General features: G+C 34.8%; 13 protein-coding genes across 19 annotated transcripts; 6 read left to right on the forward strand and 7 right to left on the reverse strand.

The window, feature by feature from the left end:
- The first annotated feature begins 13,550 nt into the window (after positions 1 to 13,550).
- On the forward strand, positions 13,551 to 19,720 carry LOC106717920 (G-protein coupled receptor Mth2). Of its 4 annotated transcripts, XM_045680809.1 has the most exons (8): positions 13,551 to 13,621; positions 14,728 to 14,919; positions 16,101 to 16,179; positions 16,394 to 16,566; positions 16,862 to 17,030; positions 17,501 to 17,686; positions 17,909 to 18,243; positions 18,961 to 19,062. In XM_045680809.1, the coding sequence occupies exons 2-7, from the start codon at positions 14,730 to 14,732 to the stop codon at positions 18,084 to 18,086; spliced, it is 975 nt and encodes a 324-aa protein (XP_045536765.1). In that variant the 5' UTR covers positions 13,551 to 13,621; positions 14,728 to 14,729; the 3' UTR covers positions 18,087 to 18,243; positions 18,961 to 19,062. The 4 variants fall into 4 exon arrangements, with proteins under 4 accessions (XP_045536765.1, XP_045536767.1, XP_045536768.1 ...); XM_045680811.1 differs by lacking the exon at positions 17,909 to 18,243 and having other exon boundaries at positions 17,501 to 17,698; positions 18,961 to 19,720; XM_045680812.1 differs by lacking the exon at positions 17,909 to 18,243 and having other exon boundaries at positions 18,961 to 19,720.
- A 2,496-nt stretch (positions 19,721 to 22,216) lies between these two features.
- LOC106717922 (G-protein coupled receptor Mth2) lies at positions 22,217 to 26,608 on the forward strand. The gene is made up of 8 exons (XM_014511888.2): positions 22,217 to 22,606; positions 23,894 to 24,077; positions 24,623 to 24,802; positions 24,892 to 24,970; positions 25,115 to 25,302; positions 25,450 to 25,618; positions 25,918 to 26,100; positions 26,414 to 26,608. The coding sequence occupies exons 1-8, from the start codon at positions 22,244 to 22,246 to the stop codon at positions 26,550 to 26,552; spliced, it is 1,485 nt and encodes a 494-aa protein (XP_014367374.2). The 5' UTR covers positions 22,217 to 22,243; the 3' UTR covers positions 26,553 to 26,608.
- Positions 26,609 to 30,695: 4,087 nt separating this feature from the next.
- On the forward strand, positions 30,696 to 35,515 carry LOC106717827 (E3 ubiquitin-protein ligase RNF25). The gene is made up of 7 exons (XM_014511749.2): positions 30,696 to 30,891; positions 30,958 to 31,264; positions 33,300 to 33,518; positions 34,060 to 34,176; positions 34,258 to 34,371; positions 34,471 to 34,610; positions 34,804 to 35,515. Exons 1-7 carry the CDS (start codon positions 30,869 to 30,871, stop codon positions 34,862 to 34,864), a joined length of 981 nt encoding a protein of 326 aa, XP_014367235.2. The 5' UTR covers positions 30,696 to 30,868; the 3' UTR covers positions 34,865 to 35,515.
- Positions 35,516 to 40,429: 4,914 nt separating this feature from the next.
- On the forward strand, positions 40,430 to 54,349 carry LOC106717818 (differentially expressed in FDCP 6). The gene is made up of 10 exons (XM_014511740.2): positions 40,430 to 40,640; positions 49,269 to 49,457; positions 50,403 to 50,543; positions 51,949 to 52,188; positions 52,436 to 52,671; positions 52,820 to 53,009; positions 53,330 to 53,466; positions 53,582 to 53,718; positions 53,808 to 53,932; positions 54,149 to 54,349. Exons 1-10 carry the CDS (start codon positions 40,548 to 40,550, stop codon positions 54,287 to 54,289), a joined length of 1,629 nt encoding a protein of 542 aa, XP_014367226.2. The 5' UTR covers positions 40,430 to 40,547; the 3' UTR covers positions 54,290 to 54,349.
- Positions 54,350 to 54,765: 416 nt separating this feature from the next.
- On the reverse strand, positions 54,766 to 57,892 carry LOC106717759 (dynein regulatory complex protein 10). Its single transcript, XM_014511672.2, has 10 exons — positions 57,718 to 57,892; positions 57,313 to 57,557; positions 56,974 to 57,081; positions 56,870 to 56,893; positions 56,523 to 56,685; positions 56,199 to 56,334; positions 55,803 to 55,952; positions 55,600 to 55,729; positions 55,292 to 55,462; positions 54,766 to 54,825 (listed from the first exon to the last, which is right to left on the reverse strand). Exons 1-10 carry the CDS (start codon positions 57,842 to 57,844, stop codon positions 54,766 to 54,768), a joined length of 1,314 nt encoding a protein of 437 aa, XP_014367158.2. The 5' UTR covers positions 57,845 to 57,892.
- A 604-nt stretch (positions 57,893 to 58,496) lies between these two features.
- LOC106717758 (dynein regulatory complex subunit 2) lies at positions 58,497 to 62,734 on the forward strand. The gene is made up of 7 exons (XM_014511671.2): positions 58,497 to 58,631; positions 58,827 to 58,940; positions 59,117 to 59,255; positions 59,372 to 59,595; positions 61,445 to 61,642; positions 61,878 to 62,072; positions 62,297 to 62,734. The coding sequence occupies exons 1-7, from the start codon at positions 58,497 to 58,499 to the stop codon at positions 62,450 to 62,452; spliced, it is 1,161 nt and encodes a 386-aa protein (XP_014367157.2). The 3' UTR covers positions 62,453 to 62,734.
- A 1,073-nt stretch (positions 62,735 to 63,807) lies between these two features.
- Positions 63,808 to 64,387, reverse strand: LOC106717873. Its single transcript, XM_014511806.2, has one exon. The coding sequence runs from the start codon at positions 64,269 to 64,271 to the stop codon at positions 63,855 to 63,857; it is 417 nt and encodes a 138-aa protein (XP_014367292.2). The 5' UTR covers positions 64,272 to 64,387; the 3' UTR covers positions 63,808 to 63,854.
- Positions 64,388 to 65,169: 782 nt separating this feature from the next.
- On the reverse strand, positions 65,170 to 81,251 carry LOC106717755 (pre-mRNA-processing-splicing factor 8). The gene is made up of 35 exons (XM_045680774.1): positions 81,104 to 81,251; positions 80,791 to 80,990; positions 79,227 to 80,115; positions 78,780 to 79,030; positions 78,442 to 78,604; positions 78,074 to 78,291; positions 77,387 to 77,613; positions 77,019 to 77,163; positions 76,628 to 76,809; positions 76,285 to 76,491; positions 75,836 to 76,126; positions 75,539 to 75,731; positions 74,685 to 74,872; positions 74,093 to 74,331; positions 73,846 to 73,992; positions 73,551 to 73,701; positions 72,863 to 73,070; positions 72,267 to 72,472; positions 71,733 to 71,923; positions 71,183 to 71,318; positions 70,919 to 71,088; positions 70,694 to 70,841; positions 70,486 to 70,614; positions 70,220 to 70,380; positions 69,885 to 70,076; positions 69,365 to 69,559; positions 68,951 to 69,122; positions 68,572 to 68,685; positions 68,139 to 68,312; positions 67,481 to 67,674; positions 67,062 to 67,277; positions 66,578 to 66,743; positions 66,067 to 66,270; positions 65,560 to 65,839; positions 65,170 to 65,384 (listed from the first exon to the last, which is right to left on the reverse strand). The coding sequence occupies exons 2-35, from the start codon at positions 80,975 to 80,977 to the stop codon at positions 65,224 to 65,226; spliced, it is 7,095 nt and encodes a 2,364-aa protein (XP_045536730.1). The 5' UTR covers positions 80,978 to 80,990; positions 81,104 to 81,251; the 3' UTR covers positions 65,170 to 65,223.
- A 357-nt stretch (positions 81,252 to 81,608) lies between these two features.
- Positions 81,609 to 88,104, reverse strand: LOC106717754 (mutS protein homolog 4-like). The gene is made up of 20 exons (XM_045680676.1): positions 88,020 to 88,104; positions 87,771 to 87,906; positions 86,834 to 86,997; positions 86,687 to 86,755; positions 86,459 to 86,607; positions 86,197 to 86,387; positions 86,006 to 86,127; positions 85,645 to 85,871; positions 85,375 to 85,569; positions 84,877 to 85,206; positions 84,686 to 84,789; positions 84,420 to 84,522; positions 84,217 to 84,333; positions 83,926 to 84,027; positions 83,599 to 83,712; positions 83,399 to 83,469; positions 83,186 to 83,323; positions 82,634 to 82,829; positions 82,363 to 82,508; positions 81,609 to 81,969 (listed from the first exon to the last, which is right to left on the reverse strand). The coding sequence occupies exons 1-20, from the start codon at positions 88,102 to 88,104 to the stop codon at positions 81,609 to 81,611; spliced, it is 3,120 nt and encodes a 1,039-aa protein (XP_045536632.1).
- Positions 88,105 to 88,757: 653 nt separating this feature from the next.
- Positions 88,758 to 101,827, forward strand: LOC106717751 (phosphoserine phosphatase). Of its 4 annotated transcripts, none has more exons than XM_045680615.1 (6): positions 88,758 to 88,895; positions 91,696 to 91,896; positions 96,380 to 96,514; positions 97,347 to 97,492; positions 100,687 to 100,848; positions 101,347 to 101,827. In XM_045680615.1, exons 2-6 carry the CDS (start codon positions 91,757 to 91,759, stop codon positions 101,448 to 101,450), a joined length of 687 nt encoding a protein of 228 aa, XP_045536571.1. In that variant the 5' UTR covers positions 88,758 to 88,895; positions 91,696 to 91,756; the 3' UTR covers positions 101,451 to 101,827. The 4 variants fall into 4 exon arrangements, with proteins under 4 accessions (XP_045536571.1, XP_045536568.1, XP_045536569.1 ...); XM_045680612.1 differs by lacking the exon at positions 88,758 to 88,895 and adding an exon at positions 90,602 to 90,886; XM_045680613.1 differs by lacking the exon at positions 88,758 to 88,895 and adding an exon at positions 90,602 to 90,774.
- Positions 101,828 to 103,433: 1,606 nt separating this feature from the next.
- On the reverse strand, positions 103,434 to 104,772 carry LOC123721603. The gene is made up of 2 exons (XM_045680750.1): positions 104,483 to 104,772; positions 103,434 to 104,158 (listed from the first exon to the last, which is right to left on the reverse strand). Exons 1-2 carry the CDS (start codon positions 104,489 to 104,491, stop codon positions 103,454 to 103,456), a joined length of 714 nt encoding a protein of 237 aa, XP_045536706.1. The 5' UTR covers positions 104,492 to 104,772; the 3' UTR covers positions 103,434 to 103,453.
- Positions 104,773 to 105,173: 401 nt separating this feature from the next.
- On the reverse strand, positions 105,174 to 106,139 carry LOC123721604 (integumentary mucin C.1-like). Its single transcript, XM_045680775.1, has 2 exons — positions 106,112 to 106,139; positions 105,174 to 106,034 (listed from the first exon to the last, which is right to left on the reverse strand). The coding sequence occupies exons 1-2, from the start codon at positions 106,118 to 106,120 to the stop codon at positions 105,180 to 105,182; spliced, it is 864 nt and encodes a 287-aa protein (XP_045536731.1). The 5' UTR covers positions 106,121 to 106,139; the 3' UTR covers positions 105,174 to 105,179.
- Positions 106,140 to 106,762: 623 nt separating this feature from the next.
- On the reverse strand, positions 106,763 to 107,638 carry LOC123721580. The gene is made up of 2 exons (XM_045680677.1): positions 107,614 to 107,638; positions 106,763 to 107,527 (listed from the first exon to the last, which is right to left on the reverse strand). Exons 1-2 carry the CDS (start codon positions 107,620 to 107,622, stop codon positions 106,763 to 106,765), a joined length of 774 nt encoding a protein of 257 aa, XP_045536633.1. The 5' UTR covers positions 107,623 to 107,638.
- Positions 107,639 to 121,896: the final 14,258 nt, after the last annotated feature.

The raw sequence follows: 121,896 nt of genomic DNA on the forward strand, positions 1-121,896 counted from the left end.
TCACTGTAACCGTTGATAGCCTAATAAGCTCTTTAGACAGGAAAAACTGGCTTAATACTTAAAAACTTTATGATTATTTAAATTTCGGTGTTTATTTATTTATTAAATACTACAAATCAGCGAGGAAAAATCCCAAAAATTGGGTCCGACTGACGCCCGATTAGCGTAGCATTAATAGAAGTTAATTAAAAAGTTATTAAAAACATCGTTATGTTACACGTTATTAATTGATTGAAGAGCTATTATTGATGATGGAGACCAAAAAACAATTTTCTGTCAATCCATTTATTAGTTTACTATGTTATAACTCAAACTTTTAATCAATTTGAGTGTAGAAATTTAACTCACACTTATTCCCACAACGTATTAACCTTCACCTTGCGAATAATCGGTTATTTTAGTTAATGAAATTACCAACACTAGTTGGTAATTTCGTCATATTTCATTAACCTAGTGGTACGGTTCGTTTTTGTAAAATTACACACTTTACGTTAATACAACAAATGAGTGTAAACTGCGTCACACTGCCGGAAAACGTGTATTAAATGGGGAGAAAAACTCCCCTTTGCTCACTGTAGGTAAATGTCAACATGATCAAGAGTGAAAGTAACACTAAATGTGACACAAATTTATAAAAAACACTATCTTATATACAAAGTACAAGTACTTACTCTGTAGTCATAGCAACGACTTCCGTGAAATTTTACTCAAAAAAAAATTTACTTTTTATGATTGTTCATAAATTATTTATAAAATAAAATAAAAAAAGGAATGCATTTTTTAAATCGCTAGAACGAGGTATAACAAATTTAATGACATGACAATGACAAATTTAAAAATGACAGCCCACATTTGACCGTAGTGCCAACTACTTAGAGTCAAGTATTCTTCCCGTTGGTCTAATGTTGCTTGAATGAAATCTATTCGATTGAAATCCTCAAGTATACATCTAATGGTTAATGTTAGGAAAAAATGAACTGATTAAATCTAAGAATCACTTTTGAATTTGTTAACTGTTTTTTTTTTTTAAATACAGTGTTAATCAAAACCACCTATCACGTCAAATTCAGAAATTATATACAATTTAATTCAATTTCATAAAATGTGTTATAATCAACTTTTTTCCTATTTGGATACACATATAATTGTGCTTCAGGGACATCGCTGAAGGCTGTATAATTGGCAAGAGGGGAAATAAACCTTGAAATGTCATTAAGTAAAAAACAAATTTACATGCAATAATTGAAAGTGTTCTTTTCCCTACTGAGTGTAGGCACAGTATGTACTACTCTTCCATACTCGTAACTTCACTACTAATACTCGACACACATGTATAAAGGAGTGAATTGGAAGGGGATGTCCCCTTTCAAATAATCCATCCTTACTCAGCTTAATACTCACTACGTTACATTAAATAACCACGGCTTTAATGATAAAGCTACGCTTTTAGGCTAGACGTAAAACTGAATTACTTAATAGAATTGGGAAACAATGTTTTATAAGTGAAAATTGAAAAGGGTTCTTTGATTTAGCCACACTCAGAGCCTTTTATTGGTTACGATGTAATACATGTTAATATACGAAGTGTACATTTCGACGCCCCCAACGAAAAATCCCGTAATGCACTCTTACCGGGTTTTTGCTTTTCCGTCGAATTCGGCATCTAAAGGTCCTATTACACGTTGTGATTTTATTTTTATTTTTCTTAATGTTAATTACGTAGATAAAAAGTCATTATTGAAACAGATTTTTTTTATTTCCGGTTCAAATACGCCCGGAATATATGAATGAAAATTAAATACGATGAAGCTATAAAAATTAGCTTTGTTATATATCTAAAAGATTCTTTTACAATAATTATTGACGAAGTTATTAAAGAAATACAGTTTTTTTGCTTCTCCTGTTTGCGTCGATTTAATGAAATAGTTCTACACTACGGGACTTTAAAAAAAGGATGATGAAATCATTTTATACAAGACGTGCATTTAATCACGTAACACAAGTTATATTTTAAAGTGATTAATAAAACAAATAATGTAAACATGACTAAGATATTTTCCGTTGTAAAGTAAACCCCTACTTCAATTTTAATTCTGGTTATTCGAAGCAACACCACACCAAGAGCAATTCAGCTAATAACGGTAAAGTGAATCAATGACCTACGCGACGGGACATCCTATTAATTAATTGTTTATTGCTATAGTATCATCCAAAATTCCGTACAAAAATATTGATACATCGTCGTCCTGGGCAGTTCGTTCCACTAAAAATTACAGAATTTAATTTAGTAATGACTAAACCTCATCTTAAGTTATTAACCATGTTTAAGAAAAGCATTAATTCGTAATAAATTTTTAATATTAGGGATAAGGAATGGTTCAGAAATGCATTCTCAATGGATTGGCGTATTTTATACAATGCAGTCTACACTTAATATAAGAGACAGGTTTGATATTCAAGGTTCGTATATTTAACCGCACACAATGTAGTGACGCAAAACCTGTAAGTAATTATCGTACGAATTTTTTTGCTTACGTCCGTAATAACAGAAGCTTATTGTTAACAAAATCTGTTGGAATTCTTATAAATTTGTGGGTTTTAATTGACATGGATTATGATAATTATTGGTATTTCATTTTTCTCTCTGTTCAAAAGGTTTATAAAGTACTAGCTGTCGCCCGCGACTCCGTCCGCGCGCAGTTAAAAAAAAAAACTAAATGTCAAGAGAATCGGTCATGCCGTTTCGGAGGAGTTCATGTTCAAACCCCATGACACGACAATTTTATATATTAGATTAAACGTTAAAAATAACCCTGAATGCCCACGGCGAAACAACATTCCAAAAGTTTATTGTTTTTTTAAGTTTATAGTGCGTGTTTACGTTAACAGGTGGGCGCGATATATCAAAGATATTGTAATGTTCCATTCAAATGGTAACGTAGGAATCGCATGTACAATATAAACACGCGTCAGCGTCCGCGTCTGCGCATTCAATGTAAACAAGCACTTATATTTTTTATTCAAAGAAAATGAAAGAAACAACAATGTGTTTGTATAAATTTCTTTCGGCAGTTGAAACTAACATATACAATCTCATACATATTAATTAGTTCAGTTGCCACGTAAACATTATTTACCATTTGTTCTTTTTAAATAACCCATTAAATTGGATCTTCCAATATCTCCTTTATCCACTTTGTTCAGTCTATAATACGAGTTTTTCATTTAGCAAGAGCGTATGTTGATGTTTTAAATAAAATTAGAGCTTTATTTATATTATTTAAACTTTCGTGAATAATAAACTAAATATAAAAACTACTCCAGTAAGAGACGGACCACGCGCGAAATAACTCCAGGACCATTCACCTTGAAGAATGGCTTCGGATGGGTTTGAAACTAATAGATGCCGGATAAAATCGTGAATCTTGACCTAACTATTGTGTATAATTACTATAATTTAGTTTAACTATCGTTAATATGATAATAGTCGTATTAGTTTCTGAGACAAAAATCCCCGTTTAAACATGTTGTTAACTCTGTTTTTAGCCGACTTCAAAAAGAAGGAGGTTATCAATTCGACTGTTTTTTTGGTCCGATTTTGATAAAAAATATTTTAATCGATAGGAAGTGCTTGCAGATGGGTCCCATTTTTTTGTTTTTTTTTTAAATAACTAGAAGACTAGTAGATTTTGAATTTAGCTTCAAAATTTGTTGCGAAAATTAGGGACAATTTTGCTTTCAGGGCTTATGTTTAAAGGTTGACAGGGATGACGATATGATTTATACAGTGATTTTGGTCTTAGAAATCCACGGTTCGACAGAACACATTTTTTAAATTAATTCTCACGTATACTTAGACGTACACAGGTGCTTTGTAATTATTTCTGATATTACTTCAGAAATAACCTGCCTCAATAGTTAGTAACAGCTTTCCCTGTTATACCGGTTTGATAAATGCGTCAAACTTTTCCTTCGTTTGAACGCAATCTTCTAAGAATAATTTAAGGATACTCGTATTTTAATTTTATCTCTTTTAAGTTTAATGAATTAATCTAATATATAAAATTCTCGTGTCACAGTTTTCGTTCCCGTACTCCTCCGAAACGGCTTGACCGATTCTCATGAAATTTTGTGAGCATATTCAGTAGGTCTGAGAATCGGCCAACATCTATTTTTCATAACCCCCCCCCCCCATTTTTTAACTGCGCGCGGACGGAGTTGCGGGCGACAGCTAGTATTTTATATTAACTTTTTACGTCATGTTTTTAGGAACTTTTTGACCCCCCCCCTGGTCACACGTGTTAAAGTTTTAGACGACCTCTCCCCTTCATATCATGAGTTTATTTTAGCAAAGAAATACTGGCATTTTAATGTAATTATTAATTTATAAATTTATTTATTTTATTTTCTTTGCCAGTCAGAAAATTAATACGAGATAACTCATTCTAGAACCACCCACCCCGTGATGTTTCGTGATTTTTAGAGCCCTTGCACCATTTGCGAATCACGTGATTAATAGACGATCTCTTATTTATGTTAAGCATACATAGGCATAGAAAATGAAGGCAAGACGACTACATTACGATATGGTTTTGTGTTTTTTTTTTTACATTGAAAGGGGAGGCGCTAATGAGCCATTGTTACACGTATTTAGTTTAACTTTGCCTACCGGGTGACATGAGTTTATTTATGTATGCTTCGTAAATATTTGACCATCATGTTTAGGTACATATCCATCATGATGGCGATAAGACAATGGAATTTGGTGGTTCTTAACCTTGATTACCTCATAAAATACTCACTGCGTGTATCGCAAAATAATCGCTTCATTAAAAATTCGTCGAACCGAAATAAAATTTAATGAAATTATGATTCTGTCTCCAGATTGAATTTAATGGTGTTACCGTAAAATAATTCTGATGTGACACTATTAAACATATAGTCATCTCTGTTTGTTCAAAGGGATTGAGGGGGATGAAAATAGTTTCGTACTTTGTTTCGAAAGTGGAAATTTAATTTTATTTTGAGCAATATGAATTGTCACAAAAATAGAAACTAATGACGGTTCTTATGACCCTAAATACAACTTGTATTTTAGTTTATTAATAAGCAGAAAATGTGTTAAAAATCTTAAATTTTCAGAAAACATTGTTTAAAATTTTCTTTAAACAATGTTTTCTGGAAATTCTACTAAAAAGCTAAAAAAGATTCTACTGAAACTGGCGTTTGTTTATAAAATTTCTAGCTTTTCCTTTGTTTCAAAATATTATCTATACTCGTTCTTTAAAATTTTGTCTTAAATTTGTTTACCTCTTTGTTTGATAAAAGTAAGTTGGAGTTGAAATTGAATTTATTTCTTAAAAATGAACTTTATTAACTAGACCGTTATAGTTAAAATTGATAAAAACAACTTTTGAATACGCTGTTCTGGTTAGATGGTACTGTATCATTGAATAAAATACCTGCCGTAATTACCAGAACTGGCAGTTTCAATTTGGTGTTTGATACCGTCGCGTCTTGTTATTCAAGTAAATAGTAACGTCTTCATAACAGTTAATAATAACGGCTATTTGTTATCTTATCTGTGGTTATTTTTTGTTGTTTAAAAGTGTCGTATCGTAGAATTTTTGCAATATAACATTAATTTGATAAAGAAAACATACATTTATCTTGTTCTCAAGTTTATTCAAGTTTATGTTTTATTTAACAGATTATAAAACTTCAACAGCGGTTGTAATTAATAATCGCATATTTCTATTCTTTGTTGCGTTAACATCAACAAAACCAGTTACGCAGCCAACTAATTTACCCGAACGAACAAAATAAGAAAAAAAAAATTAGTAATTTGAACACTTGAATTGAAATACGAGGAAACATTGTTTTTACGTAAATTAATCGCTTAAGAAATTAGAATATTCTAGATTAATGAACACATTTATTGACCATTGCTTTACAATTAAATATTAATATGTAAATGAAGTGAATTTAATCACAATTGAACGAGACATAAAAGTTTCATCTTAACTAAATAGATTTTTGTGATTTAGTCGAGAAGGAAAGAAAAGCCTTGTTGTTATGCTTGTCGTATTATTTTTTTATTCAAGTACCTGAGGTTCATTGGTGTGGGTACGGAATTCCCTCATTGAGTAACCGGCTAACCGGTGATCGTCAAACTAGAAACAACATCGACAGTCGCGGTCTGTCTCGGATACGTTCAGACGTGCTTCGAGTTCCAATCGAGATGCTAATAAGATAAATACTGAATTAAACAAGAATTTTATTATTTAACGAAAACAATTGAATAGTGTGGACATGTCGAAAATATTAGTGATCGTTCTATGTTCATTTGCTGTAACGAGTGCTGTAAAGGAATGTGTTGATAAAATTGATATATCAAAAGGGGAATATTTACCCAATGGTGATATTGACTTTGAAGGTGTAATTTACGAGAATGGGGATTACTTTTATAATAAGAGTGCAAAAACAGCGATTGCTTGCCCGAAGTTAGTTATACGGAAATGCTGTCCGTTTGGCTACGGCCGGGTTGGGAGCGATTGTGTTAATGTTATGGATAACTTTGATATCGCGGTGTGGGATGACTACAGAATAATAGAGGGTGCGAAAGGCCGCGAGATGTTCCGTTTTAGACCGGGGAAGATGAACTGCACCCGGCCCTTTGTGACCGTATTGGTATCCGCGATCGGTCCGACAGAGTGGTCGGATAATTGGCATCTTAAATCGGTAAGATTGACTTTCGCCTTACATCTTATTAATATGGATGGATGGATAGGTGTTTGTTAGAAGGTATTTCCGAACCGGCTCAACGGGTTTTGATGACATTTGGCAACGATGTAGAATATAGTCTGGAAGAACATTATACAGGCTACTTATTATTTTTTTTTAAATCATGCGTGGAAAGAATCGCAGGCGACAGGTTTAATGCAACTTTCTTTCACTATTGTGAAGCTACACTATTCCCTTGTGACATTTTCTATAATCATTGCTATTCGGCGCGGACGAAGTCGTGTGCAACTGCTAGTAATTCTATTGATTTGTACTATGAGATTTAATGAACGTTAACAATGGTAACAAGAAAAATGTGGAACGACACGGGTCAAAAATTTGGTTTGGACAATTTAAAGACCTAAATTTATCTATATTATTGTATAACACTGAAAAATTATGTCCCTGTCAGATATATATGGATATTTATATGTAATTCCTGGTTCGATTATCTATTTTCAATTAACATAATAATGCTTTTAATAATGCCAACTGACAGTAAGAATTCTAACCGTACCTCATCTAAATTTTTCCTCAAGTGTAAGATCGCAAAGAAAATGCTTATTTTTTTAACAACATTGAAAATATCTGTGTTTCATCTTCACCGTAAACTGCCGAAACATCTGTAGAAAAAAAGATTCAGGAATTCTTTGAAGCGCGAATAGCCTAATGGTTAAGGGTACGGACATCCAAGTACTTGATCGAAGGTTCAAATCCCGCCATTCGACTATTGTCGTAAAAGCTACAGGCGTAGCGCGTAATAATCCTTCTATAGTTAAAAAATAGACTAGGAAGGTTTTCGACTAGGCCTTCAATATAATTCATATATAACCTTAAGAACATTGCATCCCTAAATGTCATTGAAATAGATTAACTGTATATATATAAAACAGTAATAAAAAGTTACAACAAAGATAACACAGTTTAACAATAAGTTATTGTAAACAACCTCGTATTATTGTTACTAACTTGAGTTTTTCTATAGACCTTGATATTTTATTAAGAATATTGTATATTTATAATCCACTAGCTGTCGGCCGCGACTCCGTCCGCGTGGAATGAAAAAAAAAAAACTTAATAAGTAGCTTATGTGTTCTTCAAGAATACGTTCTACATCTGTGGTAAATTTAATCGAGATCCGTTGAGCCGTTCCGGAGATACCTACAAACAAACATCCGTCCATCCACCTTAACATTCGCATTTATAATTAATTAATTATAATTAGTAAGATTATTTTTCTAGTTAGAGTTTTTTTCATAGATAAAAATAATGGTGATCATGTTTGAGAATCGAACTAAGTCTTTCCATTTAATATACAGGTGCACTGATGACCAAACTAATGGTAGTACATGTATGTATGAATTATTAGCACGAGACTGATAATAATTCTATGAAACTAGTTTGGCATCCTGTGTTTGTGTTTGCTACCTTTTTGTGAATCTTTTTACACCTCTGCTTCTTCTTGTTAACGACTCTGAGTCAGTTATTATGTTATTTTAAATATTTTATCTACCAAATTTAAATATACGAAGAACGGGTGTAATGTTAATTAACCTTTTTTTTTAAGATAAATGAATGTATATAAAGCCAATACAAAAAAGAGCATCACATTGTGCTAAAAGGTTATCGCGCATTGTGACTGTCGTGGCGATCGCGCACCGTTCTGCCTCGCGACGCGACGACAACAAGACAGCATTCTATGGTAGTCAACATTATATGACATACTTACCAACAAATGTACTCGAAAACACCCTCCCATCAGTGGCGCAAAATGAAACCATTCCTTTTTAACGCCATGTTAATACAATATTAGATCAAATATCTTCATAATATGAAAATGCGTAAATGTTTTCAAATTTGAATTGTTATTAAATAGTTTCTTCACGTCTCGGTGGGTTTTCCCAGATGTAGTGAGAGCGATATACGAATGTAGCTGTGAGTTGACTGTCAAAGATTCTGTATAAAATCATACGGTCATCCCTCTCATCTTCATTGTAAAAATAGAGACAATGATAGTGTCAACGCGTGTCCTTGCAGTGGAATTTTAGTCACATCAACTTCAATTAAGTCCAGTTTGTGAATTACTAGTTATTGTTTTGGTAATCTAGTCTTTCATTACGTAATATTCTATTTATATAATGCCTCTGTGGGTCGCAATCAGATGCGATAACTAACGGCTTCCTTGGTGATGGGAGATGAGCACGTAGAGGCTGTTCAAGTGCGGTTGTAAAAGAACAAGACTAAATTAAGTAGCGAAGCGTGCCTCCTGCACGTCTTAAACTTTTACCGTTGTGACTGCTGGTATCACTGATCTCTTTATATTCCATTGGACAGGCTATAGCCGTGATATTTGTGCCTATTTGATATTCACCATTTTGGCGCTGACGACATCGGTTGCTAGCGGTGTTGAAAACTATAAATAATGATTGACATAAAATTAACCGATAGTAACTTCAATTGGCGCTGTTAAGTCGGAACGAAGCTTTTATTTCTGAGCAACAACCGTAACCAATGCAAATGTCTTGCTCATGCATATATCTTATTAATATTATAAATGGGAATGTTTAGAAGGATGAATGGATGTTTGTTTGAAGGTATCACCAGAACGCCTCAACGGATCTTGATGAAATTTGGCATATATGTAGAACATAATCTGGAAGAACGCATAGGCTATTAGGTGTTTTTTAATTACCAGCGGACGGAGTCGCGGGCGACAGGTAGCATAATCGAGAGATGTCTATCTAGTCCATATTACAAATGTGACTACTCTTTATTTATTTTATCCAAAGACATTTAACTGCTACATATATAAATAGATAGGACATAACGAACAAAAACCTGGTAAAGTTTTGATAGCGGTATTGATAATTATTTGAGATTGATTAATATATTTCACTGTAAGTGCTCGCAATGTCCGCTCTTTAATTAGTTTTATATTTTAAGCTCTTTCATTTTATCCGAAAATATACCGTTTGTGTGTTTTAACGTCAATATTACATATATCCCAGAAATAATTATAATTTTAATTGAATATAACTTCACAGACATTACATTTTTCAGTGTATTGGTTTTTTACTGTCTAGCTTATTTTCCCGTTAAAATTGCCAAGATAAATAATGATAAACCAAACAAACTAAAATGATTTATGATCATCGAATCACGAATAGTCTTTTGTTTACAGAAAAAAATCGCAAGAAATGCGCGTTAATTTCCCTAAAGTTTTAATTAATTTTCCTTAAAATAATACTTTTGTAAAAATTAAGAACATTTTTGACTAAGTTTTTTTTTTGTTTTTTGGACATTCATGACTAAGTTATGAACTCTAACCATTTATCAACAGTATCACATCTATTTAAAATCGAAATAAAACGGAACAAGGCAACATACATCAACAATTTTTTATCGCGCGGAATATTATTCTTAAGATTTTTTAACACGTCATATTGTTTATCCTCCGAAAGAACATGACCTAATTTAGCCTTTTCAATGCAAAAAATATCTGTAGCTGTAATTGACATTGTACTATACCTATGGTAGGCTTATATTACCTCAGTTGTACTACACAATCCACAATCCTTACTTAATATTATAAACGCAAAAGTAACTCTGTCTGTATGTCGCATTTTCACGCCAAAACTATTGAACCGATTTAAGTGATAGTACACAAATAATCTAGGGCCTGAGAAAGGACATAGGCTACTTTTTAATGCGGAAAAAGTGTTGTTAGGGATTTAAAGGGGAGATGAAAAGTTGTATGGTAGTACGGTCATATTTACAGCTAAAAGGCTGAAAGTTATTTTTAGGCTGTTATAAATCTATATATAAAAAAGAAAGTCGTGTTAGTTACACTATTTATAACTCAAGAACGGCTGAATCGATTTGACTGAAAATTGGTGGGCAGGTAGCTTAGAACCAGGAAACGGACATAGGATAATTTTTATCCCGTTTTCTATTTTTTTTTCCGCGCGGACGGAGTCGCGGGTAAAAGCTAGTATATTATAAATAAACATCATTCAAAATATTTAAAAGTTTTATCCTCGAGGGTGTAAAACACCAATAAGGAATAGGGGATGAAAGTTTGTATGGGAATATGTAAAGTTTATGTGAATATTTTGTAAGTTTAATTTTATTTTTGGTTACGTTTTATAAGTTTAAGTAAAATTGTTATCCTAAATAATTAAAATGTTACCCGGCGATAATATTTTACGCGGACGAAGTCGCGGGCACAGCTAGTTGACATTAAATATCTAGTTTTATTGTGACGCTGGGCGTAATTAACGGACTGTGGAATTAAAGTAGGAAATACCGTTTCCTACCTAACCACAACATTTTAAAAGTCATGGTCATTATCTTTTATCATGGATCAGTTTCATCTTTTAATTTGATGGCCCCTACGTAGACTATCGTAAACCACAATTTTACGATTTACTCCCTGTTTTTTTTCATTTTAAATTAACTTGGTAAATACTATAATAATTTCTGTGGAAATTTTAAATTGTAGATTTTGGTTGTCTATTGCACGCTCGTGTTAGATGCGTGGCAATTTATATTATTAATGACTAGCTGTCGCCCGCGACTTAGTCCGCGCGGCATTAAAAGAAACACTTTATAAGTAGCCCGTGTTCTTCCAGACTATGCGAATGTTTGGATGAATGGATGTTTGTTTGAAGGTATCTCCGAAACAGCTATACGGATCTTGATGAAATGAAGATGAAGAACACAGACTGTAAGAACACATAGGCTACTCATTAAGTTTTTTTGTAATTCCGCACGGACGGCGTCACGGGCAACAGCTAGTCTTTAATATATTTATTTCCTATAGCTATAACATTGGTTTATATAATTAAAAATACATTTTAAAACCTGTTATGCTCGTATTATACATTGGACTTTCCTTTGACGTACTAAAGAAAAATAAGTTCGAATTTTTTAACTTTTAGGTTAAGATAATATTTGGTCTCGTTGCCTCGAAATCAGGTTGTCTTATTTGTTTACTTTAACTGTTATTTTTCCGTGATTTCGTCTACTTTCCAGCACTCATGGTCACAGGGTCAGTGACGCGTCAATGCCAAGCTGGCTAAGTACCGTCTTCTTCAAATATTAGTGTTGTGACACAACAATATACGATAATAGTGTTCGCGTGACTTCTTACCGTATAACTCAACTACAGTGACACTTTTACTACATATTGCCATCTCTTTTTTTGGCAAAGAGAATGACAGAGATAGCAAAATGTATTAATGCCAGGTTCATGGCAGTCGAATCCTAATGTTATAATTTTAGTTGTTATAGTCCGGTCGCGGAGCACGAAGAATTTCGTACATTGAACTCGCATTACCTGTCTCTGTCACTCCCGCGTAAATACAATTAGTCTCGCTCGCACAGAAACAAAGGCCGCCGTCCTCAGGGATTGTAAACTTTTAGTTTGTTTGTTTGCATAATAAAAAAATTATGGGCTCCGTTAGAAGGATTACCGAAAAGGTTAATTATTGGATAGTTCGAAATGAACAATCGAAACGAATATTTGAAAGACGAAAGTGCAGGCAACATCATCATTTTATTGCCGGCTTTCCGATAGGTACTTTTTGGTTTTAAAATATTATGCAAATGAATTCTTCACTTCTCGAAATTGAACAATAGAGCAAAGTAACAGTTACTCCGAAACAGAGGAATCGGATTCTGATTTTTGATTTTTTATTATTAGATACTTGTCTAGATTTTTATTACTTGTATTATTAAATCTAAATAAATGATTTATATAATAATAATAACTATATTTTATAAGTTGGTAATTTTTCTTTCTCCTTCAAATAATTAATGTAAACCGCACTAAATACAAAAATGTTTGTAACCTCTGTCAGTAGGTAAAGAGGTCATTGTACGAAATTCTTCCTGCTCCGCGACCGGACTATACGTATACAAATTAATTATCTTATTAACAAAGAACAAAGATACGATAATGTTTTCCCTCGTCAATGACGTCAAAGATTAAATATAGTCGTTTAAATTTATTTAGGTGAGCTAAAAGCCGACCTTTACAATAATAAAACAATCTAAGTCACATGTCTTCTAATTTTACACGTCTATTTGAGTATATACAGGATGTTAAGCACTTAAAAAGGCGACACTTTTATTCACATAAAACCTAGAAATTATCCTACTATTTCAAGTTATTTAGATTACCATTAAAATGTAAAAAACAATCATGTTAAAGGAATTATTGGTAAAGCTATAGGGTATTTGTCAACGTCCTTGCGTATTTTTTAATTTTTCCCTCACAATGACGTCAATAATTTTTTGAAGTACAATCGAATTACTTTAAGACGGACTCTATATAACTCAATTTAATTTTTTTTAAAAAACTAATGTATTGTAACAGGCATTGTTAGAGGATAAAGATTTATTTACTCACTTTTCACAAACTAGTTTTTAAACAAATGTTTTTAGTTTCGTTGACTTTATTTTTTTATGAAATTATTAAACCTAGAACTGTTGATGGTATTTGCCGCTATTTTTACAATTTAACAAATGACCAATATTTCGAAAATTTTCTGAGACAAATTCCTAAATAATGCAAAGGCTAAAAATATCCCAAAAACGAAATAAAACTTACTAGAGCAAAGTTTAAGTAAAATAAAAATTAAATTGTTTCAGGGTGGCAAGTTATTCGTGGAGTTAACCACTAGCATTCCTCCCTGGACGGTGCTGTCGCCTGACAAGTACTGTATCGACACATTCCTCTACGAAGACAAGAATGGGAACACTAAATCACGACTGGATGCTTTGGCTTGTTTCGCGGATGAGACTCCTGAAAATCATTTCGAAGTTCGGAGCACATGTAATATATTTATAACTTTTTACCCTACTAACAATAGGACAATGTTTTACTCGAGAATATTTTAAAGGCTTAAACGACTAACCGATTTTTACGTGTATCATCATCATCATCATCAGCTCACTATCCCGTCGAGGGGCTCGGAGCCTACCCCAACTTAGGGGTGTTTAGGCCATAGTCAACCACGCTGGCCAAGTGCGGGTTGGTTGACTTCACACATATCATTGAATTTCTTCTCAGATATGTGCAGGTTGCATCACGATGTATGCCAAACAATATTTTGGATGTCCGCAGATGTAGTATTACAGTCAAAGTTTTATGAATTTTATTGCTATGAAAATAGGAATTACTTTTAATCGACTAACGTCGTGAATCGTTTCATCGTTACTTAAACAGCCACTTAGAATAGTACCCAGAACTTACGGTACTTAAATACACTACGACTATATTAACAGATTACATTAGTGACCAGTTAATGGCTGAGTGTGATTGAATGAAGGTGATGAATGAAATGATGAATGAATCAAAGGTACGCAATATATGAATAGCAGTACTAAATTTATTGATATTGAAGATTGTATTATATTTGAGAAAACTTTTTGCAATCCTGACGCATTGATAATAAAATTTCTCTAATTGATTACTTTTGTGCACGCCAAAATAAATATATTGTAATTATTGATACTGCTAATTCCTTTCATGAATGGCGTTTATTTTTTTAACCGTAGCTTTTTATAGCTAAACTAACAGGTAACAAAAATTCCACTTGATAAGTAGAGATGCGGTTGAAAGATGGATGGATTTATCTGAACTTGTGCATGTATACAACAGATTTTTAATTTGTTTTCAAAAAACTACTTAGACGTTTATTTAGACAGCCTAACTTAAGTTGTACAAATTGTTTTTTGAATTAGTAATTTTTTGCATCTTTATCTGTAGCAAAAAATTCTGAAAGAATAAGTAAAACATCGGCAAACGGTGTGGAACTTTCTTCTTCACACCTGCACACAGCTCAACACTCATCTACATCTGTGCATACAATTCGTTTTTTCTTTTAAATGAGATTGCTGTTTTCCATTAATAAATAGACCACTTGTTTTAATTTGCAGGTATGCTGATCTCTTGTGTGTTTATTATCGCTACGGTCGGTGTGTACGCTTGGTTGCCCGAGTTGCGAAACATGCACGGCCGCGTCCTCATGGCGTACCTACTCTGCCTCTTCTGCGGCTTCCTCTGCATGTCCAGCTTGCAGATCATGCTCACCGTCGACAACATCTCTTCCGACACGTGTCTCATTTTAAGTAAGTAGTACACTGGTTTATACAGAATTTAAATAACTACACTATCCGCTGTAAACTATCGCTGGTGATTAAACTTTTCAACGATTAGGAGTAATCGAAACAATTTTCATTTCCGTTATCTTTTATTCTTAGATCACAGGTGATCATTAAACTATGTACATATCGACGCTGGAAAGCATAAACGCTATAACCCTTGAAATCACGAATATGTTTTTCACACGTTAATAATTTCAACCATTATCAAACGATAATGATTTTATTATAGGTTAGCACAAACTACACAACATTGCTAAATACCGCATGCTTGTAGGCGTATCAGCTCACGAATAACTCGTGAGCTGATACGAGCTGATACTGATTTTTTGGCTCTCCTGTAAAGTTCACACTTTCGGGGTTACAGCGTTTACGTTTTCCAGCGTCGATATATTATATGACTACTCGGCTATCATATATCTTTTATCTAAACACTTTGTAGTGCTCCAATAAAACAAAATGTAGGCCAATACTTTATATCGGACAATCAGAATTCTTACCGACAATAACACATGCTAAGCCTGAGTTTTATAGCGTAGTAATTTTTATAACATCGCTTTTCATATACTGACTTTCTGAGAGGAAGAAGTCATAAACTATAGTTTTAATATCCAAAAACTAGTTATTAAAGGAGCTTTGTCGCTCGTCAATACTGCCCAATAAGTCTTCTAATCTCACTAATATTATAAATGCGAATGTTTAGATGTATGGATGGATGGATGGATGTTTGTTTGAAGGTATATCTCCAGAATGGCTCAACATATCTCGATGAAATTTGGTATAGATGTAGATTATAGTCTGGAAGAACACATATGCTACTTATATTTTTTTAATTCCGCGCAGACAGAGTCGCGGTCGACAGCTAGTTAACGATACATCCAATTATCTAAATTTACTTGTTAAACAAATGTCTGTCAAATTAAACACAGTCCTGGTCAGGTCTTAAAATAATTAAGCCTAAAACGTTTGCTCCGAACACACTCCAATGAAACAAGAACCATGTTGAGTATCTTTCACCTGAGGTGCATTGAACATGTTTTATTTAATCCATTAAAATAAGACAAATGTTTGCAACAAATTTCCACAGTCACCGTCGTTTCTATTCAATTGTGTTTTTAATAATAAATGTTTCATGAAATATTTTACAGCGATCATCATTTACTACTTCCTCGAATCAGCTTTTTTCTGGCTGAACGTCATGAGTTTCGACATTTGGTGGACTTTCAGGTAGTGTACTACATTTTGCAATTTTTACTTTAATTAAATAAATAGTGGATCTATAAACTATTTATTTACGGCCCTTGATGTGTGAGAAATGATTATGGTTTATACTAAGGATGACAGAAGATTTTCAATTTGTTTGGATCTTTAAGAGCCAGTGCGCAAAATATCGAAAAATAAATTAACTACTAAATGACTATTTAAAAAAATCTGATTTCAGTGGTAAAGGTGGAATGGGGATGAGCAAAGTGTCTAAGAGATTCTGTATATATTCGCTGTACGCATTCGGTGTACCGACTATTCTTACAATAATATTGGCGTCTCTTGAATTCTCCGGCCTGCCACCGCATCCGCTTCTACCGATGCTGAGGGACCAGGGCTGTTTCATATTCGGTAAGTCATGAAATTAATATTATTTATGCAACTTGTAAATTCAAAATAATTTCTAGACAACATACCTCTGTATCAACATATGAGTCTTCTTAATATATCACCACTTAGATTTATATTTTGTGGGTCTATCAATCCACGTTCTTAGTGTGGTTTCCGAAAAAACGGCTGTCTTGTGTAAATTAATTTGTTAAATTGATACGGTGTTTTTATTTTCATATATACATACATATAAAATTCGATTAAATGTTTCCTTCTAGAAAAATACTTAGTTAAATCTTAATTAATTAATTTCCAGGGAGAAGTAAATTATTGTACTTGTACGGGCCAATGTTCATATTATTCGTGGCGAATATTATTTTCTTCGTGATGACCGCATTGAAGATAGCCCACATCAAGCAGCAGACAGCCGTGCTCAACTCCAAGGAGAGCGCCATGCACGATCATCACAGGAAGGACAAGCAACGGTAAGAAAACTTTTGCCTGATATTTCTTTTAAAGATAATTTTTGTCAAAATACAATTCGATATCAACTGCTGTTCCATAATTTGCAGATAATCCCTTGTTGTCTTTGAAATCGATCTATTAACTTGCTGCTTTTTACTTTCCATGAATTTTAAAAATATATTTTCCTATTTGTTTTCTTTTGTTCCTATAAAGAATAATAGGAAGAAAGAAGATATTTTACAAACAGCTATTCGTTTTTGTAAACAGTTTACAAATAGTTAGTCAGTTAAGAAATAACCATCGTTAAAATAGCGCTAACAGAAGACTGCTTCTATAATTCACCGTCTGATAAATTTACCTTGGCCTATTTTTAATTTTATCCCAAGCGTTTGTGATGCAAGTGGAATTTTTAATTTGCCCATTTTTTTAGGACATCGTGATATAATGTTTATGACTGCATTAATTCTATTTATCTTGACTTCTATGACAGGTTGCTGTTGTATTTGAAACTCTTTACTGTAATGGGTATCAACTGGATTCTGGAAGTTATCAGCGCCCTCTACCCGGACGCCGATTACATCTGGATGTTCACCGATGCCTACAACCTGCTCATCGGGGTCACCATCTTCATTATTTTCGTCTGTAAGCGGAAGATATTTCATCTCATCAAGAAGAGGTTTGTCCCAGAGTAATGTATGATTTTTATTACCTCTTATAGATGTCGCTGCTTTGGTCTTCGGTAAATATTGTGTCTTAATTTTCCTACTGCATTTAGTATCTAATTATACGTCATATATGTTTTACGTTTATATAATGTATTGTTTAGTATTTATTTTATAGAATGCCCTTTAGTTCGTTTTAATACACATATTATAGCACATTTTTTCCTAATTATTAGGACCAAAGGAAAACTTTCGAGATCTGATGGGAACTGCCAAGAATTTAGTTACAGAACAACCATACCTATAAGAATCTACAAAAATAATCAAACGCAAAAGGGTAGCATGGAAACTATAAAAACAGTTATTGATGATGATAATAACACAGCAAATGAAGTTAAAAATACAAAACTTTGAAATGAAATGAAGTTTACCTTAAAACACAAAGATAGAGGAATAGATTAAGAAATTGTTAAAGCATTGTTCCTACTTCTTGACAAGTTCTCCAAGCAGAAAATTTTCGATGATATAAAAGAGTCTCGAAACATTAAACAACATATGGATATACAATGAGGTACCAACCAATATTTCAGTGCACTGGTTGGGTTTACGTAACACCTAATAAACTAAGCTAATTATATAGAAGTGAAATAACAACCTCGCATGCTAGTGACTTTATAGACATTTCCTTTGTGTATACTGAAAAATCTAACGACTGCTTTCAGCTTTCGTTCTAACACGCAATAATTTACTCTTGAAAAATTTATTATATAAAAATGAATTAATTAATGTACAGATGGTCGTAATGTGGTCCAATGGTGACGCACTGTTGAAGGCACTGACATTGTCTGAAATAATACGTTTACCACTCTCTCTCTTTCTCTCTATGAAATGCAAAAAAACTGTATTTGTGTGTTATTGTAATTGTTGTCTGCAGTGCGAACTCACTGATAGCCAATATTTAAATAATATGAACGTTATTAAATGTATTATTTATTAACTTAATATAAGAGTAATAAAATAGCGATGGCTTTCATTTTGTGTTCGTATGTATAGATATTTATAATATTTCTGCAATCTTCTCTCAAACATTGTTATGTTGTATATATCTAAATTATTATTTTAAATTTATACGATGGCTTTGTTTACTTAAAGGACCTTAACTTTTATTGTATTGATGCTTGTAAAAATATTTATAAAACGTTGTATTAATACTTTGCTATTATTGTATTATTAAAAAAGCCTTACGAATTTCTATTATTACTATTTTAATTTGTTTATTTTCCTTTAGATATAAGCAGCTACGTGGCGATCCGATGTCTCGCACACAAACTACCTCAACTCGCACGACGTACAGTCGCGACGACTTCAGATTGAGTTCAGTGAAAAACGGTTAAGAAGTAAGAAGAACGTTCAAGAAGTATGAAATACATAAGAAACCGACTGAATACAACTGACCATTAAACCAAAGTAAAAGAGTACTCTATAATCTAATATATTTGTATGTACATATTTTTTTCCGAACAGCCTGTATATCGATTATTATTCGTAAAGTAACACGAACTGAAGTTAAATCAGCTTAGAATAAGTATTTTTAATTATCTCTTCGCTATTTTAACATATATTTGTAATAATGCATTTTGTCGATTTTAAATATAGCATTTAACGTATATTATTAATTTTAAGACAGCTAAAAGGTAGCGGTATCAGATTTATTTATCATCCTGTAAATGTTAACACGTTCAATGTCACAGACTTGTCTGACGAGTCTACTTTCTAACCGGCACTCCTCTGTACCAACACTTATTATACATGTTGTCATTCTTTACTTTCTCTTTGAAAAATACAAAGAAATATGTGTCAAAGACAACAAACGTGACTGTAGTTGACAGTAAAAAAATCGTAGTGGCATGAAACGTGTTAAAATATAGACAATAAAATCTGACCCGGGGAGTATAAGTCAAACTAAATTATGATAGCTCAATAGCGCCCTCCTGTTTTGACACTTTAAAAATATTTCTGACAGAATTAACCACGACAGCAGCACCTCTTACTACTACTTTGACACTACTTACTGCTACTTTGACAATAGCCGAAAGTCTCAATTGACTTTATGATTATTGTTTTAAGTACTAGCTTTTTCCCGCGACTCCGTCCGCGCGGAATAAAAAAAAACGGGGTAAAACTTATCCTATGTCCGTTTCCTGGTTCTAAGCTACCTGTCCACCAATTTTCAGTCAAATCGATTCATCCGTTCTTGAGTTATAAATGGTGTAACTAACACAACTTTCTTTTATATATATAGATATAAAATTTTTGTATTAGAAACTGTTTATAGATGTCGTATGTCTTGTTTTATATTCAGTCACAGCAGCTAAATTAAATAAGCAAATTTATATAGTTAAATAATATTTTGCATTTATAACACTGCGTCCTGGGACCATTATTATTGCACCTCAATAAGTATTGTCAATTTATTAAAATAATCTAGTCGTTTTAGTAATATATCATTATACCATTTTAATAGAAATATCACTATATATTTTATTTTCTTTGTATTATTATGTAAGTTTTAATATTATATGTGTTTAGTAGTAAATTGTCACACTTTGTACACTTATTTTTCAATTATGAAGCCTTTTAATAAATGACTTTATTAATAAATCGTTTTTTTTTATTATTTCATTGGCATTAAGATTGATGGACGTAAATAACCGACCAATTTTGTAGAATTGTGGTTTGTAGTTATTGCTTCCAAGACATAGAGATATATATTTAAATCAAGCTTTTAAGGTTTGTTATGCGAATATTCGAAATGGGTCGCTTTAATTCTATTGTATGTTGAAGTAAATGGTGAAAAAAAAAATCCATTAAAAAAGATACTATTGTTTATTTTTATCTTTTCCTCTTTCAATTCCCCAAATACACTTAAATTTTATAACTACTCTTTACGATTAAAAGCGTTGGGCTTAAATTGCTAAAGGATCGTGCTGTTATTTATATTACAATGTTTTCGATGTGTAAAATTGATTATGTCCAGCAGTAGACCGATACAGATAAATAAAATAAATTAACTAGTATAGTAATAAATCTTTTAACTACAAAATTAATGCAATAACAATTTTTAACTTTATTTTAGAGCCAGTATCACAGTACGCCTTATTTAAATAAATAGCAAAATTTTTGTTACGAAACTTGTTCTCCAATTCCAACTTTCAACAGGCCCTACCTCGCACAAAGCTTCCTCTAGTAACTATAACAACATATTCTCTCTCTCTCTCTCTCTCAATCCCTACGAAAAAAAACATAACAATGTTATGTTTTTGTAGTTTCTGCAGTCAAAACCCCCTTATACTTAGTAATATAATTTATGGCCAACTGACAATGGTCAATTTTTTAATCGCGGGTTTGTAAATATTCATGTTGGTTTTGAGCGTGATTGGCTATGCTATTTATTAATAATTTGTACGCTGTAAATAAATATTATGTTTTTCATTTGAAACAAAGGACTTCCAGATAAGCAGGACTGCTGGGAAGTGTTTACCTCAAGGTTGAGTCATGCGGTGCTCTAAAAACGTCATACACTTTGAACTATGCGTAATTTACCTCGTTTCCTCTTTTAACAACACATATTTCAAAAAGAAATATACAAATGCATTGAAATACTATTGATTCGAGGGTCAAATCTTAGCATCTTTTTATTTGTATAAATTGTTTTTCCTTCTACCTCTTTTTAATAAGGACTAAAAAGAAGAACGCTTTTCCCTTGCTTAGTATCAGACATAACAAATTTCAGATATAATTTAAAATTTGACGAAATATTTTCCAAGCGTTAGAATACCTCAAAATGCGTGTATATGTCCATGCCTTAGATACAAGAGTCCTCCCTTTAACTGTACTATTTGCTAGCTACCAGTTTATTGGGCAATTTCTTTGTTTAAATTTAAAAACTAAAACCCTTACGGATTATTTACATACATAATATGTAGTTGAAACATGAATTTTATACTTATTTACATGAATTCAATAAAATTCTTCCTCATAACTCCGTGAGTTATGAACTTATGGGCTTGTAAAGTACCAACATCGTTTATCAAACTATGACAATGTCCATATATACCTATGAAATACGTGAAACACTTACTTGCAAAAAAAATGACTATCATTAACAACAACTAGCAATTAGCTTGAATGAAGAAGGGAAAAAATGTTGGGAGGTAAAATATGCGAAGTCTCTTTTTACTAAGCAAGCTGTGAGTTTATTGATTTTACCCCTAATAAGTTCGGTATCAAACATTTGCTAATTAATTAGAACTTTGTTGAAAGTAGTGAAAAAGTAATTCCCTTTAAATACTATTAAGTACATTAATTTCCTATAAATTACGCACAATAATTCGTTGATTTACAACCACCAATGAAATATTTTTAATTAATAAATTCTTAAATTAATTAAATGCTGACATGTAACAGTTTTGTTGCAATTAAGTGTAGTAATACAATTCAACAGAGTAACGACGTGCAAAACTTATTCTAAGCTTAAACGAGCAACAGAGTGGATCAGGAGCGATACAAACATGGGACTGTCTGTTTTGGTATCGTTTCTGTCTTTCGTTTTTTGTGTTACAATAATACATTGTACAAAAGGTGCGTCTGATATTATAGTAAAAAATAATAAAGACTGTGAAAAATTTAAATGCATACCAAAATGTTGTAACGCGACCGATTATGTACTGGTCAATATAACAAAAGCCTGTGTCCCTTACACGGGTACCTTTGACTTCAACGATATAACAGTCTACAATAATGATATAAATGAAATCGGAAAATCGTTACAAGATATTTATCATCTGACACCGGGTATGTTTACGAACAGTACTTTCAGGGAAAACGTAATGGATGCTAAGCTATTTGGAAAACGTAATGCTTATTTAACGGAGGTAAGTAAGAAAATATTTCATTGATGTTATACCATTTCTTTGCAATAAATAATTGACTAGTTGTGGTCAAAACTTGGTTAATGTGATCGTTTTATAAGGACTATATGTAAGCTAGTCTGACGTCTATTTTATGTTATGATTCAAACAAATCTGTAGGCTATATATAGTAGCTCTAATTTTATGACAATTGCCATAGAATCGTCATCGATAAAATTTATGTTAAAGTTTGTGAAGTAGGAACATTTAATTTAAATACCCCCTACCTATACCACCCCTGTCGGGTATGAAGTACACCAACAATCTCATACTAATTTTGACATAATTGACTATGATACGAAGGCGCTTGTAGCAAGTATTCGTGCTAGGCCCATTGAGGTCTATTTGTTTAAAACTGCAGATTCTTTTTTTACACACTGATTGAATTAAAAATAACACTAAATATTAAGTAAAACTTACAGCTATGTATTAGTTGAATTCGATGCAGTTGCAGCGAATTCGGACACGTCGTTTCTGAAATACGAGTTAGTGCGCACGAAGTCACAGACACCCAAACAAATGGATAGATGAAAATTCGAAAAAAAAAATAGTTTTGCGTTCTTTATACCTTTGATAAAGATTCACTTATTTTTCATCTACAGATTCGTTTATAGATTTATTATAACACTTGCATTTATTCGCGACTAAGTCCGCGAGGAATAAAAAATCGTAATTGCCTATGTTTTCTTTCAGACTATGTCAAATTTCACCGAGATCCGTTGAGCCATTTTACAGATTCCTTTCTTAAAAACATCCATCGATCCATCCAAACATTAGCATTTTTTATATTAGTAAGATCAACTTTGAAATAAGTTGTTATAATTATTTATAATAATAATGGTCACAAGTTCTCTTAGGTTTATTTTTATCACTCCTAAGTATTCATTAATTAACCACCAATTTCCTCATATGTTTGATTGATGTTTGCGTATTTTTCCTTGTTTGTGTTTAATTACTGTTCAATAAATTGAGTTATTTGCATGTAACTGTTGTCCCATTTACACACACATTCACACATGATTTCGTTTCCCTAATGAATTTCAACTATCTTAGTTAATAGTACTTTTCCGTGTCAAAAATGCCACATGATGATCGATTTATTCGTTTAGGAATAACGCCGTGACTAACAATTTACATTTCTAAGGTAAAGCTAAAAAAATCAGAACCTTACAAAATTACTTTCAAAATATTGTTTTTACAACTTTTTAAGACATTTAATTACTTTCAAGGATTATGTTTTGTAATTTTCAGGATGAAATAGTGTATTTGCAATTTCCAAACTCATTCAGAAGATGGATAGATTTTGATACCTCACATTTTTGCATTGACTACGTTCAGGATGTACGGGATGGGAACATCAGTGAACCAAGCACTAGATTTTTTATACTCTTTGATTTTGAATATGTGCCAGAGAGCAATGCATTCTTCACAACTGGTAAGAAAGTCAGGATGTTAATATGATCCGAAGACTCAATTGTTTCGTCTCAGCAAAGCTTTCCAATCATAGAACCTTCAACAATTTTAATTAAGTTCTAAGCTTCTAAACCTTCGCTTTCGACTTTAAAACATCTTGAATTCTTTAATTCGTAGATCCTGCCTAAATTAAATTAATTACTTTAGCATTTTGTGGCTACTCATCCCCACCGAGGAGGTCGGAACCTGCCCAAGTTAGGAGTGACTAGGCCATAGTCAACCACGCTGGCTAAGTGCGGGTTGGTTGTCTTAACACATATCATTGAATTTATTCTCAGACATGTGCAGGTTGCATCACGATGTTTTCCTTCACTGTAAGAACGTCGGATAAATGTACAAATGTAAATCGAAAATCGAGAAACACATTGGTACATGGCGGGATTCGAACCCAGGACCTGCAGATTGCAGGTCAAGTGCTTAACGCCTGAGCCACTGACGCTCGTTATACGTATAATTATGATAAATGTCGATCCACAATTAACTAACTTGTTTTTTTTTTGTTCAAAGCGTTGATCGTCTCATGCATTTTTCTGGCTCTTACATTAATCGTGTATTCACTACTGCCTTCACTGAGGAATCTTGCCGGCAAAGTGCTGATGGCGTATGTTGGGAGTTTGCTGGGAGCGTTCTTGTTGTTGTCCGTAATACAGATCAAGGAACACTCGGTGTCGGCTTGTATTGGCTTAAGTAAAAACTTTTTTATAATTAATGTGCTTATCGTAGGTATGGATATGGCCTCCATTCTTGACTTATTTTATTACAATTTCTTGTTATAGCCTTTTCTACGTATTTCTTCTTTTTATCGAGCTTCTGCTGGATGAATGTAATGTCTGTTGACATTTGGTGGACTTTCAGGCAAGTACTTTAATCATTTTTTGCCCATTTGAATATCATATATCTTGGAGAAGATATTTTTTTCCACCAATAATACTTCATTTGGAAATAGTTAAGTACCCATACATAGTATAATCGTAACTAAATATAACGTATATTTTACAGAGGTTATGCAAAAGCTCGTTCGATTCACCGACGAGGTGAAAACTTCAAATTCTGGATGTATAGCATTTACGGCTGGGGTTTGCCGCTGCTTATGACGATAGCATGTGCCATTCTGAATGAAGCTGATATTTCGGACCTTCCCTGGCTGATTAAACCGAATATCCCTCAAAACGGTTGTTTCTTAGAAGGTAGAGAATAGTCAATCTAACAAAACATGTCGCAATCTTGGACATTTGTCGCTTATAATTAATTTTTGCCAAGAGTAAAACGATAATATTCCATCAACTTACCTTAGTCTGCATCAGCAATGCGTTTAATATTTTCAATTATTCCAGGAGGAGAAAAGCTGTTATATCTTTACGTACCTTTGCTAATCTTAATCGCTAGTAACTGGGTATTCTTCTTGATGACGACATTTAATATCTGGCGTCTGAGTCGCGGTAACGCTGTTCTAAACTCAGCCGTAGCTAGCATGCCATCCGCGCAACGCTTCCAACGACACAGGTGAGGATGCTTTGTCACACGGGTGCTGTAAATTAACCCACTTATCTATATCGGATATAGACTGACTGATGGAAATTGAAATGTACTGAAACTACCTTTTTAACAAAGGGAGGTACATGGTACAACGACTAGGGCTATAGTAGAAGTTTTCCTTTTTTCCTCTTCATTGTTTCATGAAATATAAGTATCAATAGATCACAGAGCCCATTCTAAATAGAGTAAAGGTTGAGTTTTCAATCAATACAATGAAAAGAGTGATAAAATTTACTATGTTGTATTAAATCGCATATTGTTAACAGATTTTCAGTGTACTTAAAGCTTTCGGTGATCATGGGCATCAACTGGATATTGGAGGTAGTGAGCTCTCTGAAACCGGAATTGCAGATTTGGTACATCACCGACGCGTACAATTTAATGATCGGTTTGGCCATTTTCATTATCTTCGTATGCAAAGCCAAGGTCAACAACCAGCTTCGCAGAATGTAAGTTTTACTTTTATTTATTAGCAATATGCCAAAATATAATTTTAGGGTCATACAACATATCATATATGGATATGGATCCGACAACATATCATATAATATACACTAATCCTAAAACAGTCGGTACATGTATTGTGAAAAGTTAATTTAAACGTAAGTAATTGGGGTAAAAGAGACAGTAATTGTCAGCTTCCTCCTCCAGTATGCAATACTTTTACAACAGTATTTTAAAAGCATGTGCTACATCTACGTAACATATAAAAATATCATAATAGGTGTTTTTATTATCTTTGAGTATTATTGTTTTATACAGGTTCAGTGACCGCTGGAGTAGCAAAGGGACAGCCTCGGGGGCGCTCTCGCGGAATGAGAACAGTAGTGTCACCATGGACTCCAATCTAAGTGCAGACGATACGAAAATCAACTTCAACCCGCAGAGCAATTGGAAATAATATCACCAAAAAGACACAACAATATTCGTAGACGTTAAAACAAGTTTCCGTCACGTTTATTTTATCATCTTCTTCCTCTGTCAATCTGGACATAGGCCTTCCCCAATCATATCGACGCTGGAAAGCATAAACGCTGTAACCATTGAAATCGCGAATATGTTTTTCACACGTTAATAATTTCAACCATTATCAAACGATAATGATTTTATTATAGGTTAGCACAAACTACACAACATTGCTAAATACCGCATGCTTGTAGGCGTATCAGCTCACGAGTTATCATTTTTTGGCTCTCCTGTAAAGTTCATACTTTCGGGGTTACAGCCTTTACGCTTTCCAGCGTCGATATAGAATGAGGTCCTCCGAACTCCGCATCCAGCGACTACCTATGTAATATATAAATAAGAACAGTTTGATCGACATCAAATCGATAAACGAAAACATTTTTGAATAAACAATTTTTAGGCTAAGTTACCTGATACATCTACGAAATAAAATAAAAAACAGTTGCCGTATATTGCTTAACCATTATTAAGAACTGCATATGCGTTGCTGACCTTCCGCCTTGTGAAGCAACAAAAAAAAGTCCGCACAAGTTAATGCTTACAACTGTTTCTATTTATTATTTTCGTGAATGTACTTATATGCTTTGTTGCAAGCAATTAGATTTTTTAATACAGTCACAGTTTTAGTATATCAATTTTTGCTAATTTTTGATATTAAAAAAAAAAAAGATTTATCATTTTTAAAAATTTTAAGCATTAGTTAAGCTATAATTAAAATATTAAAATTACTAATTTTAACTGTGTTTTCTTTAAATTACATCTGTTATTTCATTTTAACTATTTGAATTCGCTCTTTTGATATGAAATCTGGCATTTTTTTAATTCATTTTTCAAATAACATTGTTGCAGACTTATTAACCTTTTATAATGTTTAATACTAATATAGACCAATAACATGGCGTAACAAAAATTTAAAAATTTTAATAAAAAAATAATATTTGTTTAAAATTTCCATACGCATGGTACTTATACACTTACATACAAAGAAAATGGGACAGCCATAAAATATTCACGTACATGTCACTGTAACGAAATAAAGACTAGAAATATACATATTATTTGAAGACTTTATTTTTGGAACTATTGTAAGATATTTGATGAGCAAAAGTATTTTAAAAGAATTAAACTAACAGCGAAATAATGAATTTAACTCTACTTCATAATAATCCTCGCTGTAGTATAGACTCAAACCGAACGTAAATAAACAAAAATGTCAGACGTTCCGCAATGACGGATGGAAAGAGACTGCCACGAGCAGCAGCGCACGCTTCCTTATAAAACCTTTTTTTGTGTGGCTACCCTCAACAGTCCTAACACGGCTTCTCCTGACATGAGACCGTCCTCGGGCTCGTTCTTCCAGCATCCTCAACACTGGAATTCGTCTGTAACAATGGCATAGAGTCTTTCGATACCAGCTCGTTGGCAGGCGCGATACGGGCGCGCTGCTCGGCAACAGGTGCTGCAGTGGCGCGCTGCTCGGCGACAGGCGTTGCACTGGCGCGCTGCTCGTTGAGAGGCGCTGCACTGGCGCGCTGCTCGGCGACAGGCGCTGCACTGGCGCGCTGCTCGGCGACAGGCGCTGCACTAGCGCGCTGCTCGCGACAGGTGCTGCACTGGCGCGCTACTCGTCGTCAGGCGCGGCTGTGGCGCGCTGATCGTAGACAGGCACCGCTCAGGCGCGCTGATCGTAGACAGGCACCGCTCAGGCGCACTGATTGTAGACAGGCACCGCTCAGGCGCGCTGATTGTAGACAGGCACCGCTCAGGCGCGCTGCTTGTAGGCAGGCGCGGCTGTGGCGCGCTGCTTGTAGGCAGGCGCGGCTGTGGCGCGCTGCTTGTAGGCAGGCGCGGCTGTGGCGCGCTGCTTGAAGGCAGGCGCGGCTGTGGCGCGCTGCTTGTAGGCAGGCGCGGCTGTGGCGCGCTGCTTGTAGGCAGGCGCGGCTGTGGCGCGCTGCTTGTAGACAGGCGCGGCTGTGGCGCGCTTCTTGTAGGCAGGCGCGGTGCACAACACAGCTACATAGTAGGACATAAGACCCGACCAAATCTGCATCTATATCAATAATGGTGTCCTCGGTTATTTGATCATAACTCTTTATGGTTTCAAAATATTCGACACATGACCATGCGAGCCATGACATTAGTGGCAGCCCGCAGTATACCAGATACTGAACGTCCCGCAGTCCGTTCAATGCCTTAATTCACAAGACCATGTAGGGCAAGCGTCCCGCAGTCCGTTGCCGATAGGAGCGTCCCGCAGTCCGTCCTCTACATGATATTAATGGCAGCCCGCAGTATGCCAGATGCTGAACGTCCCGCAGTCCGTTCAATACCTTACTTCACAAGACCATGTAGGGCAAGCGTCCCGCAGTCCGTTGCCGATAGGAGCGTCCCGCAGTCCGTCCTCTACATGATATTAATGGCAACCCGCAGTTTGTCAGTCCAGAAGATACCCTAGAGGCATCTCCTGATACAGAACGTCTCATATTCCGTTCACAATCTCACTTCTGCAGTTGGGTATCCCGCAGTCTACGCAACGCAGAGCATCTCGACAATAAATGGACAAAGCAAACTGAACTAATAAAGGGCATCAATGACTATTACGACATAATGACATACGTCTGACTCAGGTAATGGCTTAACACGCTCAGCGCAACCGACTAGCCTTACAAGTTCACTTTAAAATGAAAAAATCATGTTGGCATGTAACGTATTAAATTTTGCCACGACTCGGCCTTACCTGACCCTCACTAATAAACTGATCGAGGTATTCAATTTCAGTCTTTAGTAAAGAACACATCTTTAACAATTAATTGAAAAGTCTAATGTTGACTTATTTGGCATCAAAACTTGAAATATAAAAATATTGATTCGATCTTACCACAGTACAAATTGAATAGATCGTGTCCACAATTCTTTCTGCTGTGAAATACACAGACAGCGCGTGAGCCTCACTACTCACATATTCCCATGCAGAATACACGGCTTGGTCCACGCTACCCTTGTTTCGCAAACACTGGTACGACTTTGATATCGACTCAACTTGCTACGACAACAATTATCACGGTAACGATCTGACATTTTTCTTTTTGCATTTATTTTCACGTAAATGCAAACACAAACACAGAGTGAGCAAAGTGGATAGAATCACGTGGATCCTATCCCACTTCTGATGTAAGATATTTGATGCAAAAGTATTTTAAAAGAATTAAACTAACAGCGAAATAATGAATTTAACTCTACTTCATAATAATCCTCGCTGTAGTATAGACTCAAACCGAACGTAAATAAACAAAAATGTCAGACGTTCCGCAATGACGGATGGAAAGAGACTGCCACGAGCAGCAGCGCACGCTTCCTTATAAAACCTTTTTTTGTGTGGCTACCCTCAACAGTCCTAACACTATATTAATGTATTAACTTGACGAGAGTGTGAGAAAAACGAATGTTTCATGATCTGACATACTACCTTGACAAAATCATTCTTTTTCCATTTAACCGTTTGTACGCTTTTAAATAATAACGTGCAAACAATAACCAATAAGAAAAACTCTGTTGTTCGTAAAAGAGTAAAAGACAGGTAAATTGAATTAAAAGTGTGTTATACACAATAAGTTTTCGATAGTTATTCATAAGATTCTTCTTAGGCAGAGTTTACCTCCTTGCAAGGATCAATGATCAATGATCATGGCATTTTTTCTATAAGTAGAATAGTGCCATTGTACATCGTAAGGCTCTTGGTCAACAAAAGTAGGGTACACTTAAAGGGGAAAAGGCTTTAAAGACAAAAAATAACATAGTATGCCATCATAAAATACACCATATTCTGCGCATCACAACGACGCGTGTTGTGTGAGATTCCGACCCACCATAATATTTGTGATAAACTGGGAGTACAAATATCTATTTAAATTATTTTACACAATAATTAGCGGATAATTTGTAACTATTATATTCTTATATTACTTTTTAGCCAACAGAATAATTTTACATTTTTTCGTGATTATTCCAGAGCATAATTTGTAATCTGCGCACAAATATAGTCTATATTTCTCTTTGGCAGGTCAGTCAGCTTTCAGCTTGATTGATTTTGTCCGTGATTCATTGTAGAAAACGGCTGGCTGCGCTGTATACTGTTCTGTATACGTTCGTTGCACCGTCTGCATTGCGCCTGCCTGAACTCTATATGCACTTGTAATATCAAGTATCCCAGATCTAGCTAGATTTCAGTTCGGTCTCTACCTCTTCGGCAATATGACGTCTGTCGTGGATGAAAGGTGTGGTCTAAAATGTAAAATTTTTACAAGTATAATGTACGTTTTTACATTAATCATTGCTTTTAGGGTTACCGATGAAGTGGAAGCCTTGGTGGCTATTTTAATGGACGATGTCACCATAAGAAGAGTCGGTAATGTGCCCACTGTTATTGAAACAGTCGTCAATCCGTCAACTGGGGAAGATATTGATCAGCAATATGTATGCGTGACATTAGAGGTTCGATTGACCCCGAACTATCCAGATGCAAGTCCCGATATAGTCCTTAGGAATCCTAGAGGATTAGACGATGAACTTTTAGCCAGCATTCACTCACAAATCAAGAATAAATTAGCAGATTGCCTGGGCCAGCCTGTAGTCTTCGAGCTTATTGATGTAAGTATATTGCGTTTTATTTTAAAATAAAGTTAATATAGATTTATTTAACAGCTCTTTAGTAGTATGCCTCTATCTCATCTTTTACTTTATAATGATATTGATGTTTTAATATTAGTTTTTTATCATCTTCTATCTGCTTAACAATATAAAAAAGAAAGAAAGGCTTATCTAAATAAGTCTCTAAAGTTATGCAACAGGTCAATTTTTAATGAAAGTATATGTTTAGAATTAAAATGAAATTTCTTTAATTGTGAATTTTTCAAAGTATATTGATTTGGTATTTTTTAAGAACTATCTAAATAACCAATTTTTATAATCATCATTATTTGTTTTATGCAATTCCTGCTGCAATCAAGTTATGTGAAATATATTGAAACTGAATAATTTTGAATTAGGCTTCAAAGACTCCTAGAATATAATTCAAGCCTTGACTGAAAATTTGTTAGTCAAATATTCTTACATAAACACTCATGAGTTATATATACTATGAGATTATATATACTAGTCTTGGGCCCTATGCACTGGATCTTTAAAATTGTTTTTGCAGTAAAATGAAGGTAGTACATATTGATTTTTGTATGCTTCTGAGTTAGCAAGCATTAGGATGGCTGAATGTTGTAATTTTTAAGAAGATGTATGCATCCGGTTTAATATTTACAAAATATTAATTGTTAGATTAACATTTTAACTGTTAACTAAAATTTTCAACATTTAAATTAATTGTTATCACTAATCAGTTAGTGAGTTTGTCAAATGATAACATAGGACAGCGGTGTCCATATTGTATTGGAATAATACCGTGTTAGGAACGGAAGTACTGTTCTGAGTAGTCTCACAAAAGGTATTATAAGGAAGCATACGCTGCTGCTCTGGGCAGTCTCTTTCCATCCGTCATGTGGAACGTCAGACATTAAATTTATTGATGAGCTGTTTGAGTTTATATTATTGCGAGAACTATTTAGAAGTGGAGTTCAAGTTGTTATTCGGCTGTTAGATTATATTTCTTAGAATACTTTAGGAATTTCATTATAAAAGTTATTGTTCACTGCACTTGTATTAATTTTATTTGGGGAATATTTTTATATATCTGATGAAATTATGAAATGAAAGTGTGTGCTATTCTTATTACCTTATTCTTTTAACCTTTAGTAGCAATGCAAGAGTTGGCTATCGGATTCTATTGAACAGTTTAGTGTGCATTTAATCTAAAATTTTGATTTTAAATAAACATACTTTAACTTACTAATTATTAAGTTGAAAGATTACCAATAAGAAAACAAAACTTTGTCTATATGTAACATTTCTAGTCTTTAATTTTAATAAATTGATTAGGTTATTAACCACTAATTAACATCTGCAAAAACTTAACAAGTAGTTTTTAGATAATAAAATAGCACACAAATGGAGGAGGTAAGGTCATAAATAGATTCCAACTTACAGCAAACAAAATATGTAAGTAACCAATAATTTTTAGCTTTTAGTTACTCAACTCTCAGAGGAATTACTTTTCACTATAGTATTATGTTGGTATTTCCAATGTATGTATGTTTGTTTGTCTAATTCATTTTAAGCTTACACTAACTTATACTGCAAAATCCTATTTTTTAACATTCACAGACATGTAACCTTTTTGGTCAGACTGGTCAAGATGTGACAATCACTGGTTGAATTGAACCATATGCTTGTTGCTGCTGTGTTCTAACAATCATGTTTTTTTAGCTCCAAATGCATTTTTTTTTTTTGTTTATCGTTAATAAGATACCTAAAAGTTAAGCATTATGAAATAAGCTAATGTACACTCATAGACAAATGTCTGATGTCTTTTTGTGGAATGAATTCATGTAATAAGATTTTTGTAATCCTTTCCAGCTGAAATAATATAACTTTATTTAATATGTACAGATTCTAATGTGTCATCTCTGACAAAGCATATACGGGTTGCAGATGCAAGTACCTTTCACAATAAGAATTTATTAGTCATTTTCGTAAACATAATGAAGGAAAGATTTATAACTCCATGTGTTATTCCCAGCTTATACGCGAGAATCTGACAGCGTGCAATCTGCCGAGCGGTCAATGCGTGATCTGCTTGTTCGGTTTCGCGGAAGGGGACGTCTTCATCAAGACGCAATGCTACCATCACTTCCACAGCCATTGCCTCGCCAACCACCTCATCTCTGGCAAGAAGTACTATCAAGAAGAGATGGACAAGCTCCCCAACTGGCAGCAAGTACAGGCGCCTCCGTACCAGGTTAATAAAAAAAGTTGTCTTTGGCCATCTACAAGTCTCCACCTTTTGTGGTCCCGCGCCATCACGCCACAGTCTAGGACTAATAGCTGGTCCTTTTAAAATAGTTGAATATTATATATAGTCAGATAAAAATTAATGATTTTGTTTCTTATGATTGTATTTTTTTTCCAATTATATCAGGGATCGGCAACCTATAATGCGCAGGTCTAGTGACCCATTTAATATCAACTGACCTACTTTACCGAAACAAACATTTTGAGTGTATAAATAGGAAAAACATTTTATTTAGTTTACAATTTAATATTTGCATCAATTTTTATAATATTGTTAAATGACTTATATGCGGAAATATGTCTGCAAAAAAAGTTTGCAAGCAGCTGTCATTGTTTCGTCCAGTTCATGCGAAGGTCGTATGCTGCGTGACACTTAGTTCAGGGATATTAAGTCCTCTTTATCGTCTGAAACCTACACTAAAAGTCTCTCTGCCCAATTTAGAACTCCGAGTACGGTACTATTTGAAGATTTGCGATTTGTTTGTCAGCCATGCTGCCCGGTGTGCCGCTGCGTGGTGACCACCGATGTGGAGACGCTGAAGTCAGCGCCTCCGCCGGTCGAGTCTGTCAACGCGCCGCCATTCCGCGTCACTCCTGAGATGCTGGTATACTATCGGCAATACAATATTGAAATTTGAATATTTTACGAAACTAGACCTATATTTTTTATCTAATGTAATGCACAGGCTATGCAGAGGAAGATGTCGCACTTGTTGGCTCGTCAAATAGCCCGGGGGGGTGTGGTCGGCTCCGGTAACCTCGGTCCGCGTCCGCTCACCATCACCACGGCGGCCGATGCGGTGAGAAAATCTTACTCCATTTAATGCATTTAGTCTTCACTTTCCTAAGGTGATGAGTAAAAACTGACTGGATCCTCACAAAATAATGTTTTTTTTTAGGTTGCCAATAATGGACCATCGCAAGCTGCGCAAGAAACCGCCAAGCCCGAGGCCGCTGCCAACGATCAGCCAGGCAACGCTTCCAACGACTGCAACGAGCCCGGCTCGCCTCAGCGCCAGGCTTATCGCGGCCCCTACAGGTAAACACACAAACACACACGCCAGCCTACAAAACATACAACCTCAGCACACATACGCACATTCTTGTCAAGTCTATATGCGGCACTAGAGACAGTGCAGAGACTTAGTGCAGATTTTTCTCTCTTGGTGTCTATTAGTGACTTAACGACACTCGATTGCGGTATGATATAAATTGTGTATCGTGACTAAAAGGGGCTTCAATCGGCGCGGCAAGCCCGGGCGTCGCGGGCGCGGCGCGGTGGGTCCGCGGTGACACGACCCGCCAGCGCCTCCTCCGACCGCCGCCTAGCCGCCCCCGCACCACCACCAATCCCACACACCCAAACTGAACCCTAACGCTACCGGAATAACGCTCAATTTACCAAAACTTAACATTCTCTCTTATACTGCGAACGTTTGTCTATGTTGTTTCTATGTAAATGGTCTTGATACATTTCGAAAATACAAAAGCATATGTCAGAGGAAATTGAACTGTATTTTTGAAGACGTAAGGAGCGTTTTTGTTCAAGGTTTGACAGTAACGTCAGTCGGAGTATGTGGGTCTGTGTTGCCATACCGCATTGACATCGGACGCGGTTCCAAATTTAAAAATGTGCCATTACCGATGGATACAGGGTCCTATTTGAATCGATTCGCCGACTTTAGTCGGTGTACATCGATTATTACGAGACTGACGATTTACCCTACTTCACTTATCAAATATAAAATTATTAAAGTTATTTCTTCCAATCGATCATATCAATTGTTTGTCCATACTGTTCAGAGAATTCCTAGTTTTATCCAACGAATATATTGTTTTACAATGTTTCTTTAAATACATAATCAGATAAGTTATTATACGATGCACTCGGTTGTGACACATCTCATTATAATTTGTATAAAAAATATTGTACAAACTACAAAAACAGGGCAAAATAAAATAGTTTACATATTTATTTTTTATTTTTTTACAAAAAAATGTAAAAATAGGTTATCTGAAATGTATTAGGCGAATTATGCACAATAATTTATAAGTACTTTCTTGTCCCAAATTAATCCTATTTACACTATTAATCTCATTTTCGAACGTTACAATTTATAGAGTTCGATAAAAAAAAATAAAAAAAAACAAAAAAAAATAGCAAATATTTTTTTTATTTCTGTAATGATAACTGAAATAGGAAATCTTCAGTCTTGTAATTATTTCTTCAAATAATTCAACAATATCAACCAATTAAAATCCTTTGCATTTAACAAAATTTTTCTGTTATGGCAACACACGTACTTCGGCTGTTCGACGGAATTGAAATTACTTAAATATTTTGATGTTCATAAAAACTTCCAAACTTCTAAACAGATACATGGAGAAGATTTTTCAATAATTTCTTTTTTTTTTTTTTTAGTTTAGTTATGTAATTTGATACAATTTACATCGGAAAAAAATCTCTCGAGTTTTTCATTGATTTTGTCATAAATTATTATTCAAGTTCAGAAGTTTGGACACCATGTACGTGGTTAACCATTGCCGAAGCATTCGAACAAAAAAAAACCTATATCTCTGATCTTTGAAAAAAATAAAATTGTGTTTGTTTCGGCAATGGAAAATCACGATAATGTATGTCACATAGGACTTGTAGTCACTAATACGTAAAGGGAATGTGTTAGGGCGGCACAAAATATTTAATCGTCGTTTAATGTCTTTTAATAGGTTAAGGCACTTTCTGTGAAGCAGCCTAGTCAACCCCCTAGTATCCCTACTTAATATTACCATATGTGTCATATTTATTATGTGTCTATCTTATAGTGACATTTCACGTCACTTTCAAATTAAATATTTGTCGTATGTTAGTGTTTAAACATCGCTTGTGGAATTTAAAAAGTTATTAATTGCATTATAGATGTCGCTTTTTCTAATTTTAAATGGCAAGTTGACCAATCACGGGCATAAAATGTAGGAAGGGCTTGTTTTGTTGATGGTATTTTTTATAATCTGGCAATTCTCGTATTTTTTTTATTGTACTCACTTTATGCGATATTATAACATTGACTTAGATTAATGTTTTGTTAATTGATTTATTTTTATATATTTGTTATTCAGATGTTATATTTGTAAATAATTTTTTTGTGTGGTAGATTTTAGTTTTTTTATTATCTGTGTGAATTGCATTTGTTTTGACGTGTCTGGTAACACTGAAGACAATTCGAGCTGTTTTATTTAGTAAAATGGTTGTGTTTTCTTAAGGATATTTAGGGTTTCGTTTGTTGTTAGTTTGTCAAGATGTAATGTGGTTTTTTGACAAAATTGTGTTCATGACAGTCAGTGACAAAATTCATTTTTTATCTCTTTTATGTACTTATTGTATTTTAATAAAAAAATTCAAGTTATATAAAAACTGGCCGCATACAATTTTTATGTTTTTTTTTCTTTCTTTTTTCTTACATTCTATGGTTTTCATAATCATTTATATGATTAGGTAAATATACTGCTATGTACTTGTGTACGTGTTTTTTTTTTTATTTTCATACATACAAAGTGTGCGTTAAGAATAATTTTAATTATTAATGATCTCTATAATAGATTATTTATTTACTTTATTATATTATATTTTTAGCTTGTAAATGATTTTATTTAGTTATTTGATGTAATTATATTTATAAGTATTTGAATTCAATAAAGACATACGAGTAAGCATTTAAAAATTCAATTTATTGTCAAAATGAATTTTAAGGAAAAGATACTGTAGCCAAGGTATACTCAGCAGAGATACATCTTTTTATTTTTTATGTTTATGTACATTTCTGTAAAAAAACGCGTTCATTGAAAAACATTTAATTCAAGATACCGAAAGTATAATGTCATATTATTGAAAACTTACTCGTAATCTTGATAGTTTTAGATAGTTTCGTTCACACTTGTATGAACTTTTTAATTGTTTTTTATTTCTAATTGCAATAATTGTTTGTAAATATTTTAATTAATTTTGCTATTTAATAATTTTACATTCCTAAAGTGTTTTAGAATTTAGCTCATGGATTGGAATATGATGAAGTGATTTGGAAGATGGGAAAGTACTTATAAGATTTACGATTGATTTAAAATGGCGTATGAGTTAAATGGGCATTTCCACTAGCGGTTGGAAACGCGGCTTTCTTTTATAGCAAAAGATTTAGCTGTGCTAGTTGAGGAAGAACAATCGGTTTTATACAAAACGCGCACGATTAATGTTGCGCTGCTACTGCTTTCTAGAAACTGTATTTATGTGACTGTATATGATGACTATATTACTTCCCCTTTCTATTTTATACTCAAATTCTGAGGCCATATTTATATATTATACCTTTTTACAACACGCTGCCAGCGAGAGTTTTTTTTTTTAATTTGAAGTCGGTACTTTTAAGGACCAGTCTTAGAAAGTCAGTTCTTTTTTTCAACACTTGATTATTTATATCATAAGCTTTAAATACATTATTAAATTTCGATTTTTATAAGGAAAGTAGTAAAAATAATTTGGATACTAACAAAATAAGTATGGAATGTGTTAAGTAAAGTGCCAACTCATCCATTTTAAATCATTCGTCTAATTAGATTTAATCTATTGAAACGATGTTTTTTAAAAATCTCATTCAATGCTTTGTATGTGCATAATGTAGTCAATTTAAAATAATTAATCACTTGAATATACCGAATTAATTTATGGATACTCTATGATATTTAATTTTAACTCTGAACACCTGTAACAATAAGTTCGTACGCACAAACTCACTCATCACTTGTTTGCCATTCATCTTATATATATAAAAGAAAGTCGCGTTAGTTACACTATTTATAACTCAAGATCGGTCGAACTGATTTAGCTGAAAATTGATGGGGAGTTTAGAACTAGGAGACGGACATAGGAACTTTTTTAACTTGTGTGAATTTTTTTATTCCACGCGGACGGAGTCGCGGGTAAAAGCGAGTTTATACTATTATGAAGAGGAAAGATTTGTATTTTGTTTGTAACAAATAAACTCATAAACTACTTCACCGATTTAAAAAAATCTTTTTCCACTAAAAAGCTACATTATCACTGAGTAACATAGGCTATATTTATTAATAGATTTTTCTTTAATTTCCGGGCATTAATTCACACATATGTTGTATTCAAGCATGACTACGGAATTCAAATAATATCGATATATCAAATATGCCGTTTATTATTATTTTTTTACTAATATACTTATTTTTATTATTATTATGGTGTATTCAAGTGATTATATAAATGCTTGTAGTAAATTTGCAACTAGTATAAGTTTTCATGTCATTGAAATATTGTCAGTTTTATAAATGTCGTATTGTCTAGTTATAGTTTTATTGATGAATAAACTCTTACCAAAGATTAATAGTTTGTTTTATTTATATCACCCTGTATTTTTCCTATATCCCTCTTCCTCGTGATGTTTTGTTTTTCTTTTTTTTCGGAAGCCTTCCCCCCGAACTTCCAGTCTCACGTGTTTAATGGAAGATTTTAGTACACGAATGTAAGGAAGCGAGCAGTTATCTAAGTACCATTTCATGAGATCCTGGTACTTCCTCGGTACGTATACTCTAAATATAGTATAGATTAAACTAATAAATAACATACCACCTCAAAGGACCATGCTTTCAGTCAAACTTCTACGAATATTTGACCTTTATTAAGATTTTTAAAGTATTAACCTCAACAAAAGCTAATTTATATTCATAATTCTCGTGCTGTTGAACTGCGGAAGGTTGTTGCCAAAAGACAGTTGTTTACCATATATGCAGATGTAAGGTCACATTATTACCTCTATAAACAACCGCATTTTTAAACTTATAAGAGGAAATGATAAAAACATTATTTTTATAAGATTTTTCAGTAATTCTGTACTAACTTCAAAACAAAATTTTTATAATTGCATAATTTAAAACTCTAAGAAATATCAAGGCAATGCCCACACCAATCTGCCTTATTACGAAAAAATATTTTTATTTGGAATGGACTAAGGTCGATATAAGGAGAATCTATTTTGAATGGTACTAGCGGCCCTCACAGACCAAAATGGCGAGAAAACCTTCATCCACTTCCGATAGAAGCCGTCATTTGCATATCTGACCCGTAGAACTACGGAGATTCTATAAAAAAATTCTAGGCGCTGCATACTGTGGATATGGGAATGAAATTCTCTTAAATCATAAAACGAAAATGTTCGCTGAAAAAAAAATAAACTCGCGAAATGCCTTAATTGCACTGCAGTTTGAATGTTTAATAGTTGTGAATCAATTATGCATGGTCGCATGATATTAGGCAGGCTCTATGAACTTTCTTTTCTTGCAGCCCTTTTATATTGATAGGTGTACCAACAAATTTGTAAATTAACACGTCTCTAATCCTACTGTCTTCTTAATTTGGTCATAAATAATTGCAGTCCGCGGCACAAGTTACTCGGCCGGCAGGTGACTCAGCCGACGGATATGGTAAAAACTTGCGAGAACTGATCGCATCTCGATGTTTGATGACGAACTACCGCTTGCTAGGACTATGTATAATATATTTATCTTCTTTATGTTTAGTTAAATTTTATCACTCCGGGAATCAACTGACTGATGAAAAATATGAACGAAACCTCATTCTTCTTGATGAATATTTAATTACCTAGAGATGTGCTCATTTACTTATGTTGAAGGCTATTTTTTTTAAACTGATTGTAATTATGAAACATAAATAGAATCGGGGCTACAATTTTTTTGAATAATGTCGACTGGCATAATGTGGCGTTGCGTTACATCCATTTCCTTTCGTCTGATATCACAATCGTAAGCTGCCAGTGTGAACTTCGAACGCGCGGCCGCTTGACGTGTGCCTTGGCCCAAATAAAAAAACAAAAACAATGTTCTATGGTGCACAGATTAAAAAGGATACCAATTAATGTGATTATTGTGGGTAGTGTTTAAAATGTCGACTCTTTTGAAGAATGTTACGAACTGCATTTGGCATGCATTCGACTCCTTGCAAAATAACGAGGTCGTCCATAAATCGAAGCTTAAGGTTTGCTTATTTATTATCTCTACTTAAACTTATTAAAAAATATAGAAATATTTTCAGTATGTACAGAGTATATTTGAAAAAGTATTGCTAATTTAATTTTTATTTATAAGTGAAAACATGTGCAATTTTTTTTTTAATTTTAATAAGATTGAAGTTATAATAAAACAAATACTCAAATATAATTGTATAATAGAAAAAACTATAAACAAGGAAATTCATATCAAAACATGTTAAGAATTCATCACTCGATAGACGAAACGCGGAAATACTAACACTTCTCGCCTGTCTTCTGTGTGGTCGTGGTATACTAATTTTAAAAATTTTGAATCTAATCTAAACTTATAGAACCTTTTTTTCTCACAACCCAGTAGATAGTTACTACACTACAAAATTTTTCAAATATAAATTTTCATAAAATAAAACAGATACTCGTGAAAATATTTATTTTTTGTTAATATCTGTAAAGGTTATTGATGCGCACATTCTTACTTGGATCTTACTACAAAAGTTCAAAATGTCAATAGCGACTGTCCTTCGAAACAATATCGACCATTTTAGTGACCTATTAAGGGCGATGTTAGCTATTAAACTGAGGCGTGCCTACACATACCTACTTCAAGTATGTATGTGGAAGAAAGGCTTTTAGGTGTGTCCAGTTTTTGTGACACTTTAACCCATATTTGTTTATGTTAGAGTTGTCACAAGTTAGAGAGCATTTATTTATTAAAGTACAAAAGACTCATATTTAGGACTATCCATCTCTTATAAAAATTAATATTATTAATCTTTTTAACGCAAAACTGCTCTTTAAAACAAATGTCATCTGTCTGTCCTAGTACTTTAAAAGCTCTTGTTGAGAATAACAACAAAAATAATATGTAATTTCACAATTTCATGTCAAATAAAATAAATTAATTGTTAACGACTATTTGACGAAAATCAACATTACCTCATCATTTACACGAGCTAAACAAAACAATGATCGCATATTGTTTAAAGGAAGTTTGTGATAAAGTTACACTTAAAAGTGATAACAGTTTACTACATGAGACGATAGATGAGCAAAGTAAATGACTGTCCGCTTAGATCGCCCGGGAAGATATAAAAATATATTAGTACAAGAGTTAATACTACCAATTTTTTGTAAAATTACAAGCAAGCATTTTGTTGACTATATTACAACAACTTTAATTTTGTTCACTTTCTGCTTAGCATCATTTCAGTAAGCTAATGCAAGGTAAATAAAAATTCCGATTTTAAAATTGGAAAAGAGATTCGAATGTATTTTTTTAATTAATAAACCAGTGTCAGATAAATTATTAGAAAAAAAAAATCAAAATTTTTATCATCAGGAGTGACCTAAAACTACTAAATTACATTTACACTGACTAGACTATTAAAACTACGCCATTAAGAGTGATACTAAAACTAAAACTTATAGCACTTAGCTACCACATATTGCAAATGAAACATCTAATCAAAGAAAGCTTAGTTACTGTAAACATAATTTTATTAACGCCCCGCATCCGGTATGAAGCTTGAAACTCGTACTTGTAAGTAATAGACGCAAATTAAACTTTTAATTTACAATCACTATTGAACTATAATTACGAACATAACAAAACGTATGAACATACGAAACTATAAAACGTCCGAAATTTTCCAAAATTAACAAAAGAAGCAATATCTTCTAAAAGCAATTCACCACCTATCTTGTCAAGACTCAAAACCCATATAACACAACACTAATCCCGATCGATATTAAATTGAAAATACATACATACAAAATAACAATACATAGTCATTTAGCTTTTTAATTATAATTAATTTATAAACCACTAGCTGTCGCTCCGCGAGGAATTAATTAAGAACAGAAAATAATTAGTAGCCTATGTGTTCTTCCAGACTATGTTCTACATCAATGCCAAATTTAATTGAGATCTGTTGATCCGTTCTGGAGATACCTTGTAACAAAAATCCATCCATCCAAACATTCGTATTTATATTAGTAAGATTATACAACTCATAAACGCAATAAAATATCGCTAGCTCTATAATTTCTAAAACTGGTGATATGATATATGAGATCTACTTAAAATGGTCAATGCAGTTAATAGTAACTCGCGCAAGAACACTATTCACTGACCCTTATCAATAGTTCTCTACCATATCGAGCTTTGCGGCGTCAGCATCAGAATGTAACTTAGCCATAAACGTTCAATTTGCGCCATTTATTGCAATTTATGTTACAACCTACTGACATATTCTACTGACCATACTAACAAGGTATTGATTTCGCCATACAGATGCGTCGCTAACTAATTGAGCAATTGCCATCTCTGTCTCACTTTCTACTTTTAAATTACTATCTTCTTCAGGCTCTACGTTAGGATATTAATTACAAACATTGTTATATAATAAGCAACTTGGTTTACTTTTAACTTTTAAGGGCTTTGTAATCTCACTGGGAAGAAAGTTGAATTCTGTTAGACTTGTTGTTTAAATTCAGTTAGTTATATATTTTTAAAACGATTTTTTTCTTTGTATTACAAAATTCATCAAACTTGTAACCATTCCAACTAATGCCCACAATTCGAATCGTAGATATCCGTACCCCTGACTATTAGACTACTAGGGCTTTGTATAGCCTGTGGCTCACTTATCGTCCTTGCGGTGGCTAATGATAACGACACTTTACATTCCTGAGATTAACAAGAACCGCAATGAAGCTATTATTGCGGTTCTTCTCGGGATAATCTTCCTCACTTCCTTATTCAATGTAATCATACGTGATGTTATTCTTCATTTAACGGGTAAAGATATTTGCAAGACGATGAAAATTATTCTGCGTGCAGAAATAGAGCAAGCAGGCGCTTTACCACTAATTTCCATTCCAAAACTGACTTACAGACTTTTGTTTTTAATGATGTTTCAATAAAGACAATGTTCTTTATTAACAAACCGTTTCTACCCAATTTCTTATGATGCTTTATGTACTGGTATTGACTAGAAACGGAATTGTAAAAACGGTTGTTAAAGGATGAGAAAAAAATAATAATCATGTTACACGTTAAATTGTAACGCTGACATAATTTGCAAAATGGCAAACGCGAACTTTCTCGGAACTCGTTAATAAAATTCGACATTTTCCGCGCAATAGACTACAACCGTATAACTGGCGACCCTGGAGTATCGAGCGGTGTACGCAAGGAAATATGACATCACTATAATTTTACGAGTGTTTTTTTCTTCTCGTGAAATATTAGAATGTACTAGAATTCGAGACATTTCCAAATAAACAGAAATAACTTCTAAAGATACTTGAGTCGACTTGACTTCGCCCTTGCATTTGCAATTATATGATTCAAGAAACAGCCTGTTCTTATGTCAAGACAGAGAACAATCGTACAAATAGTGTCCATAAAAGTAAATATAACCACCGATTGACCTTTATTACGTAGCAAAGTAAATTGCGTGGAAGTACAAAAACTCACAGCTGACTAATAACTATAATGACTGTCATATATTATTTTATAAATGTAGAGTTTGTTGTGTTTTATTAACTCCAATGTTGATAGAAAACTTGTGTCTATTTCTAAAGTTTAAATCAAAATAGAATCTTCATGTTCATAGAGGGAAACATTATTTATCATCACAAACCGGGCTAGCGTGGTTGACTATAGTGATGCAACGGAAGTGTCTTACCGGAACCAGAAACGGAAACAGATGTCAAAAATAAATTTTAGCAGAAACGGAAACGGAAACGGAAGCGGAAACAGAAGTGTAAATAATCAAAAAAACATATTTACAATTTTTTTTTTTGGTAAGAACAGTTTGTATTCGTTTTTAATTTATTAAGGCATTGGATATCGGTGTCCTTTAGCCTTCAATATATGTATTTTTACTGTGCTGCAATAAGTTAAAATACGTTTTTTTTTTTTAATTTTATTTTCATTAATACATTCACTGCTGACCACTCGGATCCGAGTGGGCAGAGCTATTAGTAGCGGCGCCTCCCCCTCGGATCCGAGCGAGAGGCCCGTTCACTTTGTAGTAGCCAGTAAGCCGCCGGCGTTTGAAGCGAGCCCATGTTGCTTTGTGTGGCCACTCTGGCAATATAGTCAACTAACGAAAAAGCGTATTAGTTTCATTCTTACAGTGTTGTAGTGATTAGTACCACGTTCGTACGGAGGCAAACATACAAATATCTTGTATTATATGAAGCTAAGGCTGAACTTAATATTATGTATGTATTTTTTTTAAATATATGTATGTCCTGTTTGTGTGTGTACGTATGTGTGTATGCGTTTATGTTTATGTGTGTGTGTATGTGTGGGTGTGTATGAAATGTTACAAGATCTTGAACCGAGAAGATAAAAGCTGGTTTTGATTAGTATCCTTACATGTTTTACTCAATATTCTGGAATTTGATGAAAAACTTGACTTTGTCAAAATCTTGTAACATATTAGTACACAGAAATGCAATCGTGGAACAAATATCTACATATTAGTGAACTAAACCATTGCCATCCCTAGCGCTCAAAATGATGATCCCTAGCGCTCAAAATGATGATCTCTAGCGCTCAAATACAAAAAACATTATTAATTTATCTATATGTTCAAACACTCCCAGATATACTAAATAAAAATTCACCATAAAAAGTTTTGGCTCCCAGCTATTACCTTTTTTTATTTTGTAAACAGTGAATGTGTTAAGTATCAAAAACACCAAATCTAGATTAGAAAAAGATATAATTATTAGGCACTTGACTTGCAATCTGCAGGGCCTGGGTTCGAATCCCGCTATGTACCAATGTGTTTTTCGATTTAGATATTTACATGTATCCGACGGTGAAGGAAAACGTAGTGATCCTGCCTGCACATATCTGAGAAAAAATTTAATGATATGTGTGAAGTCAACCCGCTCTGGGCCAGCGTGGTTGACTACGGCCTAGTCACCCCTAATTTGGGGTAGGCTCCGAGCCCCTCAGTGGGGATGTATAGTAAGCGGATGATAATAATGATAATGATATATTACATGGTTATCACTTATTCAAAAGTACATTTAATTACTCGTAAGTATGAAATAGTCACATTTTGCCAGTTATCAAATTTTATATGGACAACAACTAGACAGTTTACTCCAGCAAGAGCAACTGATTGTTTCAAACAGCAGCAGAAAATATTACGCGCTTAAATTCACGAAAAAGTACGTAAACAAACAAATGCGACAAGTGCCGAAAGGCCGCGCACGGACTGCGCGTCTCGCGCCGCGCATTTGGATCTCTCAACCGTCGTAAAGTTCCGTTTTATCTCCGTTATAAAAGTTGCGGAAACAGAAGCAGAAACGGATGTTGAAAAGCACGCGGAACTTCCGCACTTGCGGAAACGGAAACAGACATCCGTTGCATCACTAGTTGACTATGCCACTAAGTTAGGCCTAGTCAATCCTAACTTAGTACGCTCCGACTCTCAGGGAATAAAACTACAATTTAGTAACGTTATTGATGTACAGAATCGTAGGTACAAAATTCGTCTATAAACTTTGATCAGTAATACAAGTTATAAGTTAGGTTAAGTTAAGTTATAGGTTATCCTACCAATATGTACGAGTAACTACGATATCATTTCGTTATCTTTACATTCAACTTGACGTTTATTACAATACGGTTTTATTCAGGAAAAACACACAAAAACTTTAGTGTATAAAATATTTTGTTTATTGTGTTCTTAAAAGCGCATTCAGTAAAAAGTAATGCGATCGTTATGAGGTCAGCTTTAATCTGGCTGACCTCAGCCGGCGATCGGACTCCGCGACGAGGACTCTGTGCAGTTTAAATTTATGATACTCACTTATTTTTCTTTAATATGACATATATGTTAGGCTATTTTACAATAACAATCTAACCACTATTAAAAAAACAAATTAATTATTAATTATTGTTCATAGATTTTGACAAAGATACTATAGCACAAAAGAAAGTACGTTTACCACTCACCTCACTAACCGTGGCTCTGAGATCCTAGCACGAAAATTTGCAAGAAAGTATTCTTGACGTCATCAACAAATTTTATCAAAATTCGTATGAGATTTGTTGTTTTACTTCACGTCTGATAGGAGCGCTGTATAAATCAAATGTAAATAATGTCGATGAAATTAAGAACACATTCTCGCAAATGCTTCTCCTAATCTAGGGAAATATAGTGTGTCGACAAAAAATTTTTCTTAACATATTCCTTCGTATCCTAATTTCAATACAGTTGATGACAATAAAGATAAGAAATAAGGAAATGTTGATGTTAAAAATGTCCAAAATAGTTTTATTAAATTTCATCATCATCTCTTATATAGGAAGTCGCAACTCAATACAGCTTCTGACCTCGGATTAGTGATTAACTAAATATATCATATCGATTAACCTCTAAAGTATCAACTTTCAAAAACAAACTCAGATTTGCTTATCATCGCAAAAAATACTTCCTGCTGTAATTGAATATGTAAATTGGAAGATTTTACAACGACTTTGACCTCCACAGCATCTGATCTGAGAAATCTCTACCTTAATCCAAGCAAAAAAGTAAATTCTTCGTCAACTCATGTGTTTCTCTTCTAAGGGGCTCAAAGCATACCCAAGGTATGGGCGTCGATGAACACCTTGGTGTTCCCGCTGCTGGTTTGCCCCCTTCTCTTATTAAAAAAAAAGTTAAGGGGGGACTAGGCCATAGTCAACCACGCTGGCCAAGTGCGGTTTGGTTGACTTCGCCCATATCTTTGAATTTTTTTGCTGATCTGAACAGGTTGCATCACAATGTTTTCTTTCACCGTAAGAATGTCTGATAAATACTCGAATTTTGCCTCACTAACTAGAGGGTAATATTTTGCACTATTATGTATTCATGTATGTACATATTGTAATTTCTATTGTGTCTATGAGACGTAGTTAGAACAGTTAACAGCATTTTATAAGAACGGGAAAAAGGTTAAAGCCGTGTTCATTTGAGGATCACTAAATGTAATTGAATAAATCAATATGGTTAAATTTATGTGATTTTTATCGCGTAGAATAACATTAATAATAAGATTCCTTTTGACGCAATAAAAACTCAATAGAGACCTATCACTAGTCAGTAATCAGTGATCGTAACACGCATTAAGGGACAATAAACTACGTATTGACACAAGTACATGCGCAGGTTGTTGTGTTGCGATCACAAGTCATGACGAAGCGACGCCAGACCAGCGTGGGTGTGGGTGCGATGTGATTTGTATGCCTCGCTTAGATATTAAGTTAGTATTACACTATTAGCTATGAACGCTATATTTTTTGGAACTTAAAGCAAAAAACTGATTGTATAGTTAAGGATGTTTAACTTTTACATGATAAAATTAGATTACATGATTCATCGTGGGTTTCTGAGAGTTATTAATTGATTTTAAAAAGTCAAAGATCATTCATCAGTTGTCCAAAAAGTTTTGTAAATGCATTTAATTCATATAAATTCCATCGCTGTAATTAAATCTATTCTATTTCGGTTACGATTTGCTTACAAATATTATAGTGATCGCCTAGCTATCAGTGTAGCAGTGGTCTGCGTGTGGATATCCTTGCATTGAATCGATGACTCATCTGGCGTCGCCCTACGACGTCGTCTCGGCGTCCACGTCGCACAAATACATAAATAAATAATAAATGTCGATACAATTTGTATTTAGTTATGGTATCTTTATAATATTATAATTATGTTTAATAGAAAGCTTAATCATTATAATTGGGATAGGTAAAGTTAAAAAAAGATGTGTTGATGATTACTAACATACTACGATGATGCAAACCCGATGTGATGATTCATTACATTAGAAATTAAAATATCCGAGTATACATACAGTTTAGGACGTTTATTTCCTAACCATCGGTGAAATGTTGTTTGACGTTCACAATGGAATTAGCGAAAACTTGTAGGAATATTCATGTGTGCTAAATTATAACTTTACTGTTATTCGAATTTAATTTTGTGACTACAAATTTATAGGTTTTGAAGAATCTCAGTTTTCAATAGAAGTCACAAAACTTGTTAAAACTAATACGACACTTTTAACATCTATTCAACTGACGCAAGCAATAACAAGGCTTATCAGCATTCCCAAGTGGTGAAGTCGTTTAATGTAAGCACAAGGTGACGGCAGGCCTGTTAGCTCCTTACTCATTAATTCTAACGATAACGCCATGTTGACATAATATTTAAATGACAAAACGAAAATACCTGGCCGCTGATAACGAGGGTTATCGTTATTAGTTTTTTTTAATGAGTAATCCTTTTTGTGACCAAGCTTTACTTTAAAGAGCTATCTCCATACTATCCTATCCTAACAGATCCTCAGTTCTGGTTGTTTTTTTTTTGTTATGATAATGTAAGGTTCATACTTAACTTTGCATGTAAACGGATCTGAGCAATGGAAATAAACGCTACAAGATTTAACGACTCGAACTTTTTACCGTTGTGTCCGTAATTCCACTTGTATTATAACATCATATTGTTCTCTGTTTTTTTCAGTATAGCAACACGTTTAAAAAAAACATTGCGAGTGAAAAATCCAAAGAAAGAATTTATTTTTTGTTATTTCCACAGGTGCTAACCGCGAACATAGGTACATTACTCGACCTTTACGGTGTGGAGAAAGGTCTGGACCACTTCAGATCCTCTCAGGAGCTGACCTTCGACGAGTTCCGTTACTATCTCCAGCACGAGGTGTTTAGCTCGCTGCCGAAGACCGTCACACTTCCCGTTGTCAGGGAATACGAGAAGAAAATAAGCGAAGTATGTAACTTGTGTAATTATACTTTTATTTAATAATAATAATAAATCGGTGTTATTCAAATTTGCAAGGCTAGCGAAATTAGTAACAGAAAAATGAGAAACTACGCTTCAATGAGGATTCTTTCAAGATCTTTCTATCTTTGTTTGTCCAGATATATCTTTAGTTGGTTGCGCAAATTTTTTTACATACGCCTGCTTATTTGCCGAATTCAACTTATTAAATAGCACTGACTCAGTTTATGTCCATAAAAAATTGTTAAATTATCTCCTGTCATCGTAGGTTTCTGAGACCAAATTCTATGTACAAAACATATTATCACTGTCATTATCTTTGAAAAACAGATTACAATATATGTTCAAGGGTCAATCAGTCAAAAATAAGTTGCTCTATGTCTATGCTCTATGATCAAAGAATCTCTAGCTATTTTAATCATTACTCTACGTGAGAGAAAATTTTATAACATAGCGTTCACACACATTGTCTAATCACTTCTTAATTTGAACTAATTAAGAAGATTATCAAGCGTCATTCAACCATAATGGTAAATGGGCCACGAATACAACGAGCCCATATGTACATCTTAGTGACGCAAAACAAGAAAACTATTGTCCCTCGTGCTATACCATCGAGCAATACGTAATTAGAAACTGATTGTTCTAATGAAACTCGAAACTCGAAACCGGAAATTATTATACAGTGTTGGATGTAAATAAGATTAAAGTACCTATTTCATGTATTAATGTAATCGTAGTCTTTTATACATACATTGGAAGATTAGTAGAGAGAAAAAATTCATGCACGTAATAAAAATCGCTTAATTAAGAAAGCTTTTTAGTAAATTTACTTCTTTTGTTAAATATATTTAATTTTTTAGACATTTTTTACAGCCATAAATAATCGTAAATCATAATAAAACGTTTCTCAATGCTTTTCTTATTTCCCAGGTGTGTTGGTTTGTGTGTCGTAAGAGCTTACTGGGCCGCGATAAGCCGGTCTTTGGCGATGACTCCGTGTTCAAACTCTTCAGGATCTTCTGCCTGCTTGCTGATCTCGTGCAAGATTCCGAGGAGTCAAGCCGCTATGTGGTAAAAGCAATCAATGACAATAATCAAGTCAAAAATCTGACATGACGTGTCAAATTCAACTATTTAACATTAATACTTAATTGTCATTTTTTATTCATATTTATAACGTCTTAATGTCTTTCAATTTTTTACTAACGTCTTCCAATTACAACATAATGGAAATTTGACATGTGACATATCGATCTGTCAGTTTTTTAGCCTTTTAGCATTTGGTTATTGTTTTTTACAAATGTCAAAGACACAAGCTGTTGGATCTTATCGTCTTTTAGCGCACTTATATTCATTTAGGTTTTCTCTGGGTGTAAATTTAGTGTCCAAGGGACTCGTTTTGTAACCAATTAGAACCTTTTTGCATACATTACAATAAAAAGCCGGCAAAAACTTGGTTATGGAATTTTGAGCTTTATGCTCTATTAAATTCAAATGTTTGTAACAAAAGTTCCCTACATATAAAACAAGTCATTGTCTATTAATTCACGTCAGCTGTCTCCGAGTGCGTCATACGAACACATATTGAGCTGTAACTGTGTGATTCACTTCCACATCCTTCATACAAAGTACAGAATATTTAAGGGCCGTTTTTAAGTTGCCGAACTTTCGATACGTAAAATGTACTGATGTCCTTTTCCGGACTATCGCAAACAAGATTAAATAATATGGAATACAAATAACAACTTATAAATTAAGTGTACTTAAAAAAAAAACAATTGAATAATAATTATGAAAAATCGTATTGTTCAGTAGACGTGATAGAATCCAAACCACTAGGAATCTAGAGCTAGCCTAGAAGAATAGATTCCTAGTGCTTTATGTACCATTAGTAAATAACAGTGACAATCTCACTTATACAGATGTAATATTTAGAAAATTAAGTTATCGTATTACTATTATCTTATTTAAAAGAAATTAAAATGCGAAAGAACTAATGACGTTTTCTAATTAGTATCGCACATGCTGTTTGCAGATGTGAACGAATCTTAAGACACAAGGACTGATTGTACAGGTCATTGACACCATAAACTAACTTAATTAGAACGCACTCGTAACTTTCATTACTAACAATAAATTCATATTATGTCGTAGCACGTGTAGAATTATGTTCAAATAATTTCTTACATAATTTATAATAAGGAGATAGATGTCTGCAATTTCTATGTCACCGACCGCTTGTGGTTTTCGTTGAATTAAAATCGGACTATGCATTCAGTTTATTTATGTTTTCAAATAAATGACAATGAAGGCGTTAGGTAGTTTTTTTTAGAAACAAGTCTAAGTAACGAAGAACGTATTAACAAAATCTACATTATCTAGAACTATAAAAAATACTGTTGAAGGCAAAAATAAATACTTAATATAAGTTATGCTAATTTGAGGATGAGTTTACATGTTCTTCTAATATGTTCAGGTGGTTCTTCAGCCGTCGGAAGCGGGCATAGTGGCGGAGCAGCTAGTGCTATGCCTTGGGCTGCGCTGGGACGCGGCGGACTGGGAGGCGCTGGGCAGCTCCATCGGCCACTTCAAGTGGGCGGCCTTCCTCGCCGTGCTTGAGGCCAAGTACTGTTGTGATCACCAGCTGCACGCTGAGGCCCTTGTGGAAGCCGTCGACGAGATATACGATGTCTTTATTGAGGATATTATAAAGAAGGTGTATATACAACATAGCTTTTTACCTCTCTTTGGAGTAAGTTCCTCATGTTTTAGGATCGTGGTCAGCGTTAAATTTGCATCTGGAATTGTGGTACTAATGATTAGCTATCTACTTTTGTTCATCGTGTCTCTCACGACTGGGTAAAATTCGGACGACGACTGGTCTTTTACTTGGACGCTTCATTCGTTGATCCCCTTTTTGCCATTGGTAACTATTAATTTTAAAGTATTTTGATATGTGGCAGGGCTACTTGTACAAACGGGGTTATCTGCTGCCAACGATGCGCGAGTACTGGTGCGTGCTGCAGCCGTGCGCGCTCACCTACTACAAGAGCTCGGCGCAGCGCGAGCAGTGCGGCCGCGTCGCTATCGACGAGTACTGCTCCGTGGAACCCGCGCCCAGCGCCGGCGACGGCAAGCTGCAGCGATTCCAGCTCGTCACCCCGGAGAGGACTTTCGAGTTCGCCACCCAGGATCATAAGTACGGGAATACCAGAATTTTAAATAAAAGATACAATGCTTTCTTTTATCTCAACACCATATTTCAATACTTTTGTACATGACCGACCTGAATGGTTATTTGCTAAAATGCAAACAATGTGTAACAATGTTTGTGTTATGTACCGCAGGAGTCGCCTGCAGTGGGTGTCGGCGCTGCGTCAGGCGGCGGCGGTGTCTGGGGGGGCGGAGGGCTACCAGCGACGAGCGCGTGCGGGGCGGCGCGGGGCGGGGGCGCGACGCGAGCGCGAGGCGAGAGAGACGCGCGCGCGACTCCAGAACGAGGTTCGCGCTCGGCTCGCCGCAGAAGCTCAGGCACAGGTAATAGACGTGTTAGTTTAATTTGAAAGGGAAGCGATTATGGTTTCAAAAACTCTTTGCTTTGACATGGCGCTGTTTGCAATGGTCTTAAGCTCTCATATGTTTTAACGAATGTCTTTTTATAAGTTTACTAGCCCGCGCGCAGTTAAAAAATCTTAATAGGGGTATGAAAAATAGATGTTGGCCGATTCTCAGACTTACTCAATATGCTCACAAAATTTCATGAGAATCGGTCAAGCTGTTTCGGAGGAGTTCAAGTTCGAACCCCGTGACACGAGAATTTTATATATAAGTTTATATCTGGTTTAATAATATTTCAGGAATTAGCAGAACTGTCCAAAAAGGATAACAAGAAATTAGAGGAGTTGAAGAACGCACAAGCAGAACTTGAAAGACTTTTACAAGAGGAGACGCAGGCTAAGAGAGATGAAGAGATCGTCAGAGCGTTACAAGCGAGGTAAGTTTTATAATAGATGAAGTATATGGAGTTTGAGTGACATGCAATTATGTAATTAGTTTCGCCAATAAATTACCAAGTATATAAAATTCCGAAATTTAATTATTATTAACAGAGTTCTGACAGAAGAATGGGAGAAAAGAGAAGAGCTAGAACGCCTTCAAGAAGAACAGAATAGAATGTTGGAAGAGGAAAGACTTAAGAGGAAACAGTTTGAAATGCTACAAGCGGAGAAAGAGGCACAATTCAAAGGTAAGAACATAAAACAAACGTAAGCTATAATAATAAAATAAATGATAAAATTGTAAGGCAATTACAAATGTAATTATATAATTTGTCAGAGGCCGAAAGAAGACTGAAAGAGTTAGAAGAAGAGAAGCAGAGACTCGACGCAGAACTGAGGGCGGCGCAGGAGAAGATATCACAGACTGAGCATAACGCTCTGGCATTGCATGTACAGCTAAGGGTACACATTTCTCTTAAAATAATTAAAACTTTTAATGAAGAAGGAATGAAGTTCAAATAACCAAAAATGCAATATTTCGTTATCCTTTCTATTAAATTAAGCCTTAAATTCATGAAAGCTAATCTAAAAAAATAGTCGTGTGTACAAAAGACTTCATTAATTGAAATAGCGGAGCATTTTATGTACTTTTATCTCTTATCATACTACTTTTTTCAGGATCATCCAATATTCCGCAATGGGGAAAGAGCTCGCCGGGCGATATCGTTTGTGCCCACAACAAAAAGTTCCTCCGACACTCTTATAGATGTGAAAGCTATAAGACATCTCAAAGTTCTCGACGACGAAGACAAATTATGATCTAAATATGAAACCTATGAAAACGATGAACGAAAATTCGAACATATTAAGTAAAATAAAGCAAATTCTATTGTTAAATGATAAAAACATAATTGTTTGCTTTGAAAAAATATTGTAATGACCATCATGGGACAAGAGAGATATAATGCAAGAAAATGAAAAAAAAAAAAAAGAATAGATTAGCATGAGACGATTGTAATCTAAAAGACAGAGTAACATTAATACTTAATTATCATAAAACCAACTTATATGTTTATAAATTAAAATTCCGCTTATGATTGCATATTTATCGACAGAGCACATATTTTTCAACGATGTCTAAAAAAAGTTGCCTTTTAGATGCCTTTAAATGTATTGAAGAAATTGTTATTTTCCTTGTTATACCATTTATGGGCCAATTAAACAAGTTTATTAAAATAAATTTACTATTTTATTCAATAAATCATAAAATGTAAATATTAGAATTTCATTACGAATTACTTTTTGCCTCCTTTCTTCTCTTCCGCAGCCTGCATCTTCTTTAGAAGTTTCTTGAGCTGAAAATAGGATTTAGGATAGGATCAGATATGGATTAAATAATATTAGGAATAAGTGGGATGGGGGTTTTTAATTCTTCTTCTTTCCTTTTTTAGTTCTGCCTTTCAACTGTAAAATATACAGGAATTTCATTACATACACAATAAGAAGCGGAACAGGCATATCAAAAAATACGTTGTATAATCAAACATTAATAACTTTTGAACAAGCAACTGTAAAATGTGCTATACTCAGATACCTATTGAGTGTGGTTATGGTGTATTTGACCACAAGAATGTAAGGACAAGGGGATGACGATATCTCCTTGTCCTTACGGTCTTCCCAATCTGCATGAGGCCGGCCCATCAGGTTTTCTTCCTCCAGATCAATCGATCATTCGTAAATCCAGTCGTTCCATCCCTTCCTACTCAGTTATGAAACGTATTAAGGGAATGATGACGATGATGTTTAAGATAAACTTGTAACCTTTTTCTTCTCCGCGCGATTTGCCAGCACTTCCCTCCACGCGTTCTGTATAACTCTCGCCGCGTGCTCCTGCAGGAACTTCTGCATCTTCTGAGTCATCTCCTCGTGGTACTCTGCCTCTCTCTCTGCCATCAGCGGTATGTATTCCTTGTCCTGCTCAGCTATTTGATCCTAGATGAGGTCAAAATATAAAGAACGAGTACTCCAACATTTCAAACTACAAAATTGTAGTCATGATCTACAAATGTGTAAAACACGAAACTGTAAAAGATTAAGGAAAGTGCTAAACAATAATTAAAGATTCTAACCTCCAACTCCTTACACTTCTTCATTTCTTCGTCGTACTTCTCTGTGAAATCGTCGAGCTCTACCTGTTTGTCTGCCATTTCGACGTCGTACTTTTGTAGCCATGACAACAATTGTGTTTCAACTTTGAGTCTAAGAACAAAAAACTTGTGATATATTATACCTGATTATGATATAATTTAACTTTTATAATAATTCTTCGGACCTTCTCGCTCTTAAATTCTTTTCTTCGAGAAGATGTACTTTCAGAAGATTTTCATAAACTTCTTTACTTTCAGCTTCTTCTTCTTTAAGCATCTCATTCTTGATTAAGTGTGCCCGCGTCGCTAACACCATCTGTCGCTCGGAATCGAGGCTAAAAGACAAAACAGTACACACTACACTACACCGAATATTATAAACACATATAATATTGCGACCGCATAACCTCACACGAATTGTCCGATTTCACAAGCATTAAGATCTTTATCAACATAACATCAAAAGATATCAACAAATTTGTAAACATAGTTTAGATTTAGTTAGACACAGCTCTTATTATCTTTAAATCTGTTTTCCGTCCAAGATTTCGCACGGAAGTTTAAAATATTTATGTACTTACACCTTCTTCTGTAGTTTGGCAGCGGTCTCCCGGTTCTGAGTGGCGAGCTCGGCCTCCAAGCTGGCGATCACCTCGGCCTTGTGCTTCATCGTCTCTTCGAAGTTTTCCGATTCTTGTTTTAATGTATTTGTGTATTCTGTCTTACAAATTGAAATCTATTAAGGGAGAAGCTGTTGATTTAATCCTAACCCAAGAAATCCTGAAACTTATTGATGTTACAACAAAACGAATCTGTATACTATCTTTTTCCTTCAACTTACTTAGGTTTATCAAAGTTATTTCAGCTAATAGAGAACTATGTATAATTTTCATTGTATACATCACCTTCAATTATCTTAGTAAGCTTGGTATTAGAGGCCTCCAATTTTCTAGTCTTTAGCTTCATAGACAACTCCTCGGCGGCGGTCATCTCCATTTGCTTCACCATCAGCTCGCGGAAATTCTCAAGTGCCAGAAGATACTTCAAACCTGGTGTTTCTGGTTTACCCTATGAAATTTCACAGTCACATGAAAGTAAATACGAAAGAAGAACGGAGTATTCATCAGTTTAATACTTCCAGAATTCATCCACTAGAAAAAAAATACCTTTTTCTTTGTAATAAGTTACGTAATAATAAGTGAAAATCACCAAACAATTTTAATTTCTATGTACAAGTTATAAATATTCTTACTTCTTTCGTTGCATCTTCTTTCATCTGTAACAAATAAAGCAGATAGCGTCAATGATGTTTTATTATGAATTTATTCACTGCTAAATAAATCTGTATACATTCACCTCGTCAATCATTTCTTCCACGACTGGCTTCAGTGCTGGATAACTGTTCATAATGTAAAGTAAAAGCCCTAGCTCTGGATTCAAACGATTCTTTAATGATACATCACCCTAAAAAAGAGAGGAATGCATTACGTTTTAAAATTTTTGCCATGATTAGAAATAACCCCTCATATCTAATTAGCAATTTCAATTCTTAATGCATAGCAATATGTCTCACTACGTGTGTAAAATGTTTATAAAAGTAAGTATCACAATCTTATCCTTCTTAAATAAAAAATGATACTCATCCTAAAAAACTTCAAACACTTTACTTAAAATTCAATAGACCACACAACTTACAGCTTTGAGATCCTCAAACGCGCCCATATTTAATAGACTAGTAGAGAAAAGTGGGCTGTCATATTGATCGAAGATTAACAGAAGATCGTCCATGTGCTGGTTGGAAAGAATAGAATTTAGAGTGCGGTACTCTTTGACCAAACCAGGTAAGCAGATAGCCAGCTTCGTCTTATTTATCGATTCGTCCAAGATCTTGGTGATCCTCTCCGCTTGGATTTTGCATTCCAAGTCGATTGGGGATGCAGCTAAAACACATCTTTTTACTAAGTTTCAGGGGGGATTAAAGAAGTCTAATGGACTAGCTATCTCGTGTAAAGATTAATGAAAGAAATTTAGTTAAGTAGTGGACAGGTCTTGACTTTATTGATGACTTTTTTTTGTCTTTAAGTGATAACGTAGAATTACCGTTATCCTTTGTAAAGTCTTGATCTTTATCCTTGGTGGTACTATCAGCAGACTTGCTACTGCCTGTCTTGGAACTCTCCGAGAAAGTAGACGGTGACTGCAAAGTGCCCGCCGAATGGGATTCCATCACTGTACACTACGAGTATCTATTGAATATGTTGAAATGTATGCACTAACAATTAATCTGTTTCGTTTATGAATGTTAGATTTATTAGTTTTACCCTCGGAAATTATTTCATTTGACATTGACAATAGCTGTTGGTTACTATGGTAACTCAATGGAACTTCAAATCTTGCGAAATTACGGTTGGTTTCCACTGATATAACACGTGTACAAAAATAAATTATTATAAGGGTAGATAAAAATTTCTACTGTCATAACAGATTAGTCATAGGGCAAATGACTACACCGAAAATTACTTACATTGTAGAATTTTTGTTAATTTGTTTAGTTGCTGAGTAACGCATTATCTGTTTGTTCAATAACCACAACGAAGTACTGTAAAAGCAGTAACCCCTTACAGTCACATATATCTTAACATCGATAAGGTAAGCGATTTATTTTTTAAATTTTCTACTCCGCGCAAATCGGAAAATATGTACTAAAGCAATCGTCTGTAGTAATTGTGAGATTATTAGTTAATTCTTTCAATATTTCATATATAGTGTCTATTTGTTTAACGAAATGTTTTGGAATGAATCAGCAGCAGAAATCCGTGGTGCAAGTGTACCATAAATTTTATATTAATAAATGGGGCAATTACAGAAGTTAAATCAAAATGCCAAAGAAGAGCAAGGCGAACAAGTTGTCGCGCATGTCGGAGGAGGAGCGCGCGCGCTACCTGCAGCACCGCGCCGACTTGGAGGAGGAGGCGCGTCGCAGGAAGAGGGAGCTTATCGCCAGGTTCATCAAGGTACGAAAATGTGAGAACAAGTGTTTACTGGTACTGTGTATGTACATCGTTAAGAAAAATCTAACTGACATTATAGTTATTGTATTTTGGAGTACAATGCGAGACTAATGAATGAGACCTTATTAGACCTTCACGTCACTCTTTAAAGTCACTCTAACAAACAGAAAATTATAGTGTAGAACTATTCCTTTTCAGAATAAACTCGATAAAGAAGAGTCTTACAGCAAGATGAACACAGCGAAGATCAACCAGGAGTGGCGGTATGTACTGAGGAAGATCAAATGTAAACAGATGGCTTCAGATATACAGGTAATCAGTCATAATCTTAGTGATTGTATCGTATTGTATCAACTACGAACGTCTACGTCTAGCCCTATGGTTACGTCTACGGCTAAGTCTACAGCTAAGTCTATGTCTACGGCTAGTTAAAAGGTTAGAAGCTAGAAAATCTCTTTAAGTTCACTAATAAGTGAATTTGTGTCTAGGGTATGATCATCAGCTTTAATTTCCTAGTGGAGAGGAAGGATCGTCAGGTAGTCTCGCTTACTAGAGCGCTGGAGGACTCTGACGAACAGCACCGGCGCGCCTTTCAGACTCATATGGAGAACTTAAACTATTTCCTCAGTAAGTACTTTTGTTACAAAATTTATATGCCTCTAGAAATAAAAAAAAACTGGTATATCTCTATAATCTGGTGTTTTAAGTGGGAAAAATTTAACTTATTAAAATTCTTTTGACAGGAATCGGAGCTCAACGATTAGATAAACTGCAAACAGAGTACGAACGTCAAAAAGATCTACTTTTAGAGAACTGGGAAGGAGAAGAGTTAGAGATAACGGACAATCAGGATAGGGCGGAGATGAAACTAACGTTGATCACTTACATACAGGACCGTGACTTCAGAGCGTATATGAAGGAGAGAGAAATAGCAATGCTGACGGCCAAGAATGACGAGAGACTTGAGGTGAAAGAAATTTATAGACACGTCGTGATAATTTTATTTCTCCCATACGACGATATTTGCAATGGCGCATGCAAGTTTTCTTGTTGCATCTCTGCAAATGTATGAATAGTACGAAATGTTTCACCTTTGAAGCGATTACCAAGATTAAAAAAGTTAAGATTAAGGCATCGCTAAGTAAAAAATATTTATTTTAACTTATTAAAGCTATGGTCGCAAATATTTAATGTACGTGTATTGGTAGGCTTTAGGAACGCCGGCCACCATTCCCGGCTCGTTGCTCTTCAAGTCGTCGCAGTTTGCCTTGCCCTTGTCTGTTAAGCAAATCAGTAGATTCTTCGAAAATTCGCATTTGTTCACTTTATTGGCTGCAAAGAAATTTGCATTAAAAAATCAGAAGGTAAACTTATAATCGATGATTCTCTAGCAATATTCAGGCACTTAAATCCGCAGTCATTTTAATACTAAAGAATTTTGTACTTATTTCTATCAACATACCTCTTAATATTTGAAAGCAATCATCAGCAGATTGTTGCAGAAAATCCTTTAGCTCTTGATCCTCTATGTCCTTTGTAATTACTTGTCTCACCAGATGTTTATTAGGAAATCCGGTGTCGTCGGTCTACAATATAAGTAAAAAATAACTATATTATTAGTTACTACTCTTTAAGAATTCAATCGGCAACTAATTATGATTTATTCTTATCTTTGTTTGCTTACCATTTTCAAAGCGTCGACGAAACAATGCAATGCGCACGCGTTATCATTGAGACCTATTCGTTCCTCTGAGTACTGCCAAATCTGATCGTAGTTATTGCTTGGGTTCCTCTTTACATTGGGTCTGTACCGATTTCGTCGGCTGAAGTGAAACTCCAAGCGTGACCGTCGTCTCTGCCGATTGGTTCGTGACGGCCATGCTGGCACCTATACAATTAAAAAAATGTTGGAATTCAATATAGGCAAAACCTAAATAAAGATCATTCTGAAACTTGTTAAACATATTTAATGATTAGTAAGGTTCATACTTCACTATAATCGTCTCTGTCTCTCCCACAGTCTTTTCCATGCACACAATTTCTTCCATTGACTTTATCGACGTTTTCTTTTTCGGTGCTTTCATCTTCATAGTCAGTTCCAATTCCATCATCAAGTGTATAAAAGTATTCGCTTTCTGTTGTCGTTCGTTCTTTCACTAATCTACCAATCATATTAGTTTCTGCACTCTTCACGCCATACAAATCTACATTGAACTCGTTCACAGTAGCTGGTGTAATCGGTTTTATGAAACCCCGATACATTATTTCGTTTTTCGGTTGCACGGATATTTGTGCTTTTTCTAACATTTTTAAACACGTATGATATATCGTCATCCATTTACTTTCTTTGCCTGGACCATATCGAATGCGGCAATTTAGAGCCTGTTGAAAAAAAATGCATTTTTAAATAACGTTTAGATTTCTAACTTCTTACTTAGGAATACTTAAAAATCAAATTAAATACTTACGCCACTGTCTAAGATGAATACTGATAGACATAAAACTACGGTGCATAACAAACTACACATCTCTATTTTCACAATTACAATGAATAACTTCAATGTAGCGGAATAATATATAAAGTAGCCACTGGTGAGAAATGCAAATCTAATCAACTAATTATCACCAAAGACACAATGCTAAACTATCGTAAGTGCGTCTACGCACTATTGTTTGAATAATAAACATTCACTATTTTTATACACGAATTATAGCTCTCATAATAATGCCTGCAGGTGACGAATATGTTTCAACTGTAACAATGTTTTCTAAAACTAATTTACATGAGAGTTAAAAGACTGTTTTCTTTTTAAAAGCACGAAGAACAAATGCGCAACCTTTGTCGGCCAAAGCAGTTGGAAATTGAGTTATACTTTAATAGACTCCGTGAAACTTATGACGCGTACGGGGAGCACCATAACCCGATAATGGGGCACTATCGCGTGCTGCGGGAGAAAGACGACTTCTATCAGAGAGACATCGCAAGGAACGAACGACTAATAGAACAAGCTACGGTAAGATTAGATTAGAAGTCCTAAAAAATTTATTTTAATTTTAATTAAAATTAATTAATACTAAAGTAAGGACAAAGAAGAAAAGGACCAAAATAAACTGTGCTATTGAGTGATGATGGGCTTTTAAAAAGAAGTAACGATAAACAGGATAACATAAATATATACCTCGATGTAAGTGTAAGTATAGGTTATATATCTATGCAGGTTGATAAATAATTTAACTTTTAATTTATAGGATATGCTATTGAATCTTCAAAAGGAATGGGTGCGAACGACCAAGTCTATAAGTAACAAGGTAAATCGTATGACGAACCATAAAGAGGACTTGGCAAAGAGGTACTGGCAGATGAAGAAGGAATCTAAGCTTATGAGCTGCAGAGACAATGACATGTTGACTGTACTTGTAAATTGTAGCCAAGATACCATTAAGGTTTGTTTTGTTTATTTCGTACCTTTACTTTTGGTCCGCATTTCTCATTACCTTTGGTAGTACAATACCTATTTGTATTCGTAAAACTTCAGCAATAATAATTTTAGGCCAATAAGTTTAAAGCAAGAATAAAACATTATTATGCCTTTAATTTACCTTCTAAATCAAGATACCTTGGAAAAATATTTTAGAAAAATGTGATTTAAAATTTTTCATTTAAACAGCGCCTGGAGGAAGTTAATAGCAAAATAAATAAAATCACACAAATGAATCAAATATGTAGCAAATACGAAAATAATAGGTTGGATGTTCTCGAAGATTGTCCTGAAGACTGGATCCCACAGAACTTTGAACATCTTAATGAGGAGATGATAGTATAGTACTTTGATTATTGCACTATCATACCAAAATTCACTGCACAATCGTATTAAATGCACTCTAAGATCGTAAGAAATGCACTGCACAATCTTACGAAACTTACTGCATGACAGCACCAAACGCCTCACATGATTTTATTCTCTTGCTAATAATACAAACCATTTGTAATGTTATATATCGTACATACAATTTTTTTTACCGTCCCACAGAATGAATGCAAGGCATATATGAAAATGGATAAATTCTTAAACAAGGTGAACAGAGTGAAGGTGCAAACAATGTGCTTAAGAGCTGAGAAGGCGAAACTAACAAAGGAGAACGTTCAATTAAAACAATACATCAAAAAATATCTCACAGAGTTGGCACTCCAAGGCAACAAGGATAGACCAGCTAGCATGAAATATAACATTCAGAAACCTGATGAAAATGGAAGGACATTGTACGTGTATTATTGTGTCTGTTCTGTAGGAAATACTCTTTTTAAATACATTTAATGTGTTTTTAAATGGCCAAACATTTCTTTTAGTATATAGTGTTAGTCCAAAATCAAGAAAAGGTACAATAACATACTGATGTTACCAACATATTTTTCTACTAATAGGAGTAGTCATAGTACATGTGAATCAAAATTCTAGTGCATAAGGTACTTTCATTTCTCTAATTAAAGCTATTTTTTTTATATGAAGGTATCGTCCTGTAACCTGTATAGAAGGTGCTTTGTCTAATGCAGTCTTGTATGAGAAGAGATTGAAACTGCAAGAGAAATGGGATAAAGAATTAGGCATTCGTGCATATCCAAGAGTCTGTTGGTAGAGCTAAGGGAAACCAGAATCATATTACATTTACTTATATTACGTTTAAATTTACGTTTTTTGGAATTAATATGCCAGAATTATTATGTATGACTAACTGAAAACATTTTAATCACTTGTAATAAAACTATATTCTTTTCAATCTTATTTATTCTTATTTTCAGTTATATCAAATATTGGATCCTTAAATGAAAAATAATACAAAAAAAATACAGTAGCAAATTATTTATTACAAACTAATATCCTTACATTAGTACCAACTTAACATATTTCTAACATTCTATTTTAAATGAATTAAAAAATATCTGTGAAATTTTAATTCTGCTACTAACTAGCAAACTCGAAACCAATTTATATTACTAGCATACAATTTTTAAGTTTAATGATTTCAAGAAATTAAACAATTAGTTTTAAATTTTCTCTTAAAATATTTAAAGTATGCTTTAAAGTTTAATGTTAACATAAAACACATGTACCAAGAAATCAATATTATAAAAGATCAACTTTTCAAATATTCAAACTTTTCAAGTAAATCTTAGGACACATGTTACAAAATATCAGATACATCTTTCTTCTAATTAGTTCACTTCACTTACTCCATTGGAGTCACTCCATTCATATCACTTGGATTTTCTCCAAGATTCCATGGGTCCTCCAGAGCTGCTAGCAACTTCGCAAGATTTTTATGGCCTTCGGTATCAATATTCTTGGTCATATCGTCAGAAAATGGAACGTATTCATCACACAATATACTCTTTCCTTGTGAAACTCCATATATTTCATACCATCCTTCCAAAGGTTCGCTAAGGGGCTTTTTCAATCGTATAAGAATTTCTTGGTCATCTACAGTTTTAACATAGAATCCTTCATCAGCAGTAACTTTTGTAACTTTACCCCAAATAGCAACTTTCGCGCCGTTTTTTTGAGCCAAATTACCGGCTGTAACGTATGGCATGAATTCATCATTGTCAGGATACTGATTGTCTTCAAAATCATCATGGTCTCCCATTTTTATGTTTTAAAGATAATTCTACAGTACAACTCCTGTTTATTCCACCTTTTTCACTTCTTTTTTGAAATAAATAAAACTTGTTGAAACGTGAATGACATTTGACAGTAGTGACAGATAACATTGACATACACAGAGAATCTATGATTCAAAAATAACACAAAAAACAGTCCACAGTGTAAAAAATCGGTATAATGAAGAAAAAGTTTATTTTATCAGTGGATCGAAACCGCCCCGCAGATACATCGAAAGTCTTTCGCTACAATAGTACTGAAGTTTACTTTTAGTTAGTTACTTTTAGAGAAAACTGTAGCCCGTGATTCCGTGTGCGGAATTACAAAAACTTAATTAGTAGCCCATGTGTTCTGCCAGGTTGTTCTATACCCATGCCAAATCTCAACCTTCCTCATTCATTCTTCTAAACATCCATCTAAACATTCGGATCTATCCATCCATCCATCCATTCAGCCTCGTTACGCCCACTTTTTGGCATAGGCCTCCTCCAAAGATCGCCACGATGATGGGTCCTGTACAACCCGCATCCAGGATACTCCCGCAACCTTGACCAGATCATCGGTCCATCTTGCGGGAGGCCTGCCCACGCTGCGTCGACCTGTACGTGGCCGCCATTCCAGTACTTTGCGGCCCCATCGGCCGTCCGTAATAGTAATAGATAATTAAAAATGTACACTTGTGCCCACAACCCAGAGGGGTAGACAGATCACCGCTTGGTACAACAGTGGCCCTACATTTAGTTACCCTGTTTAGTTATGTAATGTTACCCTGTTTAGTTCGGGGATCAGGACATTTAATAAAAGTAATTTAATTAATGTAAATATGAAAATCGTTTACGTAACTTTGAAATAAAACAAAGAAGATATTTAAAATTGAGCTTATAATTAAACAGTTTTTCAATTCAAATACCAATTCTAAACATTTATATTGATTATTTCTATGCGAAGAGGTCTTCTCTGTCGGCGGCGAGTGTCGGCGCTGTCGCGTCCTCCATTGCGGCGAAATTCATGAAGTGAGCGGGCCGATGTACTTCATGATAGAACTCACGCGGATTGCCCAGCTGTACACCGTACTTCATGTTCGGATCGTGCCGGACACCTAACAACAAATAAAATAACTTAAAAACGGGACAATTACAAAATTACTTAGAACTTGGCTTAAAATTAGATTTCGAGGTCAACAGTTTTGTTTATGGATAGAGATATAATGTTTGTGGATTTGTTTGGCCACTTCATTTACTGGAGTTAAACAAGTGTGTAATCAATGAACATACCCATGAAGTTGTAATTCCAGCTACCCTGCGAAGGCACCATAAAGTACCCGAGGAAACGATCAGAGAGCAGCATCTGCACACGCTCGTAGTGGCTAGGCAAGTAGCCCTTGGGGTTGTTACCGCGGTCAGTGTTCTTAGCGCCCCACTCGTACCCGCTCGGCGTCAACTTGTACGCAGTAAGCGAGCACGAGCCCGGCGTGAACGAACAAGTTATTATTATCGTCTTCTCCCCATCCCACGTTGGATTCTCCGCCATGATTTTTGCGTGTGTTGTTATATCCTGTCGGAGAAAACGTTTATTAAATTTTCTATGCACACACTGGTGTATTCAAAATTTCATTATTTGACAGTAATCAGCAAAATCTCTGCTTGAAGTTCCAACAACAAACTAGTAACGAGCTTACTATCACATTCAAAATCAAAGTTCAAAGACCTAATAAGTTCTTCATTGCTTATTTAGTACAAGAAATCTGTACTCTGGGCCTATTAAGTATACAGTATGTGTACCTGTGGCGATAGCTGTGGCAGTTCGTTAGGCTGCGTGTGCATCCAGCCGAGCGGCTGCAGGTGTGCGAGCGCGGGGTGACGCGGCAGCTGGCGCGGCAGGTGCACCTGCTGGTGAGTGCCCCACTGCGGCGGCACCACCGCACACTGCACCTCGCGCACCATTGGGTTGTCCGGCGGCGAGGTGCCGTACAGGTAGCACGCGATCTAAACACACAACAATTTTTTTGTGAAGAACACAAACAAGCAATTTACATATATAAGATACTAGCTTTTACCCGCGACTCCGTCCGCGCGGAATAAAAAATAGAAAATGGGGTAAAAATTATCCTATGTCCGTTTCCTGGTTCTAAGCTACCTGCCCACCAATTTTCAGTCAAATCGATTCAGCCATTCTTGAGTTATAAATGGTGTAACTAACACAACTTTCTTTTATATATATAGATATTTTGATGAGTACATTTCGTATTGACGTTGTATGCATGGTTATTAAAATTAACTGAAATAAACTGACCTGTGCCCGTAGATCTGATATTGTTACAAACTTCTTGAGCAGATTCTTTGGCAGGATGTATGTATAACCGCTCTCCTTTATGTCATCAGAGCTGACATAGATGTGGTTTGTGCGCAGATGCAAATTGGTCGCCGATATCGCACGGACACGCCATTCCGTTTTAGAACTGTGGAATATATATAACTTAAGTAATTGCTATTGTGTTGAAAAACTACTGACAAAACATACCAACGAAAACTGCATACGTTAGAAGACATTAAACACACACACGAACACAGAACGTCTTTATAACGATGTGTTCATTTCACAACGTATAATTACATTTTTGAGCTGCGCAGTGTTTTCCCCCACCTCCCTTTAAGTCCTACTACGCCTAATATTATATTCTGCGCAGCTACTCGTACAGTATTCAGAGCCGCCAAAATATTTGATAAACACTACAACATCTATATAGCATCAGAAGTGTGCACTTTTTATATGATACCTGAATGTCTGGGATTCGTAGTTGCTGGTGGTGGATGTGATGATCTCGTCGCCGTGCTTGTTGACTGTGCGCGTGGTGGTAGCAGTCAGCTGGCTCTGCTCCTTGCTCTGCTTCTCTATCTCCGCGATCTGCTGCCGCTGCGCGGAAGGTGCCGATATCTCCATGCCCAGGATTATGTCACGGATCTCGGATTGCGTCAGTGAGGCTACGTTCACGCTGTTAACAATTATTTTTATTAAAAATTCGTAATGCATATAAATTTGTTACATTTCTTATTTAAACGATAACATGTAGGGAGTTAGTTCAAAACATAAGTTACCATAGTCAAAAAACCGGTACAAAGCATGTTTTATTTCTCGACATTTGTACGAATTACGTATTCTTCCAGTTCAATTTTCGGTTCTAAATATGAAACTTACTTGTTCTTCTTGCCATAATCAGCGAGTATGAGATCCTTGAGCTGAACCTCGACCTTGATCCAGTCGTCGTCGGTGAGCGTGGGCCAGATGTGGTGGGGCTCGGTGAGAGTTGTCTTGTCCGGCTTCAGCAGCACCTTGGTGCGCTCCGTGTTCACGTGCAGCGCGCGAAGGATCAGGATCAGACGACTGAACGCCTACACAACAACATTATCATTAACACAAGTTAAATAACATTGGAATCTATCACAAAAGAATTAATCAAAAAATACATGTTTGTGATCAGCTCATACTTGTCCCCATTAATTGGCTCTGAGCTTACCCAAGTTAGGAGTGACTAAGTCATAGTCAATTAAGCTGGTCCAGTGTGGGTTGGTTGACTACAACTAATTCATGCATACTTAGAATTATCAAAGATATCCTTGCCACATTTATTAATACTCAAAAGATGATGTTACATCTGTGCCGTCTTTTAAGACTTCAAAAAGGAAGAAGTTTTCAATTTGTCTGAGGACTTTTTCTTACTTTAATTTTAGGAATTAATCACCCACTGGTAGGTTATTTGTTAAATTTGAGCCCGTCACAGTCCTTTCTAAAGCTGAGTGGGATTGATTAACAATAATTTACCACTATTTTTATAAAATCTCATATGATTACTTACAGTATATGATGAGATTGTCTTCAGCCAATCGTCGTAAAGGTTGAATAGAACCATCTGTGGTTCTGTAGCTTTCAGGATCAAGTCACCAAATTTCTCCACCTTGAGGCAAGCCTGGAACGGCAGCTGCAGCTCTGAGCCCTTGATCACAATGTTCGGGAAGTCGAGCAAGTGGACCTGGGATCAGATATATAGAAATGTTTTATAGAAATAGTAAGGAGTGCTTAATACCTACAATAATGACCAAAACTATAGATCTAGACTGAACGCCATGTAACAGTGTTTCTCTTTAGGTAGATCGGCCCAATGAGAAAAAAAAAAATACCTCAGAATTTTTTCGAGCCTTTCTACGCCATTGTAATTGCTATTATTAATAATTCGATATTAGATTTTGTGTACATCGATTAGAAATATGAGTTAAAAAAAAATAGTTTACCTCCAATGGATCCAACATTCCCTTTCTGGTGACAATAATTTGTTTCGGCTGTTCTTCAACAGGCAGTGATCGAATCAACGCCGCTACTTCTTCTGCAGTTTTCCATTTAGCGAGCTAATATAAACAAGAAACATAACAATTGTAAATTTATTTAAAAGATCTATCTGAAAAGTTAAATTATGTTTATCTTTCTTAATTATATGGAACGATAGTTATAAATATTTGTTTGCTCCGGTCTAACAACATTCCAGAAATTGTCTCTAGTCATACAGTCGAACCGGGATTAACGAGAGTCCAAGGAACCGCGACATTTTTTTTTTCTTTCAAAACCGAGTTTCTCGCTTATCCAGGTTCGACTGTAGTACTTTTTTGTATTTACCTGTCCCAAACGTTTCTGTCCGGCCCACACGCTGGTGTGAATGATCTTAAGGAACAGCTGTCCTGTGCGCGGGTTGAAGATAAAGATGGCACCGTTGATGGGTTTGGTTGTTAAGTTGCCTTCGAATGTCTTGTGTATCGTCACTCTGTACACATTTGTGTCATCTACAAACCTATAAAGAACATATTTGGGTGAATACATCACAAAAAAATAATTACAGATAACATTTACCTAATTTTTTGTAATTAGAGAAGTTGTATTGTTTATTTAAGTTTTAATTATGTAGGACTACTTATTTATATTAACCGTAAACCAGAATATCTCGTATTTGATATGGCACGACGAGAACATTAGTACTCTTTGGGTCGACGTGCCAACTCAATCGCCGTGTATTTTACAAGGTAGATTAGTTACCAAATGATCTGATTGGAGAAGAGCTCTCCGTAGTTCTGACTGGAGAGGTAGGGCTCGGTGGGCTCAGAGGAGTAGAGCTGCAGCGCCTTGCGGATGCGCTCGCGCAGCACATACAGCGCAGGATTGGCCTTCATTATCTTGGCCATAGCTTGTTGAATCAACGGCTTGCAACCCGGGAACCAGTTACCGTATGCGCTGTGAGATAAAATAAAAAACATAATAATTGTTGGGAAATTGTTTACATCAAAAATTGTTTTAAATTATTTAAGGAACATGTTACACTAAGACTTTGAAGAAATCATTTACAAGATAAGCAATGTAATAATTTAAATAGGCTATTAAAAAAATAAATAATTCACTTTGCACTGATATAAAGAATATAAAGATTTACAGCCACATACAAAATCATTAAGTGGCCACTAAAGGAGTCCCTTTGTGTAGTTTTCTTATCTTAAATTTACATTTACGTCTATGAGTGCAGCAGTAAACCCGTAAAGAAATAGAATAGTAATCAAAGTACCTGTGTAGGTTGTACGCGAGGTCTATGGCGATGAGCAGACCAGTGGGCGAGGGGTATATGGACATATTGTCGGTGGTGTAGTCGAGGAACTTGGCGCGTGCGTACCGCTCCACGTCGTGAGAGTCGTAGTCACCCCACCGCAGCTGGATGTCAAGCCAGTACTTCTGCGTCGTCGTGTTATCCATCGTATCTCTACACGAGGATAATTCAATATTAATATCGTTAACTTACTAGTTCTTTATTATTATTGTGACTTAACGGACGTCATATGAAACCAAATTCCTCATCTATTGGATCTTTTAAACCGTAATTTATTAAATTATTTAGTGACATACTTGGAATCGGCTAGCAGTGATGGTCGGGACACATTCCACTTGTATGCAGAGAAGAGTAGGATATCCGCGCAGGATGAATTCATCTTGTACGATTTTCGAGGATGAATTGTTTCTTTTTGCACTGTTTCAATTTCAAGAGCGTCCAGTTCTTGGTCAAATACCTGTGTTAATTAAAATAATTGTAAAAATACTAATCACTCTTTAAATAACGTAACTTATCTCTGAAATCTTTGTTTCAAGATTTATGAATAATAATTGAAAATTACCTGACACAAATCCATGACGATCGACTCGTGCACTTTCTGCCACAAGTGAGCTCTGAATATTTGAATGAGCGAGATTTTCAGTGTCGGAATTTTGCCGTGCATGAAAATGCCAGTCAGATCCAGTTGCACCTAAAAATGCACACAATTCGTAAATGTGGATATTTAAAAAAATAAATAGTAATCTACCTTTGAAAGAAAATGTCGTTACCTGGAAACCGACGTAAACGTTGGCCCTGTTAATAGTGGGTGACCACCACAGAGTGAAGCGACGGTTCGGGATTTGGTTCAAACCTGAACGCTGAGCATTTGTCAACTTTTTGTATTTCATTGATTCTTCAAATCCTGATGCTTTCTCCCTATAATTATTAACAACAATTTTATAAAATAACAACAATAAACTACTTTAAAATGCATAAATTAAAAGAATACTGACCAGAACAAACCTTCCCATGTGGGGAAGTATGTGCCCTTGAAGAGCGTATGTTCGAGTATTCCCTCAACTCCACCAAGCGCCTGAATCATGTCAGTGCGGTAGTTGTTTAAGTTCCACAATTTGCCGTCGTGGCGCTGATGGGTCCACCAGAACGGATTCTGTTTTAACACCTAAAGAAAAAAATTAGCCATTACGGCAATTTAGTCCTTGTTATTTTCAAAACTTTCTCGTAAAGGAATAAAACCATTTGATTTCGTGAATTACCTGATACTGTTTGAACTCTGTACGTATACGCCAGCCCTTGTCATAAGCGAGGGTGTGTCGATCTTTCTGGAACAGTGTGTTGATTCTTGGAATGCCTCTATCCCAGGAATCTTCTAGATCTTCGAGTGTTAAACGCCTATAAAGTAATATAATGTCTAAATTTTGTTGAAGAATTTACTATCGTAGCTAGTTTATTATTTTGTTGATCAGACTGCGTAGTCTCAGACGGACAGCGCTACAGTACTTCGCGGTCGGCGAGCCCGCAGTCACTGCCCACCCCCAAAGCACATGGCCTCTCTGGTTTCTGGACCCCTACGCGATTCATCACTTCTAAATATATCTATACTAAAACTACAAACTGTAGGGATTTCTTCTTTGTTTCTGATCATACTTTTACCAGTGGAATGCTCTATTATCAGCATGTATTAATCAGAAAATTTAATGGTAAGAATAAGCTACGCCCTTAATGACTGGCTATTAAAAAATTCTGAGTACATTTTATGTATCTTGTATATGACTTTTGGAGTAGTACATTAAAATTGTTAGTTACCTGTTTTGTGCATTGGCCTCCTGCCTCTTGAGAGCGTACTCTGCCCATACACGCTGTGAGTCTACAAACTCCGCCTCCCACGGCTGGATGTAACGGTACAAGTTGGGGATGAGCTGGTCTTCATCGTGCGACATACCAGAGCGGAAATGAGTGATGCCCACGTCGGTTTGCTTGGACCAGCGGAGGTCAGACTGCAAGGGAAATACGACAATGTAAGATGTTATCATAACTTCATAGATTGTGCAGATAACTAACAATTAAAAAGTTACTTTTAAATAAATTAAAACTACCTATTATTCTATATCTTGTATTAAGAATTCATCTAACTAGACTTCATCTGACTAACTAGACCCAAATAGGGTCTTGACATTTGACAGTAAATTTTCCGTTGTTCTCAACTTTTCAACTACATCAATTTTTTTTATTACTGTAATATTTTCATTAGCTTTTCGATATAATTTCAACTATGAGTAAATCTGTTGATTTTACCTTTATTTTAAATAATGACAGCACTAATATTTCAGCGATGCTTACCTGTGGTATGAGCACATGTCCCATAGACAACATTCCGAGACCTCCCAACTCCTTCGGCGTGTAGAAAACGACCGGCGGGAAACGCGATGGCATTTTAGAATTGAGACCGATCTTGATACGGGTCTGGATCTTGTTCTCGCATTTTACTAACAAATCCAACAATTCTTGCGTATTGACAACAGCCTCTCGGAAGTAAGTCATTAAACCTTAAAAACAAAAAAAAAAGCATGATATTATATTTTCTTTTTCTGATACACAATTGGATCAATTTATAATAGCATCACCAAACTATTGTGAGTGATGGAATGTTTGTAATAAGATCAGAAAGCGTAGTCTCAGACGTACAGCGCTACGGTACGTCGCGATCAGCGCGCCCGCAGATACTGCCCGCCCCCAGAGCACAGGGACTCTCTGGATTCAGGACCCCTACGCGATTCATCACATCCAATATTCCAAATTACACTTATTAATTAAAAATCTATGACAAGTGTGAAATTTATACAGTTGTGATTACCTTACAGGTTCTTATAACTTACTACTTTCGGCTTTGATTACTTACTCAGGTGGTTTTTATTATAACTAAGAATTTATCTCACCAATAAGTGCCGTGTTCCACTTGTTGACAATCTTTGTGAATGTGGTGGAGCCCGAGGCCATAAGTATCTGTCGCACACGGTTGTGGAAGCGAGCGAGCGACTCATCATCTACACGTAAATAGCATTGCGCGGTGCGTTCCTTCGTCACCTCGTTCTGTAAGTTCCATACTCCGTCGCGGTGCGATAGCTCCTCGTGTTGACTGCGACACTGTACATACATTGAATATTAATGTTTGAATGAAATTCTATTGCAATTATCTTAATGTTCATTAGTTTATTTTCTCGTTATGAATATTAAATTCTTGAATGTATTTTTTTTATATACAAATAGGTTTGTTAAATTAATAGGTGTTTAACTAGACTAATATGAGCATCTGCAATGAAGTTTAAGTAGTAAAAAAAAAAAAAACTTGAGAGGTGTCAAGGGACACCCGGATGGAACGAAGTTCCTTTCGATTAATTAGTGAAGGAACCAATGTTTATTCTATGAATAAAAAACTTAAGGCTTCACAAGAAGTACATTTTATTTCTATAAATTTTCGTTATATATTGTCACGTCGTTGCCATGGTGAAGTAGCGCTCATTCGTCTATAGCAAAAAGTGTCGTGACAACTTTTCGTAAGAATTTTTTCCGTCTAGCCCCCTTTCACAATGCGCGATAAGGAACTTCGTTCCAAAAATTACTAACCTTTGGCAAGATTCTGCATTCAAACCCGGCCATGTTGAACAAGAGATTCGGATTATCTTTCGAATACACCGAAACGAAACTGTTCTCCCACTGTATGGTGGTGACAGAGCGCGGCAGTCGATTCTTTATGTCCCAAAACACTGCACGACCCCTGTAACATAATTCAAGATTATTGATCTTATAAAATACCTCTTTCAAAGCCAAAAACTAATTGTCACTGATTGTTCGCTACGTTAAGAGAGACCCTTAGTGTATAATTGTCACTACGAATCTACACTAAGTGTTAAATACGTACAAGTTGACGTCATGTTTCATGAGTCGCATGCGGGCGTCACGTGGCCAACACTTCTTGTTGTTGTAGCCCACAATGTTCTCGTTATTGGGGTCGGGGTGCTCCGTCAGGTAGCGCTGGATCAGATCGCGCGCCTCTTCCGCCGTGAATCTGAACAAAACAAATATATGCCACCAATCAGAAATGGCCATAATTGAGAAAAGTATGCACAGAAATTAATTTAGATGAATTATATGCACGTTAATATTACCTGAAGAATATGTGAATCCTGTCGACATATCTACAATACAGTCGTATGGGGTGGGTCACCTCCGTCTGTCTGTCCTGATAGGACAGGAAGTCATTGGGCAGCTGTGGCGGGCCAGCCATCTCACTGGCGCGCTGAAGGCCCAGCACAAGTAGGTCCAGGACCAAGCCGTAATACTGCACGATGAACGACGCGAACTGCAGACCTCGGATGATGCCGTACGAGTTCGTGTGGTTCATATCCTGAAACATTCCAATTGAATTTGTACATATTTTAACTATATTCATTCTGTAACTTGATAAGTTGATAATTTTTAAGAACGATGTTTAATTTTATTGGTAATTTAATCAGAAAAGAAGGACTCCAGGCTTATCCCTTTAATTAATTAGAAAAATATATTCGCAAATTACGCAAAAAATTATGCCAAATCCATAATTTTTTTTTAAACTTAGCAATATAACAATTATCAAATTCCAATAATTTGATTTGTACCCAAATGTATTAATTTCCACTATAAAACTCCTTGGATATTAGCTACAACCTTAATAAAAGGTAGTACTTTGAATGTACACTAAGATGATACTGCTATATGTACCTTGTAATTGATGACGACGTTGTTCTTGGCGGTCATATAGTCGGCGATATTGTGGTCAACAATGAGCCTCAGCAGTCGGTTGAGCAGCGTGAGGTCAATCTTCTCATACAGTTTCTCAAAGCGCGACTCCAGCAGCACGTTGCACTCCCCCTCACCAACCTCCCAAACCTCTTGTAGGTTGTTTATACCTAAAGAATATAAAAAAAACATTAGTACAAAAAGTTCTTTAATCTTACTAATATTATAAATGCGCATGTTTGGATGGATGGATGGATGTTTGTTTGAAGGTCGGAACAGCTGAACGGATCTTGATGAAATTTGGCACAGATGTAGAACATAGTCTGGAAGAACACAAAGACATTTTACTAAGTTTCTTTTTAATTCCGCGCGGACGGTGTCGCGGTAAAAAGCTAGTGTTTATTATACATACATAAGATGTGTATATGAGAATAAACTAGATAGTATAATGTGGAATTTAATGTAATATTTTTTTAATTATTTAGTCACAAAGACATGCACTGTCATGCCAGTTAACGAATTTTGAAAAATTTCGAAAATTATAAAGTTTCAATCGTAAAGAAAATATAATCTAATTTCCCACATCTTCAGGTGTTTCTTTTCGATGGTAGATGATCTTGAACATTGATGAATATGCAGCTAACCAAAGTGAGGTTTGTAACAAGGGGATGGTACAACCACATGAATCTCCTTTGCCACAACGCACACTATGGGTAATTGCCATTACTTCTTGCACTGCTACTGTAATTCTTCTCCCATTGGAAGCCAACCAAACAAATACAAATATAAATACGGCAGTTGTAACTCACGTTAAAGTGAAATAAATATCTAATCACCTTGACACCATTTGTACACGAGCAGTGGCGACGGCTCAGTATCTGCAGGCTTGACCCAGGGCGGCAACAGTCGACGTTTGTCCGCCTCGTACCACAAATACTGGTCTAGGTACGCGTCTGTTATCTTCTCGAGTGGTTCTACGTCATACACTGGTACAAGATGAGAGTACAGGTCCATGAACTCAATTCCAACCTACAAAAGTAATGTTAAAATTACGTTTCTTAAAGTAAATGTAACCTATTCATAATGACATGTGATTATCTTACAGACGGAGAGTTTATTATAAGTTGTCGTACCTCTCTAAATGTCCTCTGTGTGAGCAAATGACGTTTGATCCTAGAGAGTGCTTCATGAGGGTTATCATACGCCTGCTCTATAAGTCCAAGCTCCTCTCTTTGGCTCTGGTTGAGTCGAGACTTGACACTGTAAGCTTCCTTCAATCTTTCCAGGGCAAGGATCAATAACTTCGTGTCATGTTTGTATGACAGTGGCGGGAAAGGTATGGGAGCAAATCGACGAGATTCCAGCCAGTGGACTGTTGTAGTGTAAATTGCCACGGCTTCTTCAGGTGAGATGTAAGGCCCATCCTATAAAATCAATGTATCTTTAATTTTATTTAGAAACATCACAATGAAGAAAGGTTGGTATCTGCAAAGTTTACTGAATAACAGACTATAATTTCGAATACTTGAGTTTCGACGTGGCCAAACTGGAAACTGAACTAAATTTTATTGGGCGTTATTACCTTTAAATAGTTATGTTGTCGCTCTTGCTCAGCCTTGAGGTAGAGTCGTGTGAGTCTGCCGAGGTTCTTCTTGCAAACAGTCTTGTCGACGGTTGCGCCGCGCCGGATGCGCTCGCGGTTGTAGTGCGCTGTGTTCGTCCACCAGTCCGCCTTCATTTTCACGTAGCGCAGGATCATGTTCTCGATAGGTGTTGGTAGACCTGGCACCTGGTATAAATACAATTGGATATAAATAAATGTTGATTTTTATTAAGTAATTATATAGTATAGTATATTTCGTAAAAATTCACACATAGAATAATTTGACCACATAGTTAATTAGCTAGAGCTACACTACACTAACCTTCCATGGTATATTCGCCTTCCAGCACCTCCATGCTTCAGACAGATGTTGCAGAATAGTCCTGGCCTTGTTCTGCTTGATACCTTCGGGCATCATGTCCACTATATCGTGCATGACGGACGCTCGCAGCTCCAGGTCGAAGTGAGACTCGACGCGCTGCTTGGTAACCGTCTTTGCCACACCTGATACATTTATTACAATATAAAAACTCTGATGTCTTTTTTATTACAACTTTTTCGTATGAAAGAACTCGCCCAGCAAGTTGATGACACTAGAAAAGATACCGGGAACTTTTCTGATGGACTGTATGACAGATATTTATATCAATTTTTTTTTTGTGTTGTTTTAAAACTTCTAGTATAAATACAAGTGTCAAAAAGCAAGATCCTACCTTTGGAATGTCTTCCCTCAAATTGTCGGGACAGAAGATTGCCGAGCCAGCGTTCTAGTAAAGGCGTTATGCCGCGCATAAAAAACAACCATACACGCCATCCTGGCGCCCAAAAACCGCATCCTGGACCCTTTGACACAGGACCCTAAGGAAGAAAACATTTTCAGTCAACAGCCAAAACAATAAAAATTAACCATAGACATTGTTGAGAATGATTACTAATTTCGCTTAATTAAATCCTGTACACTAATCACAATATAAATCAGTAAGAACATTTCATTACAAGACCAATCAGTACTTAAATAAAATTACGCCAAAAAAAAAATTATAAAAAAAATAAACAACGACAATAAACATTATTAACTTACAGTATTAAATCTATAATAGATGAGATGTTTTAAATCCTTGCACATTCTTATCTGCCTCATAAGTTTGTACTTGTATCTGTACATGCCGGTCAGTTGACCGACATGAGCAAAGATGTACTGCAACCCATCAGCCAGTTGGAATGAGTCCACATTGTTCAACCGGTACTGAACATGCGAGTCCACTATCAGCTTGGTGAGACGTAAGATCTCACGACATAAATGGAAAGCTGAAATGTAATTCACAAGCATAATAATAAAGTGCAAACTATGTTGTGACGTCATAACTCGCGAATTGATAAAAATAATTAGGAGCACTAAAACAGATAGATATTTGTATTCAATATGAATCTTATATATATATATAAAAGAAAGTCGTGTCAGTTACACTATTTATACCTCAAGATAGTTCGAACTGGTTTAGTTAAAAATTGATGGGGAGGTAGCTTTGAACTAGGAGACGGACATAGGAACTTTTTATCTTGTGTGCATTTTTTTTTATTCCGCGCGGACGAAATCGCGGGTAAAAGCTAGTATTTCAATAAAAATGGAAAATGATTTAAACAAGTAATCTTTTACTGAAGGTACATATGATACATGTTTTAGATCTTTACAATTCAAATGAAGGCAGCTTTATGCATTATTATCATTAACTTTGCAAATATAAATTTTATATTAATGAAACCTTACCATTTCCAAATCGTGATTTCTTTCTTTCCTTTGTGGTGAGTGTTTTCACTGGTTTCAAGTTGAAGTTGTAGTCAAGATGAAGATAGTTAAGGTTTTTGCGGTGAATCAACAGATTCAACATGTTGTAACCCTGTCGGCATACTTGTAAGCCAGCTTCCACCCAATCCAATGTTGTAGTTTGGAAGAACTTTGTTGATTTGAAAGAACGGAATAGGTATCTAGAGAGAAATGTTAAATTATTAAAAAAAGTAGACAAACTGAAAGATGTTATAACTATCCATTTCCATTGCCAAAACATGTCATCCCACTTCATTAGTTTATTTTTTGGTTTTTGCATTGGATTATATTGTAATAAACATGAAACTTACCTCTTCTTCTGTGGTTTTGGAGGTCTATGCTTTAATGCGTTCAGTACATAGTACTTGAGCAGTTTCTGGTAAGAAACCCTGACTTTTACAGGTTGTCCAGGTGGACAATGCTCTTTATACCAAGTCTTCACCAATGGCACGTCGATAGCACGACGTGAGCGTCCTACAGTTAATTATAATTATATTAATTCCAGTCTTTTTTTCACACTCAGAATTTTTGGTTACTAAGAATGATCCTAAGTGTAGGTTTAACATAAGAAATCTAAACTAAAAGAGTTTAGGTAACAAAAGATTGATTGCAGCAAAAACACATCTTCAAAGAAATATTCTATTCTCACCTGATCTCATATTGAATGGCCTTGGTGCCCATAACAAAGCAATTCCATTAGCAGTGTTATCAGTGTACAAAGCGGTCTCTTGGAGGAATGGTGACACTTCCTCAGGAAGCACAAATTCATCTTCTTCTGGTACTGGATCCAAGGACTTAACAGAGTGTCGGTGTGAGATGGGATTGATCAGTGGATCGAAATAGAAAGCTGGTAGATCTGGATCTTCTGTTTTTATGTACACCACATTTGGAGTGTGATACCTAAAAAGTTACATTACTTTAATAATACTTATGGAGTAAAATTTAATTATAAAATAAAACAATACAAAAATTTATATTTTTTTTGATAAAAATAAGAATGGTCATTTTGTGTCATGTAAATTACAGAAAATAGAATGACTATCATTGTGTGAACATTATATATCAAAATTTTTCAATGAAACAAATGTGAACTTACCAGGATAACTGTACAAAATGTGGCAAATTGTTATAGAGATATGGGAATGCAATCCTGTACTCAGTTCTGATTGGTTGCCTTATAATAATTTTATTGATGTCATTGAATTCATTCCAATCTTCATCTCCTGCTGAGTTATCTTTAACCAGTGGCTCAAACTTAGGCCCACCTGGTATTGCCATATTTAAAGCTTTGGCAGTGAAGAAACTTTTTGAATCAAACAGGTAAAAGTAATTGTCATCCACCAGATCTGTTAAAAGTTGATTTGCGAGACGATACAGTGTCGCCATCTGTGGTAGAGACAGATTCCACTTCCTGTATGTGGAGCCATTCACATGCTTTGTTCCCATAAGAGGTTTGTGATCATAAAACCATGATGCTACTGCTGCATCTTCTTCTGGATCTAATTCAATTTGAATCGGCTCTAATGGTTCAACGTCGAGAATATTATCTGCATAGTCCAATGGGGGCTCCTCATCATCAAACGGAGGAAATCTCATTCTCTTGAAATGTCTTCTGTCACGTTTTTCTCTTCTCATCATAATCCACATAGTGCCCCACTGAGCTATGTAAACCGGTTCTATTACCCATGGTATCTCATTTACGAATGTTATAGCACCAGTGATATGGTATAAAACCTTTACATCTCTAATCTGTTCCCAAGGCATGGGCATGTTTTCTAGGAGCTTCATGACTGCATGTGGCATGTATTTAAGAGCTCCAAGATAGACTCTTTTGTCATGACGGTATTTCCGGCTAGTCATATCACCATGATCCCTAATGATCTTTCTGATATGCTCAGGTGGCATGTCCTCTTTTTGTGCATCCACAAATCCAAATTTGCGCTTCTCCGCAAATCGTTTTGATTGTAATTGTAACCATTTCTGAGCTATAGAAGATAATATTACATTAACATTTTTATAAACCTTGTGAATAAGGTTGTAAACAAAAAGTGCAAAAACTAACAATGCAGAAGAGAATTGAAGTTTTAAGATTGTATAATACAGGATTTATAAATGTGTGCAATAACAGCATTTTCTATTAAAACTTGAATAGAAAATTATATCAATTGCAATATTTAATATACCCTCCAAAAATGGTTTATATAAATGCTGAAATACATAAACTTTGGACCTAAAGAAGGGTTATTCTGAACACTTTACATTTAGGGTTTATAAAAATTTCTATCATTACCTAAAAGCTTTAACTTAAATACTAACTTTAACTATGCCTAATTGTACTAACCATGGGTTTCTGAAACCATAATCACTGTATAAAACATATCGACTTTTTTTAAAATGGAGATTTTGTTCTTAGAAACCCACAGTAGGCAAAATATATTAGGCTTTCATATCATTTATATACATACTGTAATTTAGTGTAAAAACTGACTTATAACCCGTTTTAAACAAAAATTTTATGGTGCAATACAGAAGGCAATAACTTGGGTAATTTTTGAATTTAGCGGTACAGTACCGTTTTCAAGCTTAGACTTAGTTCAGTCTATTAACCTATTTGAGAACATTGAATTTAGTTTAACAACATTAAATACAGTAATATTTACCTTTTTCTTTTATTTTCTCTTCCGGTATGTGATGCGGCTTCGGCGGCTGCGATGGCGGCACCGGAGGCATGACAGCAGCAGCGGCAGCGTGCGCTTGCAGCGCGGCCTGCTGCGCCGCCGCCAGCTGCTGCTGTGCCATCATGGTGGCCCAGGGGTTGGGCCCCAAAAGGTACGGCGGCAGCGACATAGCTGCACGCCTTCTATAATTATCGACACATTTACGCTAAAATTCTGCACCTTTCGCAATTTGAACAATCGAAATGGCGATAACGCCGGCAACATTAAAGTTATCAAATTATATAATAAAACTTACTTTCTTCCTTCTCTACAGTATGATGATAAATATTTTTCGCGGTATTAAACAAAATACAACTAAGCGATTTCGTTAAAAGTTTTTGTTAACACGCATCACGCATTATTAAAACGGCGGCCATTTGTAATTGTGATTATGTTTTTAAAGAGTGATTGCCAGATGTGTAATACCAATAACCATAGACTAAAATAAAATTAGTAAAATACATTTAAAAAAAGGGGGCAATGTACTTAAATTTCTACTGTACTTAGATTCGTAAAGTAGTCTCCCTTAGTGAGCAATTAAAACTCACGTGATTATATTTGTTACACTGAGCCAACAAAATAATGCCATTATCTCTAAAATGAAAAAGTCCTTTCTCTAATTCATCGGAAACTACGTGTAAGAATTTATTGAATAGTCATACATATACATTGAAATAATTCTAAAATAAAACAAAATAATTCAAGAAAACAGTGCTTCAATTTAATTTATTTCAGTACCAAGGAGTAGGTAAGCGACGATTTCAACAATCTCCATCTCGAAAGCCGGCAGGGGGAGTTAGTATTATTGTTTCCAAATTTTCATTTCCGTTTAAATTTATTTCTTTAATAGTTTCTTGCATCAGTTCTTCATCAGTAGAAGTAGCATCAAAATTTTCACTTGAGCTAGAAGAACCAGCATACGCACCAATTATTTGTGTAAGAGCATCTGCCTCAACGGTATCATTTGCTGTAGCAGTACTCTCATTTGATTTATCATTTAAAATTCTTTCATCACAAATTTCCATTTCTTCTCCAGCATTATAATCTGCGTAACTTGAGTTTTTAGAATTTATATTCGTATTACCAACAACTGACTCATTAAAATCATCGTTCATGCCCAATCTGTTAACATACGGTGAACAATTAATGTGGATTTCCGTAGAGGTGTCTATTGTATGTGACAAATCTTGAAAAATATGTTCATTTTGAAAATCATTGCTTAATTTACTATCTGAAACTGTATGTAATAATTCTGTCGACGATTTAACAGATACATGACGGCTATTTGAACCATTATCATTATAATTATCACTTTGAGTATTTATATATAGCTCTGAAACGTTCGACTCATTTTTGTTTGACGATTTCATATCTTTAAAGGAGTACATTTCTTGCTTCTTCGAGTATTCCATGATCGCTTGTTCGTTATTCAAACTACTATCCGAAGATGTATTAAGAACAGGACTAACTGAATTATTTCTTTTATTTTTTTCTATCTGAATTCTTTTAATTAACTCTGGATTATTTGTTTTGAATGTAGAAACAATTTCTTGTACTTTATTTATGTTATTAGGATCTTTTCTTCTTTGTTGACTTATATCTGCTTGCAGTTTGTAGAGGATTTCATCGTCATTTTTTTCTTTAACTAAAGAACACTTTGGCTAAAAAATAAAATAAAACTGCCACAATAATTAAAAAGGTATTTGTAGATTTTAAGAATTGTGTGTAGAAATGTACAAAGTATTATGTGGAAAGTATGCTCAAAAGTTCTATTTAAAGTGATTACCGTTTGGTTCCTTGTAATCAATTCTGCCAGTTCCCGTGCAAAATTTACGGTTTCTTCAGGCAAATTGGTTTTAGCAGCTAATGCTAGGCCGTAATGTTCAATTGTTGTAACGCCGGGTTCAATTTTATGTTGATAGATCAGTCGGCGTTCAGTGCTCTCAGAATTTATAGCCTCTTCTGTTACCACAGTATATCGGCTGTTATAAAAACACAAATTTCATATTGTTGATGAATTTGGAAAGCTTAACAGTTTTACCTTGTACTTTCACTCAGGGATGATTGTATTTTTTGTACAAGTTTTTAGGCACGGTTACTAAGTTATTAACTAAAATGGATCTGCTCATTTATATCTATCTATATACATAAAAGAAAGTCGTGTTAGTTACACTATGTATAACTCAAGAACGGCTGAATCGATTTGACTGAAAATTGGTGGGCAGGTAGCTTAGAACCAGGAAATGGACATAGGATAATTTTTACCCCGTTTTCTATTTTTTATTCCGCGCGGACGGAGTCGCGGGTAAAAACTAGTATTAGATAAATGAAACCTTACTTGACTACGTTGTAATATAAGTCTTGCAGTCTCGTCAAATACAAAAAGTGGGTAACAAAAAAAGTAAACGCCTGGCTCTTTATTAGTTCTTCACAAACAGCCCAAGCTAAGCTAGTTCCTTCGTCGGAGCACGTTCCCCTAATAATGAACACTACTGATGAAAAGTGTTTTATTTAATTTAAAAAATAATATTTTTAAACTCTTTAGACATACCGACACAATTCATCTATAATAACAAGACTAGTAGGTGTCAGTCCAGCAAGGATGTGTTGGGTTTCCTTCATCTGTGGTTAAAAAAAAAATTTAACAGCCGCATGCGGAATCATAAAGTTGTCTCCCTTAGTACACTAGTAAATTATGTTTTAAAGTCTTTACTAAAGGTACCTTAGTGATAGTTCATCGATACTTCTTACCTCAATAACGTATGTAGAGGCATTGAATTCAACACTATCGTTGAACCCTATCCTAGAGAAGATACGATCGCAAAGTCTTAACACAGCGTTAGTGGCAGGTACGAAGCTTCCCAACTAAAAATATCAAATTGCTTATATTTATTATGGACCAAAGGCGAAGGACGAAAATAATTAGAGACTGGATAATGGTAAAAAAAACATTTGCGTTAATGAAGTTTTGATCTAGAACAATTATAATTAATTTATCTGGTTTTTTTGTGAAAATTGTCCTTTATTATGGGATTTGTACTTAATTATAATTACTAATACTCTTAGTACGAATTTTACCTGCGCCATAATCTGTATAATAGCAATTTGTTTTATATAAATACTTTTGCCGCCCATATTAGGACCTGTTATTATAGTAAAGTTGTATTCAGGACTGGCAAACTGAAAATAATTATTTTTTATTATGCCATTTAACTTTAGAGAAGTTTTCATTTAAAAACATTTTCAAAGAACTCAAATTAAAACAATTTTTTTAAGCCAAATGTAGTTCCGTGGAAAAAGATAACATTATCACTTTAAAGGAAAAAATTGTTTATTTGCGTAACTATGTACAAAAAATATTTTTCTTACTATGTCATTCGGTACAGGCATCGTTTGACTGTTATAGTCTAGGAGCGGGTGTACGGAGTTCCTTACTTCCAAGTAAGAATTAAACTCAGGTCTTATATAAGAACCTATTGAACTGGTCTAAAAAAAATTAAATTTATTATTTTATTTTATTTGTTTTAAAGAAATTGTTTTTCACATTTGTAAAAAATTTCTTAAGAACATACTTGAGCTAAAGCTATTAAGATATCCAGCTCGGCAACGTTCTCACAGAGTTTGTAAAGACTTGACATAAAAGGACGTAATTCTTTAAGCAATTCCGAAATTACTCTGAAATTTTATTAAATTAAAACCTTAGTTATTCTGCTAATTATAGTATTTAAACATCATCATCATCAGCTCACTTTATACGTCCCCAACGAGGGGTTCCGAGCTTACTCCAAGTTAGGGGATAGTATTTAATTTAAAAAATCAACAAATCCAAAATACAAACATGTTACTCATTTTCTGTATTTCATTGAGCGATTCCTTGGCTTGCTGATCCAGGACTACAAGTTCTTCTGTAGTCATCGTAACACTTGTCCCGTTGAAGTGAACCTTTAACACAAGTGTTTATTTCTCTATTGATTTATAAATATGTCCAGACAATTAAAAAGAACTATAAAACTACGAGAAGATAAGTACCTGAATAAATATGTCTGGTAAATCTTCAATGTTAAAGTCTCTTCTGTTCTTGGGAGCAACTGGTAAAACTATATGAAATCCTTTCATAACGTTTTGATTTAGTCTGATAGGTAAATCGTGAGATTCGCTAAGTTGTTCTACAACCTTCTGTATGTCTTCTATTAATTCAGAATACGTTCTTCTAGCAACATCTAGAAGACCGTTAATTTCGGGTCTAACAGCGAAGCACCTCTGCAAGCTGCCCATGGCACCTTTTTCAAGATGGGCATCGTCATGTATAATTTTACGAATTCGTTCGTAAATTTCGGTGTAATGAGAATTTTCGAAATCCTAATTATAAATAATGAAGGTAATAAATTATAATTATTGTTAAATTTTATAATAACTGAATCGGTATTGGATTAAATCAGCCCGTTTTTCTTTTATTAAAGTTTTGGTCCTTCGAGCAAGAAACAGATTTTTAAAATAGTATTATTTAATTTCAGAAGACTTTGTTACCATTTTTATTTTTCTCAACCTGCCACTTTCCGCGGATCTTAGAGCATCTACCAACTTTGGCACCATCTCCATTGTCGTTTTTAAAAGCAGTGTTTGGTTTAATTGCGCCTCACCAAATTTCTCTATGTTAAAGTTCGGTGGCTCCATACAGAGAAACAATATTTTATCAATTTCGGATAGCTTTTTTATTATGTCCTGCATATCACATAATAAATCAAAAATATTTGTGTTAGAAACGAAAGAAATAATAGTTTTTTATTATCACATTACCTGCAAATCAACCATCAAACCTGCGTCGTTCTCAATCAATTCCTGTACAGCATCTAATCTTGCTTCAATGAACTCTTTATCGCAAGAAGGTTGTAATATATTGGCTCTCAGTGCCCGTATACCTCCGACGGTATAAGTTGGGCCCAGTACACCAAGCAAGCAACACGACGGCCCGGCTGACGGTACTAGTGGTTGAACTAGTTCTAATTGAGTAGCTGTGCCTACATCTACCGAAAAATAATATTGACGGCTGTACAATAAATGTTGGCCTTTATTAAAAGCCATAGGGACCACACTTATGACAATTTATTATGTTTTTTTAGAAGGGTGGTCTGTAGTTCTAGATAAAGATGATGAATACCGATGATCATGGTATCCTCTGAAGAGTGGTATTCGATCTTTAAAGATTCTCTAGCGAACACAATACATTGGATATATTCGACGTACTTCAATACCGCTGCAGCTGATGTTAAAGCATAGAACCTAAAACATTTGTCATTATATTGATTAAAAATTTCAGGTAGCATTTCAACATGACTTTTCTAAACTCACTTCTGGACCACTTGCAAGCAGACCGCACTATACTGTGGGGCGCAAAGGGTTTGTATCTGTTGGCGACCGGCCGCGTCATTGAAGTGCCTTCTTTGGACTGTGGTCAAGTTGACTAACGGATAATGATCCTTAATTAGTATGTACAGCTGATTTGGTTGTGTACCTTCACAGAACGTATGCGGGACTATAATCTGAAAATTTACTTTTTATGTCAATATTTTCCATAGCAATATTTTAATACCTTAACTTTTTATGACTGTACCTCAACAGGATTGAAGTAATTGATCTTAGTCATAGTGTGTGTATACAGCAGTGTATCACTGAACTGGCAGAGTACAAGGTGAGGGTGCTTGAGATCTACCGCCGCCATGCCTATTTCCCCTCGAGCCATACCTCTACCTTCGGATATTGCTAAAACGCGTACATACGATTAAAAAAAAAAATAGGTTCTTAACGATGTAAAATGGATGTGGATTAGTTGATTTGTTACCTAAAATAACGGCGGCCTCTACCACAGAGGCGGATGTTGAGCGTGCAGACTTATTGCCGCTGTAACCACCTGACAAGAAAGATAGTGAAGGCTTGGTAATTTGTGTTTTTGTCTCTAACCAATCTCCTCCTCCATGTTGATTCTCACCTTTACTACTACTGCTTATGTATCTAATAGCCGCGGGTCTGCCCTTCGGTGTTACAAAATCTAAGGAGGTATCCGCAGCTCCGGAATCGCTCGCTAGTACCCTGGGCAGCGCTTGACCGCTTGACGAAGAATCTGGTCTCGCAGAACTTGAATTATATATTAACCTAATACAAATTTTATCGTTCAATTGGAGCAATTAGTTCCAAACATGCAACTAAGGGCATATATATAAGATGCACCCTCAATCTAAAGCTATAAATTAAGCAAATCATCTGCGCTTGCCGATATGCAGTTTAATTTTACAATATTTAATTGGTGAGATAAAATTAATTTGCAATATTCGACGAATAATTATCTATGTAACGATAGGAGAGCACGTGTTGACTGTGTGCCGACTTTAATCAATTGCAATGTTACAATGATTCATCAAAATGAACACAACTATTTCACTTTAACTAACAAAGTAATAAATTTACAAGCAGACACATAACCAAAAATATATCTTATATGCCTCGTATTACACGTCCTACATTTCCTTTGCACCCTTATCGTGAAGCGTTTGAAATGAGCGTAGGTCATAAGATAATTATAAATAGAAACAAAACGATGATGTCTCATCTGATATCTAGCGATCTGTGATATGGAATTTCGTAATATTTGTTAATCAATCAAAGTAAGAGTCGTCGTGCCAGAAAGAGTAGTACTGCTAGTAAAGCTTCAAAGCGTATAGTTAGTTCACTTTCCTTAACATAATGTTATTACTTTGTTATCGAGGATTTATAAATGATTACTCGATAAAACCCAAAAGGGGTTTTATAGCGGGGAAGTTTTGTTTCTATCCTTTTTAACACTTCTCATAAATTTTATTTATGAATAGGTCAATATTAGTAAACAAGATAAAATTAAGTTATTTAGTTGTGTAATACGTGTTACTTACTTTCGTCTCAAACCTCGCGGAACACCTTCCGGCGGTCCCATTTGATTTCGCTTTGAAATTTGAGTTCGTTCTTCAGTATTAAACTGATACCGTGGTACTATATTAGGTGGTAAAATTCTTATATCACCTCGAATGCCTGCATTCGAAATATGATCGATTTTGGAATGAATATGAAAGTACAAACGTAAGTAAAGTATATTTTTATATTTTAGGTTAAAACTTTATAACGTAACTTACGGTCATACTTACCTATAGATGCATCTTTTCTAACAAGTTCATTTTTAAATCTTTGTTTTATTTTATTACTGTGCTTATCTCGATGAACAACGTTCATCTTATTGCACTAATACGTATCAGTTAAACTAAAAATATAGACCTCTATTGGAATTATAAAACGTATTTTTTAATCTCATGAACTTTTTTGACTTTAAATTTTTCCCTCGATTTTCTTATTCAGTTTTTAACCGCATTAAGCTAATGCCGTGGTACTCATGCTGCCAAGCTTGACATTTAAGTCACCTAATGATTATCATAAGTGTAAAATTTTAGTTTTTGTAGGAAAATGAAATATCTCATTAGACTGGTTTTTTTTTTCAATTTAATAATGAGAATTAACGAAACAAAAATGACAACACCAAAGTTAATCATAAAGATGAATATACACTAGAGCATTTTCTCAAGCATTTCGATTTAATGTAATATTCTTACTAATGGTATAATACAGGTAAAAGCATAGTTTTGAAAGCACGTCTGGTTCGTGAACGGGTGATAAACTAGAACATAACATAGAGCGGCTTGTTGTTTTGTTCCAAGTAAATGCTCTAGTTTATATCTACCTTGACTCAAATAACATAGCAACATTGATTAATGTCATAACAAGTTAAAAATGTCAGTGACAGCTTAACTGAACTGAAGGTTAGGGATTACTTAGTTTTTGGTTTTAATAAAAAAATACAAGGTCCACTCCGACATGAATTTAGATGTTTTATAGTAAATATTATACTGCTTTTACAACAATAATATGAATCGCACATTAAATTTTCTTTTTGAATCATTGTGACAAATTGATAACCTAAACAAAAATATAAAACATTTGATTCTGGCCTGCAATTTCCTTATAACAAGGTAAGGTTATAATAGTTTTCTATTTATCGTTAAAATTAAGTGGATTGTATTAACCGATTTATTTTACTTAAGGTCATCGTTACCTTGGTAACCCAAGATAAACAAGTGTGTAACATACTGATATGATAATATTCTATTATGCATAGATAAGTAATAATAAATTTAATAGAATTTTTTGGCCTATGCGTACGCTAAAACTTTTAATATTCTGATACGTTCTTAGTTTGTTGTTTTACAATTTTTCTAAGTTATAAATAGAATAATAAACATAATGACTTGCATATTTTACTTTAATGGACTTTATTTGTGGCTGATCTGGTCCTCAAAACATGTCTTAATGCAATACAATCAACTAATTAGAAAAATTAAAAAAAATCTGATATAATATGAATTATAATGTTTTAAACTTTTGGAGTCAGGTATACAATGTGGTAGATAACTATAAAATGATTTAGGATGCATTATTTTATATTAATAAAGGCAATTCTTACATAGTAACTAACTGTCGCCCGCGACTCCGTCCGCGCGCAGTTAAAAAATGGGGGGGGGTATGAAAAATAGATGTTGGCCGATTCTCATAGATACCGGATAAGCACAAAAAATTTCATCAAAATCGGTCAAGCCGTTTCGGAGGAGTATGACAACGAAAACTATGACTAATTTTATATATTAGATTGATACATGCTTTGTTATACTGGTGACACAGAAAAGTAATCAACTTTTCTGACATAAATAATTTACATCTCATATGAGATCTTTATATAGGATGGTAGAAATGCATAATCTCGGCTTATGTTGACTGCTCTTGTAGCTTTCGTAAATTTTTTATCTCTATGTAGCAGTTTTTGCAGTTGTTTTATAAAATAAATATAACATTTTATCACTCTTAGTAACTATCATTATTTATAAGAAAAGACCGGTATGAAGCAGTTATATTTGGTAGCAAAGTCATGCTGATTGTATTTCCCGCTACCAATAAGAAAGATAATGTTACAAATATTATATACTAGCTTTTACCCGCGACTTCGTCCGCACGGAATAAAAAATGCACACAAGATAAAAAGTTCCTATGTCCGTCTCCTAGTTCTAAGCTACCTCCCCATCAATTTTCAGCTAAATCAGTTCGACTGATCTTGAGTTATAAATAGTGTAACTAACACAACTTTCTTTTATATATATAGATAGATGCGAAAGTTTAGATGGATGGATGTTTGTTAGAAACTCCGAATGGATTAATGAATCTTGATGAAATTTTGAATAAATATAGGACACAGTTCGGAAGGACACATGGGCTACTTTCATGTTTTTTTTTTTTTTAAATTCTGTACAGATGGAGTAGCGAGCAACAGCTAGTTGTTAAATATTTGTAGGAAAATTTTGTATCTGTTTATTTGCCAAGTAGATTGCATACTGAAAATAATTGTCCTCTTTATATTTTCATAGTCATGGAATAATTTATGTATATTTATTTACCAGAATTATTTTGCGATCAATATGTTTTTATTTAACAAACAATCTTTTATGTCTTATAAAAGTTATCTCTGCGCTTATCGGTTTTGCGCTCGGCGCAATTTCGCAAAACAAGTGTTTCCACAAACATTCCATACGCTTCTATCGCGTGTGAGCGAGATAAACGCTTGTTCGACGCCCCTACTTCGAGGATCGCTAGCGTCTGGGCATATGTCTTTCAATGAAGACGATGCCCTGACGTCATTCATAGTACGTAGCTCTCGGATAGCAGTGCTGTAGCTCGCATCACATTGTTATCGCGGGAGGCGCGTGGATATAAGGCGATAAAGATGGCCCGAGTGCACTGTACCCTATGATATCACAACCGACGGAGGCGTGTACGCGGTAGTCAACAAACGAGTTTCTTAAGGTCCTCATTATAATTAATCGACGAGTTTCATTTCGTTTGAGTCGTTCCGTGTAGAAAGTCGTATCTTTGTAAACTATCCCACATTGAGAAGAGTGAAAATGGCATTATACAGGTATCTTAAATTGCATGTGCATGATCCAACAATAAACTAGTTTTTATTTAATGTGGTGAAATGTAAAATGCAATTAATTGTATTAGATAGTTACTAAAGGCCATATTCGAGTACCTTATCAAGGTTTTAGACCACGGTCGTCATGTTATGACACTACAATTGTTTACAGTCGCTAACCGGTTGGCACCGTTAACTAAGTTCATAAACAAAAACCTTGTTTGTGCGTCTGTTTCTATATTTATCATTTGCAATGTGACCACAAGTTGCACGCGCCTCCGACCTTTAGCCACGTCAATTGTGTCATTATGTGTGTCGCAGGAAATGCCTCGTCACAGGCGTATTGGATAGTTAGAATTAACTGTAATAACACCTTTCGTGTCACCACTTCAGTATTGCATGTAACGTGATTGTTGATAGTTGTATTACAAGATAGCGAAGAGCGTGCAGAATTAACCAAAGGTTTAAAAGTTTAATCTTTTTATTTTCAACGTAAAGTGTTTATTTGATGTTATAATCCTAAGACGCAAGAAGTTGCAGATTATTAACAAAACGTGATATAAAGATGAACTACGAAACATCTGTTCCATATTTTAAAAAAAAATTCTAAGCTAATACTGACGTCGGTATTGTCGGGTTGAGATTAAACAACAGCTGATCTACTATCTTCTCTGCTACTAAAACTATATTTCATGTAGTGAATTTCGAATCGAGGGCGGCTAAACTATCCTCGAAATGTCTTGGACAATTTTCATATCATCTTAACTATGTTATGTTAAAAGTTAGAACTTTGTACTATATTATGTTTTCAGTTTAAAAAGCAACTTGCAGTACGCGACATTGAAGACGCTATCGCTGGTGTCTATCAGCGTGATGACGCCCCAGCAGACGGTGCAGGAGCTGTTCCGGACAGCGGACTGCGTGTGTTTCGATGTAGACTCGACTGTTATCCGGGATGAAGGGATCGATGAACTGGCCAGGTTCTGTGGGAAAGGAGATGAAGTTAAAAGGCTGTAAGTATTGTATATTGTTTTTTTTTTATATTTGAGCTATTTTCCATGATCTCCCCACTTCTTCAGTGGTGATTGGTCGAAAGATGGAAAGAAGAAGACGCACTAGTATAGTGAGTGCCTATTCATACTGCTCTTGAAAGCACACCAATTCATTCTAGAATGGAAACACTCATATCATTTTCTTATAGTATATCTCTACATATTTGTAGAGTCTTTTTTTTTCGCAAATTTTAGAACGTTCTTTTGTCGGCCAGTTTAATTCCAAAGTTTTTGTTATAACTTAAATTTTAAAAGGAGTCGTAATTACTTCAAGGTTGTCACTGTTTTCGAAAACAAAAACAAACTGCGTCTTGTTTTTAAACGTTGTTGATCACCACTGAGTTCCTGATAAAAGATATGTTTTATCAATTTCCTTTATAATTTTATGTAGATTTCGCATTGCCTACATTCGATGACCTAGAATAGATTGTATTTAGATTGTTACAATAACAAGGTGAATAATACTTATCCATGTTATTCTTAAAGAATAAATAAACTCGAATTATCCTTGAATTTAGATTGAATACTACTCGTCCAATGGAGACTTAATTTTCGTACATTATCTTAAATTAGCAATAAAAGGAACAATACAAAGGAATAAAGGACCCCCCTATCTGGTAATAATAATGAAGTAACAGCCCGAGCCGAGGCTCCTGAAGGAGCCCTCGAGCCTAGTTACTCTTAAACGAGGTTTAGGCTAAGCGCCATCTGCGCCCGGCCACTTCAAGCCCGGTGAAACTGTAAATGCCTCCTCAAGGCAAACAGTGACTACTCAGTCACAAAAAAAAAAGAATAAAGGACTTCTTGATTTATAAGATTTAAATTATTTTTGTTATTGTTGAATGTAAGACGCTGCATCTTATGTCAGAATGATGATAATTATATTAGGTCCTTACCAGAGCTGGGCATTAACTCGTTAATCCGTTAATCGTTAATTAACGAAGTTAACATTTTGCTTAACGGATTAACTTTTAAGTTAACTTCAAAAAGTGTTAACGCTTTTGTTAACTTCCGTTAAACTCAACTTCCGTTAATAAAAGTCCGTTAATCGTTAAATTAGAAACTTGGAGACGTGCTGTCATTTTGTTTAAATTACGTGCCACGCCACGCTCGTAAGTTCAGCTATGTTGGGCGACTGTCGGCGACTCGAATGGTGAACGAAAGAATTGATAATTGATATATGTGAAGTTTGCGTGCAAGTGTGATGCATCAGAGCGTCCGGGAAAGACGTGACCAACAGGATAAAATCAATAGAAGGTTCGAAATAGCATATTTCATTACGAGTATATAAAAGCACGAGATGTAATAGCCCACATTCAGAACGCTCTTCGTCCCTGCAATACGCCACTTTTTGAGCAACTGTATTAAATTATTTTTTTACTCGTGCTTTTTTTTAGCTTTTCCAAACTCCTGCGTTCTCTTTCCCAACTGTCAAAATAATTTCTGTTAAAAAGAAAAACAAACCACGAATTTTTTACAAAAAAAAATCATTGAAGTTTTTATGATTCATGCAAATATTTGTAAAAAGAAGCTCCTAATTTGTTACAATATCAGATTTAATGATTTGATTCAATGAATTAGGTTAGTTTTCATTTTATTTCATCTCATTAAATTTCATTTTCATTTCATATCAATAAAAATAATCTACTGAAGACTTGGTTGTTTGGGCATAGTTCCCTTTGCCTACCCAGAATGGGTGAACAAAAAAAAATCTCTGTTGGTATTCTTTTACGGTTGGCGCCATTTTCCAAACATTTTAGTTAGTTGAGTTTATTGTGTTTTTATTATTCTATTAAATTGCTTCATTTTTTCGCAACTGTATCAAAAATAGTTGTTTAGTACACGTGCGAAACTGTCATTACAACTTGTTCCAACTGTCAACCCTCACCTTCGGCTGCGCCTCGGCTCGGGTAGACATTTGTCGGAACTCTTTGCAATGACAGGCTTTCCGCACTCGTAATGAAATATACTATACTACTATATACTATAATGCATTCATACTTGTCTCTAATACTAATGTGTAGTTTTAAACAAGTGTCGCCACAATAAGTGTGAAATTAGTATGTATAATTTTGTTATGGTTAACTGTTAACGATTAACTTTAACTTGCGTTAAATTTTCGAGATTTTAACGCTTTAACGATTAACGAAGTTAATTTTTTAATTAACGAATTAACGATTAACGAAGTTAACTTTTCGATTAACTGTGCCCACCTGTGGTCCTTACATATGAAATTGGCGTTTTGTATGGGAGGAACAAAAAGTCGAATATTTTTTAATATAATATATTTAATTAATCAAAGTATGAACCATTATTTTCTATGCACTTTTGCCATCTCATAGGTAGTTCACTGATCCCTTTACTAAAAAAACCAGTCGGACGGGAATCAATAAAATCTTTGAAGGCGATTTGGACTGCCCCATCGGAGTTGAATTTTTTCCCTTGCAAGAAGTTATCCAAATTTCGAAAAAAATGGTAATCTGTTGGAGCAAGGTCCGGGGAGTACGGAGGATGTCTTAGACTTTCCAATTGAAGCTCTTCTAATTTAGTAGCCGTCTGTTGCGCAGTGTGTGGTCTAGCGTTGTCGTGAAGCAGCAGTGGCGTGGAGCGATTGACCAGCCTAGGTTGTTTAGCCGCTAGCTTTTCCATCATGGTTTGCAATTGCTGACAATAGACATCAGCCGTAATAATCTGGCCAGATTTGAGAAAACTGTAATGAACAATACCGGCACTAGTCCACCAAACGCTTACAAGTAACTTTTTTGGGGTTAATTTTCGCTTGGGGCAGGATTTGGCTGGCTGGCCAGGATCCAACCATTGCGCCGAGCGCTTCCGATTATCGTAAAGAACCCATTTTTCATCACAGGTAATGATTCGGTTTAAAATACCTTCATTAATGTACCGGTTTAGTAATGTAACGCAACAGTCGACGCGCGTTTGCCGGTTTGCTTCAGTCAATTCGTGAGGTACCCACCTTTCAAGCTTTTTAATCTTCCCAATTTGCTTCAAGTGAATTAAAACAGTTTTATCACTAACATCGCAGCCTGCAGCTAACTCGGACGTGGTTTGCGATGGATCCGCTTCCACAATAGCCTTCAACTCTTCATTATCAACTTGAGTCTCAGGCCGTCCACGGGGCTTGTTCTGCAGATCGAAATTTCCAGAACGAAAACGTTGGAACCAAAAACGAACTGTGTTTTCTTTTGCAACACGACCGCCATACACATCATTCACCCTTCGAGTCGTTTCCGCAGCACTAGTGCCACGGCGGAACTCGTACTCGTAAATAATGCGATATTTTAAGTTTTCCATTTTGTAAAATGAGTGACGCAAACAGAAAAAAACAGAAGAAAAAAAACAAATGAATGACGGTCATCGAACCACAAATACATGAGTCTATAGCTGTACAAATTTGAATTTGGAATTCCTTACCAAAGAGGAGAAATTCGTGATTAAAGTGGCCAGTACGAAAAACGCCAATTTCATATGTAAGGACCTAATATTTAATATTATTTGATACATTAAAATTGTTTATTAATTATCTGTGTTGTTGAAATTAATGTGTGCATCAACATATTATCCTTGTCCTTATCCCACTCACGTGGGGTCGGCGCACCACGACTTATAAACCTTAATGCCTGGTTTATTTACATTATGCCAGAACAGTAGGAAAATATATCTCAAATGGTACAAGAAATCTGCTAATATTTTACTAAAAGTATATTAAGTAATTGCTTATATTCTTTCCTCTGCACGCTTCATTCTTATTTTTTAACTGTGATTACGGGTCATTGTGATGTCACGTTTAAAACCGCTTTGAACTAGTTCAACAGTTTGCTTGTTCCACGATTGTGTTTAATTAATTTAGGATTTACCATCTAATATTTTTTTCTTTAATTTGTATGTGTTAAATTGCCGGAATAAATTTACAACTGGCTATCCTTTGGCTGTATATGGCCAGTAGTATTCGTAGAAACTGAACAGTAAATAAAGAGTGTGTGTTCAAAACAGTTTATTAGTTTCCTTACTAAAAAATCAAAAAACCTTGATAATTAAAGCGAATATTTTCTGCGATTGGGATTCCGCATGCAGCGATTGACTTGTTATCGTTGACGACTTTAAAATTTACTATCACGTGTCCGATGGCGTGTTCGGTCCGCGTGTAAAATCCATATATCAGTCGACGAAAACGTGTGCGATTTCTTTGTTACAATAACAGAAACATTATTTTTATTGTTGTTTGAATCAATATTTTTTTGGTTTCATTTTATTTCAACAAACACCTATTGGTCTGAAGGGACCAAGCAAATTATGTTTATCGTTCCCTTAAGTTCAAATTCTGGCTGGCCAATTGGGGTACCTAGATTTTTTGACAAAGTTTACGTTACCAAATTCCTGTGCGTATGTTTGATGACAATTTCTACATATAAATGTCTTGTTACAGTACGGCAGAGGCTATGGGAGGTAGCATGACGTTTCAGGAGGCTCTGAAGAAAAGGTTGGACATCATTAGACCTAGCGTCAGTCAGATCCGACAGTTCATTGCAACTTTTCCCATTAATCTTACGCCAGGAATTACGTAAGTGTCTTCAAATTACATCTTAATATTATAAACTTGTATGTCCTGGAAGAAGTAAATTACAAAAGGAATATCTGGTTAACACGATTATTAGGACTTCTAAGTGAACAGGCAGCTTAAGTTGGTAGCACTGAATGTGTTAAGATTATTAAAATAAATTTCAAGATCCAATTCCACTCTAGGTACAATGCATATGCAATACAAGAAATGGAAACAAGTCATCGACCCACTTAAAACATTGTTTACATTTCATCATCGGATGATACGCTTATAGTTGGTCACTATCTAGTCCACACCGCTTCGCCGCGCCGACCTGACCTCGACCCTGGTGATAGCCCAGTCTCTTTTTGCGGGTCATCTATAACATTTCTATTAGTTTATATACAACGAAATTAAGCTAGCTTGAGATATTTTTTCTTGATGTTTGGTCCTAGTGTGTAACTCTATATGTAAGGTGTTTCAAATGATTGTAGTCGACTGAGTGTTTGTTTTGCAAGTTTTTGGTACATCCCCGACTGATAATTAAGGACAGGAAAAAGTAATATCATATATAAGTGGATATCAACGTAACAATAAACGAGGGGAAGTACATTTAACCGTAAACTGTATAATGCAAAATGCAACTAAAAGGAAAAGGAAAATAGTTGCCGTTAACATAAAAGCGTAAATAATATGCATTGTATGTTATTTTTTATTCTGTTAACTTTCAAGAAAGTATCTTTATTAACTTCCAAAACCATAATTTTTCTTCTATCTTCTAAAATGCTCTGCCTTCTATTCAATCAGTCTTGTCTATGTCAAGGCAAATTAAAGACTAATGTGTTATTCGCAGGCAATTAGTAAAGGCGTTACAAGATAGAGGAGTCACGGTGTATTTGGTGTCCGGAGGATTCCGTTGTCTCATAGATCCCGTGGCGGAGTTGCTCAACATCCCAGTCTCACATGTTTACGCTAATAGACTCAAATTCTTCTTCAATGGTAAGTTTATTAAGATCTCATATTTTTAGACTAGTGGTCTTTTTCGGCTTCGCACGAGTTTTTTTAAGCAACAGTGTTATATTTCAATATAGGTATGTTACTCAAGGATGATGTAATTTTATCAGATTGTTTGTCATTTATAATCTGTTCTCCTGTATCTGTCGTATTCCTCTTCAGACCTTTTGAAGAGGAAGGAGGAGGATTGAAGGCTTTGAAGTACCTACACTTCCTGTTAGTTTTATAATCTATGTTTCATCGTATCTTCACTGTCTTAATCTATAGAATCCAATACGTGATTCTATAATTGTTGAAATGTCCATTGAAGAACATTTGACTTTGATTAAAAATGTCTTATATTATTTTGAAATGTTAGCAAATTGATAACGTAACCGCAAATATCAGGTTTGTTTCATATCACGCCACATTATTGCGGTCGTGAGAATGTGATTAATACTGGTCGTAATGTTGTTATTAAAAAGTTTTGTATGTAAAAAAAATATATATACTATGAGTATTAGTTTTTGTGATTCTCGAATAGATCGTAACAAGGAGAAAGTTTATATTAGAATGAATTAATATTTATTGATTTAAATTATTTTAATAATCCTTTAGATGGTCCTGTAGGGTAATCTTGTAGGGTAATACTTTCGAGGGCAATAATAAAACGTGGACGTGGTAATAGGATACGTGTTTGGTTAACATTTTATAAAATTAATCACGCACTGAAATCGTTCTGCGTAGGCTGGAAATTCCGCTTTTGTTGTTTAAGATTACCACTTTATAAGCGTAGTACCCACAATAAGAAACTAATTAGTCAAGAAGTTATATAATGGTTGCTTTAGAAATTTGGTAAAAAGTATTTATTATTCAAAATATATAAATAATTTTCAAGTAAATAAACAATTTTTGTTTTGAAGAAACAACTCCCTATTGACGTCATCATTGTCGCATATCACTAGATGACCTATGTTGTTATTTTTCGAATCCGTTTGCATTAGTATTTTAATATAGCAACTAGTACGATAAAAAAAATATTTGCAGTTTGTAATCTAAGATACGATTTTTTTGATTAGCGAAATTTTCCATGTTGTCGAAGGTCAGCAATGATTTTTTTTGCATATGTAATTGTTTAAAAATAATTCGGAGCACGTTGAAGTTAATTTATATAGGAAATAAATGAATTGCAGTCTTGTTTGTTCAATGTTTTCATTCGCATAGTTGTGATTGAGGTCGACATGTTATCGTGGTGATATGATTAAGGAATGTTTTACAAATGCGTTATTTTTTAACACATTAAATAACAGCTGCAGAAGTTTGAATCGTTGTCACAAAACGGTTACATATCATGTTATCTCAATTTTTTCAAAGCTACTGAGAGGGATGTCAAGTTTTTGCTTGAGTGTTCCGACCATCTTAAATTTTACACATCCTTTATTTGTGTAGAAGACGTGGCGGTTTTCCTTAAATTGCAAGGTAAATAAATAACCTTGTTTTTACACAAAATGGTAAAATCTTACTTATTATTTTTCGTTGTTTGATTATTATCTCTGTTACAAAATATTTATAGTAAGACGGTAGCGTTTGGTACACAAGTTGCTCCATACTTTTCCATTCCATAAAAAAAAAGTCTATTAATAAGTTGTATCTTACTAAAATGTGCGATAAATGCGAATATTTGGATGGATGGATATTTGTAAGAAGGCATCTCCAGAACGACTGCTTGGATCTTGCTGAAATTTGGTATATATAGAACATAGCCTGGAAGAACATAGACTATTAACTAAGTTTTTTTTTAAATTCCGCGCGAACGGAGTCGCGTCCGACGTAACCTATAAATTTAAAATTAGATTGTAATATTGCACTATTTACAGACATTTATTGATAAGAAACATCGAGGGGGGCGTCATTGACATATGAACTAGCTGATAGACGTCTTATATACATAACTCAACTCTGCGGGTTTTTAAATCACTAATATACTTGAGCCGGCGAAAATATTCCATGCACGCTTATCGATTATTTTTTTATCGTTGTATCGGTTTACATATTGGACTAAATTTGCCTAGTAACATAATTTTATTAACACGTTTCATGCCATTACGATTTTTTCGTACGAAAATGAAGTTGCGAGGCGAGTTGTTGACACTGGACGTTCAAATTAGAGGGCAGGTTACCTATGCTATAAAATATATGAATCTTACTGATGTTATAAATGCGAAAGTTTATATTTAATTTATGAACAGTTTATATGTACGGTTGTATGTTTGTCTGAAGGTATTTTCGGATCAACTGATCATGATGAAATTTGGTACAGATGTAGAACATAGTCTGGAAGAACACATATGCTTCTTAATACGTTTTTTTTAATTCCACGAGTATGGAGTCGCGTTTTTTTTTTTTCAATTTTTATTTTAATTCAATTATTATTACGTTTTATTCGTTAAGTAATTAGTTATTTTCTCACAGATTAATTAACTTTAACGGGTAACGATGTATTCTATACATTCATAACTGTTTACAAAATTCAGAATGGAATGAAAATTGATAAAATTATATATAACCAATTAGTTTCTTACCACGCAGTACAAATAAAAGCAAATACTTCGATGATGAAAAATTTGCCGAGAGTTGCTATAGGATCTTAGTGATCACGTAAACAAAATAAACAATTGCTAACTTGCTATCACTAACACGCGTCTGCTGCGTGTTTGTTGACGTGCGTTTTACGTACATCTGGGACAAATACACGCAGACTTGTTTTTTACTAATATTGTTTTCATTTTAGTCTCGAATAACAGCTCAAGGTCAAGGTTAACATTTTAGTGCCTCGCCCTGCAAGTTCACATTATAGAAAATAGTGGCAGTGAAAGTGTTAATCTCTCGAATCATATGCTTGTAGAACACACTGTGATTTTGTACCTTTTTGTCAATACTCTATTGTTCAGAAATATTATAAATTAGAATTTACTAGAAAGATTTTAAAATGGCGGCTAGTACAGGACGACAAATTGTAGCTAGGCTTCCAAACAACATAAAACTTTGGCTTAACTAGGGCTTTTTATTTTACTTATTTATCCTAAGACTATCCAAGTATCCCACATGTATTTCTATATTTTTATTTGTAATGATTTTGGTCAAGTATTTTTTTACATTGTTGAACCAATTTATCTGATTCGTTTATGAAATTATTTTAGGTGAGTACGCGGGTTTTGATGAAAACGAGCCGACTTCCCGTTCGGGTGGCAAGGGGCTGGTTATCCGGCGGCTGAAGGAACAGCACGGGTACCAGCGGCTCGTCATGATCGGAGACGGAGCTACCGACGCAGAGGCCAGCCCGCCCGCTGATGGCTTCATAGGTGAGATAAGCAAACTGTTTACCACGTTAAAGGCTCCTGACTCGGCTTGCGAGTTGGAGCTTGGTATGTCGTCTCTATGTTGGAAAAAGTTGAATCAGGAAGAAAACGAGCTCGTTACTTAATTTGCGAGCTCTCTGAAGTTGACCTCAGTTTGGACTATTTTTACAGTCTACTTTGCATTCCGAATCACAACTAGACCCGTATTTTCTATTGTAAAAAGATATAACGATTTTTATCTTTATTAATTCACTTTGTAACAAAAATTTCTATTTCGATGGCTCCTACGTAAAGTATCCTAAGCCACTATTTTGCGATTTCATGTTTTTTTTTATAACTTGCCAAAAAAAGAAGAAAAACTGTAAATTTTGGTTGTCTATTGCTTGTTCATGTTTCATGCGTCGTAATTAATTATGCTTAAATGTTGCAAAACTTGCGTTTCAAACATACGATAGTTTACGTAGGAGCCATTGATTTAATTTTTTTTTAATATTTTTCCAGGTTTCGGAGGTAACGTGATAAGAGAGGAAGTAAGGAAGAAGGCGTTGTGGTATGTGACCGATTTTCAAGAGCTCCTCACCTCCCTTACGATTCAAGCGAAGTGAGACGCATGCAATTTTAGACTTTATTGCCATCGTAACACGTTCGAAAGTAACGTGACGATTAGATAAATTTGACAATGGTTGTTCCAAGCAGTGTAATTTATATCTTATAGTTGTAGTGTTAAGAGCGGAATTCGATTGCGCATTTATTTACGTGCTCGTATGTTATGTGATGTACTAGAAGTACAAATTTTTTAAGTATTGTCAGGGACCTAGTCCTGATTCCGGAGATGTCATTTAGTGAACGATCTCTGTGTTTCCACTGCCTAAATACATGTAGAAAAACACAATATAGAAAAACACTATGTTTCTTCAAATGTGTTTCGGCAGTGGAAATACATGAGAGCAAAAATAACAAACGTAATTAGATGTGAAAGCGGTTTTTTTTATGTATTTTAAATTTATATTTATTTTACAGTTAGTTGAATTTAGTTATTTCTGTATAATTTTATCCTCTGATGAATCATTTTGTAGTTAATTTAATGTAAGGACAAGTCTGTTGTATTTTTGTCACTGATCTCTAAAAATGGATAGGCAATGACAGCTGTTGATATTACGTTACAGTTAATTATATCTATATTATTAGTTCGAATCCACCCCACCGTTACAAACTGCTACCATCAACGTCATAATGGCGAAAATCAAATAGGCACAAAAACTACTAGTTACAACCAGTCCATTTGTAGAGATCAGATTTTCATATTTTTGAATTTTATGTTTGGAACGTTGAAGTTGTGATGTTTTTCGAATGTTATTTTGAATTGTTTTAGACAAAAATGGCTGTGTACTTCCTAGTTTGGTAAAACAAATAAAGTATTTTAAGAATATTCCTTGTTTTATTTGAGTTTACACATTTTTAATATACGTTTAAACATTTTAGTTGTATTCGAGTTACAATTAAAATTGCAGCCTTTCCTTTCCATTCTTCTTTTACTTTACATTGTATTAATACGCCTGTCGGAATTTAATTAAACTTTTGCTCTTCCTTTTTGGTAGGAGTTTTTGATCAAAAATAGTTACCTTCGTTTTCCTCATTCCGAATTCGCCGATAAATATCGTATATTTCAAACATAAATAGATGAGACAGTCTTGTTTACAAATATTTTTCACTAAAATATTATTTTTCTAAACTACTACTAAAATGGTATATTATGGACTATTGATGATTATAGAATATATGAATTTAAAAAATATTATTTTAAGCTGCATATTAATCATGCATTTGAATGAAAATTTTGGCGTAGCAGTACTTGGTATATAAATATAATGCTTAAATGTTAAAAGTACAAGATGGTATGAATTTATGTGTTTACGAGTAATTCGTACAAATGAACTCAAGAATTCCATCGATACTGAGATGATCGCCGGATGCGCGCACGCCGCCGTCGGGCGAGCCGGGCGGCAAACGTATAACCGTCGTATTTCGAACTTTCAACTCTAAAAATACATGTTTGGTGACCCCGCGCGACTCGGCCGCAGTCGCGACGCGCTCGGAAAGGTCAAATCTCGCCCGACATGTCGCGGCCCATTGTTTCGCGCCGATAATTTACGTTTAACCGATCACAGATTACACCATAATCGGTTTACCGGTAACCGGTTGTCGTGAATCGATTTATTGTGATTATTTTTATGGCAATGTTGAAGCAGTGCGTTCTAGTGATGTGATGCTATACGATTTATGTCGGATCAATATTAGTGAAGATAAGTGTAGTGTTTATACAGCCCAAATTAGAATTATACGTTTCGGTACATATTGAAGGCACTATTATTAGGGTTTCTAATTATTATGATTTTTCTCGATATTCATTTTAAATAATTAATCGACTAAAAAAATACAAATTTCATCAAATTCTTATTGTCTTAATAGAAATATATTTGCTTTGCTGTTCAAATGAAATTGAATTTTTTTTCATTAAAATTAAAATAGATATTTAAGTCTATTTTTCAGTACAGCTGAAAAATTTAAACTTGCTAACAGAAATACGATTTGTATAATACTATTTTTATTACTGCTCAGATCTAGGATATATCGATTCTATTCTCCTAAGTGTATCCTTCTCTGGATGAAGAACTTTCATATTCCTAATTTTTAACATTAAATTCTCCGCCAGTTGATCAGGTATCGGCACAATTCCAAATTTGGGCATCCATCTGGGTTTTGTACGTCTTAATGATGTTAGCATTACTTTGACGTCGTTTTTGTTGTATCGCGCGTTCTCCAACAATTCTTTAATATCACTATGTTGTATCGCATCTTCTGATAAACCTTCATTATCCATTCTCGCTATCGATGTTTGTTCTAAACCTTCTTCTGTTTCTGTAGTTATTGCTTGTGTTGTCGTTGTCGTTGTTGTCGTTTCTATTTTGATTTGAGCCTCTGTTGGTTTTGGTATAGAAGGGCTTGGCGAATTTATTATATAATATGGATAAGGGTAATATACTAATTCGGATCGGTTTTCTTCAGTACATTTCGTACAGTACTGCATGCAGCATTCTTTAGGATTGCTATAACAAATGTCGCAGGAGCAAATACATTCTTCTGGCATGTAGTTATAATTGTTGGATATAGGATACATTCCGGGATTGTTTAAATAACCCATTTGTGGTATATTTTGATATCCATCGTCCGGTGATCGTTTGTAGTAGTCGCCGTAATCGTAATGCGAATGAATGCATTTTAACATTACGTAAAAAGTTACAATTCTGATTACCTGAAACATAAAAAAATACAGTCGATTTAATAACCTCCTTCTTTTTGAAGTCGGCTAAAAATGTGTCTACGCGTAATGGATTATCAAAAGGAGCAAATCTAGCATCGTTTCACGTTACTAAAAATGATTTGCACAAATTGTGTAGTTACAAACATTTAAACATATTACTATTCTGCAAATTGAGACTTTGCTAAATTGGAACAATATAAATTTTGCATTAACTTTATACACAGAAAAAACACGCATAACAAACTTTGAGTTCACATTGTTGAATAAATCTCTAAAAAGATGTTCTCGATATATATTTCGGTAAATAATACGTACCAGTTTCATAATATAGCTGTTGAAAATAGTGAATCTATTTTGTTCCGTGTGACATCCTCGCAGTTGTTTCTTTGGTCAACTAACTCCAATGTTAGGAGCACAGGTGGTCGGCGACAGAAAACCGATTATTTCTTTTTGCCATAGTTAAATCGATGCATTGTTAGGAATTATACAAGCTAACAAGCCTTTGTAATACACCATTCACAAAGGATTTACGTAAAATTGTGTATTCAGGGGGATACATTTCAATGAATTTTACATAATAACGCTTTTACTCCGAGGACGATTGTAATGTTATTACTGGACTTTCTACTTTCTGAAATGGTTGCTCTAGAACTTTTAAAAAGTTTGGTAAGATCAAAAAAATACTCAAAATTAAGCCACAAATGTAAAGTTTACATACACATCTAAATTAGTAAGGTAAATTATTTCAGTTGATTTTACTATAAACTTGTCTTATGCAGTGTATAAAGATTTTAATTTAAAACTTGATGTATTGGTTACATTTAATAATTTATTTTATAAAATCTTATTTTTAATTAATACACAATTATTTAATTGACAAAACTATCTTGATTGGTTCAACAATCCAATGTGGGATTTGGCCTGCAAAAATACTAGTCTTCATTTACCATTCTTCTTTTTTTACTAAGAGCAATCTTTCGTATCGATTGATGTTTTAATTTATAAACAATTCTCACATAAATAATGAAATGGGATAAACATCGCTTGATTTAAAAATATCTTTAGTTAGTCTTATACCTTTTCTGGTTCGATCATTAGTTGTACTTAATATGCGTGCATAATTATTCATATGTTCATGTGCATGGTGGAATACTTCTTCAATACCAAACATGTATTTATTTTTTTCAATACCAGGGATGAAAAAATTGACATTTCTTTCAATAGGTTTTGTAACTGGTGGTTTTGTGGACGTGGTAGGTTTTTTCGTCGTTCTTGTTGTTGTGGTCGTTGTTGTTGTTGTTGTGTCGGTTGTCGTTGTTGTTTCCGAAGTTGTTTCAGTCGTTGGTGTTGTTTCTGTTGATGTTGTAGTAATCCTTACGTAAGGAGCAGCTGTACTAGAAGTGAGATCGTTTTGACGCAGAAGATTTGGATCTTTTGTCCATGAAGGAAAAAGTTTTGGATAATTTAATCCGAATGGCATAATGCTTGGAATAATCATTCCTGACTGCTTAATACTTAAGTGATTTAACCCCGATGGTTTATTATATGGCCGTAACTTCCTGTAATCGTTCGGCCCCGGACAAGCAACACACATTTCTTCACAACATTCCTTAGGATTTATACAATTATTGCAAGAGCATAGACATTCTTCTGAATACCCGAATTCATTACTGCTCACATCTGATACCTTATCCAAAATCTTTACTTTTCTATCTCCGTATAACTTCATTTTATTTTCTTTATTATTGTAACTAATTCCAAATTGATGCCGATTTCGTATTGCAGAATTGTGGAAACGTGTTGCAGGCGTTTTGTATTGTGAAGTTGGGCTTTGACAAATAAAAATAATTATTTGTACCTTAATTATCTGAAAATGAATTGTACACACATATTTTTATTTAATCAACAGTTCACAAAGGTGATTTTAATAAATAAATGTCATACGATTTTCATATTAAAACGCCTAATGAATTTGAAGCACTAACAAAAAATTAGTAAAACATCACAAACGAAAATGGCAGTGGAATTTTAATTTCTTACTAAAATCAGTCAAACATGAAAGTAATAAAATCGTATGCTTCATGAAAAAAATCATAATGAGATTAATTTTCAGTGGAATATACAACGTCCTTTATACACATTTTTTTTTGCTTGCAGAACATGGTTAGTATTTTACGAAGTCAATCAGAACTAATATGACAGTGGTAGACGCCAGCAACAACAACATCAGTTGCACGAATTGGCCGGTTCGCCCGGTGAAATACCAGGACCACACAGAAGCCAGGTTTGAAGTGGAAGTAATTCCGTGTTTCGTCTGATGAGTGTGGTGCCGGAGGCCTAGTATTAGTCCTCTTTCCCTTCCCAACCCTTATCTTGTAAGGGAAGGATGAGAAGGGGAGGTGGATTTGAATGAAGAGGTGATACATAGGAAGGTTAAATATTCTCTTTTTGTGCGTCTCCTCCTTCTTCGATTGAGGGCAGCGGTAGAAGAATACGTAACGTTTAATAAGGTAAAGGTTTTTTTCAGGGTCAACTGGATGTGTTAATGGTACAAAATGTATATTTTAATTCGTTATTTACTTAATTAAATTAAATTTATTTATAATTTCGTATTTCTGATCCAAATTTAATTGCTAAATTATTACGTAACGGCGAATATCCATTTTGGGAGAACCAAGGGCGATTTTTTGGCCTTAAAGCTTTATTATTATTGGAAAATTCGTAAATTGACACTGTTGGTCTTATTTCTCTATCATGATAAGCGTCGAATCTATTCGATAATAGTCTTTGATAATTATTTCTTACGTAGTATCGTTTGTCATAATTTTCTTTGCAATTCGCCAAAGCTGCGCAGGGTTTATCGTCAGGCAAATATGGTGGTTGTGTTGACGAAGTTTGTACCGTAGTTTGTATTGTTGTCGTCGTGGTAGTAGTTGAACATGGCGCTTTCGTTGTTACAGGAGTAATTGGTAGTGGAGGAATAATGCTTGGAACATCAATTACTACCGGAACTGGATACGGAACGTACATAAGATTCGCTCCATTTTGACATTCAGAACATTGTTCTATGCAGCATTGTTTTAATTTTGCACAATTTCTACAAGAACATTTGCAATCATAATCTTCGTAGCTACTTCTGTATTTGATTCTCTTCAGGTATCTATCTCCGTTGATTCGATGAATTTTTTTCCGATGCCGACTCAGCTTTCGTATTTTTCGTGTCGGCTGATCGTAATGATCATTTCCGTAGTGATGATAATCATAACTATGGTCAGGATAGTTTTGTACGTACCCTAAAACGTCATTATACTGCACTATTGAATATTGAAATATGAGAGAAATCGCTTGAATCTTGACTATCTGAAAATAAGTGACTCCATAAAAAATACTAAATCCAAAAATATTTTTTCAACATTTTTAACCATTTCTCAATATTTCGTACTTACCATTTTCATTGCTTTATTAGTTTTAAATGACCTTAATATGTTTAATTTAAATAAAACTTAGCTTTCTTACATTCTGTGTTGCTTTGTACGTCAATATAATAGATTTTGTATTTCCTAACTGAAACGAGGTAAATTCTTATCAAAATAAATAATAAAATAAAATATTTTATGGTATGTAAACGTCTCTATGTGCAATTTATTCTGACAAAATGCGTTTTAAGAAACTGAACAGAACTGTTTATCAACACGCTCTTGCCGTTGAATTAAATTCAAAGGAAGTAAAAGAACTTTTGACAAAACACCATTTTGGCATAGCGAATAATGGATCAACGAGAAAGACGAAAACTTGATGCCAACTACACATTAATAGGAAAATGAAATGATACATAAACCACATTTCTTGTAAAGACTGAATTTCAGTAGCTATTTTAAATTGTACACATGTCACATTTCGGCACGAGCCAACCTTCTTAGTACTAATATAGTATCAAGACGTGTTTCAGTCGTCTCTACTCTGTCGCTGCGGGAGAGGTGCGGCGGGGCAAGGGGACAGAAGGTGGAGGGTCATGACCTCGGCCGGCGGCTCCTGAAATACTCCTAGACGTGGACGCAAGCCAAAACGCACACCGCTCGCCGCGTATTATCGATCACTGTTATCGATGTTATCAAAGGAAAAAATATTATATTCGTTTAAAACTACACAGATTCCGTATGTCTGATAAAAATAATTCAAGACATTTATAAATGTTTTTTCTAATTATTTCAGTCGGAATCTACTAGAGAACGATATTATTACTCTGAAAGTTTTATTAAAGCATGAAAAAGGTTATTAGTAATGTTATGTTAACCTACATTATACAATTATACATTGTCCTATGACTTTTCTTCTTATATGTACCTTCTGACAGTAGAACGCCTCATTATTAATGCTATATTTACCTAAAACTGCTAAAACACCATTGCCTAACTATCTTAGATTCCGCAATAACATCTATTGCGCCAATGAGCCGGCTCGACTGGTGAATTACCACGAACAACAGAAGACAGGTGTGAAGTGGAAGTAATTTCGCGTTTCTTCTGAAGAGTGTGAGTGCCGGAGATTTATTTTGTGTGAAAATTCCAATTTATGTACGTCCTCTCTTCTGTTAAATAATGGAAGGTAACGCAAATTAATGCGTCTATGTAATGGTCACTTGGCAATTCTTTCGAATTCTAGTGGCTTGCTTACTAGTTTGTCACCTTTATTATAAAAAAGGATATTTAATGCAATTGGCGAATAAATTTCTTTGTCGGCAAATCTTTAACTGAAAAAGTTTCAGATAAAAGATTTCATTTGCTTCTAATCTAAAAATACTCGCCGAATTGCTACATCACGCCGGCAAATAGAAGTGACGTCAGTTGGCACTTGTTTATTTGAAATGTCGTATTGGGTCACGACCTTTCGACCTTTCGCCTCCCACGTCGGAGCTTTTCATAATTTAACCGAAAACGCAGTCATCTGAATGCGTCTCGAGTTTCACACAAAATTTTTATAAGCGAGGTGAACGATTTTGCGTTTTGTATTTTTGTACCATTAAAGTGAACAATTACCTCAAGATTTGCGATTTGTTTTGAAAAAGTGAAACTAAACCTGACTTAAGTTGTGATCTCAATTTATTATATATATATTGTCAGCGTAACAAACTGTAAATTCTAAACTTCTATGGTAAATTTTTGACCAACGTTCGCAATGCTATAGTAAAAAGTAAAAAGGAATAAGGAAGAGAGGAATAAACATATTGCTATAAACTTATCTTGGACCAGTCCATGGCAGGCCAAGGCAAAAATGACGCTACCGTCATATACTTACTGATTTAATATATTTTCCATATTTTTTGACAAAAATAACCGCGATAGCAGCGCCCCTCTTCGGATCAGATAAGTTTGGTGCTATTAACAAACAATGTACGTTTGCAATGGTTGTAATATGTAAAAATATCCTTTATGAATTTATCATCGAGTTTCCTCGAAGTCGATATAGTTTTCCTTTGTCTGCGCGGTGCAGCACACCGCTATCAGCTTATCGCCTTATCACTGTCACGACGATGTGACCGCCGAGCCACGCTGCCCCGAACTCTACACCGGTAACGTTTCCGATCAAACATATTTCTTATGTAAAAAGAAACATCGTTTTCATTTCATTATACACGAATTATATTGTTTCATGAAATGGTTACAAAGATGTTAATGGCGATCGGGTCACATGACGTTTTGCACCAGTATATTCACTGCTTCTTTGAAGATATCGGCATGTACTGGGGTACAAAGCGTTCGACTCGATTATTTTTATAATGTACTAGCTGTCGCCCGCGACTCCGTCAGCGCGCAGTGAAAAAAAAACTAAATAGGGGGTATGAAAAAAATAGATGTTGTCCGATTCTCAGACCTACTCAATATGCTCACAAAATTTCATGAGAATCGGTCAAGCAGTTTCGGAGGAATTTAACCTCAAACACCGCGACACGAGAATTTTATATATTAGATAAAAAACGCAAAACGCACTGAAATATTATTATTAGTAAAAATCTCTTTGTAAAATTACATATCAAACCTTTTTCCTTGTTTTAGAGAGGTCAAAATGGCAATGCGCATAAAGTCGCTTTAAAAGTAAAAAATAATTGACAAACGCCAAAAATACTTATTATACGACAGTACTTAATATGTGTTTTGTGTTTAAGTTAGGGTTTTATTTATCCTGTTTTTAATACTAAACTGAACAAATAGATATAAGTAATCAATAGTTTAAATCTAAGTTTTGTTTAGAGAAATAGTGAACCGACGATAATTGTGACAAATTGTAGGGACAAGTTTATTTTGCGTTATGGAGAAATGAAAGGAATAAAATTTGCTTTTGCTTTTAAGCTTAGGTTGCATAAATGTTTCACTTACATCAAATATTTCACTTACATAAAATAGTTGATTACAACGGAAATCTGCCTGAAAGAAATATCGCCCTAAGTTGACGTGAGACGTTTTATTATACTCGTAAGTGACATAAGTTCATAATAAGTAATGTTCTCTTTCAGAGATTTTTAATGTTCTTAATCCCAGAATATTGATCTTTTATTTCTATTGACAATAAGTAAGCGTAACTACGTATTTTAATTTTGTACAGAAATTTAGTTTTTGCATTTAATTGTTTTATACTAATTAGTCATTCATGTTAATTCATTTGATAAGCAAAACGTAAACGTGTTTAAAAAAACTTGTAGAATTTAAATTTTTAAATAATGAAATTGTGTGTACCATAGTGAGTACCCTTCGTTCCTGATGACACGGTTTCTCGCTAAGTGCCACCGTAGGAAGGTTAAGAGCCCCTTATCGCGTGTTATCGTACCGTACGTACCTAGGTGCCGCCCCATTTGCTCGTTTGACCTGACACCTCAGTTATCAGTTGCGCGCCGTGATAACCGCTGTACCGTACCTGTTGATTTTACCTTTTTTTCCGTTGAAACTTTTTATTTATATTTCGTATACTTTAAGTATTTGAAGTGTAACCTTCTTAGTTCTTCGTTGTGCGTTTGAGTGAGTTATGCTAATTAAATTTTAGACTTTTTAAGTTTGTCTTTTGTAATGTATAATCTATACTAATACATAGAATATGAACCCTTGACAATATGTGTCAAGGGTTAAATAATGTATATATGTAACCTATTTTGAAATTTATATATTGTAGTTTGAATAACCATGTTCGTTATTAAACGATCTTTTATTTAGGAATGTCAGATATACTTAGAAACAAATGACTCGTGCATGTGTCATAAATAAAGTTAGGCGGAGGTAACAAAATCATTAACAACGCATTGATACATACATGCGTGTACCTTATTAACCGTGGATTTCTGAGACCAAATTCCACGTTTTTAAACATATTTTTATCTCTGTTTTTTCAAAGACAATGACAAGGATGACATTATAGAGATTTTGGTCTTTGACCATGGGTTATTAATTTGGTATTTGTCGTCGATTTGTATGAAATAAATCTATAGTAATTCTGGCACTAAACATTAGTGATAATTTTATTCTTCTCTTTGGTTACTTAGATACAAAAGGTTCATGACGTTACGTAATTTAAAGCCAGAATTTAGATGTGTTTTATTTAGTTCCGGTTTAAAGGTTGTCACATAATAAGACCGGCTTTTTGTCTTGCCTTTCTATAATAAGGTCAAAAATAAAGACGATAAAAAGGAAAGTCTCTTGTTACCTTAGTGGTAGTGCTTATTACCACTTTTCAGTTTCAGAATTTTAAATTTCAAATCGAGTTGCTGAAAGTTATTCTTGCTTAGAGAATATTCAAGGTCACAATTATAGTACTTTGTTTAAATGTATTAAAGTTTTATTTATTTTTTATACAGTTCTAAATTTAAACATACTTTATAATGTCTGAAACAATATTGGAGGATTGCACTGGACAAAGATTAGAAGACTCAGATGAAGGGTCAACGGATACTAAGTGTGACGTGAAGGAAGTGTGCCAAAATAAAGTGCAAGTGAAGTGTGAAGTGGAAGAGGATGAGGTGAAGTTAGTCGTTCAGAGAGAGAACAGACTGACAAGCATCATCGACCAGCTGAGGTGTCAAAGTCAATTAAAAGGTATGTATAACGTTTTGTTACCAGTCTCCTATAGTTACACGGATTTTTTTTATACCGGTGAATTTTGTTACATTTTAAACAACATGCATATCGTTGACTAATCTGTGTCTCTCTTTCAGTTTCGTTTCAGTTATAACTTTAAATGAGTAGGAAAAATTAATAACGATTATTATGAGATAGCATAATAACTGTTATTTTGTTGTAAAAAAAAGTAATCTTAAAGATCAGATGCTGACTGTGTAATTACACTCCGCTGTAGAATAACACACCATAAATTATTTTCTAATAGAAAATGGCGTGGTTTGGAGCGTAACAGGAACAAAGTCGCAACCTTTGCACGGCCGATGCTATCGGAGCCATGAAATGTAAATCGCTTAGTAGATTTATAAAAGTAATTACTTCAAAGACAAAAGGCACGCGTTGCTCGCGGACAATTAGGCCGGGCGGGTTGGATCTGGTAACAATGGCCGCGATCATAGATAGCCAGTTATCGCGGCATCGCGATGTTTCTGCGCTCTGAATTGGTTTGTTTAAGAGACCAACACTCGGGTTCAGACCTACGCCCCGGTCTCCGGTGCAACACAGTCCCGAACTGCGATTCCGGTTGTTTATTTATCTGATACTCTCCCTGGCGATTGTTTTTGCACTGTTCTATGCTTACATCGATTTAACTGATCTTTTTGAAAGACATTGCCACTGTTTTATATTAGTTACTTGTTACAGACGCAGATTTTTTGTGAAAAAAATTTAGCAATTCATGGAGAAAATAAATTGCAATTAAAATTTGGTACTGTTTTTAAAAGGCCTTATGTAGCCGTTTTGTTGTTTATTAATGTGTTACGGTCATATTGTGACCTGTATTAACTTTGCCGATTCTCCGGCAAGAACGGTAGCTTAATCGATCGCCCTAATTAGAAGATAAAGTGGTCATTTAGCTAATGAATGTATAAATCGCTGTCTAAATGTGCGAGCGCACTTCCGACCAGATAGGGTTAATCAGCGGCTGGAATTTATGCGACATCGGAGCCACTAAAATACGGCAAATGGTGGTTTAAACTAAACGCTTAGGGAAAAAACGCGATTTCTTCAATTCTATCAATCAATTTTATACTCTAATTTAATGTTACAAAGCTTGAATTAGCGTGTATGGTTGTAAGTGGTTAATTTCTATCGGTTGTAGGCTAGTATGGAGAGCAAGCGCAGTGATCTATAGACGGTGAGGAAGCACGGAGCAATCTGCGCAGCGTTATGCTGCCAAAGATGAGATACGCAAAATGCCTATGCACTTCTTAAATGGTCAGCTACTAAAATATATGTTTGCTGTAGTATAAAAAGGCTTACTTAGGACTATTCAATTTACATGAACTGTAAGTTGAAGAATAATGACTAATAATAACGTTGACTGTAACAAATAGTCAGTGCAGTCTGCTTGAAGAGATAACGTCGATATGGGTTTCGTCACGACTGCGCTTATCGGCGCTGATGTCACGCTGATTGTCTTCATGGCTTATTTACGTTTTTTATCCTTCTTAGATTTTGTTGTTGCTTAGACATTCAGCGTTTGATTTCTTAACCTAACTGTGTAATTCCTGCCAAAAACCACAGCTTAAAATTAAATTCACCAAAAAATTCGGTCTTTTGTCGTTGAGTACCTTAAAGCTATTGCCCTAACGATACTAGTTTTTACATAGATTGCAGAGGAGTTAACGAGAAGAATATTTTTATGTACAAATATAGTAAATTGAACTATAAGTACCTACTGGAATTTGGTTTTGTTCCTGTCTGCGAAGCTTAGTCTTTGCTGCGGGTCGCGTGCGCGGCCGCCGTTAGCGCGCCGACTGGAAATTTATAATGATCGATATTCTCCTCATTTCAACTGGACCTTGCTCCGGTTACCCGGGTCGTCGGGATCCGAACTTCTCCTTAATTTACAGCAACACGCCTCTGCTTTATTGTTTGTTCATTAAAAGTTTCTACTCTACTTATTTATTTAACAATTTAGAATAATAGAGTGATTTGGTATTTTATAACTCCGTCTCCAACTAACTTTTACGCACTGGTAGGAATAGTTCTGCATGTGTTATTTGGCGGTGCTTGTTTTTCATTTACTTTTCAATTATTTAGAAACTTTAACTCAGCCGACGTACCTATTCTCTAAATTATCTTCCCTTGAGTAATAAAACACTAATTGAGGTAACATTTTTATTTTATTACTTTTAGACTTTTCGTATTACGTATCGCAATTCCTATCGCCTTAAATCTGTATTCATCGTTTTCTCAGTTCCTACTATAAACTGTATTTTCAATTACCAATAAATAAATTATCGCAGTATGACCTAAGACTCGTAGATAACTTAAGATGTCTATGCCGGCAGATAGATAAGTTGAGGTCATAAAAAGTGATGTTGTAGATCGGCCGCGATATCCGGCACGTGATCAAATTTATCGTTATTGCGCTCGTGGACGGCGGACGGCGTCTTGCAACTTTACGACTAACTGTTCGCGCTCTGAATCAGCGCAGATCATTCCTAATTAAATACTAGCGTTTCGTCCGGTTTCATCTGTTGCATGAATGTGTGCATATTGACATGGAATATTTCATGCATAAATCAATAACATGTACGAGTAAATTATGTTTGTTTGAACAGTTTTTAACTTATTCTTACACCAAAAGAAATTAATAAATTTAGAAGTTGTTTTAACGGAAATGTTTCAGTTAAAAATGTTTTTTTCTTCAAATTTCGTTGTCATAGGAAATGAGAAAACCGTAAAACACGAGTTAAACAATTTTCAATTATGAGATTAACTTATATAACTTAGTTAATTGGTTTACGATTGAACTCGCGAATCTTCGCAGAAATAAAAAGGGAAACGTCTGTAGCATTCCGCAACATACGGGGCTCAGTGATTGTTTTATATAGTGATGCTCTAATTATTCTTAGCGTATCAAGAGCAATCTTTCCTTAAGTTAATATAATAACGTATGCCATAATTGCTGCACAGTAGCGATTTCCAAACTACTACAGTTCATCTTGTGAATGACTCGACATAACCTTTTCTATGAAGGCACTAAGACAATGTTCCTCACACTTCCTCACACAAAAATGCTGCATTGAAAGAAGTGCATGCTAAAAAAACAATATCAAAGGAATGCATTAAGATTTATAGCTAATCATTAGTTAACTGTTAAATTAAAATTTAACTAACAAAAATTACAAATTCACGGAAGGATTAAATGGAGAAAGTCAAGATTATTTTTTAAGATTTGAGGGTCTATCAAGAATATTTGCAATATGCGATTTCGTAACGTCATCGACAAAATATGTCAAAATTTGTTACTGTATTTAACGCACGCGTTTCAACCTAATACGAATTTTGCCGATGACAACGCATATCGCAAATATTCGACCCCTGTACATTTTTAGTAGTTTTTTCAAATGCAATGCCAACACGTTAGAATGCGTAACAAAAGTTTGAGAATAAGTGTATCAGAGGCGCTTAATTACGTTCGCACTTCATAACGGACAGCTTGCGCAATGTGAAATTTGATTGCGCCGTAAATTTAGCATCATCATGTTTAACACGTTGTTATGCCCCGCTCTACATGCTGTTGATGTTCTTTTCTTTGTTTAACTATAAATGCTGCATTCGTTATGTAGAATAATTTCACTACTTTGATATGGTATATTTGGTTAAAAGCCGTATTTGTGTGCGTTCTGAACATCAGAACGATGTCTCAATAATTAAGGCCTTAGAACAATTTCAGAAAATTACAAAAAGACATAGAAAATATGTTTTTAATAGCCAAGTTTAAATTATTAGTATGTATGGAACCCAACCTAATATTTAAAACAGTAACAATTTAACAATGTAATAAGGTTGTCTTGAATGTTCCAGTAATCCGACACAAACGGACACATATCAGGGGTATTAAAGTTTTGGTGCAAATTCAACACTTTGATGCCGCCGCAGATGTTGATACGAGAAAGCGTGACCAGCGTACATACGGACAATTAACAATAATCTTGGAGGCGAGGCGAGCGAAGTGTCCGCATCTCGATAAGGCAGGTGAAATGCTATCACCCGCCACAAACAATAGAGTGCTAGCTGCGCGATCTCTGCTGCACTTTGTCTATTGTTTACCAAGATGCTCGTTATTTGAAAAATTGCAATGTACAATCGCAATAGTTTGTTATTTGCGGAGATCTTGATTGTTCTTATGGTTTGTATGCAATTAATGAATTATTTGATATGCACTCAATAACCAGAATGTTTTATGTCAATTACAAATTTTGTTTTTATTTTATTATACACTTGAATTTATGTGTCATCTTACCCATTAAAATTATGCTATTTTAGTAATTATTGCATGGGGAAGCGCGCATGAGACACAGAAACAGAAATTGGCGTAACATATTCTTACATGTTGTGGCGATCTCATTAGTATGGATTAGTTATTTAAAGCAACTCTCTTGAGAAAATAACTGAGAAAATAACTCTATGAGAAAATAACTGTTTTCGCCGAAACTGCAACAGATTACAAAATAGTAAATCTGAATTCTTATTACTTTGTTACACATATGCGATTTTTAAAAATATGACCGCAGCTAAATATGTCAGGTGGAGTATAATTCATACAATCAAGGAGGTTAATCAGTTCGTTAACTAGATGGGATCTGTGTTCATCAATCAGCCGACAATCAGGTGGCTCAGTTGTAACTGTGTGGATACAGTAGTAGGTACCGTGCGCTCGGTCATGTGCATCTTTGTTTTATCTCGCTCGTGTTAATATGCAATTAATTGCACCACATCCCGGTAAGGAGGTGCAGGTCATATTTGTTGGGGAAAGAGAGCGTGCTGGTCAATGACCTCGTTTTCTTTCCACAGTCAAGCTTCACTGACGAATTGCATCTTGATTATCTAAATGGTATCGCATCAGTCTTTTTACTTAGTTTTACAAGTGGTAATTTTGTTGGTTATTTTTTTCCTTTAGGCTTGTTTTTGTGTTATTGTCGAACACCCAAGTCAATTCTTCTGTACAGAGAAAGGTGGCCAGCCAAAGTTCTAACATGTTATGAATTTACTTTGACGTTCTTATTCAATAAAACCTTTGCATTTGTCTGTAATCTGTCTTTCTAATTCTCTTGTGGAATTTTATATTACTGGCGAAAGTTTAACAGTATTGGTGTTTACCCCGTTATCACTGTATCACGCTTCTTTTTTTTCTTCTGACTGTTTTTATGTTAACCTGTAGGCAATTTTTAATCCTATACCTATTATTTTTGTAAGTTCATTTGTTATGGATGATTAATGAGGCAACAACTCTGGTTGATCAGATAGCAGTTAGAACTATAGCAATTAAGATTCTCTCAAAATTACTACCTTCTTCGAAAAATTAAGCGTATGATTAATATGCGTTGATTACATTTGTATCTGAGATAAATAAGGCTGGTGTACTCTTATGTGTTCAGATGAGTGGGGTTCTTTCATATGTCTTTATAAATTATTATCCTTTTATTTCGATAGAAATATATAATACTAGCTGTCGCCCGCGAATCCGTCCGCGCGGATTTTATACAAAAACTTAATAAGTAGTCTATGTGTTCTTCCAGACTATGTTCTACATCTCTACCATTTCATCAAGATCCGTTCAGCTGTCCGGAGACACCTACAAAGAAACCTCCATCCATCCATCCATCCATCCATTAGCAAGAAAAAAAATAGTAAGAAGTACGATTTCGAGTAAAGTTTATTCAATAATAATAAAGTTATAAAGAATAAAGTTGCAATTAATTTTGCTGTAATATAAAAAAAACTGTATAAATAATCGAACTTTTATGTTAACACTGCGGTCAGATGGAAATAAACGTACATATTAAAAACCCAAACTTTGAATTTTAAAAATTACACAACTGGTCAAATCGGTTATAAAAAGCTTGGTATTTATATCTCCGTCTACCCACATTTGAAGAGCAACTTATATTGATAGTATCTATAGATATGTCTACGATACATAGATGTCAGGTCGGGGTATCCTGCGCAGGCGCAGGCGCGGGCGCGGGCATTCCTGCGCACAATGCGACTGTCATCGCGCGGCTACCGGCTCGCGGGCCGCGGCTAATATTTTATCTGGGCGGTCTTCATTGCGCCCGTGATCGGCTCTTGTTGTCTATAGTGATGTGCCAGTTATCTATCGATACTTTTTTTTCTATGATCCGATAAAGACTTACGTTATTTCAAAGATTTGTTTTGAACATGAAGGGGCTAATTTAAGTGACAAATATGAGAGAGAATTTTGCGAGGTATAAGACAAACGATTATATTTTTTGTTGTTGGTTCTTCTTAAACTGTTCTTAATATTTCATAATTAAACACTTTCAATAATTATTAATGTTAATGTCTAGTTTGACATTTTTAGTTGAGATAGTAAATAGACTTTACTATATTAAAATGTTTTAGTTTGTTTCTGTTGAATACTTGTTTTTTCTAAAAAGATTTTCTAGGAAATTTGTCGCGTAACGGACCATTTCATTATATCAAGAAAATTAATGTATTTATTATTAGTCTTAAGTAATTAAACAAAATAACTTAGATCGATATAATTCGAGCTCCTCACTAGATACGAGTGAAAGAGGCGTGCACTAGTTGCTCTCATTAATCTTTCATTTCTACCTTATATTATTAGAGGAACGGGTTTGCGCGGATGCTGGGAGCGCGGAGGGCGCGGCGGCGGGGTGTGACGCAAGGGGGGATGAACCCGGTTGAACCCTCGGTAGCACCTGCCGCGTCCGGTCGACCGCCGCACTATAGCTTGTAACGATTTACTTCTTCTCCATACACCTTGTAAGGTCCGTTCTAGACTAAGTTGTACTTACCTGTATTGGAAGTACTAAGATTTTGTTTTCTATTATTAGTTATTAGTAAGTTGTTTTAATTACTACTTAAATTATTGTTTGGCTCTTACATCTTCCAATCCGTCTGCATTTATAATTACTTTTCTTAAATGTATTCTTGTAATTACTTTTTTGAAGTATATAGTAGTACAGTATTTTTAGTACGCGAAGTTATAAACACAACAAAAAAAAACAGTTTTTTTATTTTAGTTTTAAGTGTGAACATGTCCTAACTGTAAGTGTTTTTATAGGCGGACGTAGTTCACAGTGCGCTCGTAGGAAGATAAACCTTTAATTAAGGTAGTGCAGTTTATATCCAGAGGAAATGGCTCGAAACTTATTGATACCTATTATTATGAATTTTATGGCGCACGCTGCCTGACTTGCGCTATTACTTATATATCAATAGCGCAGATAAATTCGCGGGTACCGATATCTTACTTGTATACATAAATTAGACCTTAATTGTATGGTATAATGTAATTTTTTAAATTTTAGCGGCATTTAAAAATCCGTTACATTCTTTTAAAATAAACTTGTGCATGGTTAATTTAATAATTCTATTCTTTGTCATCATATAATTCCAAAGTTTAGGCTTTTGTCAAGCGTTCCGCAAGACATCGTTCCAGAAACATCTATTTGAAAGTTTACAGAAATATGCGGATTTTTTTTTTATATCAGAATTTTCTAAATATAATAAGGAAATCTGACTGTACAGTCTATAGCGGGAAGTGACACTGCGTTCACAAAATGTATAACGGTCATAAATAATGTGCCTAATATCGTAGGTACTTGATTTAGCAATTTCATTGTGCTGTTGTCGAGCAAAGCGCAACAATTGTCTCCCAATACTCATTATATTGTTGTCTGTGTTTACATGTACGGTGGCCAGCATTTTTAAAATCAGCTTAACTGAAAAAAAAACATTTTTTTTTTCTTCTATAATATAAATACTTTGGGTGCTAGAAATAAATGTAACTTTTACTGATTAAGAATAAATTTGTAGTATTGAGTGTTGTTGGGAAGATTACTTTTAATTTTCTAAGTGTGCAATGGCAGTTTGGGATAAGAATCCACGTAATAAACCATATATTAATTTAAATACTTATTTGTCTACGATATTTAATAATATAAAATATGCTAACGATTGTTTATTACAATAATTTAAAATGTTTTGTCCTGACTTCTAGTACAAGAAATGTGCTGTCTGTACTAGGTGGTAAGTGTTGAAACGTCTACCAATTACCGCGTGTGAAGGAAGCAGCGATGATCTCTGAATGCATGGTTTATGGCCCCGAGCGGGCCCACGGTGATTTAGAAGGATGCTGCTGGCAATACAGACTATATTCGCATGGCAACCCCTCTAGCTCTTGCAGAGAATTTTCACGATCCCACTTTAAATCTTGCAAATGTTGGACAAAGGATTTATTACTTTCCCTCTGTTTATTTGTTTCCTGTATATTTATTATCTTGTCCTTTGTTGTGACTGTTGTAGATTTGTGTTTGAATACGTCAATTTTGAAATCCTTTTATAATCTTGAATACATAAACTAATCAATACAAAGATTTAATCCTGATATCTTTTGGATTATTGGAAGGAGTTAGGTACTTAATGGTTTTAATAGATTGGTATTATTGGAAGTTTCTAACTATATTGGCGTTGTTCTTAACACTGTTTGTTATTTACATTTTACATTCCTTCAACAAACGATCGGCTTGATAATCTGGCCTTGCGGAGGGGTGTCAGTTCCTTCTGCAGTATTTATAGTATATACCACAGAGAGTGTAACGATTCCTGCTGCTGAGTAGCCGATGACGAATCGAACGACAGACCGTTAAGTATCATCCACACCTTCTAGATGGCTGGCATTCCTCCATAGTGCGGTTCTAGAGTAATGCCACGTACGGCCGCGTTGTGAAAAGGTTTGTCCTCGGCGGTATTTCCAAATCAGTTCGACAAGAAGCGAGCTTATATAACCTGCTGTTCCTCTGGTGTTGCGGATGTCCGCGGGAGTTGATGATCACCTCGGTTTTTCCGCCGCTTTTTTTCCGCCATCTCTTGAAAATCGGTTAACAACATTAGATATTCAATTTGTCTTACAAAATAATAAGACTAAGAACGATTTTAATTACATTTTAGTTACCAAATAACAAGCAATATCAAAGAATAATTGCTTACGACTTACATTTCCATACCCTTGCATGGAATCAGCTCGATGTTATCCATAGCGATAAAGCGCCTGAAAATATAAAGGCCGCACAATAAAACTTTCCAGTTATGTACGAACGATAAAAACCATCATAAAAACAAGATATCATAAAATCAGCGGCCCGTTTCAGGCACGAGCCACGGCCGCATTAAAATTGAAAAATGCATTCGAGCAAGTTCAACTCGCTCCGACCCTTGCACTGGTTAATTGATGAAAAAAATGTTTTGGAATAAATATTATTTGTTTTTACATTGTTTGTATGCAAGTCGTGTGGCTTTGTAATGACGAGGGGTAACGTTTATTAAGAATTTATTGTAGCTTTGTTCATTTACTACTCAGGTTCTTGTAGGATTTTTTAATTTAATGTTTTAAAGATCTTTTTACAATTTACTTACTGATCCAACATACAGCGTGTATGATGGGACAGAAAAGTCACTTTCGAAACGAGCATAAAGGATGGTTGTCATTTTAGTGTGTGAAAGTTACGAGATTTTGTATGAATATTTTTCGGCAGAAAATCAAAAGCTGTTCCGAGTTTTAGATCTAAA

The sequence above is a fragment of the Papilio machaon genome, chromosome 13, assembly GCF_912999745.1.
Source record: "Papilio machaon chromosome 13, ilPapMach1.1, whole genome shotgun sequence".
Taxonomy (NCBI): Eukaryota; Metazoa; Arthropoda; class Insecta; order Lepidoptera; family Papilionidae; genus Papilio; species Papilio machaon.

What these genes read in the sequence shown, in the direction of transcription:
- LOC106717920 (XM_045680808.1), top strand. Translation starts at nt 14,730, where the DNA reads ATGCTGATCTCTTGTGTGTTTATTATCGCTACGGTCGGTGTGTACGCT. An exon ending in CCAGGGCTGTTTCATATTCG is followed by an intron (nt 16,567 to 16,861) that starts GTAAGTCATGAA and finishes ATTAATTTCCAG; the next exon opens with GGAGAAGTAAATTATTGTAC. An exon ending in CACAGGAAGGACAAGCAACG is followed by an intron (nt 17,031 to 17,500) that starts GTAAGAAAACTT and finishes CTTCTATGACAG; the next exon opens with GTTGCTGTTGTATTTGAAAC.
- LOC106717922 (XM_014511888.2), top strand. Translation starts at nt 22,244, where the DNA reads ATGGGACTGTCTGTTTTGGTATCGTTTCTGTCTTTCGTTTTTTGTGTT. An exon ending in GTAATGCTTATTTAACGGAG is followed by an intron (nt 22,607 to 23,893) that starts GTAAGTAAGAAA and finishes TGTAATTTTCAG; the next exon opens with GATGAAATAGTGTATTTGCA. An exon ending in CAATGCATTCTTCACAACTG is followed by an intron (nt 24,078 to 24,622) that starts GTAAGAAAGTCA and finishes TTTTGTTCAAAG; the next exon opens with CGTTGATCGTCTCATGCATT.
- LOC106717827 (XM_014511749.2), top strand. Translation starts at nt 30,869, where the DNA reads ATGACGTCTGTCGTGGATGAAAG. An exon ending in TAGTCTTCGAGCTTATTGAT is followed by an intron (nt 31,265 to 33,299) that starts GTAAGTATATTG and finishes TGTTATTCCCAG; the next exon opens with CTTATACGCGAGAATCTGAC. An exon ending in GCGTCACTCCTGAGATGCTG is followed by an intron (nt 34,177 to 34,257) that starts GTATACTATCGG and finishes TGTAATGCACAG; the next exon opens with GCTATGCAGAGGAAGATGTC.
- LOC106717818 (XM_014511740.2), top strand. Translation starts at nt 40,548, where the DNA reads ATGTCGACTCTTTTGAAGAATGTTACGAACTGCATTTGGCATGCATTC. An exon ending in ACGAGAAGAAAATAAGCGAA is followed by an intron (nt 49,458 to 50,402) that starts GTATGTAACTTG and finishes CTTATTTCCCAG; the next exon opens with GTGTGTTGGTTTGTGTGTCG. An exon ending in CCGCAGAAGCTCAGGCACAG is followed by an intron (nt 53,010 to 53,329) that starts GTAATAGACGTG and finishes ATAATATTTCAG; the next exon opens with GAATTAGCAGAACTGTCCAA.
- LOC106717759 (XM_014511672.2), bottom strand. Translation starts at nt 57,844, where the DNA reads ATGGAATCCCATTCGGCGGGCACTTTGCAGTCACCGTCTACTTTCTCG. An exon ending in GCTTACTAAGATAATTGAAG is followed by an intron (nt 56,335 to 56,522) that starts GTGATGTATACA and finishes TTTGTAAGACAG; the next exon opens with AATACACAAATACATTAAAA. An exon ending in ATCGCGCGGAGAAGAAAAAG is followed by an intron (nt 54,826 to 55,291) that starts GTTACAAGTTTA and finishes TCCTATTTTCAG; the next exon opens with CTCAAGAAACTTCTAAAGAA.
- LOC106717758 (XM_014511671.2), top strand. Translation starts at nt 58,497, where the DNA reads ATGCCAAAGAAGAGCAAGGCGAACAAGTTGTCGCGCATGTCGGAGGAG. An exon ending in GACTAATAGAACAAGCTACG is followed by an intron (nt 61,643 to 61,877) that starts GTAAGATTAGAT and finishes TTTAATTTATAG; the next exon opens with GATATGCTATTGAATCTTCA. An exon ending in GTAGCCAAGATACCATTAAG is followed by an intron (nt 62,073 to 62,296) that starts GTTTGTTTTGTT and finishes TCATTTAAACAG; the next exon opens with CGCCTGGAGGAAGTTAATAG.
- LOC106717873 (XM_014511806.2), bottom strand. Translation starts at nt 64,271, where the DNA reads ATGGGAGACCATGATGATTTTGAAGACAATCAGTATCCTGACAATGAT.
- LOC106717755 (XM_045680774.1), bottom strand. Translation starts at nt 80,977, where the DNA reads ATGTCGCTGCCGCCGTACCTTTTGGGGCCCAACCCCTGGGCCACCATG. An exon ending in GTGGAACACGGCACTTATTG is followed by an intron (nt 72,473 to 72,862) that starts GTGAGATAAATT and finishes TTTGTTTTTAAG; the next exon opens with GTTTAATGACTTACTTCCGA. An exon ending in GAATGTTGGATCCATTGGAG is followed by an intron (nt 68,313 to 68,571) that starts GTAAACTATTTT and finishes ATCTGATCCCAG; the next exon opens with GTCCACTTGCTCGACTTCCC.
- LOC106717754 (XM_045680676.1), bottom strand. Translation starts at nt 88,104, where the DNA reads ATGAACGTTGTTCATCGAGATAAGCACAGTAATAAAATAAAACAAAGA. An exon ending in ATTACTTCAATCCTGTTGAG is followed by an intron (nt 86,388 to 86,458) that starts GTACAGTCATAA and finishes GTAAATTTTCAG; the next exon opens with ATTATAGTCCCGCATACGTT. An exon ending in ATTATAGATGAATTGTGTCG is followed by an intron (nt 83,324 to 83,398) that starts GTATGTCTAAAG and finishes GTTCATTATTAG; the next exon opens with GGGAACGTGCTCCGACGAAG.
- LOC106717751 (XM_045680612.1), top strand. An exon ending in AATCTTACGCCAGGAATTAC is followed by an intron (nt 96,515 to 97,346) that starts GTAAGTGTCTTC and finishes TGTTATTCGCAG; the next exon opens with GCAATTAGTAAAGGCGTTAC. An exon ending in ACTCAAATTCTTCTTCAATG is followed by an intron (nt 97,493 to 100,686) that starts GTAAGTTTATTA and finishes AAATTATTTTAG; the next exon opens with GTGAGTACGCGGGTTTTGAT.